The 144179-nt window shown below is 39.0% G+C and overlaps 1 protein-coding gene and 2 pseudogenes across 3 annotated transcripts; 1 reads left to right on the forward strand and 2 right to left on the reverse strand.

Moving 5' to 3' along the window:
• Positions 1-39983: 39983 nt before the first annotated feature.
• DDX4 (DEAD-box helicase 4) lies at positions 39984-111036 on the reverse strand. 3 transcript variants are annotated; one of them, XM_003925844.4, is made up of 22 exons: positions 110996-111036; positions 110115-110197; positions 102851-102911; positions 91197-91271; positions 88202-88279; positions 87419-87469; positions 83317-83376; positions 71297-71398; positions 70288-70368; positions 69425-69472; positions 66358-66405; positions 66204-66251; positions 65823-65965; positions 65042-65194; positions 63708-63862; positions 60775-60904; positions 58930-59096; positions 56404-56549; positions 43781-43880; positions 42361-42631; positions 42106-42216; positions 39984-40674 (listed from the first exon to the last, which is right to left on the reverse strand). In XM_003925844.4, the coding sequence occupies exons 2-22, from the start codon at positions 110181-110183 to the stop codon at positions 40600-40602; spliced, it is 2172 nt and encodes a 723-aa protein (XP_003925893.3). In that variant the 5' UTR covers positions 110184-110197; positions 110996-111036; the 3' UTR covers positions 39984-40599. The 3 variants fall into 3 exon arrangements, with proteins under 3 accessions (XP_003925893.3, XP_074249056.1, XP_074249061.1); XM_074392955.1 differs by lacking the exon at positions 83317-83376; XM_074392960.1 differs by lacking the exon at positions 71297-71398.
• Positions 73909-74027, reverse strand: LOC120365565 (5S ribosomal RNA; annotated as a pseudogene).
• Positions 111037-135564: 24528 nt separating the features above from the next.
• On the forward strand, positions 135565-135871 carry LOC120364997 (U6 snRNA-associated Sm-like protein LSm3 pseudogene; annotated as a pseudogene).
• Positions 135872-144179: the final 8308 nt, after the last annotated feature.

Genomic DNA, 144179 nt, shown 5'->3' on the forward strand with positions numbered 1-144179 from the left:
TGAGAACACATGGACACAGGGAGGGGAACATCACACACCAGAGCCTGTCAGCAGGTGGGGAGCTAGGGGAGGGATAACATTAGGAGAAATACCTAATGTAGATGACGGGGTGATGAATGCAGCCAACCACCATGGCAAGTGTACACCAACAAACCCACATGTTCTGCACATGTACCCCAGAACTTAAAGTACAATTTAAAATAATAAAATTTTTAAAAAGACACTTTTTTTTTTTTTTTTTTGGTAAAACTCAATATAGGAGCTGCATCTGTCTATAATTAAAGTGAAACATTTTGGCATGTTTGTTAATTCTAGTTTTATTTAATAACCTGTAAGGCACATAAGTTTAAGCTTTTTTTAAGTTAATGGGAAAAAATTGAGATGCAATACCAATACTTTAGGATTTTGGTCGTGGTATTTGTATGAAATTCTGAGACCTTGATTTCAATCTTTCATTGCACTGTGATTTCCTTTCAGGTATGTTGCGCTAAGTAAAACTTGTCAAAGAAATCCTCCTTTTTAAAAAAATTAAGAATAAATGAGCTTTGGGTACTTACTACTTTTTACAATACAATTTAAGTTATATAATTTTTATTAATGACCATACTTCAACCTGTTCACTGAATTCCAGAAAATTTACCAATCAACCCTCGTGAGTGGATATAAGCTGGCTCCAGGATACTGTAACTCCCTGAGCTCCACACTCTCCTGGTTCTCCTGCCTCACTGCTGTTTTTCCAGTCCCTTTACCTAGGCTCTCCCTGACCTCTCTATGCTAGAGAGGGCCCCAAGGCTTAGATAGAAGAATGGAGGGAGAAGAGGGAAGAGAGAGAGAGAGAGAGAAAATCTACAAATGACTCTTTTTACTTTTGGCATATTTGTATTTTATGACATTTTGAAAAACACAGCTTTACTGTTTAACTATAAATTACATAATCTATGTAGTGATATGGCATCTCAAGCTGTGCTGTCCAATGCAGTATTGAGAGCCACAGGTGACTACTGAGCAACTGAAGTGTGACAAGTCCAATCTGAGATGTGCTGGAAATCCAATAAATACCAGATTTTGAAGAGGAATACAAAAAAAGAATGGAAAATTCATATTAATAATATTGATCATAATAAAAATAACATTTTGGGTTAAATGATTTTTTTTTTTTTTTTTTGAGACAGAGTTTTGCTCTTGTTACCCAGGCTGGAGTGCAATGGCGCAATCTTGGCTCACCGCAACCTCCGCCTCCTGGGTTCAGGCAATTCTCCCACCTCAGCCTCCTGAGTAGCTGGGATTACAGGCACGCGCCACCATGCCCAGCTAATTTTTTGTATTTTTAGTAGAGACAGGGTTTCATCATGTTGACCAGGATGGTCTCGATCTCTTGACCTCGTGATCCACCCACCTCGGCCTCCCAAAGTGCTGGGATTACAGGCTTGAGCCACCGCGCCCAGCCCAATGATCTGTATTATTAATTTTATCTTTTTATTTTTTAAAATGAGGCTCACATTGTATATATATATTTTTTTTTTGAGATGGAGCTTCGCTCTTGTTCGTTACCCAGGCTGGAGTGCAATGGCGCGATCTTGGCTCACCGCAACCTCCACCTCCTGGGTTCAGGCAATTCTCTTGCCTCAGCTTCTTGAGCAGCTCGGATTACAGGCACGCGCCACCATGCCCAGGTATTTTTTTTAATATATGGAATCTCACTCTGTCACCCTACCTGGAGTGCAGTGGTGTGATCTTGGTTCACTGCAACCTCTGCCTCCAAGGTTCAAGCGATTCTCCTGACTCAGCCTCCTGAGCAGCTGGAATTACAGGTACTCACCACCATGCTGGAGTAAACTTTGTATTTTTAGTACAGACAGGGTTTCACCATGTGGCCAGGCTGGTCTTGAATTCCTGACCTCGTGATCCAGCAGCCTCAGCCACCCAAAGTGCTGGGATTACAGGTGTGAGCCACTGCATGCGGCCTCACTGTGTTTCTATTGGACTGCGCAGCTCAAGATCTTTACTCCAGACTTGCCTCTACCTTCCTCCCCTACTCTGCCGCTGAACATCTTCAGCTGCACTATACTACTTTTTGGTGTTAAGTCAAAGATTATTTTCCTGGCCCAGCTCAAATAATCATTGCAAATATTTTACTATTTCTTTGAACTTCTGACTCCCTCTTCCTTCAATTTTATAATTATTAAACTACTGCAATTAATAATTATAGCAGGAACTAATTACACAGCAATCTGCCAATTAATAATTATAGCTCTATGAAAACTATAAGAATCACTGGCAGCCTTTTCCTCCAGGTTCCTCATCTGAATCACAAAACACAGAAAAAAATTTAAGTGACTATCCTATTTTACCAAGAATGGAACATAATTAGTATTAATCTAGAGGTGTAGAAGAGAAGTTCATTCCTATCACATACAATACGTACTATATACAATGGATACCTTTAGGACATCAAGCTTCTTGCACAGAGCCCTGGATGAGAAAGGCCAGTTGATGTGGAAATCCAAAAGGGCAAATGGAATTACTGAATGTTGAGCAACTAACTGCAAGATCCTTGAAATACATTTGTTGTCTTATAAGCAGACACCCTGATAGATAACACTCTTTCAGATTACTAAATTCTGGCTTGTTTTCAAAAAAATAAATCTCTAGATTGTACAGTTATACCTTCTTCAGTGCTCAGCTCCAACTCTATACCTTTAAGAAGGAACAATCCCATTTCCAGGGCTTGGGAGCTTCATAGGCTAATCACAGAATATGATTGTAATTATACTAATTTACCAGGGAAAGCTGCAGTAAAATGCCCAAACCTCTGTGCACACAAGTTCATGTCCCTAAGAACAGCGATGTGAATAAGAAGCTTTAAAATGCATTTTCTGAAGTTTCCTTTTCTGAAATATAATAGAATTACATAATAATTTTCCAAGGAAAATACTTATAAGCAGACTCCATAACATATTCATGCCAAGCACTAAAGCAGTACCATGCTTTCTGGAAACTCTACCAGCCTTTCAAGCATTCACCTCATTAATCTTCAAAAACATTTTTTTAAGACCATGAAGAAAAAGTATTATTTGCATTTCATCATAAAATTCAGCATAGCTCACAAACAGTTTTTCCACATCATTGTAATAAAAAAAGAAACCATGAAGAACCCATAGACACAATTAGCAGTTGTTCATTTCTTTCTTTCTTCATTGTCTTACTATTAGCTGAAAACCAGTCAGTTTGCTGCGGAACTTGGCTATTCAAACTGTGGCCATGATCAGTCACATAGGCATTAACTGGAAATTTGTGGAGAAATGCAGATTCTGGCCAGACGTGGTGGCTCATGCCTGTAATCCCAGCACTTTGGGAGGTGAGATTGCTTAGTGCCAAGAGTTTGAGATCACCTTGGGCAGCATGGTGAGACCCCATGTCTAAAATAAATAAATAAATAAATAAATAAATAATTAGGCTGGGCGCAATGGCTCATGCCCATAATCCCAGCACTTTGGGAGGCTGAGGCAGGTGGATCACTTGAAGTCAGGAGTTTGAGATTAGCCTGGTCAACATGGTGAAACCCCATCTCTACTAAAAATACAAAAATTAGCTGGGCGTTGGCACATGCCTATATTTTCAGCTACTCAGAAGGCTGAGGCACAAGAATCATTTGAATCTGGGAGGCGGAGGTTGCAGTGAGTGGAGATCGTGCCACTGCACTCCAGTCTGGGTGACGGAGTGAGACTCCATCTCAAAAAAAAAAAAAAAAAAATTAGCGATACTGGTGGCATGCATCTGTAGTCTCAGTACTCAGGAGGCTGAGGAGGAAGGATCACTTGAGACCAGGAGTTTGAGGTTATGATTGTGCCACTGCACTCCAGTCTGGCAACAGAGTAAGACCCTGTCTCTAAAAGAAAAATAAACAAATAAAAAAGAAATGCAGCTCCCTAGGCTTTTTCGGACCTGCAACTCAATTCAGAGTTCTCCCTCTGCCCAGTCCTGCTCCCGCCCCTTCCCATTCACAGGCATTGATAAACACACTGTGCCTCCAAAGCCCCAAAGTAAAGCAAGCACAGGAAATTGCCACAATGCAAGAGGAAGTCTTCCATGCAGCTTGGCATTTGGCAATATATTAGGCTGTAAATATTTGTTGAATGAAAGTATAGACCAATCGCTGTGTCTTGCAAACCTCACAGCAATCTTTCATATCCAAATTTGTATCTCTTCTACAGCCATGTTTCTCAACATAAAAAATTCACTCTTTTTAATCAACATAAAAATCTGACTCACTCTCACTCTGAGATAGCACATAGTGACTTTCTCCAGTTGAAAATCTGACTTATTGAAGACAGAGTCAGTTCTCTGTGTATCCCATGAGACCAAGAAGATGTAGTTTAACATGACTGCATAATTTGTTTTGGGAATGTAATAGGCTTTTTGGGTTTTGATTTTAAATAAAGAAATCTTTATTTTTGGTGAGTCCCATTCAATATTCTGTCTCTTATTAATCTATAGACAAGATGTGCAACCTACACAATTGTGTCACTTGGAGCCTTACACTGAGAAGGTCCCTGAATTTGGTTTAATGACTCGCTATTGCTGTCTTGAAATTCTTGTTTCTAAGCCCAAGTCCCTTATTTTCATTTTGCACTAAGCTCCACAATTTATAAAGCCTGTCCTGTCCACAGGTTTGGTTCTTAATGAGTGGTGCTAATCAGAATAATCTAATTCCTTTCCCAAATACACATGGCAACCATCACTAAGATTCATCGTTGCAGTTTGCATTACTTGGTCTCTACTGTCAGATAAATTTTCTGAGATTCCTAGGCTTCCTTCTCTGGTCACATCCTAGCTCTCCCTCAGCTTTCTTTCCTGGCATAAAGGGTGGAAGCTAAGCCCACGACAGTGTGTAGAATGTAACATAAGCACCTAGGGGATCCTGGCACAAGCAGCCCGCTACCATTTATTGGGCACCCACATATGAACATGCTAGTGCCACACAGTCGCTTCTCATGAAAGGCTCACAGTCTCAGCAGTATGTGAAACATATTTACCATCAAATCTAAGTGAGCCAGTAGGGAAGCCTTCCTAGAGTGATGGGTCTCAAACAGAATTTCAGAAGAGGAAGAACCTGTGGCTCCACAGAGTGAGAGCATTTTGCGTAAAGGACTGATAGGTGCTACATCCCAGAGCACAGCTGAGAAGGAGTGTTTGGGGAGCAGTCAGCTTATTGTGAGCTATGCTGAAAAGGCCCTCCTATAGCTCACGTGCTGGATGACTGGGTCCCACAAATCAGATGAAAATTAGGAACCATTGTGAATCTCAAATAAAGGAACAACAGCATCAAAATAGTATTTGGGAAGGATAGCACTGGGAATTCACCCTAGAAGCAGAACTCACTATTCTCTCTTTCTTCAAATAGTTCTTGAAATTCACCTTCTTGTGACACTCCCTCACTTAATGAACATGGAATGAATCGTGCTTACAATGGTACTGATGTGGTGCAGGTAGGCTCTTCAGTGGGCACTGAGCTAAGTACTTGGAAAGGCTGACTGTGACGAGAGTTCTGCCAGCATGGCTGCCTCAGTGCAGTGCCAGGCTTTGCCACGTGTGTTAGTCCATTCTTGCATTGCTATAAAGAAATGCCCGAGGCTAGGTAAAGAAAAGAGGTTTTATTGGCTCATGGTTCTGTAGGCTGTACAGGAAGCATAGCAGCATCTGCTTCTGGGGAAGACTCCTTGGCGAAGGCAGAGCAGGTGAGAGAGAGAGTGAGGGTGAGGTGCCATGCACTTAACTAGGTCTCATGAGAACTCAGTATTAGGAAGACAGCACAAAGCCATGAGGGATCTGCCCGCGTGATCCAAACACCTCCCACCAGGCCCCACCTCCAACACTGGGATTAAATTTCAAAATGAGATTTGGGCAGGGACAAATATCCAAACTATATCACCACCTGGGAACTAAAGCATCTATTTCCCTGAACAACACAGAGCGCAAAAGCCACCTACCTACCTTCTCAGGAGAGGATGAGAGAATCAATGCCAACGTTTATAAAAATCAAAACCCCTACCAGAAAGGGGCTTTGTCCCCGAGAATAACCACTGCCTCTGACACAGATTGGCCCCAAAGCTGGGAAAAGGGATACATCACAGTATTGGTCCATTTTCACATTTCTATAAGACACTGCCTGAGCCTGGGTAATTTATAAAGAAAAGAGGTATAATTCACTCACAGTTCCACATGGCTGGGGCATTAAAAAACTTATAATCACAGTGGAAAGTGAAGGGGAAGGAAGGCATGTTACATGGTGGCAGAAGACAGTGTGCTAGAGGGACAGAGGGAAGTGCCACACTAAAACCATCAGCTCTCATGAGAATTCGCTATCACAAGAACAGCAGGGGAGAAACATGCCTGTCTCCCACCAGGCCCCTCCTCCGACATGTGGGTATTACAATTTGAGATGAGATTTGGGTGGGAACAGAGCCAAAGCATATCGACACTGATAAGTGCAATATTTTTTTTTTTTTTTGAGATGGAGTTTCCCTCTTGTTGCCCAGGCTGGAGTGCAAAGGTGCGATCTTGGCTCTCTGCAACCTCCGCCTCCCAGGTTCAAGTGATTCTCCTGCCTCAGCCTTCCCGAGCAGCTGGGATGACAGGCATGTACCACCACATCCGGCTAATTTGGCATTTTTAGTAGAGACAGGGTTTTACCATGTTGCCAAGCTGGTCTTGAACTCCCAACCTCAGGTGATCCACCTGCCTCAGCCTCCCAAAGTGCTGGGATTACAGGCATGAGCCACTGCACCCAGCCAACTGCAATCTTTTCCTTCATTCCTTGGAAGTCTGCAGGATATGTGAGGCAAAAGGGAAGAGTGAGTTAATTTGTTAACAGTAAAGCCTGTCATAGAATGGAACATGAGAGCTGATTTAAAACATACACTTACTCTGTATTTATTCTAAGGGTCCAAAGGAGCAGATGAAAATAAATCAAAGTCTAGGTCTAGGTCTAGGAAGGATGGAAGCACTGGATTCAAACACAGCCTGCACTATTATTGGTGTGCTTATTATAGTCCATAACTGCAAATCAGTCTTGGCCAAGTAAAGCTAAAGCAAGAGAGCACAGGACTTACATTACAATTTATCAAAGAATTTTGGACAAATCAAAAGACAGTTGACATAGATGGCCATTACATCTTGCCATATGGATAAACTAAAAAACCAAAGATATGTATGCACACAGAAGGTATTCTGAAGACACTAAGAATATAAACATTAACTAAGTTGGGAAGGAGCTTTCTTTCTTGGTGGATTATGTGTACTCTTCATTTTGTTATCGTTGTGTGTTGTGGTGGTTGTTTTGTGAGAAATAATTCTGTAAGATTCTACATCAGGCTGGGTGTGGTGGCTCCCGCCTATAATCCCAGCACTTTGGGAGGCCGAGGCAGGCGGATCACAAGGTCAAGGGATCGAGACCATCCTGGACAACATGGTAAAACCCTGTCTCTACTAAAAATGCAAAAATTAGCCAGGCTTGGTGGCGCACACCAGTAGTCCCAGCTACTTGGGAGGCTGAGGTAGAAGAATCACTTGAACCTGGGAGGTGGAGGTTGCAGTGAGCCAAGATCGTGCCACTGTACTCCAGCCTGGAGACAGAGTAAGACTCCATCTCAAAAAAAAGATTCTACACTAACTACAATGAGGACGTATTTGTGTTCTGATTTTCTAAGATAGCCTTTACCTTGAAGATTACTTACAGTTGCATTAGTGGAAAATATCTTGCTTATTTTAGATCCTAGAATGCTGAATTCAGACTTTGGCTTAGTATGTAGAAAACTGCAAGAGAATGTCACTTCCACATTAACAACAAAAGCCAGATCATATACACATGTAGTTCAGTGGCCCGTGTTCCTCTGAGTAGTCATGCCCCAAACAGGGTGACTATAGGGTACACTGAGGATGGCCAGGTCTTGGGAACAGGAGCTCTCAGCCTTGACAAAGATTCCCTTCCCCAGGATGGCACAGCAGCAGTAAGGCTACTGGCTCCAAAAGCACTGCCTATGGAGGCTGAGAGCACCACATCTAACTTAGCGATAAGCAGTGTCAACAGACAATTGATTAACTGAAGAGTTTCCCCAGGCTTTGGTGGTTCTCATGACCCTGGAAACTCAGCACAAGCATGAACGTGTGTGATAAGGTGAGGGGTTCCCTGCTAATGACTGAGATCAAACTTCCAGCTATTCCAGTAGGAAGGGGACTGTCAGATTCAAGTTAAATTTTTAGCACTGTGATATTATTACATTCAAGACATGTGGGATAGGATTCACACCCATACCCTTGTTCTACATTGTATATCATTTATGCAATAATTTGCATTCTGTGGTAGACAGCTTCTAAAATGTCTCCCAGTTTGTGTTCTCTTGAGTGTAGGCTGAAACTAATGAGTCACTTCTAACAAACAGAATACAGCAAAAGTAATGGAATGTCACTTCTGAGATCAGGTTAGGAGACTGAAACGTCGGTCCTTCTCACCCTCCCTCCAGCCCTCTCACTCGCCTGCTCTGATGAAGTCAGCTACCTTGCTGTAAACTGCACTGGAGAGAGGCACTTACGGGAAGGAACTCAAGGCAGCTTTTGGTCAACAGCTCGTGAGAAACTGAGACCTTTAGTCCAATAACCCAAAGGAATTGAACCTTGCCAACAACTCCAAGTAAGCTTGGAAACAGATCCTTTCCCAGTTAAGCCCTGAGATGGTTGCATCCTAGCCAATACCTTGATTGTATCGTGTGAGAGACCCAGAACGAGACCACCCAGCTAAGCCACACCCAGGTTCCTAATGCACAGAAAGGGGATCATATATCTTACATGATGATATACACAGTTTTCTGCCACTTCGCTTTGGGGTAATTTATTATGCAGCAATGGGTAACTAAAACAAATTTCAAGAAAGCAGAAAATAAGCAGACGATGTTACTATACATCTATCTAAACATGCTGTTTATATCTAAAGTCTAGCCAGTGGTTCTTGAGCAGAGGTGCACATCAGAATAACCCAAGGCTAAGGGGAATGTTAGGAGGAGGAAACATAATGGAAAAGGTAAAGTAGGGTCACACAAAAGGAGGAAGGTAGAGTCCATTTCAGGGAGTCCAATACCTGAGCCTCTGGTTCAGTCTTTGCCAGAAAGGGCTGTCAGGGCCACTATCCCAAAATTTGGTCTCCAAATCTTTTTTCTATAAAAGGGCTCTGGCTTGCCACATTTTTTTTCATAGTCCCTGAGAATCCTTTGGTTTTCTGCTCCTATTATCATTTGAATTTGGTTTGCAAATTGCATTGAAGACAAACAGTGTAGGGGTTCACCATTGGAATGTCATCAGAATCTTATCCCCAGTCCTTGATCCTAGACAGGTTTAACAGCTGGATTTGGAGAAAACGGTTCCAACTGGATCCTGCTGAAGCCCACAGAACATTCCACATTTAATTCATTTGTTCTGCCCTGGCAGAGCTTATGACAGTTCACAGCAGTCCCAACAAAGTGAAATGAGGTGTGTGAGGTGTTTTCCCAACTCCTTCCACTTCAAACCCATCAGCTAGCCAAAGGAGTGAAATTTCATTTTTAGTCATGTCACTTATTTCTCAAAATTCCCAAGCAAGACTTCAAGCCATTCCCAGAAAGGCTTAGCTTGATTTAAGTTTCCAATAATTTCTGGAAAAGGTAAACATCAGTGAGGGGAAAAAAAGGATATATGATCTGATAGGTTTTTTTAGACTATGTTGATCTTTATAGAACAAGGGCCTTTGGTCAAAGAAAAAATAGGAAATAAACTACATTCTTCTCAGCTGGCAGAGAAAGAATTTACACAGTCTTGGGAAGCTCACTGGAACATACTCAGAAGGCCTAAAATGGAGATGCCAAAGACACAAACTGCTAAACTCTAGATGTGATGTAGACACTGTTTATGATGTAAAAGAATACTGAATCTCATCAAACCTAAGACTTTTTGATGCTGGTACTTTCTTGACTTTACACAAGTAACAAAAGAAGCTTTTATAGAACTAGATCACAAACTGTTACCTGACACTACAATTGTAGGACATGAATTGTAACATGGATCCTGCTTTGAGAGATGTTAAAATGAGAGAAAATGTGCATCCTAGAATAGATGACAGTAGTTTTGGCCCTTGACAATAGAAGTGGTTTCCTACTTGAGGAGTCTGGTTCCTGGCCAAAAAACCTGTGTAATTTTTCAGGCCTGATCATAGGCAATTTCACACATTTTCTCTAGAAAGCCTCACTGGTGAAAGCTGCTCTCTCCACATCAGACTTAGTGGCACTGCCAATGCACTGCAGTCTCTGGAAGCCATTACAGTCCCCTGGCCCGCCATGACCTTACACATAGCTACATTGCTGGCCCAGCTGCCTCCATTTAGATGTATCCTTATCAGAAAAACTCAAGGCTGAGTATGGATCCAAGATGGCCGATTAGGAGCAGCTCAGGATTGCAGCTCCCAGTGAAAAGTGGGGGGTGAGTGGACGCCACATTTCCAGACAGATTTTTATTGCCCACAGACCAGGAGATTCCCAGGTGGAGGAGCCCCATGGGTTGCCAGTGTGTCTGTTTCGGCCAGCGCAGCTGTTTTGGCCAGCACCCCAGCGCAGTGGTTCTCCATACAGAATACATGGGTCTGGGCACTGTTTTAGCTGGTGACTGGAGCTCAGGGAAGACAGAGTTACCCATTCAACTGACAGAAAAGGGGACTGAAACAGGGAGCCAGGCCAGGAGATTCCCGGGCAAAAAAAGCACCACGAATCTCAGCAGGCGCAGTGGGTCGCTGCATAGGAAATCACACAGATCCTGGCGCCTTTTCAACAGGTGACTGGAACACCTGGGAGACAAAAAAAAAGGCTCTGAGGCAGGGAGCCAGGTGATCAGGCTCGGCTGGTCCCACTCCCACAAAAAACAGCAATCAGAAATGCTCTGGACTAAGAGTTTCACAGCAAGCACAGCTGAACCCAGGACGGTCCAGCTCTGTGGGGGAGGGGCATCCACCATTACCGAGGCACTCCATGGTTACAGAGTTAGTCTGCCATTGCTGAGGCAGCCCGCCATTGCCGAGGCAGCCTGCCATTACAGAGAGAGTCTGCCATTACAGAGGTGGGCCATCATTGCCGAGGCAGTTCTAACTACATCAGTATAAACAGGACAGCAAAGCCTCTGCAGGCAGACAGTGACTAGGCTGCCTCCTCGCTGGGCAGGGCAGCCCTGTAAAAAGCTAGCAGCACAACAGAAACTCATAAATAAAGCCCTAACTCCCCAGGACAGAGCACCTGGGGAAAAAAAGGGAGGTTAATGAGTTCAGCTGCAGCAGACTTAAATGTACCTGCCCAGCAACTCTGAATGAACAATGGAGCTCACAACTCAGCACTTGAGCTCCTATAAAGGACAGACTGTCTCCTCAAGCAGCTCCCTGACCCCCATATATCCAAAGAGTCACCTCATAAAGGAGAGCTCAGACTGACATAAGGTGGGTATCCTTCTGGGACAAAGATAGCAGAAGAAACTGGCGGCAACCCTTACTGTTCTGCAGCTGCTGCAGGTGATCCCCAGGCAAGCAGGGCCTGGAGTGGACCTCAGCAGTCCTACAGCAGAGGGGCCTGATTGGTAGAAGGAAAACTAAGAAACAGAAATAACTTCATCATCAACAAACTGGACATCCACTCTGAGACCCAATCTGAAAGTCAACAACTACAAAGATGACAGGTGGACAAATACACAAAGATGGGAAGAAACCAGCACAAAAAGGGTGAAAACACCTGTAATCAGAAAACCTCTCCTCCTGCAAGGGATCACAACTCCTCGCCAGCAAGGGAACAAGGCTGGATGGGGAATGAATGTGATGAGTTGACAGAATCAGGCTTCAGAAGGCAGGTAATAAACTTCCATGAGCTAAAAGAACATGTTCTAACCCAATGCAAAGAAACTAAGAACCTTGAAAAAAGATATGATGAAATACTAATGAGAATTAGACAATTCAGAGAGAAATACAAGTGAATTGATGGAGCTGAAAAACACAACACCAGAACTTCAAGAAGCATACACAAGTTTCAACAGCCAAACTGACCTAGCAGAAGAAAGGATATCAGAGGTCGAAGATCAACTCAATGAAATAAAAGGCAAGATTAGAAAAAAAAGGGTTAAAAATGAACAAAGTCTCCAAGAAATATGGGACTATGTGAAAAGACCTAATCTACATTTGATAAGTGTATCTGAATGTGATGGAGAGAATGAATCCAAGCTGGAAAATACTCTTTAAGATATTATCCAGGAAAACTTCCCCAACCCAGCAAGGCAGGCCAATATTCTAGTCTAGGAAATAGAGAGAACACCACAAAGATATTCCTCAAGAAGAGCAACCCTGAGGCACATAATCGTCAGATTCACCAGGGTTGAAATAAAGGAGAAAATGCTAAGAGCAGCCAGAGAGACAGGTCGGGTTACCCACAAAGGGAAGCCCATCAGACTCACAGCAGATATCTCAGCAGAAACCCTAAAAGCCAGAAGAGAGTGGGAGCCAGTATTCAACATCCTTAAAGAAAAGAACTTTTAACCCAGAATTTCATACCCAGCCGGGGAATGCTGGGAAGATGGCCGCCTAAGAACAGCTCAGGACTTCAGCTCCCAGTGAAGGTGCAGAGGGTGAGTGGACGCCGCATTTCCAGACAAACTCTTATTACCCACAGACCAGGAGATACCCAGGCAGAGGGGTTGCCAGCGTCACAGTCCCAGCCTCTGCGGCTGTTTTGGCCCCTGTGGGGCTGATTCCGCCCCCGCGGCTGCTGTGACCACACCCTGTTGCTGCAGTTCTCCGTACAAAAGCCACTGGTCTCGGAGCCCTCTTAGCTGGCGAGCAGAGCCCTGAGACGGCAGAGTTGCCCATTCATCTGAAATAGCGAATCAGGCCAGGAGATTCCTAGGCAAAAAATCCGCCAGGAGCCGGCGCCACAGTTCGAGCCGACTCCGTGAGTCGCAGCACGGGAGATCCCGGCGCCTTTTCAGCAGGCGAACCAAACGCGGGGTCGTTCAACTTAAAAGAAAAGACTCTGAGTCAGGGAGCCATGTGATCAGGCTCGGTTGGTCCCACCTCTCCACCCCCAACAACAACGAAAACAAAAACAGTAATTGGAAACCCTCTGGGTTGAGCCCTCCAAACCAAGTACAGCTGAACCGGGACGGTCCGGCTCCGTGGGGGAGGGGCTTCCGCCATTACTGAGACTCTCCACCTCTACTGAGGCAGGCTGCCGTCACCGTTGCCGAGGCAACCTGCCACAACAGAGAGAGTCCCCCATAACAGAGGCGGGGCCACCATTGCCGAGACAGTTCTAACTACCCCCATATAAAAAGGACTACAGGGAAGAGCTCAGGGCAGCTGGGCGGAGCCCACAGCAGCTCAGCAAAGCCCCTGCAGGCAGGCAGTGGCTAGGCCTGCTGCTAGCTGGGCGGGTCAGACCTGAAAGAAAAATCAAAAAAGGCAGTAGTGCAACGGAAACTCATAAAGCTCCAACTCCATGGGACAGAGACAGACAACAGGTGGATAAACCCACAAAAATGGTAAGAAACCAGCGCAAAAAGGATGAAAACTCCCGAAACCAGAACACCTCTCCTCCTAAAAGGGATCACAACTCCTCACCAGCAAGGGAACCAGACCGGATGGAGAAGGAGGGTGATGGAATGACAGAATCAGACTTCAGAAGGTGGGTAGTAAGAAACTACAATGAGCTAAAAGAACATGTTCTAACCGAACGCAAAGAAAATAGGAACCTTGAAAAAAGATTGGACGAACTGCTGACGAGAATGGACAGCACAGAGAGGAGTATAAGTGAATTGATGGAGCTGAAAAACGCAACACGAGAACTTCGTGAAGCATGCACAAGCTTCAACAGCCGAATTGACCAAGCAGAAGAAAGGATATCAGAGGTCGAAGATCAACTAAATGAAATAAAAAGAGAAGGCAAGAACAGAGAAAAAAGCACAAAAAGGAATGAACAAAATCTTCAAGAAATGTGGGACTATGTGAAAATCTACGTCTGATAGGTGTACCTGAATGTGATGAAGAGAATGAATCCAAGCTGGAAAATACTCTTCAGGATATTATCCAGGAAAACTTCCCCAACCTAGCAAGGCAGACCAATATTCAAATCCAGGAAATACAGAGAACACCACAAAGATATTCCTCAAGAAGAGCAACCCCAAGGCACATAATCGTCAGATTCACCAGGGTTGAAATGAAAGAGAAAATGCTAAGGGCAGCCAGAGAGAAAGGTCGGGTTACCCACAAAGGGAAGCCCATTAGACTCACAGCAGATCTCTCAGCAGAAACCCTACAAGCCAGAAGAGATTGGGGGCAAATATTCAACATCCTTAAAGAAAAGAACTTTCAACCCAGAATCTCCTATCCAGCCAAACTAAGCTTCATAACTGAGGGAAAAATAAAATCCTTTGTGAACAAGCAAGCACTCAGAGATTTCATCACCACCAAACCAGCTCTACAAGAACTCCTGAAAGAGGCTCTACACATATAAAGGAACAACCAGTACCAGCCACTCCAAAAACACACCAAATGGTAAAAGAGCATCAACACAAGCAAGAATCTGCATCAACTAACCAACAAAACAGCCAGGTAGCATCAAAATGGCAGTATCAAATTCACACATAACAATACTATCCCTAAATGTCAATGGACTAAATGCCCCAATCAAAAGACACAGACTGGCAAATTGGATAAAAAGCCAAAACCCATCAGTGTGCTGTATCCAGGAAACCCATCTTACATGCAAGGATACACAAAGGCTCAAAATAAAGGGATGGAGGAAGATCTACCAAGCAAATGGAGAGCAAAAAAAGGCAGAAGTTGCAATTCTCATCTCTGATAAAATAGACTTTAAAGCAACAAAGATCAAAAGAGACAAAGAAGGACATTACATAATGGTAAAAGGATCACTGCAACAAGAAGAGCTAATGATCCTAAATATATACGCACCCAATACAGGAGCACCCAGATACATAAGGCAAGTTCTTAATGACTTACAAAGAGACTTAGACTCCCACACAATAATAGTGGGAGACTTTAACACCCCATTGTCAATATTAGACAGATCATCCAGACAGAAAATCAACAAGGATATCCAGGACCTGGAACAAGCAAACCTAATAGACATTTACAGAACTCTCCACCCCAAATCCACAGAAAATACATTCTTCTCAGCACCACATCACACCTACTCTAAAATTGACCACATAATTGGCAATAAATCACTCCTCAGCAAATGCAAAAGAACAGAAATCATAACAAACAGTCTCTCAGACCACAGTGCAATTGAGTTAGAACTCAGAATGCAGAAACTAACTCAAAACCACACAGCTTCATGGAAACTGAACAACTTGCTCTTGAATGTTGACTGGATAAACAATGAAATGAAGGCAGAAATAAAGATGTTCTTCCAAACCAATGAGAACGAAGACACAACATACCAGAACCTCTGGGACACATTTAAAGCAGTCTCTAGAGGAAAATATATAGCAATGAGTGCCCACATGAGAAGAAAGGAGAGATCTAAAATTGACACCCTATCATCAAAATTGAAAGAGCTAGAGGAGCAAGATCAAAAAAACTCAAAACCTAGCAGAAGACAGGAAATAACTAAGATCAGAGCAGAACTGAAGGAAATAGAGACACAAAAAACTCTTCAAAAAATCAATAAATCCAGGAGCTGGTTCTTTGAAAAGATCAACAAAATAGACAGACCACTAGCCAGATTAATAAAAAAGAAAAGAGAGAATAACCAAATTGATGCAATAAAAAACGATAAAGGGGATATCACCACAGATTCCACAGAAATCCAAACCATCATCAGAGATTATTACAAACAACTCTATGCACATAAACTAGTAAACCTGGAAGAAATGGATAAATTCCTGGACACCTGCATCCTCCCAAGCCTAAACCTGGAAGAAGTCGAAACCCTGAATAGACCAATAACATGGTCTGAAGTCGAGGCAGCAATAAAGAGCCTACCACACAAAAAAAGCCCAGGTCCAGACGGGTTCACAGCTGAATTCTACCAGACATACAAAGAGGAGCTGATACCATTCCTTCTGAAACTATTCCAGACAATCCAAAAAGAGAGAATCCTTCCCAAATCATTTTACGAGACAAACATCATCCTGATACCAAAACCCAGCAGAGACTCAACAAAAAAAGAAAATTTCAGGCCAATATCCATGATGAACATAGATGCAAAAATCTTCAATAAAATACTGGCAAACCGATTGCAACAGCATATCAAAAAGCTCATCCACCATGATCAAGTAGGATTCATCCCGGGGATGCAAGGATGGTTCAACATACGCAAGTCCATAAACGTAATTCACCACATAAACAGAACCAAAGACAAAAACCACATGATTATCTCCATTGATGCAGAGAAGGCTTTTGACAAAATTCAACAACCCTTTATGCTAAAAACCCTCAATAAACTAGGTATTGACGGAACGTATCTCAAAACAATAAAAGCTATTTACGACAAACCAACAGCCAATATCATACTGAATGGGCAAAAACTGGAAGCATTCCCTTTGAAATCTGGCACTAGACAAGGATGCCCTCTCTCACCACTCCTATTCAATACAGTACTGGAAGTTCTAGCCAGAGCAATCAGGCAAGAAAAAGAAATAAAGGGTATCCAAATTGGAAAGGAGGAAATCAAATTGTCTCTATTTGCAGACGACATGATTGTATATCTGGAAGACCCCATCATCTCAGCCCAAAATCTCCTGAAACTGATAAACAACTTCAGCAAAGTCTCAGGATACAAAATCAACGTGCAAAAATCACAAGCATTCCTATACACCAGTAACAGACTTAAAGAGAGCCAAATCAAGAACCAACTGCCATTCACAATTGCTACAAAGAGAATAAAGTACCTAGGAATACAACTAACAAGGAACGTAAAGGACCTCTTCAAGGAGAACTACAAGCCATTGCTCAACGAAATAAGAGAGGATACAAACAGATGGAGAAACATTCCATGTTCATGGTTAGGAAGAATCAACATCGTGAAAATGGCCATACTGCCCAAAGTAATTTACAGATTCAACGCTATTCCCATCAAGCTACCAATGACCTTCTTCACAGAACTGGAAAAAAACACCTTAAAGTTCATATGGAACCAAAAGAGAGCCCGCATAGCCAAGTCAATTCTACGCAAAAAGAACAAAGCAGGAGGCATCACACTACCGGACTTCAAACTATACTACAAGGCTACAGTAATAAAAACAGCATGGTACTGGTACCAAAACAGAGATATAGACCAATGGAACAGAACAGAGGCCTCAGAGGAAATACAACATACCCACAACCATCTGATCTTCGACAAACCTGACAAAAACAAGCAATGGGGAAAGGATTCCCTGTTTAATAAATGGTGTTGGGAAAGCTGGCTAGCCATGTGCAGAAAGCAGAAACAGGACCCCTTCCTGACACCTTACACCAAAATTAACTCCAGATGGATTAAAGACTTAAACATCAGACCTAATACCATAAAAACCTTAGAAGAAAATCTAGGCAAAACCATTCAGGACATAGGTGTAGGCAAGGACTTCATGACCAAAACGCCAAAAGCAATGGCAACAAAAGCCAAAATAGACAAATGGGACCTAATCAAACTCCACAGCTTCTGCACGGCAAAAGAAACAGTCAGTAGAGTGAATCGGCAACCAACAGAATGGGAAAAAATTTTTGCAGCCTACCCATCTGACGAGGGGCTGATATCCAGAATTTACAAAGAACTAAAGCAGATCTACAAGAAAAAAACAAACAAGCCTATTCAAAAATGGGCGAAGGATATGAACAGATACTTTACAAAAGAAGACATACAGGAAGCCAACAAACATATGAAAAAATGCTCATCATCACTGGTCATCAGAGAAATGCAAATCAAAACCACATTGAGATACCATCTCACACCAGTTAGAATGGCGATCATTAAAAAATCGGGAAACAACAGATGCTGGAGAGGATGTGGAGAAATAGGAACACTTTTACACTGTTGGTGGGAATGTAAATTAATTCAACCATTGTGGAAGACAGTGTGGCGATTCCTCAAGGACCTAAAAATAGAAATCCCATTTGACCCAGCAATCCCATTACTGGATATATATCCAAAGGATTATAAATCATTCTACTACAAGGACACGTGCACACGAATGTTCACTGCAGAACTGTTTACAATAGCAAAGACCTGGAACCAACCCAAATGCCCAATGATGATAGACTGGATAGGGAAAATGTGGTACATATACACCATGGAATATTACGCAGCCGTCAAAAACGATGAGTTCACGTCCTTTGTAGGGACATGGATGAACCTGGAAACCATCATTCTCAGCAAACTGACACAAGAGCAGAAAATAAAAAACCGTATATTCTCACTCATAGATGGGTGTTGAACAATGAGAACACATGGACACAGGGAGGGGAGCACTACACACTGGGGTCCGTTGGGTGGAAATGGGGGAGGGGCGGGGGTGTGGGGAGGTGGGAAGAGATAGCATGGGGAGAAATGACAGATACAGGTGAGGGGACGGAAGGCAGCAAACCACACTGCCAAGTGTGTACCTATGCAACAATCTTGCATGTTCATCACATGTACCCCAAAACCTAAAATGCAATAAAAAAAAAAAAAAGAAAAGAAAAAAAAGAAAAAAAAAAAAAAAAAAAGAATTTCATACCCAGCCAAACTAAGCTTCATAAGTGAAGGAAAAACAAAATCCTTTGTGAACAAGCAAGTACTCAGAGAGTTCATCACCACCAGGCATGCTTTACAAGAGCTCCTGAAAGAGGCACTAAACATAGAAAGGAACGACCTCTACCAGCCACTCCAAAAACATACCAAATGGTAAAGAGCATCAACACAATGAAGAAACTACATCAACTAACAGGCAAAACACCCAGCTAGCATCAAAATGGCAGGATGAAATTTATACATAACAATATTCACCCTAAATGTAAATGGGCTAAATACCCCAATCAAAAGACACAGACTGGAAAACTAGATAAAGAGCTAAAACCCATTGGTGTGCTGTATCCAGGAAACCCATCTCACATGCAAGGATACACAAAGGCTCAAAATAAAGGGATGGAGGAAGATTTAACAAGCAAATGGAGAGCCAAAAAAAGCAGGAGTTGAAATTCTCATCTCAGATAAAATAGACTTTAAACCAACAAAGATCAAAAGAGCCAAAGAAGGACACTACATAATGGTAAAAGATCAATGCAACAATAAGAACTAACGATCCTAAATATATGAGCACCCAATACGGGAGCACCCAGATACATAAAGCAAGTTCTTAATGACTTACAAAGAGACTTAGACTCCCACACAATAATAGTGGGAGACTTTAACACCCCATTGTCAATATTAGACAGATCAACAAGTCAGAAAATTAGCAAGGATATCCAGGACTTGAACTGAGACCTGGACCAAGCAAACCTAATAGACATTTACAAAATTTTCCACCCTAAATCCACAGAATATACACTCTTCTCAGCACCACATCACACCTACTCTAAAACTGACTACGTAACTGGAAGTAAATCACTCCTCAGCAAATGCAAAAGAACAGAAATCATAACAAACAGTCACTCAGGCCACAGTGCAATCAAGTTAGAACTCAGAATGCAGAAACTAACTCAGAATCATACAGCTTCATGGAAACTGAACAACTGGCTCTTGAATGTTGACTGGATAAACAATGAAATGAAGGCAGAAATAAAGATGTTCTTTGAAACCAACGAGAACAAAGGCACAACATACCAGAATCTCTGGGACACATTTAAAGCAGTATCTAGAGGAAAATATATAGCAACAAATGCCCACATGAGAAGCAAGGAAAGATCTAAAATCGATACCCTATCATCAAAATTGAAAGAGCTAGAGGAGCAAGACCAAAAAACTCAAAACCTAGCAGAAGACAAGAAATAACTAAGATCAGAGCAGAACTGAAGGAGATAGAGACACAAAAAATCCTTCAAAAAATCAATAAATCCAGGAGCTGGTTTTTTGAAAAGATCAACAAAATAGACAGACCACCAGCCAGATTAATAAAAAAGAGAGAATAATCAAATAGATGCAATAAAAAATGATAAATGGAATATCACCACAGATTCCACAGAAATACAAACCATCGTCAGAAATTATTACAAACATCTCTATGCACATAAACTAGTAAATCTGAAAGAAATGGATAAATTTCTGGACACTTGCATCCTCCCAAGCCTAAACCAGGAAGAAGCCGAAACCCTGAATAGACCAATAACAAGGTCTGAAGTTGAAGCAGCAATTAAGAGCCTACCACCCAAAAAAAACCCAGGTCCAGATGGGTTCACAGCCAAATTCTACCAGACATACAAAGAGGAGCTGGTACCATTCCTTCTGAAACTATTCCAATCAATCAAAAAAGAGGGAATCTTTATCCAATCATTTTATGAGACCAACATCATCCTGATACCAAATCCCAGCAGAGACTCAACAAGAAAAGAAAACTTCAGGCCAATATCTATGATGAACATAGATGCAAAAATCTTCAATTAAATACTGGCAAACCAACTGCAACAGCACATCAAAAAGCGTATCCACCATGATCAAGTAGGCTTCATCCCAGGGATGCAAGGCTGGTTCAACATACGCAAGTCTATAAACATAATTCGTCACATAAAAAGAAGCAAAGACAAAAACCACATGATTATCTCAATTGATGCAGAGAATGCCTTTGACAAAATTCAACAGCCCTTTATGCTAACAACCCTCAATAAACTAGGTGCTGATGGAACGTATCTCAAAATAATAAAAGCTATTTATGACAAACCAACAGCCGATATCATACCGAATGAGCAAAAACTGGAAGCATTCCTTTTGAAATCTGGCACTAGACAAGGATGCCCTCTCTCACCACTCCTATTCAATATAGTACTGGAAGTTCTAGCCAGAGCAATCAGGCAAGAAAAAGAAATAAAGGGTATTCAAATAGGAAAGGAGGAAGTCAAATTGTCTGTAGTTGCAGATGATATGATTGTATATCTAGAAGACCCCATCGTCTCAGCCCAAAATCTCCTGAAACTGATAAGCAACTTCAGCAAAGTCTCAGGATACAAAATCAACGTGCAAAAATCGTCTCAGCCCAAAATCTCCTGAAACTGATAAGCAACTTCAGCAAAGTCTCAGGTTACAAAATCAATGTGCAAAAATCACAAGCATTCCTATACACCATTAACAGACTTAAAGCCACATAAAGAACAAACTGCCATTCACAATTGCTGCAAAGAGAATAAAATACCTGGGAATACAACTAACAAAGGATGCAAAGGACCTCTTCAAGGACAACTACAAACCACTGCTCAATGAAATAAGAGAGGACATAAACAGATGGAGAAACATTCCATGTTGATGGTTAGGAAGATCAATATTGTGAAAATGGCCAACTGCCCAAAGTAATTTACAGATTCAATGCTATCCCCATCAAGCTACCAATGACCTTCTTCACAGAACTGGAAAAAACACCTTAAACTTCATATGGAACCAAGAGAGAGCCCGTATAACCAAGTCAATTCTAAGCAAAAAGAACAAAGCAGGAGGCATCACACTGGGGGACTTTAAACTATACTACAAGGCTACAGTAATCAAAATAGCATGGTACTGGTACCTTCCTGACACCTTACACTAAAATTAACTCCAGATGGATTAAAGACTTAAACATAAGACCTAATACTATAAAAACCCTTGAAGAAAATCTAGGCAAAACCATTCAGGACACAGGCATAGGCAAGGACTTCATGACCAAAACACCAAAAGCATTGGCAACAAAAGCCAAAATAGACAAATGGGACCTAATCAAACTCCACAGCTTCTGCAAAGCAAAAGAAGTTATTAGAGTGAATCGGCAACCAACAGAATGGGAAAAAATTTTTGCAGTCTACCCATCTGACAAAGGGCTGATATCCAGAATCTACAAAGAACTAAGACAGATTTACAAGAAAAAAACAAGCCCATTCAAAAGTGGGCGAAGGATATGAACACACACTTTACAAAAGAAGACATATGTGAGACCAACAAACATGAAAAAATGCTCACCATCACTGGTCATTAGAGAAATGCAAATCAAAAATACTTTGAGATACCATCTCACACTAGTTCGAATTGGGATCATTAGAAAATCTGGAGACAACAGATGCTGGAGAGGATGTGGAGAAATAGGAACACTTTTACACTGTTGGTAGGAGTGCAAATTAGTTCAACCATTGTGGAAGACAGTGTGGTGATTCCTCAAGGACCTAGACATAGAAATTCCATTTGACTCAGGAATCCCATTACTGGGTATACATCCAAAGGATTATAAATCGTTCTACTATAAGGACACATGCACACGAATGTTCACTGCAGCACTGTTTACAATAGCAAAGACCTGGAACCAACCCAAATGCCCATCGATGATAGACTGAACAGGGAAAATGTGGAACATATACACAATGGAATACTTGCAGCCATCAAAAATGATGAGTTAGTGTCCTTTGTAGGGAAATGGATGAACCTGGAAACCATCATTCTCAGCAAACTGACACAGGAACAAAAAATCAAAAACCACATGTTCCTACTCATAGATGTGTGTTGAACAATGAGAACACATGGACACAGGAAGGGGAGCATCACACACTCAGGTCTGTAGTGGGGAAATAGGGGAGGGACAGCGGGAGGTGGGGAGTTGGGGAGAGATAGCATGGGGAGAAATGCCAGATATAGGTGATGGGGAGGAAGGCAGCACATCACACTGCCATGTGTGTACCTATGCAACAATCTTGCATGTTCTTCACATGTACCCCAAAACCTAAAATGCAATAAAAAAAAGGAGAAAAACTCAAAGGCCATTTGCTCCACCCTGATTCAGTGATTAGCACTTTCACACTCCTAGCCCTTGCCTCTACCTCCTGCTAGGCCCTGGGCCCATAAAACTGCCCAAGCCTTTTGTCTGGAGCTCTCTGAGAGTGAGAAGACTCTTCTCTGCATTGGTCTACTTGACTTCCAACTAGTGGGCCATTCCCTGGGGCTGCGAGGGGAATGGAACCGAGCAGGTGCTTCTCTGGTTTAGATTCTTGTTTATACTATTGCAGTAAGTGATGAAAAGCTTGACTGTCACTTTCATTTTGATTGTCCTTTAATCTGAGCTCTTGACACTACTCAAAACAAGAGAATGCAGTAAAGCAATCTGAGCACAAAGCATGGATAGTCAGAGGTTCTTATGTTTATTACCCAGGATTTCCATAGTGTTCTTGTTTTCTGTGTACTCAAGCAAATATTGAGCATCTGCTACTTACCATTCACTGAGATGGATGTGCTAGATGTGATGAAACTCAGTAATCAAATAGGAAACAATTCACAACATGGTAGATTTATAGTATTTGGATGACAAAATATTTGATTCTTACCATGAGTGAGAAAGAAATTCAGGGAAGGAGGGATCACTGTGAACTACAATAATCAAGGAAAGCTTTGTGAAAGAAGGTCCACTTGAGTAAAGCACTGAACGAGTACAATTTGGGTAGTACAAAAGACATATGGGCATTAGGGTAAAAGAGTCCCATTCTCAATGAACAGAGTGCTTTCTTCACATTTAGGATATTTTGCAGGTTAGATTTTTAAAATTAGATGTGCATGCCCTTTTAACAATAAAATTTTCCTCTGCAGAGTGACACAGAATATGGAATGGGATATAATTATTTTTCAGAATTTCAACCTTAATTGTTTTGACTCCACTCATTTTTAGTTTCTAATCCCTAAGTCCAAACCAATGGATTACAGAAAACAACAGCTTAAAAATCATCCTCCATGATTGGTTAGCTAACTATTAGATGGCAATTAACATGCAATTTGACCAGAATTGCCAGCCACTGGACTGGAAAGAGGCATTCTCCAAAAGAAGATATAGCTATTCTGATCTAAATATCTGTACTCTGAATGTTTATTAGAGATAAGTAAGTTTTTGAAATAAAGATTTAGTTTTGGAAGTCTGGCTTCCCTCCAGCTATTCAATTAAATTAGCTAATTAAGGGCCACTTTCAATTCTGCCTATTTCAGACATTTTTAAACTATGTTAATATTTTCAATCCACAAACATTTTTTGAGCACTTTCTCAATGTCAGGTAGAAGTCCCTGCCTTCCCAGAGCTTACAGTCTAAACTCAGTTTAGACTCTAGAGCTGTACTGTCAACGTGGTAGCCACTAGCCACATGTGGCTACTGAGCACTTGAAACATGACTAGTGCAATAAGAAACTGAATTTTAATTTTATTTAATGTTTCTTAATCTAAATTTAAAAACTGAAACTTGATTCAGCTGTTGGAAAACTTTCAAGTATGTTTGGAACAACTTGGGTATGTGAATCTACTCTATAACCACACATTTCATACAATCTAAATACGGATCAAGTATTTCCAATGATAACTTAGTATCCAAATTGAGATGTAAGTGAATGAACAACCCATTTCATCACTACTGGCAAAAACTGCTAGCTGATTCCCAGCTTTCTGAGCACACAGATAAGGCTACGTTTCCCAGTCTCCCTTACAGTGACATGTGACAAAGTTTGTAACAGTGGAATCTGAGATGTATAGGCTTGTTTCTTTGCCTGACCCATAAAAATGTTCCACAAGTCCATCTTGTCTCTCTCCTTCCTGGTTCTTTCCCTTTCTCTGGCTTGATGAAGAGAAGCATAAAGATCTTGGAAACCATACTCCAAAGACTGCAGAGCCGAAGGACAGAAGGAACCTGGACTCTTAAGTACCTACTGGGAAGGACACCTACCTACCAGGAATACCCTTTTTGGACAGTTAGGTGAGCAAAAATCATACTTCTATTTTGTTAAGGCACTTAAGTTTGGGGGTTGTAACAGCTGCAAGTGTCACCCTAAAGATGTAATGAGCAACCCAAAGGACAGTAATTTAGCCTAAGGATAAAACTATTTTCACAATCTTGGTATCACCACTGAGTAGCAAGACAGCACCCCATCTGTTGATCCCAAAGATACAGGAGTTAAAAAGAAATTATTTAGACAGTGAGGGTAAGAAAGTCCTCGGTAAGATTTCCCTTTTAATAAAAAGCAGCCCCCAAATCATTTATTTTCTAAAAGCAGCCCATAATGAGCTGCAGACACAGAGAAGCAAGCTAGAAGCTTGCATGGGTGAAAGCTGGCAGCTGTGACAAGAGGAGAAGGCTTCTTAGGGGCTAGGCATGTTCAACACGGTGGCTCCATCTTCCCTTTCCTTTGTCAGCCACATGTACAGTAAGGAGCAGACAACACGGCACCAGCCACACAGAAAATCTGTTTGCATAATCAAAGATTAGAGTGGGGTGGCCAGCTTCTTTGCTCACTATATAAATGTCACACCTGGTTTAACCAACCTTTGGGCCCTATGTATATCAGACACTGCCTCCTCAAGCCAGACTGTAAAACCTTGTGCATGTCACCATGGGACCAGAAGACCCACTCTGGCGCCCCTCTCTGAGGAGAAAGAGCTATTCTCTTTTCTCTTTCACCTGTTAAACTTTCTGCTCTTAATTCCACTCCCTGTATGGCCACATCTTCGATTTCCTTGGCATGAGACAATGAATCTCAGGCATTACCCCAGACAAACAACACTTCACCTTCTTTTCTCCACCCACTTCTATGTGACTGGACAGACATGTAAACAGGTGAAGAAAGAAGGAAACTGCCAATGAGCTTATGAAAAGGTGCCCAACATCACTAATCATCAGGGAAATAAAAATTAAAACCACAGCAAATGGCTAGAATTAAAAACAACAGTAACATATAACATTGGTGAAGATGTGGAGCCAACAGAACACTCTTGTGATGCTCGTGGCTACAGTAAATGATATAACTATTCTGGAAAACTCTTTGGCTGTTTCTAATAAAAAGTTATCCCCTATGTTCCAGCGATTCCACTCCTAAGTATATGCCCAGAAAAAGGAGTTCTTCTGTTGACCAAAAGACTTGTAGTAGAATATTCGTAGGAGCTTTGTTTAAAATCTAGAAACAATGCAAATGCCTGTCAATAGGAGACTACAAAAACAATCTGTAGTATATTCAAATGACACAGTAAAAAGAAATTATCACACAAAGCAACATGGCTGAATCTCAGGGCTATTATGTTGAACAAAAGAAGCCATATACAAAAGAGAGCATACTCTATGATTCCAGTTATACAATGTTAAGAACAGGCAAATCGATTTATGGTAATAAAAATCAGAATAGTCATCTAGGCCAGGGAGTTGACTGTGAAGGGGCAAGAGGAAACTGTCTAGGGTCATAGAAATGTTTCACATCCTGATGTCGGGGATGCTTACAAGGAGTACACATGGGTAAACGTTTAAGCTGTACACTTCAGATTCATGCGTTTTATTGCAGGTAAATTTTATTTTAAATTAAAAAAATTAACTGGCCTAAGATCACACAATTAGTAATGGGACTCAAACGTTGGCTAATCTGAGTCATTTCACCAGAGTAGGGTTCATTTTCCTAGTGAATTACATACACAGATGAGAAAACTATAGGTTACCACCTAAGTGATTAGTATCACTCTCAGTACATATTTTATTCATAGTATCCACACTATAATAAACTGTACTTATTTTGGCACATATACATTCTAAATTCTACTCCAAATGATAGTGTTTTCTTTGTGGCACCATAGCAACAGTAATTCTGTCTATAAAAGTGAAATAAATTATTGGAACCAAACTTTCCACCTACCCTGATGACTGCTAGCCCAATAAAATACCTCAGCTGAAGAACAAACATGTTAAGATGAAATTGCCAGAACTTGCATTGAAACATTTAACTAGAATGAGCACACTGGAGGTATTCTTAGCTGATTGGCATCAGTGGATTATCATGAATAAATCTCCAGTGATGGAACACTAAGATTAATGAAACAATTGCTAGAGGAGGTATAAAATAAGATGCCAAGATGGTCAAATAACAAGCATCAATCACTCTCACTATATGATATCCCAAGGGCAAACTGTATCATAATAGAGATTCAACCACTAGAGTTGGCAAAATGGTCACTGACTTCTCAAGAATCAACTGTCTAAAATCAACAAAGCAGTTAATGCAATACCAGAATTAAGACCTGAGCATTAAAATCCGAATGCACCAGTATTCAGCTATGATACCAAGCTTTCTTACACAGGGCTGCCTCTTAAAAATACTTTATGTAACTGTACAGACTGTATGAGCTCATCAGATGGAGATGGTGGGGGAAATCTAGTTATCTAGTTTCTTCCTTTACACACAAGAAAATCAAGGCCTAAAGCAGGTGATTGACAGGCTAAGTACCACACAAGTCAGCAAATACGGTCAATGTTAAGGCTACTGCAACTAGTATCAGGCTTACCTTATTAAACAGTAGCAGCTTCTCCTCCTATCCATAAATTTTAAAATTATTTTAAAGTCCTTTATTTCTGTTAAAAATTCTTTAATCTCCCACATGGTAAGTCCCACCTCAAAACTAAAACTAGGGTGGGGCACCAAGAGGCCAAGAGAAGCCAGCACCAGAATGCAGCTCCCAGTGAATGAGACACAGAGGGCTGGAGGACTTCACGATTCCAAAGGAGGTGCCAGGTTCATTTCTGTGGGACTGATAGGGCTCTGAAAATAGGCCCAGGGAAGGAGTGCAGGGTGAGAACCACCCAGGGGGGCAAATCAAGATAGGGGGATGGGGTGGGGCATGGCACATCCCCACCTGAAACGTCTGGCTCGGGAGAGTCTGGGGCCCCCTTGGTCCTCCGATTTGGATTTTGTGCTTACCTCATCCCCCCTGCAACCCACAGTCCACGAGAGCCCTGCTGCAGGGTGGGGCGCTGTGGATAGTCAATAAAAATCCGAGCAGTGGCAAGTTGTCGCAGGTACCTGGGAGGGAGTTTGAACTAACACCAGCAAGAGGGACCATCCCACAAAGGGAGGCAGAGTTGAAAGCAGGGAAACAGATCATAAGGCTGGGCAGGCCCCACCTCCACCAAACTTAAACTGAAGCCCTCGCTAGAGAGCTTGGCAGCAAATACACCAGCTTGACCCCAACCAGGAAGATCCAGCTGGGGAAGGAGAGATGCCATTGGGAAGGCGGGGCCAATCTTACCTGAAAACAAACTCCAGGGAAAGGCCACGCACCCAACAACCTGACTGAACCCGAGAGAGCCCAGCAATGCCCTCTACAGGTCAAAAAAGCTGCAGCTCCAACCTCAACAGAAAAAACCAAGACTCCTCCTGAAATCACCAACTTCAAAGATTAAAGGGAAATAAATCCACACAGATGGGAAAAAACCAGTGCAAAAAGGATGAAACCATCAAAGAACAGAACACCTCTTCTCCTCCCAGGGATCACAACTCCTCACCATGAAGGCAACAAAAAAAAAGAGAATGAATCTGATGAGTTGACAGAAACAGGCTTCAGAAGGTAACAACAAACTTCTCTGAGTTAAACCCAATGCAAAGAAACTAAGAACTTTGAAAAAAGGTTAGACAAAATGCTAACTAGAATAACCAGCTTAGAGAAGAACATAAACAACTTGACAGAGCTGAAAAACACAGCACAAGAACTTCGTGAGGCATACACAAGTTTCAACAGCCGAATCGTTCAAGCAGAAGAAAGGATATCAGAGAGAGAAGATCAAATCAATGAAATAAAACAAGAGTCAAGATTAGAGAAAAAAGAGTGAATAAAAATGAACAAAGCCTCCAAGAACTATGGGATTATGTGAAAAGACCTCATCTATGCTTGATCAGTGTACCTGAATGTGACTGGGAGAATGAATCCAAGTTGGAAAACACTCTTCAGGATATTATCCAAAATAACTTCCTCAACCTAACAAGGCAGGCCAACATTCAAATCCAGGAAATACAGAGAACACCACAAAGATATTCCTCAAGAAGAGCAACCCTAAGGCACATAGCTGTCAGATTCACCAGGGTTGAAATGAAGGAAAAAATCCTAAGGGCAGCCAGAGAGAAAGGTCGAGTCACCCACAAAGAAAAGACCATCAGACTCACAGCAGATCTCTTGGCAGAAACCCTACAGGCTAGAAGGGAGTAGGGGCCAATATTCAATATCCTTAAAGAAAAGAACTTTCAACCCAGAATTTCAAATCTGGCCAAGCTGAGCTTCATAAATGGAGGAGAAATAATATCCTTTATGGACAAGCAATTGCTGAGAGACTTCATCCCTACAAGACCTGCCTTACAGGAGCTACTGAAGGAAGTACTAAACAGGGAAAGGAGTAACCAGTACCAGCTCCTGCAAAAATGTACCAAATGGTAAAGATCAATGATGAAAAGAAGAAGCCACATCAACCAATGGGCAAAACAACCAGCCTGTAACAAAATGACAGGATCAAATGCAAACATAACAATATTAATGTTGAATGTCAATGGCCTAAATACCCCAATCAAAAGGCACAGACTGACAAACTGGATAAAAAGTCAAGCCCCATTGGTGTGCTGTATTCAGGAGACCCATCGCACATGTAAAGACTCACATAGACTCAAAATAAAGGGATAGAAGAAGATTTATCAAGCAAATGGAGAGGAAAAAAAAAAAAAAACAGCAGGAGTAGCAGTCCTAGTCTCTGATAAAATGGGCTTTAAACCAACAAAGATCAAAAGAGGCAAAGAAGGGCATTACATAATGATAAAAGGATCAATGCAACAAGAGCTAGCTATCCTAAATATATATGCACCCAATTCAAGAGCACCAAAAATACATAAAGCAAGTTCTTAAAGACCTACAAAGAGACTCAGACTCCTGCACAATAATAGTGGGAGACTTTAACACTCCACTGATCAACAAGACAGAAAGTCAACAAGGATACCCAGGATTTGAATGCAGGTTTGGACCAAGCCAACCTAATAGACATTTACAGGACACTCCACCCCAAATCGGCAGAATATACGTTCTTCTCAGCACTACATTGCACTTACTCCAAAACTGACCACATAATTAGAAGTAAATCACTCCTTGGCAAATGCAAAAGAATGGAAATCATAACAGTCTCTCAGACCACAGCGCAATCAAATTAGAACTCAGGATTAAGAAAAGCACTCAAAGACACAAAATCACATGGAAACTGAACAACTTGCTCCTGAATGACAAATGGATAAACAATGAAATGAAGGCAGAAATAAAGATGTTCTTTGAAACCAACGAGAATGAAGACACAACATACCAGATCCTATGGGACACATTTAAAGCAGTATCTAGAGGGAAATTTATAGCAATAAATGTGGGGAACATTCCCGTGAGACCCCCAAAAGGCGTGAGTCTCACTATATGGTGAGTTTGATCCCAAACACAGTTTCCTACTGGAGGCAGTCGAGCTATCTGGAAAAAGGAACTTAAAGATGAATGATCAGTTTCTAATATCAACCACAATATCGTTTGGGCCTAAAACTATGCAGTGCTGCTAGACCGAGTGACCCCCTGCCAGCAACCGGTTCCTGCTTTTAACTTTTTTACGATTCTTTAAGAATAAGCTTTAACCTTTTCTTTACTTACCTGACTGCCTTGTACCCTAGATAATGGTTTAACTGTCGGGATATTTGCAAAGCAAATGCCACCATAAGAGATGGCTTTGATTCCTGACTCAGAGACTCCTGAATGGAGAAGTTGAGTTAAGTTGAGTCAGGAGCAGACAAAGGAGAATCCGGTTAAAAGATATTCTGATGAGCAAAACCAGAAAACCTTTTCACATCTCAGTTCTAAAACAAGATCAAACCAGAAATACCTGCAGCCAGGAGGAATAAGGTCTGGATGTAAACAAGCTTTGTGATCACAGGAAATTCTGTTACAACCACTGATTGCATATCTGATTTCTCTATCGTATAGGCCATGTAAGGTATAGATCTGCATTTCCTCTTGCAACCATTGTGTATCTGATTTCTGTATTGTATAGGCCATGTAAGGTATACATTTGCATTTCCTCTTGCAATGACGTAATCCAGAGCCAAGAAAGTGTATTTATTCCTGGCCTTTGAAAAATAAAATTTGCTGTTTAGGCACAGCCTATTCAGCCCTCCAGATGCCTCGCTTTCTCTCTCTCTGTCTTTATTATTTTTCCAAGCGCAATCTCTCTTCCAGGTATTGGGACCCTCTTGCAGGTCGAGAGACCCCCGGCAGACATGCCGTCCCAGGCCGACGGTTGCCAACAAATAAATGCCCACATGAGAAACAAGGAAAGATCTAAAATTGACACCCTATTATCAAAATTGAAAGAGCTAGAGGAGCAAGATCAAAAAACTCAAAAGCAAGCAGAAGACAAGAAATAACTAAAATCAGAGCAGAACTGAAGGAGACAGAGACACAAAAACCCTTCAAAAAAATCAATAAATCCAGGAGATGGTTTTTGAAAAGATTGACAAAATAGACTGCTAGCTAGACTAATAAACAAGAAAAGAGAGAAGAATCGAATAGATGCCATAAAAAATGATAAAGGAGAGATCACCACCAATTCCTCAGAAATACAAACTACCATCGGAGATTACTACAAACAACTCTATGCACATAAACCAGTAAATCTGGAAGAAATGGATACATTCTTGGACACTTGCACACTCCCAAGACTAAGCTGAGAAGAAGTTGAAACCCTGAATAGAACAATAACAAGGTCTGAAGTCAAGGCAGCAATTAATAGCCTACCAATCAAAACCAGTCCAGGTCCAGACCGGTTCACAGTCAAATTCTACCAGACCTACAAAGAGGAGCTAGTACCATTCCTGTTGAAACTACTCCAAACAACACAAAAAGAGGGGATCCTCCCTAATTCTGTGAGACCAACATCATCCTGATACCAAAATCCAGCAGAGACACAACTAAAAAAGAAAATTACAGGTCAATATCCATGATGAACATTGATGCAAAAATTTTCAATAAAATACTGGCAAACCGAATCCAACAGCACATCAGAAAGCTTATCCACCACGATCAAGTAGGCTTCATCCCGGAGATGCAAGGCTGGTTCAACTTATGCAAATCTATAAACGTAATTCAACACATAAACAGAACTGAAGACAAAAACCATGATTATCTCAATAGCTGCAGAAAAAGCCTTCAACAAAATTCAACAGCCTTTTATGCTAAAAACTTTTACGCTAAAGTCTCTCAGCAATTGCTTGTCCATAAAATGTATCTCAAAACAAAACAAAAAAAAAGCTATTTATGACAAAGCCACAAGCAATATCATACTGAATGGGCAAAAATTAGAAGCATTCCCTTTAAAAATTGGCACTAGACAAGAATGCCCTCTCACACCACTCCTATTCAATATAGTATTTGGAAGTTCTAGCCACAGCAATTAGACAAGAAAAAGAAATAAAGGACATTCAATTAGGAAAAGAAGTCAAATTGTCCCTATTTGCAGACAACATGATTGTATATTTAGAAGACCTCATTGTCTCAGCCAAAAACCTCCTTAAGCTGATAAGCAACTTCGGCAAAGTCTCAGGATACAAAATCAATATGCAGAAATCACAAGACTTCCTATACACTAATAACAGACAAACAGGGAGCCAAATCATGAATAAACTTCCATTCACAATTGCTACGAAGATAATAAAATACCTAGGAATACAACTAACAAAGCAGGTAAAGATCTCTTCAAGGAGAACTACAAACCACTGATCAAGGAAATAAGAGAGGACACAAACAGATGTAAAAACATTCCATGCTCATGGTTAGGAAGAATCAATATCATGAAAACGGCCAAACTGCCCAAATAATTTATAGATTCAATACTATCCCCATCAAGCTACCACTGACCTTCTTCAAAGAACTGGAAAAAAACACCTTAAACTTCATATGGAACCAAAAGAGAGCCTGCATAGCCAGGACAATCCTAAGCATAAAGAACAAAGCTGGAGGCATCATGCTACCTGACTTCAAACTATACTACAAGGCTACAGTAATCAAAACAGCATGGTATTGGTGCCAAAACAGAGATAGAGACCAATGGAACAGAACAGAGGCCTCAGAAGCAAAGCCACACATCTACAACCAGCTGATCTTTGATAAACTGGACAAAAGCAATAGGAAAAGGACTCCCCGTTTAATAAACGGTGTTGGGAAAACTGGCTTGCCATATGCATGAAGCTGAAACTGGACCCCTTCCTTCCACTTTATACAAAAATTAACTCCAGATGGATTAAAGACTTAAACATAATAACTAACACCATAAAAACCCTAGAAGAAAACCTAGGGAAAACCATTAAGGACATAAGCATAGGCAAAGACTTCATGACTAAAACACCAAAAGCAATGGCAACAAAAGCCAAAATAGACAAATGGGATCTAATTAAACTTAAGAGCTTCTGCACAGCAAAAGAAACAACCGTTAGAGTAAACCAGCAACCAACAGAATGGGGAAAAATTTTCATAATCTACCCATCAGACAAAGGGCTAATACCCAGAATGTACAACAACTAAAAAAGATTTACAAGAAAAAAACAAACCCATTCAAAAGTGGGCAAAGGATATGAACAGACACTTTTCAAAAGAAGACAAATATGCGGCCAACAAACACGAAAAAATGCTCATCATCATTGGTCATTAGAGAAATGCAAATCAAAACCACAATGAGATACCATCTCACGCCAGTTAGAATGGGGATCATTAAAAAATCTGGAGACAACTGATGCTGGAGAGGATGTGGAGAAAAAGGAACACTTTTACACTGTTGGTGGGAGTGTAAATTAGTTCAACCATTATGGAAAACAATGCGGTGATTCCTCAAGGATCTAGAAATAGAAATTCCATTTGACCCAGCAATCTCATTACTGGGTATATACCCAAAGGATTATAAATTGTTCTATCACGAAGACACATGCACACATATGTTCACTGCAGTGTTGTTTACAGTAGCAACGACTTGGAACCTACCCAAATGCCCATGGATGATAGACTGGACAAAAAAAAAATGTGGTACATATACACCATGGAATACTATGCAGCCATAAAAAAGGATAAGTTCGTGTCCTTTGTAGAGACACGGATGAACCTAGAAACCATCATTCTCAGCAAACTGACACAAGAACAGAAAACTAAACACTGCAAGTTTTCACTCATAGGCAGGTGATGAACAATGAGAACACTTGGGCACAAAGAAGGGAACACCACTCACAGGGCCAGGTGGGGGGCTGGAGGGGAGGGGAGGAAAGGGGAGGGACAGCAGGGGAGCCGGGGAGGATAGGGAGGGATAACACCGGGAGAAATGCCTGACGTAGGTGACGGGGGTAGGGTGGGGGGACGACAGAGACAGCAAACCACCATGGCATGTATGTACCTATGCAACAATCCTGCAGGATACAGGACATGCACATGTACCCCAGAGCCCAAATACAACTAAAAAAAAAAAAAAAAAAAAAAAAAAACACTAACTAAAATCAAGTTAAAATATCCAAGACAGTAGGATAATAAGTTCCTATGTTCAGAAGGAGAGAGAAAACATTTTGTTTCTGAAAAAGAACCCCACAGAAATAGGAGACTCTAAATCCAGAAAATTCTGATGGAGACCAAAAAAAAGTCTTTCAAGAAATATCCCACAGAAAAGTATATTCCCCATGCCCTACTTCGATGATTTGATAAACATCCCCGAAATTACAACAAAACAATTAATGAATCACTTAGGTAAAGATCTAAGAACCGGGACGAATCTCATCGCTCACTTCAACGCCCAGCATCAGTGTCCCCACACGCCAACCCAGTGGTCCCGTCCCCGCCTGACATCGAATCCCTCATGGCACCATCTGTCTCTAGAGCAGTGGTCAATAAGCGGTTCTTGGCCCCTTTGGGTCTGTGAATGGATTTCAAGGAGGTTAAAGGTTAAAGCTCCTGCAATTTTATGTAAAACTTTGGTTCTATAATGTATGTGATCCAAAGAGATGGAGAACTGCAATTCTAAGGCGAGAGCCTGAGGAAACCCCGCGGGGCCAGCCCAGTTGCGCCCTGCCGCCCAGCGCCACTCACCTGGGTGTGGTCGGCCCAGGCTCCCGGCGGAGGAGCCGCTCCAGGACTCCCAGCTCGGTCCCCCAGTCCTACCGGGCCAACCTCTCGCTCCGCCCCAAGAAGACTCCCGCTGCTCGCTGCTCCTTTGGACAGCGGTAGGACTACGGGGTCAGGGCCGCCCGTGTGAGCCGCCTCCACGAGCTCCGGACGCGGGCGGAAGCAGCTTCGCCGCGGCTCTCCGCACACAGCCGCACGCGGCGTTCTCCCGCAGGGCCCGGGGACCTCGGCGACTCCCTTCTGGATTGTTTCACGCAGGAGGTATTAGGTTCGCGCTTGGGCGTGGGACAAAGAATCTAAAGCCAACGGTGAGCACAAGCAGATACTAGCAAGTCGGTGAAGTTTTTAGAAAATGCTGTAGAAAATGAAATACCACCCTATTTTCAATATACTAATAAATCGATGAAGGCCACATCAAACAAAATGAAAAAATACCTGTTCCCTAGTTAGGGCACTAATGAGAGAAATGCATAAACCAGCTCAAGTGTGAAGCTATGGGGAAGGTACGAGGGAAAAACTTTTGACCACTGCTGCTGTCCTATGTAACAGGAATATTATCATGGCCAGACACTGTAGCACGTACCTGTAATCCAGCACTTTCAGAGGCCGAGGTGGGAGGTTTGCTTGAGGCCAGGAGTTCGAGATCAGCCTGGCCAACACAAGACCCCGTCTCTATTAAATAAATAGGGGGAAATGTTGTAAATGCGAACAATGAAATCGGAAAAGACTTCTCTACTTCACCCCCAAGATCCCAGGGAACTGGTGGAATAGGTAAGTTATCAATCCTGTGTGAAATCAGGACCCCCCCGACTTTCCCTCCCCACTACATCATCATTCCCAAACTCTCACATGTGTAGCTGGTGTTTGCGATTCCCCATTTTGAGCTTCCTTTTAGCCGAGGTCACAGCCTTTCACTCCTACTAAAATGCAAATAATTCAAGAAGAAAAGTTAAGCCTTATCAGTCACATCTCAACCTCTCTCTTCTCCTGTGAGCAGGCCTTGAAAGAGTTAGAAAAGGGCATTAGATTCTAAGGGCTGAGCAGAAAGGTACAAAAATGGAAGAGCTCACAGAATCTGACGAAAGCTGACCTTGAGTTGCATTAACTATACCAAACGGACCCTTGTAATGGTTAGACTTACAGGATTTGCCTTTACGATGGTGTAAAAGCCATACGCATTCAGCAGAAATTGTACTGTAAATTTTGCTCTTTTCTCAGGCTAGCGATATGTGGTGGAAACCATGATGTGAGGCAGCAGCAGCCAGACGCAGCCAGCCACGAGATCACAAGGTAAACCACCCAAACTCCACAGCATTCTGTGTGGATGCCCAAGTACTTATTCTCGAGCCTCACCACAAGAGAAATTGATTGCCCTGTCACTGTGGCATCCCTGTCATCCAGCAATTTTAGACGGTTCAAACATTCTTCAACCCAGTGTCCTTTCAGCTGTGTACATTAATGGTAAATGCACATATACAACCAATTTTTCACTTTCAGTACAGTTTTCAATAAATTAGATGAGCTAAGCAACACATTATGAAATAGGCTTTGTAGAGATAATTTTGTCCAACTTTAGGCTAATAAAGGCATTGTCAGCACATTTAAGGTAGGTTAGGCTAAGGCTATGATGTTCAGCAGGTTTAGGTGTATTCAATGGATTTTTGGCTGATATTTTCAACTTATAGAGTGAGTTTATTGGGATGTAACACCATTGTAAACTGAGATGCATAAAACTTATAAAACGTTCAAGGCTTAAGATTTCTGACACCAAGCATCAGAAAAACAAATAATCAACATAATATATGATTTCTTAGGTTAAATTCCAGGAATTTAAAAAGTACTAATGAAGCACAAAACTCACTGTTATTAAGCAACATTTAAACATATATAGAGCGAGTGAACGAGTTCTGGAGAATTAAGAACAATTGCTAATAAAAGGGTTAAAAGTAAAAAAAACATAGAATATAAAAGATGAAAAAAACAGGAAAGATACAATAGAGGATTCAGCAGTTCTAGAATCTAATAGAAGCTCCAAAAATAGAGAACAGAGAAAACTTGGGAAAAATTATTAAATATAAAAAACACTCCTAGGGACCAAGGCGGGGAGGGGGGAAGAATCTCCAAAGCTCTCTACTACACAAAATTAAAAGGCCCATTCATCATTCTGAAATTGAAGACAACCAATTATCTTTTAGGATCTTTTAAGAAAATTAACATTGAACCTGGAAACGTAATATGAGAAAGGCATGTTTCTTCTCCCAGCAAAACAACACAACAAAACCACTACAAACAGGGTAAACAAATTGCTCAAAAAGAGTGTGATCCAAATTTAAAGCAAACTGGTATGCGGAATGGCTTTGTGCAGTTTTCATTTAAACCTGACGCTTATTCTCCTTGCAGACACGTAAGTCATAAAATTAGGCAATCAAGACTGTGTTAATTGGCCCATCCAGTGAACAATATATATATACACACTGGCTATTTTCAATTTTAGACCTGTGGCTTTAACAAGGGAGACTTTATGTGAATTATGAAATTAACTTCATGCGAATTGTGAAATATTAAAACTAAAATTTAAATATTAACCTGTAGATATAACAAGGAAGACTTTACAGTTATAGAAGAAAATGCAAATGTTAACTTGGGAAATGTAAATGTGCAGTTTACAGATGACAAACAGAGGAAAGGAAAAGTTGCCTTTAAAATCATCTCACAAAGTATACTTCTAAGGTAAGTCAGAGATGTGAGTTAAATCTTTAGATATCTAAAGTCAATAGACATCTGAAGTTGGTGAGATAAAAATACAGGTTGAGCATCCCTAATCCAAAAATTCAAAATCCCAAATGTTCCTAAACCTGAAACCTTGAGCACCAATGTGATGCCACAGATTGTCCACATGGGTGATCGAGATAGTGACACCTTAGTTTTGGGATGGCTCAAGGTACACAAACTTTGTTTCATGTACAAAATTATTTCAAATATCAAAAATTATCTTCAGGTTGTATAGGAGGTATATATGAAACAAATGAATTTCATGTTTAGACTTGGGTCCCATCTCCAAGATCTCTCATTATATGTTATGCAAATATTCCAAAATCCAAAAAAAAAAAAAAAAAATCTGACATCTGAAACATTTCTGGACCCAAGCATTTCAGATAAGGGATACTCAACCTGTTTATGATGGCAGTGAACAGAAATGATTGTTGGATGTGGAATGGCAATTTGGAAGGGGAGGAACCGAAGAATATTGCTTTCCATTATAAATTCTATAGCATTTTATTTTCTAATTTATGTGTGTTACTTTGATAATTTTTAAAGGAATTGTTCAAACCTATACCTTGAAATGAGGAAAGTAATTGAACATAGGGACATTTGCAGTTCATCTGTAATGGTGGTAGACAGATGTATGATACATTCCCTTTCTTTTTTTATATTTGATTCAGTAATGCTATTATGGTAATCTGATAAATCAAGCAAAAACTTAAAAAAAAATCAGTTCAGAAGGAGCAATCTGTAAAAAAAAAAAAAAAAAAAAAAAAAGGCAATGAAATAAGATTGGCCTATACTCTTCCTAAACAAAACTAGAAAATAAAGAGACATACCAAATATTACAAATAACAATGCAAACACCTTCATTCATTTAGTCTTTCCCAGAAGTGAGATAACAGAATAAAGGTGAAATATTTCCTATATTTTTATTAATTGAACTTCCCTTTTTGAGTTTCTATGTTCTTTGTGTTCTTCTACTGGTGTATCCACATATAAAGAACATTGATAACCACTGTGATCACAGTAATTTTTTCCTTTCTACTTTTCACTTTTTTATATAGGCAACTAATCCTTCCTTTAGTGATCAAATCTGTTGTTTCTTTTGTGATTTCTGTTCCTTAGCTTAAAGCCAGCCCTTCAAAGGGTTAATATTTAGATTTTAGTTTTAATATTTCATAATTCACATGAAGTTAATTTTGAGTATGGCATGAGGCAGGCATCTATCCAGTTATCCTAACACTATCTGTTGATATGCCCTCCTTTTTCATATGTGATGCCTCATTTATTAACTAAATTCCTGTAACAAGATATACATCAGGGACGTGTCATTCTGGATTGTTTAGATGAACAATAACAATACCAATCATTTTTGTGTCTCCATTATTTACAACTCATTGGGTGTTAAACATTTGGGTTCATTCATTTAACAATTTATTAAGAACGTCAGGCCAGGAGCAGTGGCTCATGCCTGTAATCTTAGCACTCTGAGAGGCCAAGGCGGGTGGATCATGAGGTCAGGAGTTCAAGACCAGCCTGGCCAACATGGTGAAAGCCCATCTTTACTAAAAATATAAAATTTATCTGGGCATGGTGGTGCACATCTGTAGTCCCAGCTACTTGGGAGGCTAAGACAAAAGAACTGCTTGAACACAGGAGGCAGAGGTTGCAGTGAGCCAAGATTGCACCACTATACTCCAGCCTGGGTGATAAGAGCAACACTCCATCTCAAAAAAAAAAAAAGAAAGAAAAAGAAAAGAACTTTGTATATTCTAGGCATAGTAGCAAATTAAGTTTAAAATATATAATGGAAAATGAAGAAACACAGGGCTCTTCATCGATCTTAAGATACGAATCAAAACTTACGGCAAGAGTAAGCAGCATTGTTTTTTGTTGAAAAATGGCTTTGAGTCCTAAGATTGATTTTCATTGCTACATCTGTGCAGTAATGTATATTATACATAAATAATTTATGTGAAACTTTGATCACTACGTTGGTTACACAAGACACACAAAACAACGAAAAGTTTCAAAAATACAGGAGGAGTTAGGGCTAGGATACGGAACAAAGAAAAATTTAAAGTGCTGATGGAAAACTTAAGTGTTTCTTCCTTTATTTCAAGGAAAGAGTGTGTATTATAAAAACAAACATTGTTATGCCATTGAGTACAGCACTCATGTCACAAACATTTAACCATTTTCATCATACATCTGATGATCTAAAAATCAAAATCACTTTGAAAGGCTTAAGTCTTCTACTGTTTCTTAAAGATCATGCTATCACATTATAGTGACACATTACTGTCTTAAAGGCTCAAGTAAAAATGAGACCCAGTAATTTTTAACCAAAAGTGTATCATATCCTAGATACTTGTTTTATAAGATCAATAAACACTATAGTAAGACTTGGCATTTAAACATTAAACATATCTAAACCCCCTGAAGAATATACCAGAAATAAGAAAGACATTTAGAATGCTTTAATATTTCTAGTTAACACCATTTGTATCAGTAACTGCAATGTTATAACTTTCAGCATCTCACATAACTAGTCAGTACGGATTTCTTTTTAAGTGTAGCAGACAGAATACAAGGACAGGAGCTATGAGAATGCCAGGTTTTATACTTCTGTTAAAAACTCAAAAATGAAAACTATTGTCTTCTCTGCATCAAAACTACAGACTTGAAGGATGTTTCTCAGTTTTAATCCCATGACTCATCATCTACTGGATTGGGCGCTTGTGAAGAAAATCCAGCTGTGTTCAAAGTGCTCTTGCCCTGGTAGTTCTTAAAAGAAAAAAGGAAAAAAAAGAAAGAAAGAAAGAGGTGGGGGGGGGCAGAGAGAGAGAGAGAGAGAGAGAGAGAGAGAGAGAGAGAGAGAGAGAGAGAAGAAAAGAAACAAACATTTAATTTTATGACAACTTTAAAGTTACATCACTCAGACTGAGAGCAAGGACTCAAGGTATCTACCATGTCTTCCCCAAATATACAAAGAACTTCTCACTAAATTTGATTCACTTGAAAAAAAGGCTCATGTCAAACCAGGAAGTCTAAATTGCCAAAAATGTTTCAAGAAAAATATTTTTTAAGCCAATAGTTTTGGCAAGTGGGGAAAACTTAATGTACAACACTCAATGAATAAGCATAAATATTTAATTAGCATGCTTACTGTTTCTGTATAAAAGTGGTGCTGCCTATAAAAACCTGACACACCGGCCGGACGCGGTGGCTCACGCCTGTAATCCCAGCACTTTGGGAGGCCGAGGCGGGTGGATCACGAGGTCAAGAGATCGAGACCATCCTGGTCAACATAGTGAAACCCCGTCTCTACTAAAAATACAAAAAATTAGCTGGGCATGGTGGCACGTGCCTGTAATCCCAGCTACTAAGGAGGCTGAGGCAGGAGAATTGCCTGAACCCAGGAGGCGGAGGTTGCGGTGAGCCGAGATCGCGCCATTGCACTCCAGCCTGGGTAACGAGAGCGAAACTCCGCCTAAAAAAAAAAAAAAAAAAAAAAACCTGACACACCAAAAAAGACTTGTAACTTTGTGGCTGGGCACAGTGGCTCATGCCTGTAATCCCAATAATTTGCGAGGCTGAGGCAGGTGGATCACTTGAGGCCAGGAGTTCAAGACCAGCCTAGCCAACATGGTGAAACCCCATCTCTATTAAAAGTACAAAAAAAAAAAAAAAAAAAAAAAAAAAAAAAGCTGAGCATGGTGGTGCATGCCTGTAATCCCAAATACACTGGAAGCTGAGGCACAAGAATTGCTTGAACCTGGGAGGCAGAGGTTGCCGTGAGCTGAGATCATGCCATTTCCCTCCAGCCTGGACAAGAGAGCCACAAACTATCTCAAAAAAAAAAAGAAAAAAAAGGAAATAAAAGACTTGTAATTCTAATAGGTCCTGTATTTTATATTTATGTTGTCAGAATTCAGAAATTATATAATTCCATTAGAAGTTTAGAAGATTCCAAATTAAAATTTAAAATCTGGGAAAGGAGACTGTTTGGGTACAAATCTCAAAGTTAATTTCTGACCTTTAAAACCAAAAATACGTATATACATAAAATGTTAATGAAATAATAAAGTAGCTACCTTCTAGGCATGAAAACAATGGCCTGATTATTATAGTTACTTCATAATATTAAGCACAACATTTACAAAGAGTAACTGAAATCCAATTTCTGAATTTTTCCTTTCTACTAACCTTTCTAGTATCAACTGATGCAAACACGCTTCCTCTTGTACTACCACTGAAGCCAGGAATGTATGTACTAAAGGCAATTTCTTCCAGCCATGCAGGAACATCCTGTTGAGCCTTAAAAAAAAAAATTGACTTCATATGCAACATAAAGTCTTAGAGATTGGAAAAGTTTACTTGTTATATACATAATATATAAAATGTCTACTTTCAACAACAAAGTAAGAAAACTACCCATTCCGTTTTAGAAGTTTAACTTACATCTGATAATACTTTTACTAGAGGCTGTGCTAAATGGTTATCCGATTCAGGATCAAAAAAGGAAATTGCTCTGCCAGTATTCCCACAACGACCAGTACGCCCAATTCGATGAACGTATTCGTCAATGGTAGAAGGAAGATCAAAATTGATAACATGCTGTACATTTTCAATATCTAGCCCTCTGGCAGCTACTGAAGTAGCAACAAGAACTGGGCACTTTCCACTGCGAAAATCTCCAAGAGCTTGCTCCCGCTCTCTCTGTTCCCGATCACTTGAAAGAAAAGAAACTACGTATTAGGACCGCTCTTAAAATCATTAAGGTGAATTGTTAAAGTTCAACATACAAATTTCTTTTTAATAATCATAAGAATAGCATTTGGCTGGGTGCGGTGACTCACGCCTGTAATCCCTTCACTTTGGGAGGCTGAGGTGGGCAGATCACCTGAAGTCAGGAGTTTTGAGACCAGTCTGGCCAACATGGTGAAAGACAGTCACTACTAAAGATACAAAAATTCAGCCGGGCGTGGTGATGCGCGCCTGTAATCCCAGCAACTTGGGAGGCTGAGGCAGGAGAATTGTTTGAACCCAGGAGGCAGAGGTTGCAGTGAGCTGAGATCGCACCACTGCACTCCAGCCTGGGAGGCAGGGCAAGACTCAGTCTCAAAAAAAAAAAAAAAGAAAAAAAGAAAAAAATAGCATTTAACATTAATGTCCATGACTTCTAACATAACAGGTACTATACTAATTCCTTCCAAGTTACCATTTTATTTAATCCTTACAGTAATATTTTGAGTTGCAAAAATTATCCCCATTTGCAGATGAGGTAAAGTAACAGCTAATATGTTGAGCCAGAATACAAACTCAACCTGACAAAAATCAAATCCTATTATATTCTCTATGCTTTATAGTCTTCACATAAAATATACAACTACTTGATTAGAATGCTTGCTTAAAAAATATTTTTTAAAGTATAATTTCAGAACACTATATACGTGATTAATATTTTAGCACCCACTAATAAAGTGCCAATAAAACTGTATTAATATGACATTTTAAAGCACTCCAATTTTTAAAAGGCATTAGAAAGATTATATTTAGCAAAGGGAAAACTTGGATCAGGGCCAGAGATCCTTAAGTGAGATCTCTTGAGAAGTTTCTGCTCCTTATGTTGAGGCTATGTAAGGCAGACCTTTATCTTACCCACCACAACTACTTAGTTCTAAAAACTAAGAATGAAGATGAAAAATAATAGTTTAGTACTCCTGGGTATTACCCTTTACCTCACATAAAGGAGAATAATAATTCAGATCTGAGAGAATTCTGAATCCCAATTCCAGGATTATATTGTATTAATAACTGATGTTTCTTAAATACCAATTATAAGTTATTCCCCTAATAGGAAATCTATTTATCTACTCACCCATGAATACTTGTAGTTGATATTTTTTCTTGACAAAGAAAAGTTGCAATAAAATCTGCTTTTTTCTTAGTTTCAACAAAGACCATAGTTCTTTCATCACCTACAAGACATCAAAACTATTAATATTCAAACTTCAAAAATGAAAACAGAGGTAGGAGGCAGTGCTTGAACAGGAAACTTTGTCCACCACTGTATTTATTTATTTATTTATTTATTTATTATTATTTTAGATGGAGTTTTACTGTTGTTGCCCAGGCTGGAGTGCAATGGCACGATCTCGGCTGACCATAACCTCTGCCTCCCAGGTTCAAGTGGTTCTCCTGCCCCAGCCTCCCAAGAAGCTGGGATTACAGGTATGCACCACCATGCCCGGCTAATTGTGTATTTTTAGTAGAAATGGGGTTTCTCCATGTTGGTCAGGTTGGTCTTGAACTCCTGAGCTCAGGTGATCTGCTCACTTTGGCCTCCCAAAGTTCTGGGATTAGCGGTGTGAGCCACTGCCCCCAGACTAATTTTTGTATATTTAGTAGAGAGGGAGTTTCAACATATTGGCCAGACTGGTCTTGAACTCCTGACCTCAAGTGATCCACCCACCTCGGCCTCCCAAAGTGCTAGGATCATAGGAGTGAGCCACCGTGCCCAGCCATCCACTGTAATTATTACCAACACCCACAGCCAGGCCGGGTATACGAAAGAGACTGTAATTCCTGAATGGATGCCAAAGATAAAAGGACTGTTTTCCTAGTTTAAGGATTTAAAAAAGTAGTTTGCCCTTTTTCCTCCCAGGCCAACACAAGAAGTAGAGCCTTAGGGAAAGGTAAATCTGTCTACTTGCCAACGCTTAGTAGTATAAAATTGTCTCAGTACTTTCCTTCCCTCCATTTCCCTTTCTCTATAAATGTCTTTTGCTGTCTACCTCTCAAGATAATCCAATCTTTCATTCATCCTTGATTGTCTGAGGTGTTTATAATAGTGGTACCTGACCCAGTGCTGCTTAACTCTATATAATCAGTGTTCCAAACATTATCTCTAATTCAAATCCTTTCATTCCCAAAATATTTTACACATTAAAAAATTAAATGACAATCTTATCCCAGGGTCTTAAGGAATATTTACTCCTTAAAATACTTATCTGGTAGAAATTCAAGCATGGGCCAGAGATTTTCCCACACAGGGGATTTCCCTATAAAATGTTAAGAGAAGAAAGATCATTTATAGCTTTAAAGGATATAAAAATCATAATTGCTCTCCCCATTTCTCTGTCAGCTCATATTTAGTGCCTACTAGATGCTTGTCACTCTTTCTGTTGGAAACAGAGAAATAAAAGTCCTGCTCTCACTATGGGGAAGCAAATAAATATTATGCATCTGTCCTAAAAAGGAAAAAATCAGCAAGATAAAGGGTCCAGAGAAGATTACTTTAAATAGGCTTATTAGACAGGCCTACTTTAGATACCCCAATTAGATAGTATCTTAGTAAAGATATGAATAAAGATAGTGAACTGTGCAGGTATCTAGGAAAAAAGCCTTATAAGGGAGAGGGAAAGGTAAGTGTAAGGCTCTGAGAAATGGGTGTTCTTATGCTCATCAAACAGAAAAGAGATCCCAGTGTGGCCTCTACATCTTGAGCAGAGGCAACACAAAAGGCCATGAGGCAGAAGTCTACCTGATACATATGAGGAACAGTAACGAGCCAAGTATGGCTGGAGTAGGGAGAGCAGTAGGAGATAAAGTCAGAGAGGTAATAGAAGCAGTATCATATAGGGCCTTGAATGCTACTGAAAGAACATTTTTATTCTGATAAGGGAAAACATGAGGTTTTCAGCAGAGAAGTGACATGATCTAAACTTTGTTTTAACTGAGGACTTAAAGGATTCTACACATATTTTGGTGGTAGAACCAAGACGATTTTGCTAACAGATGAGATGGACAGTTTGAGAAAGAAATTAAGAATGACTCGAAGACTTTGTTTGAGCAACTGGAAGAATGGAACTAACATTAACTGATATAGGAAGACTACAAGAAAAAAATCATTTAGAGATGATACTTAAGTCTCAGATATCTATTAGATGATCAAGTAGCAAAATCAAAATGGTAACTGGTTCCCATAATAAATGAGTTAAATCTTTGAATCATGATCATTTTACATTTATTTCAGAGTGATGATTTTAGGTTTAATAAAAATGTTTCAGCAGTTCCAGAGGCCATCCAACAAGATGCCCAAGGCTAAAACTGATTCATCTGACAGAGCCTAGGTACCTAGCACTGCTGAGCACCTCAAGCCCTGGTCTGGTCTTGTCTTTGCTTCCCAGTGTGAACTGCAAGTAGCAATAAAATTTAACTCTGCTGACTCTATTTCTCAGTTTTTTCTGTACTAATTTTGTATTTGTTCTAGGTCGGACAATTAAGCTATTTCCTACTGGTGGTGGCAATGACTGCAAATTTAGTTTTATGGTAAGACTATCTGATGATCTGTTGGGTGAGAAATGATGGGGAAATCAATTTTGTTAGTCTAATTATCTATTTGCCCCCTGTGAGCCAAAATCAACCAAGAATCTGAAGAATTCTAGCTTTAGTTACTTGATCATAATTGCTTCTATTTCTGTGTTCACTCTTGACCTCTGGCTGAAGTGGCAGAACTGAGGCTCTAAGTTATCTATGGGTCTGCAATTCAGAAAGGGCTTTATTATGTGTACTCAGTATGTTAATATCCTAAAGAAGCATAAACACATTAAATTACAAAGTCTCTTAAAGGAACTCTGTTCAAATTTGCTTATAGAGATGAATAAAAGAAATGTTATAGAGGTAAATATTCCTAAAATCTCTGAAAATAAAGAAATTGAACTTGTAATACTTTACACTATGTTAAACTTTTTAAAAATATACTTTAAACTGTATTAAACTTGGGAAAAAACTTGAAAGAATCCAAAAAGAGGGAATCCTTCCCAAATCATTTTATGAGACAAACATCATCCTGATACCAAAACCCGGCAGAGACTCAACAAAAAAAGAAAACTTCAGGCCAATATCCATGATGAACATAGATGCAAAAATCTTCAATAAAATACTGGCAAGCCGATTGCAACAGCACATCAAAAAGCTTATCCACCATGATCAAGTAGGCTTCATCCCAGGGATGCAAGGCTGGTTCAACATATGTAAGTCTATAAACGTAATTCACCACATAAACAGAACCAAAGACAAAAACCACATGATTATCTCAATTGATGCAGACAAGGCCTTCGACAGAATTCAACAGCCCTTTATGCTAAAAACCCTCAATAAACTAGGTACTGATGGAATGTATCTCAAAATAATAAAAGCTATTTATGACAAACCAACAGCCAATATCACACTGAATGTGCAAAAACTGGAAGCATTCCCTTTAAAATCTGGCACTAGACAAGGATGCCCTCTCTCACCACTCCTATTCAACATAGTATTGGAAGTTCTAGCCAGAGCAATCAGGCAAGAAAAAGAAATAAAGGGTATTCAAATAGGGAAGGAGGAAGTCAAGTTGTCTCTATTTGCAGACGACATGACTGTATATCTAGAAGACCCCATCGTCTCAGCCCAAAATCTCCTGAAACTGATAAGCAACTTCAGCAAAGTCTCAGGATACAAAATCAATGTGCAAAAATCACAAGCATTCCTATATACCAATAACAAACTTAAAGAAAGCCACATCAAGAACAAACTGCCATTCACAATTGCTACAAAGAGAATAAAATACCTAGCAATACAACTAACAAGGAACATAAAGGACCTCTTCAAGAACTACAAGCCACTGCTCAACAAAATAAGAGAGGACACAAACAGATGGAGAAACATTCCATGTTCATGGTTAGGAAGAATCAATATTGTGAAAATGGCCATACTGCCCAAAGTAATGTAATTTACAGATTCAACACTATCCCCATCAAGCTACCACCAACCTTCTTCACAGAACCAGAAAAAAACACCTTAAACTTCATATGGAACCAAGAGAGAGCCCGCATAGCCTAGTCAATTCTAAGCAACAAAACAAAACAAAACAAAACAAAACACCAAAACAAAGCAGGAAGCACACTACCAGACTTCAAACTGTATTATAAGGCTACAATAATCAAAACAGCATGGTACTGGTACCAAAACAGAGATATAGACCAATGGAACAGAACAGAGGCCTCAGAGGCAACACCACACATCTACAACCATCTGATCTTTGACAAACAAAAACAAGCAATGGGGAAAGAGTCCCTGTTTAATAAATAGTGTTGGGAAAACTGGCTTGCCATGTGCAGAAAGCAGAAACTGGACCCTTTCCTGACATCGTACACTAAAATTAACTCCAGATGGACTAAAGACTTAAATATAAGACCTAACACCATAAAAACCCTAGAAGAAAATCTAGGCAAAACCATTCAGGACATAGGCATAGGCAAGGACTTCATGACCAAAACACCAAAAACATTGGCAACAAAAGCCAAAATAGACAAATGGGACCTAATCAAACTCCACAGCTTCTGCAAGGCAAAAGAGAGTGAATCGGCAACCAATAGGAATAGGAAAAAATTTTTGCCGTTTACCCATCTGACAAAGGTCTGATATCTAGAATTTACAAAGAACTAAAACAGATCTACAAGAAAAAAACAAACAAGCCCATTCAAAAGTGGGCGAAGGATATGAACTGACACTTTACAAAAGAAGACATACATGAGGCCAACAAACATGAAAAAATGCTCATCATCACTGGTCATTACAGAAATGCAAATCAAAAATACATTGAGATACCATCTCACACCAGTGTAAACGGCAATCATTAAAAAATCTAGAGACAACAGATGCTGGAGAGGGTGTGGAGAAATAGGAACACTTTTACGCTGTTGGTGGGAATGTAAATTAGTTCAACCATTGTGGAAGACGTGGTGATTCTTTAAGGATCTAGAAATAGAAATTCCATTTGACCCAGCAATCCCATTACTGGGTATATATCCAAAGGATTATAAATCATTCTACTATAAGGACACATGCACACAAATGTTCACTGTAGCACTGTTTACAATAGCAAAGACCTGGAACCAACCCAAATGCCCATCAATGATAGACTGGACAGGGAAAATATGGCACATATACATAATGGAATATTATGCAGCCATCAAAAATGATGAGTTAGTGTCTTTTGTAGGGACATGGATGAACCTGGAAACCATCATTCTCAGCAAACTGACACAAGAGCAGAAAATCAGACACCGCATGTTCTCACTCATAGGTGGGTGTTGAACAATGAGAACACACGGACCCAGGGAGGGGAGCACTACACACTGGGGTCAGTTGGGGAGAAATGGGGGAGGGATGGGGGGGTGGGGAGTTGGGGAGAGATAGCATGGGGAGAAATGCCAGATATAGGTGAAGGGGAGGAAGGCAGAGAATCACACTGCCATGTGTGTACCTATGCAACAATCTTGCATGTTCTTCACATGTACCCCAAAACCTAAAATGCAATAAAATAAAATAAAGAAACATTTTAATAATCCAAGTTGACCTAATTAAGTGAAATCTTTGGTAAATGAGACTCATACCTTTGGTTTAAAAAAGCCTTTTTTTCCCTAATATCAGTGTTAAGTTTAACATAAACACTTATTCTACTTGGGTTTGTTTTTCCTAAAGTATAGAAGTTTACCAGCCAAATAAGCTAGTATTATTCCTCCATGATATTTAGGAGTATGAAAATGAAAACCTGTGCTCAACTATATTTAGTTATTTATTCAATAGTATTTATGTTTTTAAAAATATCATTTTAAAGATAATTTCCAAAATCTTCAGGCAACTCAAAACAGCAAACAATGCTTATGTTTAACATCTCTCAGTTTCCCATCTCCCCGCTCCCAGTTTCCTTTATGAAATAGAAGTTACTATGATTAAAAGACAAAATTAACATAAGTGGTTAATTATATCTTAAACAACTATGCTAGGAATAATAGTGACAGAAATACAAAGTGTAATTGCTTTTGTTTTTCAAGGAAAAAAGCAGTTTTGTGGCTTTCAAACATTTTGGTCTGTACCACATTTAAACTCATAAAACATTACCAATCCTAGAGTTTTTCTTGTGTGTTTTGATATTTACCATATCAAAAATTAATACCAAGATAATCTTTATTTGAACAATATTTGCACATTAAAATAAATAATTCTTAGTATAATTATGAAAATTGTTTTCACCTCACAGATCCCATTAGACGATCTTAGAGAATCTGGGAGAGACACATTTTGTCCTAAAATGTCAGTTTGTCCCAGAACGTTGAAAAAGTACAATGAAAGACAAAACTTGGCAACTGAATTTTATTTGCTTTGATTTATAACACTTGGGTCAAAATAAGCTATAAAAGGTGTTAATTTTTAGCAAAGGTCACTCAATTTGGATGGAATTACTTTCTTGATTTGCTGTTTAATGCTTTCACTTACAATATGAAGAGGTTTTTTTTTTTCCCTCAGAGCCATTACACTGGATGAAAAGTTATTCTTTGCCTTCCTTGTAATCAGCCTAGATAGCTGAGATTCTGTTGGCTTTACCTTGTCTGTTTTTTTTTTTTTTTAAAAAAAAAAAAAAAAAAAAAAAAAAAAAAGACTAAAGGAGGAAAAAAAAATGACGAAAGAGAAAAAGTTCCCTATTAATGAAAGAGCTGTGGTTCTTTACAACCATGTTAATTTCTATCTTGACTTCTAAATGTTTTATTGTCACTTTGACAAATAGTTTCTCTGATACCCATGAAGCCTACACTAATCAAATATTCAACTCTCCTCTGACAACTCCTATTATCTTTTTTTTTTTTTGAGACGGAGTTTCACTCTTGTTACCCAGGCTGGAGTGCAATGATGCGATCTCGGCTCACCGCAACCTCCGCCTCCTGGGTTCAGGCAATTCTCCTGCCTCAGCCTCCTGAGTAGCTGGGATTACAGGCACGTGCCACCACGCCCAGCTAATTTTTTGTATCTTTAGTAGAGACGGGGTTTCACCATGTTGACCAGGATGGTCTCGATCTCTTGACCTCGTGATCCACCCGCCTCGGCCTCCCAAAGTGCTGGGATTACAGGCTTGAGAACTCCGATTATCTTTTTAAGCTCAAATTATAAATTTAGACGATATCTACCTAGAAAACTTTTGAGATTTGTCAGAAAGCCCCAGAAAATAATGTTTATTATTTCACCTTATAAAAGAGTCTAGAAATGATTATGCTTTTTTAGTGTATTACTATTTAAGAGCTGTACAGTAGAGTTGTCAAAACCGAAAAGATTACACTTTCCAAGATTAAAGAGAACAGGTAAAATGTTAATAGAGGTTAAGTATTCCTAATTCGAAAATCCAAAATTCCAAACTTTTTGGGTAGTGACATGATGCTCAAAGGAAATGCTCACTGGAACATTTCAGCATTTTGGATTAGAGATGATCAACTGATAAACATATTGCAGATATTTCCAAAGTTAATAAAAATTGGAAATACTTCCTGTCTCAAGCATTTTGGATAAGGGATACTCAACCTGTTTTTTTTTTTTAATGTATATTTTTTGGGAGTCCCTGGTGATTTGTAAATTCCCCCACCTTCCATAGTATGTTTTTACCCTCAAGAGAAACACTGTTCAAAACTCTATGAAGTAATTATTTAGAGTTTCCCTATATTTATCAAAGTTCTGAAGGTACGCTGCCTGATGCAACAGTATAGTGCTGCTAGTCATAAATCCACTTTTTAAAACGTCTACAACCTTACTGCTTTCCTAACTAGAATCTAGCATCTTCTCCAGTGGTTCTTCCCTAGGATGTATGCCAGACTTACGTATGGCATTTTGTAAAAATATAAATGTCTGGATCCTATTCTACATGTAAGTTCCTGTTTTGTCTTTCATTGGGCTTTTTTGACGTTCTGGAACAAACTGACACTTTATGACAAAGTAAATCTTTCCTGGAGTCTCCAAGATCCTCTAAAGAGATCTCTGAGGTAAAAATACATTTTCATAATTATACTGCTGAATCTATTTACTTTATACTCTTAATATGGAAAATTATGTCTGCCCATTTTCATAAATCAGGTTACTTCTTTGAAAATAGGCTTGATCAGATTTTTTGCCTACTATTTTTTGAATGGCTTTATTATCTTAATTTTGCATGTCACAGAAAAAAATTATCAGTAGCATTATTCTTATTATGAACCCTCCTCAGACCCTCAAAATTTACCAGTTACCAGTAACTAATTTACCATGGTCATTAAATCTGTCATCTTCAGACAGCTTTTGTTTTATTTAGATGCTTGCCAAAGGCTGTGCTGTAACCTATAGATCAGAGTCTGTGTCCTTAAGGAGAGACTCCAAGCCTTGTGAAGAACTATTAATACTTCAGAGAATAGAGTCTTGGGTAGAAGGTTCTAAAGTTAACAGCTCTGACAACTTTTAGACTGTATCACTGGACTGAGGGAGATTTCTAGGACTAGTCCTTCTAGCAAAAGAATCATGCAAGCAGATCCCTAACATATGATGAAATAACAATTACATAAGGACTGAATGAGCTGATTGAGAAAAACTCTGTGGTTATTTGTTTGCAATATTGTTAATATTATTTTAATATTCTATTTTCTGGATATCTGAAGAAGCCATTTTTCCTCTTAAGCTAGCTGTAATCTACACATTTTGTTGACTCTGCCTTTGTAAACTAAAATGAAATAGTCTAAAATCGTACTTCATCTCACATCTCACTGACACCCCATCCCAACCCAAATTCAGGTTTCTTACCTAAGTCTCCTTACTTTTCATGGTAGTGTAGTTATCTTCAGCAGTTAAATAAGAATCTGTCTGCCTCCTTTTACCAAGATATAAGTGGACAAGTTAACTGTGCAACTAAGATCTCACCTGGATTTCATATTTGAAAATGGCATGATAGGTAAGACCAGATACTGTTTTTAAGGAACAAAAGTTGGCTTGCTTTATGGAACCAATGCCTATGAAGGCCAGCTTATATGGAGGTCTGGTGCTTGGCTTACAGGGCTCAGTCTGGGAGATTTTAAGGCCGGCCATCCACTTCCTGACAGGACAGGAACCACAGGAAATCTAGGGGACCTTTAGTAGAGTGAGATTCATTCCAATTTACAGGTATTGCAGGTGAAATCTAGTAGAGAGAGTTTCTGAGACTTAGTTTCCTATCCCTTAGATAGAAAATAATAAAGTATTCTTAAAGTTTGATCTGACATTCCTTGTGAAAACTTCCAGACAAAAGTTAATTTTGTGACTTCAGTAACTGTTAATACTGTACAGTTATAGATTTGCAAAACAAACTGAAGGAGGCCTATATTGTTAATGAACAATCTTGCTGTACCCATGCAAATAAGCAAGGCAAACTTAAGACCAAACTTCTTGTGATCAAGACTAATCCCTGAGATTATTATGGTCATGAGGTAGATATAGGCTATCAGAAAAAATTATAGAAGAATTTGAAGTAAGCAAAAAAGATTACTGTCTAAGCACACTCTTTGTGCCTTCTATAGTCTTTTTCATAACTGTTGCAACTGATAGCAGTGCCAAGGATTCTCAACAAAAATGCAAATAGTTTTCCCCTGAGATTTAATTGATTATTGTATTTGAATAATGACCAGTTTTACATCTATCTGTAAATTTAAATTCAGCATTCCTAATCGCCTAAACCAGAGGTGTCCAATCTTTGGCTTCCCTAGGCCACATTACAAGGAGAATTGTCTTGGGCCACACATAAAATACACTAACACTACCAATAGTTGATGAGCTAAAAAAAAAAAAAAAAAAAAAAAAAAAAAAAAAAAAATCTCATCATGTTTTAAGAAAGGTTACAAATTTACGTTGCACCACAGTCAAAGCTATCCTGGCCTCCATGTGGCCTGTGGGTTGGACAAGCTTAGCCTAAACATATGTATATTCTTTGAATTCTCTTTTTGACTAACTGTAACATCTTACTGGTTCCTTTGGTAAATAAAGAGGTCAATAAATTCTTTCATCCCTGTTGAATTAAAATTATGAAAAAGGCAGTTTGGTTATACTGATGTATTTAAAGGAAATACATTACTATAGCCAAAAATGTATTTGAAAAAAGGAAAAAAATGGCATTATTAAGTGAAAGAGCAGAAAAGCAGATAAATTATATGAACAAAAATGTGTATAATTTGAGGATATACTGGATGGATATTACATGCAAAGTTAAAAAGATACCAACTATGAACCCTAAACCAAAAAAAAAATTTAGCAGCTTAAATAATACAAAATTATATGAATAGTGATCACATATAATACATTAACCTTTTCTCAAGGGCAAACCAGCACTTCTGCAAAACTCTCTCCTTTTGGATTATTTGCAAAATAAACTTTATCCCATAAGCTCATATTTAAAAAAATCTTGGCCAGGCGTGGTGTCTCATGCCCGTAATCCTGGCACTTTGGGAAGCTGAGGTGGGCAAATCACGAGGTCAGGAGATCAAGACCAGCCTGGCCAACATGGTGAGACCCTGTCTCTACTAAACATACAAAAAATTAGCTGGGCATAGTGGCAGGCACCTGTAATCCCAGCTACTCAGGACACTGAGGCAGGAGAATTGCTTGAACCCGGGAGGCAAAGGTTGCAGTGAGCTGCCATTATACCACTGCACTCTAGCCCTGGAGACAGAGTGAGATTCAATCTCAAAAAAATAAAATAAAAATAAAATCTTAAGGTGACTATATTAGAAATATGTTCTAACTTCAGCAAAACCATATAGTGCTCCTTTTTTTCTGCATTAGCAGCTTTAATTTATAGTGGGCAAGTTATCTGACCTCCCTGTATTTGTTTCTTCATCCCTAAAATGGGGATCATGACAAAATCTACTTCATAAGGTTGTTTCGGGAATTAAATGAGCTAACACATGTAGAATAATCAGAACCGTATGTGGCCCATAGCTATTATTATCTTTATATGCTGATAGTATATATTAAGAAACATTTGGTGAAGCCAACTAATAAAATTTCTCAAACTCAAGATAAGTATTTGGTTTTAAAAGTTCTCATAAAACTCAGCATAAACTAAAGACCAGAAGCCTGTAAGTCCTTTTTAAGTCACCTTTCCATTTTTTCCTTTTTGCTCATTATTGGAAATTAGCTGATGTGCCGTCTTCACACTCCTCCGTCTCAACACTGACATTCAAGATGAAACAGAAGTACTAAAATGGAGGGTGTAGATGGGGAAAGTGTAACATATAAGTAGACCTAGACTGTGAGGTAATAAGAAGGTATTAAAATGAAGGTATTTAAAATATTTGTTTCCAGTCTCAAAATAAGGCTATCTTAAACAACCAAATTAAAAAAACCATGACTTCAAAAATAAAAATTGGGCCAGGCATGGCAGCTTACACCTGTAATCTCAGCACTTTGGGAGGCCAAGGTAGGTAGATCACTTGAGCCCAGGAGTTCAAGACCAGCCTGGGCACCATGGTGAAAACCCCATCTCTACAAAACCTAAAAAATTAGCTGGACATGGTGGTACACACCTGTGGTGCCAGCTACTCAGGAGACTTACATGGGAGGATTCCTTGGGCCTGGGAGGTTGAGGCTGAGTATCTGTGGTCATGCTACTGCACTCCAGCCTTAGTGATAAAGCAAGGCCCTGTCTCAAAAAAAATAATAAAAAAAATAAAAATTGGGGCCCGGTGCGGTGGCTCACGCCTGTAATCCTAGCACTTTGGGAGGCCGAGGTGGGTGGATCACCTGAGGTCAGGAGTTCAAGACCAGCCTGGCCATCATGGTGAAGCCCCATCTTAAAAAAAAAAAAAATTGGGGTGAGTATGGTGGCTCATGGCTGTAACCTCAGCACTTTGGGAGGACAAGATGGAGGACTGAGGCCAACAGTTCAAGACCAGCCTGGTTACTAGTGAGAAACCTATCTCTACATACATACGTGCATACATACATACATGAGCAAGCCAGCCAGCCAACCAGCCAGGCATGGTGGCACATTCCTATAGTCCTAGCTACTTGGAAAGCTGAGGTGGGAGGACTGCTTGAGGCCAGGAGTTTGAGGCTGCAGTGAGCTATAACTACACAATTATATTTCAAGTCAGGTAACAAAGTGAGACCTTGCCTTTAAAAAAATAATAAAATAAAAATAAAAATTGATTGGGGCGGGGTAGAGAAGAAAAAGATTTCCCACAGATACTGTGAAGGAATAGAACTAGATCTTAAGTCCCTTTTAGCTTTAAAATTATTCGAACCTATGAACTTGGAAAGCCTTAGGAAGCAAGAACTAGGAACCATAAACAAAAACAATCTGCTTTTGATGGAGTAATAGTGTGATATAAATATGCATCACTATAAAGCCTTTCTAGTTTTGTAAAACAAAAAATAGATATACTTCTGCTGGAATCAAGTCTCAAATCCTTCCTATTTTCAAACTTCAGGGAGGAGAAAGGACCATATTTTTATATAATTTACACAGAAAACTGAATGATAAAATTTCTTATAAAAGAGCCTTAGAGAAAGAACAATTAAACATATTAAACATTAAAAGAGAACAATTAAAACAAACTTATAATTCTTTAGTAATATTTAAAAATCATTCATTAAAAAAAGTTGAAATCATGACCAAAAAGTATCAATGTAAGATACCTATGTTTCGTAGAATTTCAACAAGTTTTTCTCTTTTTGAGAACTGGCCAACTTGGAGAATGGTCTGCTGAACATCTCTACATGCTCCACCCACTTGTCCAACAGCAACAAACAAATAATTCGACCTTAAAAACTCTGCAGCCAACCTTGAAAAACGAAAGATTATTCTTTAACTTATCCTCCTCTTCATTAGTATTCATAGTATCCACTGAATTCATGCAGGTGTTATCTCAATATTAATCAGACAGCAGATAACAGCTATAATAAGATGGTTGGTTACTTGGATCACCCCAGTAATATTTTGAAAGACCAGCATAAAATATTACCCTTTTGCAATATATTTAACTACTAGTTTGTCAAAGTATGGATACTGTAATTTCAAGTGGATTTGCTATCCATGTAAACCTATATAAAATATGTGTATAACCCTAATAAAAAGCATGAACTAAAAGAAATAAATTGCAACAAGCAGGAATTATTTTTTAGTAAAAACTGAAATTTAAGCCTCAGGCACAAATTCTATTCTCCACTCATTGCTTTTATTAATACTATTATTAGTTGTTTTCTGAAAATATTACCTGTTAAATTATTCTACTTCAAATGAATGATTTCAAACAAACCAGATCTTAGGTCAGTGCTCTGTCATGACACTATACAGAAAGTAGTATCTGTATAGCACAATTGGGCAAAACAAGTGAGATGAGACAAAAGGCCCAGCGACATAGTGGAATCAAGATAGGTGTGCCTGCCCCAAAGGTTATCAATATCTTGACACACAGTTAATTCACTATCAGCATGCAACTGAGAAGTCTTGCTTTAGATCACATACAAACATGGCTGCTAATTAGACAGTTACCAAAGCAGATGGTGGGAATGCCAATACCACATCTCCAATTGAAGATACTATTCAATTGTTAAGAAATACTTGTTTTATGTACCACTAAGAAAGAAAATTATCCTGCAAATTGACCTAGCGCTATCTTATGAGTTATATTTTTCCCCAATAAAGAACTCTTGCTAACTTTACACAAAGATTTATCATATAAAATTAAATCAATAGCCAGCACCACTATTCAAAGGCTTGTGAAACATTTGATATACTAGCACAAGATCCCATATAACGTTCTATCAAACCAGGAGACCAACTTTAAGGCAAAAGAGGTGTTGGGATAGGCCCGCTACCATAGGATTCACGAGTAATATATACTGTACCACTCAGAAGCTGCCAACCTGAGAGAATTTTGGAATAGTCTGCAAAAAGGACAGTTCAAGAGCCAGTTTTAAGGCAACTCTTTAAGAAAATAGGGCATCACCTGGCACAGTGGCTCACACCTGTAATCCCAGCACTTTGGGAGGCTGAGGCAGGTGGATCATGAGGTCAAGCGATCAAGACCATCTTGGTCAACATGGTGAAACTCCGACTCTACTAAAAATACAAAAAATTAGCTGGGCATGGTGGCACGTGCCTGTAATCCCAGCTCAGGAGGCTGAGGCAGGAGAATTGCCTGAACCCAGGAGGCAGAGGTTGCAGTGAGCCGAGATCGTGCCATTGCACTCCAGCCTGGGTAATGAGCGAAACTCCATCTCAAAAAAAAAAAAAAAAAAAAGAAGATCATCCAACACGACACAGTAATTTTTCAAATCAAAGATCTATATATGGTACATGACTCTGGAAATCCAGGAGAGCAAGCAATACTGGCTCACCTAGCATTACTTCCAATGACCCACTTGGGAAATCTATACTTCCCAGCCCTTCCTGTCCTCCAACTTTATGTTCTAGAGGTTTTGAGGTCTTGGTTCCCAAAAAGAAAACAGTTCCACTAGAGAAAACAGCAAGAGTCCTGCTGAATTACAGATGGTCCCTAACTTAAACAGGGTTACATCCCAGTAAACCTATTGTAAGTCCAAAATATCTTAAGTCAAAAACGCAATTAATACCTATGATAAACCATCATAAAGTCGAAAAACCTTAAAATTCTACGTTGAACCATTGGACCATCTGTATAAGCTTCTGCTGTTGCCTGGGTACTTCTGGCTCCTTGAGACAAGGGGCTGGCAGGAAAGAGTCACCATTCCAGTAGGGATGTGTTACCTTAATCTCTGAATTCACTAGACCACATGGTATAACATGATCCTCAAATATCTGCCAATAATTGGTATATGAATTTTCTACCAAAGGCCCAGTTCTCCCAAATTCTATACATTTAGGTTCGAAAAGATGGCGCAACAATAAAAACAACTCCATTTAGTAAGCACTTATTAAACCCTAGCTAGGTTCTAATGCTACCCACCCTCCCCAACACACAGTCGCTCTCTTTTTTAAAAAGATGTGATGTTAATCCAAAGCCAGGAATAAAGGTAAGAAACAATGGAAAATGTGGTAAACATTTTAGAAATACATCTATTTTTGTAAACTATCTATGTTAAAATATTAAAGACAAATCTCTAAAAATAGAATATTCACATTGCTTCCACTTTGAAAAAAGTATGTATATAACCAAATTATTTTTAAGAAAAAAACTTAACCTCTGAATTTCCTCTGGAAAAGTTGCACTGAACATAAGGGTTTGGCGCTGTTCCTTTGATGGCATTCCTGGGCAAGAAATTAACTTCTTCATTTCTGGTCCAAACCCCATATCCAACATGCGATCAGCTTCATCCAAAACTAAATATTTGATCTGTTTGAGACCAATCTTGAAAGATATTTTCAAAGGTAAAACAGAAAATTCATATTAGTTTATATTAAACTACTCTCCACAATTGCAACTGTTAAAATACTGTTAAGAACAAAGTCTAGAAATCAGTGTATAAAATGAGAATTGTTATGCTTAGATAAAATTACTGTATATTTCAGTTCAATTTTGTTATAAAGTATTTAAGTCTAAAATAAACCAAAAATCTAGATCAACACTGTGCAATAAAACTTTCTGCAATTACTTAAAAGTTCTATTATCTGCACTGTTTAACATGTTGGTCACTAGCCAAAGGTAGCTAGCTATTACACACTTGAAATATGGCTACTGTGACTGTGGAACTGAATTTTTAATTTTATCATTCTTTAAAATTGCTACACATAACTAGTGGTTACTGTGTTGGACAGTACAGATCTAGATTATATTATTTGATAAAGTTAGACTCTAATGTAAGAAAATATCCTAACAGCATGACATATTCTAATATTTTCTAACTGGTAAAATTTTTTCTAACCTCTTCAAATCCTTAGTAAATTCTTCATTCTCGAATCACTCAGAACAATCAGGAAGCTTCTCTTACCTTTGCATGAACATCTATTACTATAAATAGAAGAACACACTTGCAAAGTGGATTTGGTACCACTATGAAGATGTTTAGCAAGAAAGTAAGGGTCATTTTAAAAAGTATACTAAGAAAGGTGCATTTATGCAGAAATAACTTTTTTTTTCTTTCAGTAGCCCAGAGAGATTAAAGAGACTCAACTCAGAAGGACCCTTTGAAAAGTTTTTAAAAAGCAAATCCGGGCTGGGCAAGGTGGCTCACACCTGTAATCCCAGCACTTTGGGAGGTTGAGGCAGGTGGATCACCTGAGGGTTAGGAGTTTGAGATCAGCCCTGCCAACATGGAGAAACCCCATCTCTACTAAAAATACAAAAAAAAATTAGCTGGGAGTATATGCCTGTAATCCCAGCTACTCAGGAAGCTGAGGCAGAAGAATTGCTTGAACCCAGGAGGCAGAGATTGCAGTGAGCCGAGATCACACCATTGCACTCCAGCCTGAGTGACAAGAGTGAAACTCCATCTCAAAAATAAAATAAAAAGCAAGTCTGGTTCATTAAGGTGAATTGAAAGTACTGATTTAGAGATGTAAAAATATGGTATATGAATTTTTAAATAAGCACATGGCCCTAAAATCTTTTTAGATTTAGAAAATTAACAATCCTGGTTGATATCACTCCCATGCTTACACAGGAGATAGAATTATTGATGTCACAATGGGTTCCTTACAGGAGAAAACTATTTCCCCAAGACGTGTATGAAATCAGATAAAAACTTATTAACTGCATTTTTACCCCAGCATAGTCGGATATAGAATATGTAATTCTGGAATCAGACCCAGATTATAACATTAGCTCTATACTTCCTAGAGCTAACTGAGGGATTTTTAAAAGAAATTACATAATCTAATTGAGTTTGTTTTCCCAAGTATAAAATAGAAAACACTATTCCTGTGGAGATTATCTTGAGAATTATATAAGAACGAATTCAAAGAATGTGATGGAGGCTAACACATAAATGGTGCTCTAGTAAATACATCTGTCTTTACCTCATTCTTTCCTTTTCCCATATCAAAAATAAGTATCAATCTCACAACTTTGTTAATCCTCTAAGGCATACCTTTTCTTTGCCTATGATATCCATCAGTCTTCCAGGAGTAGCACATAATATATTACAGCCTTGTACTATTTGTCGAATTGAATGCCCCAGCTGGGTTCCCCCATATATAACAACAGCTCTTATGCAAGTCCTATTAAGAAGAAAACTAAATGTCATTTTCTAGTTACTTAAAAAACTAGGCATCTGTTTCTAACAAGATATAAAACAAAACCCAAAAAGAAAGAAAACACATTCAACTATCTAAAAAATATTAAATTCTGGCCAGGCATGCCTGTAATACCAACCAGTACCTTGGGGAGGCTGAGGCAGGTCGATCACCTGAGGTCAGGAGTTAGACCAGCCTGGTCAACATGGTGAAATCCTGTCTCTACTAAAAATATAAAAAATTGGCCAGGCGTGGTAGCATGCACCTGTAATATCAGCTACTTTGGTGGCTGAGGCAGGAGAATCACTTGAACCCAAGAGGCGGAGGTTGCAGTGACGGAGATCCCAACACTGTACTCTGGCCTGGGCAACACAGCGAGTCTCTATCTTTAAAAAAAAAAAAAAAAAAAAAAAAAAAAAAAAAAAAAGTGATCTTTTACTTCATTTTTTAAAAAAATTTCAATAGTTTTGGGGGAACAGGTGGTGTCTGGTTATATGGATAAGTTCAGAGATCTTTTACTTTATTTAAAAGACTGAAAGCAATACAGTACATAAGGATTAGCAAGATATAAACACTGAAATACACAATCCACATGTTTTACCAAAAGATCAGGTTTGATATTAAAGTGATTTTAACAAGCATGGTAAAAGATGAAATCACCTGTGGTGGTTTTAACATACATATACAAATTCTTTGATATATTCCTTCCTTCAAATATGGATTCTACCTTCCCCCTTCAGTGTGGGCAAGGCTGGCCACATGATTGTTCAACCTGCCCAGTCACACAGGGTCCCAAGTTCAGAAGAACCCTGTGCTTCATTTAATGCTCTGCTGTTGCTGCCTTGAAATTGGTAATAATTGTACAACAAGGACCCTGCACTTACAATTTTGCACTAGTTCCAATAAATTACAATAGCCACTCCTGAGTGGGGTCAAAATTAATGACTTGCTTCTTTCAAAGAGAATGCGGCAGGATGACAATGTGTTACTTTTGGGATTATTTCATAAAAGCTATTACAGCCTCCTCTTTGTTCTTACTGATCACTCAATCTAGGGTAGCCAGTGCCATTTAATGGATAATTATGCATCCCTATGGAAAGATCCAGTGAAGATTCAGATGACTGCAATCCTGGCTGTCATCTTGTCTACAATCTCATAAAAGACTCTTAATTCAGAAAAGACCCAACTAAGCCAAGCTGTTCCCCAATTCCTAAGTCCCCAAAATGGTGAGATAGTAAATGTTTATTACTGTAAGCAACTATCTTTTTTTTTTTTTTTTTTTTTTTTGAGACGGAGTTTCGCTCTTGTTGCCCAGGCTGGAGTGCAATGGCACGATCTCAGCTCACCGCAACCTCCGCCTCCTGGGTTCAGGCAATTCTCCTGCCTCAGCCTCCTGAGTAGCTGGGATTACAGGCACATGCCACCATGCCCAGCTAATTTTTAGTTTTTTTAGTAGAGACGGGGTTTCACCATGTTGACCAGGATGGTCTCGATCTCTTGACCTCGTGATCCACCCGCTTCGGCCTCCCAAAGTGCTGGGATTACAGGCTTGAGCCACCGCTCCCGGCCAGCAGCTATCTTTTAAGGGAATTTGTTAATCAGCAATAACTAACTGTTGGCAAAGGGTATATTGAAATTGGACTTCTGATACACTGCAGGTACAAACATACATTAATTGCAAGCTTTAAAATAAGTTCCTGCTCTTTAACATTAAAATTGATAAAACTCTAATTTAAAAAAAAATACTTAAAACAGAAGATTTTTTTTGAGTCAGGGTCTCACTCTCACCTAGGCTGGAGTGCAGTGGCACAATCACAGCTCACTGCAGCCTTGACCTCCCAGGCTCAGGTAATCCTCCCATCTCTCGGGCTCCTGAGTAGCTGGGACTACAGGGGTGCACCACCACACCTGGCTAATTTTTTTTTTTTTTTTGTAGAAATGGGTTTTTGCCATGTTTCCCAGGCTGGTCTCAAACTCTCTATCTTGGCCACCCAAAATACTAGGATTACAGGTGTGAGCCACCATATCCAGCCAAAACAGAAAAACTATGTAGCAAGATGTACACTGCAATTTTGTTTACTATAGCCCCATGTTAAAAAGAACCTAAATGCCTCGGAATAGAGAAATAAAATGTATCCACATGGGCAATTTTAAAGCCATTAAAAATCAGGTCTTATTATGCAATACACATTTTCTGTATTATAAAGTTATATGTAAAAGAATGTAAAATTATTAGAATACCCTAAGTTCTTTTTTAAATATACATTAAAAACTACCAAGAAATAACACCAGTATGTTCACTATTTTCCACTTCCAGTACTACTGTTTTTTAAATTAAAATTTTACTTTTTTAGAGACAGGGTCTCTCCCTGAGTGTGGTGCTGCAATCACAGCTTACTGCAGCCTCAAACTCCTGGACTCAAGCAATCCTGCCTCAATCTCCTAGGACAACAGGTGTGCACCACCATGTGCTGGATAGTTACTTTATTTTTTGTAGAGACGTGGTCTCACCATGTTACCCTGGCCTCAAGCAGTTCTCCTGCCTGGGCCTCACAAAGCACTGGGATTATAGACATGAGCCACCAAGTCCAACCTATTAACCTAATTTTTAATAAGCCTATTTCTTTTTAAAGATAAAAAGGATTCCATAAAAGGATAATGAAAAAAATATACCTTAATGCTAAAAATTACAAGAGTGCAATTATTACTAAGTACTTTCCAAAAGTGAGAGGAAGAAATCGTCTCTAAAGATAAAACTATTTTGTGAGTAGCATTCTGATGTACTTACCCAAAAGAAAATTTTCTGGCTTCCAAATAAATCTGGTTGACCAATTCTCGAGTCGGTGCTACAATAATACACTCTGGTTCCTGCAACTCTTTAAAACGACTGGCAGTTACTCCATCACGCATCATATGAGCCAAAATTGGTAGGAGAAAAGCCGCCTAGAAGTTAAGTTGCCTAGGTTACAAATTTATAGTGCATCACTTTTATCCCTATGGAAAGCTAATCCTCATGTCCTTATGGCCTTTAGACTCTACTTCCATCTTACTGGTAAATTTAAGATGAGAAACAACAACAACTTTCACTTTAATGTGTTCTTAACATTTAGGTCTTTATGCTCATATTATACAATATAAAATTGGATAAAATTAATTTATCCTATCACATTTTTAGTGTATTTTTAAAAGCATACCCATGAATTCTAAATAGATCAATATCACTGGCCTATTTGTAGAGGAAAATAATAGATGTAATTGCTGCAAATCATTAGAGTGAGCCATTACTCTAAGTTAGTCCTTCTGAGGTCATAATAAAATTATCTCTCAGAATGGATGACAAAAATGGTCCACAGAGTAAAATCTTGGAAATCATCATTTATGTTACTGAACACATTACCCTTACTGAAGTTACATCTGGCAACTGAAATTCTGTGCTATACTTTTCTCATTTAAGCAAGTAAAGACACTTGCTAAAATCCACCTCCAAAACCATGTTTAACACTCTCATCAGCTGCTATACAATACCTATTTTTCCCTACAATTCTATTACATAGGGTGATTAAAACTAAAATAGTATGACCTCATGGACTCTATGACCTTAGAAATAATAGTCTCATCTCAGAGTCTTAATTAACAAACAAATCTCCCAGATTAGTCCTAAAACCAACCTGGTCTCATCAGACTTCCTTTTATAATTAGCATAACCTGAGGTCACTTAATACTAAGGAATCACGTACAATGCATGTAACTTTCTCATTCTTTATCTTTTGACTCCAAGAGAATACCGGCTATATTACAGAAATTACTTTCTCCCTCTTTTACTGTTTTATAATCTCTGCTTTGATTTTTCAGTCACTTTGTTTTAGATACTACCATGTTTCAGAAAGAGCTGCATACTTAGATTAAACATCTATGGACTGCAACACTACCCTAGAAATAGTTCAGAATTCTTTCTTCAGAAGTACACAAATCCTAGTAAAAATCAGAAGCAAAACCATCAATAATTATTACAGGTCACTGAAATAATCTACAAACCTTCTACTCAAAAGAAGAAACTCAAGTTACTTAGGAAGAATCAAAGCTCAAAAAACCTAACAGTTTGGACATGTGGGAAAGACTTACAGTCTTCCCAGATCCTGTCTGAGCACAAGCCATCAAATCTCGTCCTGCAAGTATGATAGGAATACTGTATTTTTGCACAGGAGTAAGCTTAGTATAACCAGCTTTAGCAATGTTGTTACTCAGTGTCTGACAGAGATTAGCTTCTTCAAAAGTCTGGAAAAAAAAAAAAAGCAAAGCAGTGATTACATTCTATATATCATATGCAGATCATTTATAAACATATTTCATTCAAGCTAGTTTCAAGTTCTGTTAGTTCTACTTTATATACTACTTTACTAACATGCCTCCATTCAAAAGTAAATATTCAAAGCCTGTATATTATAATATGATTTGACAGAATCAGGAAGTATCTCCCACAAACAGCAGTTTTAAAAACATTTTTTCTGCCCCCTTGAAACCTATGAGATATGAAGAACTCTGCTCAGTAATGGGTTGTTCTAAATATAATTATCAACAGGAGACAGAGGGCTCCCCCTCAGAAAAAGTACTGCCCTAAGACATACTTTCTCACAATCTTGGGGAAACACCTTGACTCTCTAGGAAAAAAAATTTTTTTTTTTAATAAAATTCTCATCCTGGTATGGTGAGTGGGGATGAAATCCATTAATCTCTTTTAACATAGCAATCTGTAGACAGTAAGACATCATTCTAAATTTTCAACCTAAGACCTTACATACGAAAGGTGAAATCTGTGTATTGGTATCAGATTTAAAAACTGTATCATGTATTTTAAAAGCAAAGTTTGCTACACAGCTAATACAGAAATAATTAATACACTGACCAGAATTGCTGGTGGTGCATCATGTCCAGACACTTCCACAAGAATAGTGTCGTATTTGTCAAAGTTTATGCCTGTCTGATAATGTGCAAAGATGGAGTCCTCATCCTCAGGTGGAGGAGGGGGTATGTAGGTCACTTTTGGTCCTTGAAATTTAAATTAAAAATATAATGCAAGTTACAGAGACTAAAAGAAAAAATAAGAGAAAATAGACAAAAATTGACAAGATCAAATCTTAAATACTATGGAACTTCTCATTGCTTACCTTTTAAAGTTTTCACTATTCAAATTTTTAAAAGATAACTTTGTTTTTAAGTAAAATACTTAGGCATTGTTATTAAAACACAATATACTTCCATGTGAGTCACACAAATGTTCATATACCTTGAGTATCACCACTTTCTCCTCCTTCTGCTTCTGACTTCCAAGAATCTTAAAGAGGATCAAATAAGAAAGAGATATATGTTTTTTTTTTTTAATTGAAGGGTAAAAGAACCCTCACTACAAAAATCAAATACCTTGTTTAAGGAAAACTTACTCTTTCCAGAGCCTGTTATTACTTCTTCATTTAAACCTTTGTAACCACCTATTAAAGAAATTCATAAATGACAATCAGTCAAGATGCAAGGCTATGCACATCTTTATTTTCACTGCTTGTCTTCAAAGAGAACAAGTTCTTAAAAAAAAAAAGCCTTTAAATTCTCTTCTTACAAATACTTGAGACAATTAAGACAAATAGAATCTTGTACATTTTTAGTTTCTGTAATATTCAAAATAATTTTATGTAGATGAGACTATTATATATTACATTTTGTTTAAGCCATTATATTTCTTCCCTAATCAGCAAAGGAATGTATTTTCTAAAGAACATGTGTTGGGGGGGGTGCCCCAAGACCATCCCCAATTCAGTAATTGCTAGAAGGAGTCACCAGATTCAGAATTATGGTCATACACATGGTTATAATTTATTAGAGGAAAAACTAGGGAGCACAATCAGCAGGAAAAAAAGGTGCATGGGCAAAACCCAGAGAAAACCAGGCACAAGTTTCCATATATCTTCTACTGCAGTCACACAGGATGTGCTTAGTTCTGCCGGCAATGAGCTGTGACAACACATGTAAAATCTACCAGAGAGATTATTAGAGACTCAGAAGCTCATTAGAGACTCAGTACCCAGGGTTTTTAGTAGGGGCTAATATTGTACTCACCTTCTGCCTGGCACATACCAAATTCCAGACGCCCAGAAGCAAAGCAAATATTCAGCAAAAAAAACACAATGCACAAATGGTTTAGGCACAATGAGTTACTTTAACCAATTAGGGTGGTGGGAACCCGTCCCAAATCCAAGTTTTCAGATGCTAGTTGTGATGATTAATTTGTGGTGTCAATTTGACCAGATTAAGGGATACCCAGGTAGCTGATAAAGCATTATTTCTGGGTATGTCTGGGAGGGTATTTTAAAAGAGACTGGCATTTGTATCCGTGGACAGAATAAGAAGATCCACCCTCATCCAGAGTGGGCAGGCATCATCCAATAGGCTGAAGGCCAGATAAAACAAAAAGGCAGAAGAAAGGCAAATTTTCTCTCTCTTTTGGAACTGGGACACTTCTCTTGTTCTTGGACATCAGAACTCCAGGTTCTCTGGCCTTTGGACTCAGGACTTGTACTAGGCAAGCTCCCGCCCCCTGACTCCGCCCCACCAAGAGGTTCTCAGGTGTTTGGCTTTTAATGGAGAGTTACACTATCAACTTCCCTGGTTCCTTTGGACTTGGACTGAAGCACACTACTGGTTTCCCTAGTTCTTACCTTGCAGACAGCCTATCATAGGACTTTCTCAGCTTTCATAATCTCATGAGCCAATTCCCCTAATTAGTCCCCTCTCATCCATCCATCCATTCATCCATCCACCCACCCACCCACCCACCTATCCATCCATCCATCTATCTCCTCCCTCCCTCCTTTTGATCTATCTCTATGGAGAACCCTAACTAATATACACTAGCCAAGGAACAGCCTTTTAAGTAAGATTTTCAATTTCATTTACTGATGAATTTTCAATGAACAATCAAGCCTGTTAACCACTTTCTATGTACTACCTTTCTGATTTTTAGATAACAAGTCATCTATTATGCTACTTTTAGGTACTATGACTGCATTCGATTCAAAAGCTAATTAAATATAACACTTTTTCCATATCAAGTCTCTAATTTCCTTATCCTGTATATCCACAGGTCTTGAAATCCTCCTTCACATAGGCTATGAATATTTGTGGAAGATTTGGTTTAGCTACTCTTTAATAAACTTTTTCTATATAGAAGAATCCAGGTATCAGCAGGGGTAGGGGGACTGTCACTTTGAATTATCTTGGACTAACAATGATTACTGAGAATCTTCCAAATACATCACCCAAGCTTCATTGGTTTACTAGTCTGGAAAGCATTTTAACATTTATATGACACTGAAGTATTTACACTTCAAAAAAACTTTACGGTCAGAGGCAGTGGCTCATGCCTGTAATTGCAGCACTTTGGGAGGCCAAGATGGGCAGATCACCTGAGGTCAGGAGTTTGAGACCAGCCTGGCCAATGTGGTGAAACACTGTCTCTACTAAAAATACAAAAATTAGCCAGGTGTGGTGGCCAGCGCCTGTAATTCCAGATACTAGGGAGGCTGAGGCAGGATAATGGCTTGAACACGGGAGGTGGAGGTTGCAATGAGCCAAGATCATGCCACTGCATTCCAGCCTGGGCAACAGAGCAAGACTCTGCCTCAAAAAAAAAAAAAAAAAAAGAAAGAAAGAAAAAGAAAAAACTTTTAAGAGTAAAAAATTATATGTATTGAGCTAACTTTATCCTTTAGACCAAATCAAATTACTATTCCATAAGAAAAAGCATAGTTTTAATAAGGATTTATACATATATCTCAGTCTTTAACTTCTACACAGCATCCCATTTTGTGATTATTATTAAACAGTTGTTTTTAGTTTATTTTTTTTTTGAGATGAAATCTCACTCTGTCACCCAGCTGGAGTGCAATGGCTCAATCTCGGCTCACTGCAACCTCTACCTCCTGGGTTCAAGCGATTCTCCTGCCTCAGCCTCTTGTGTAGCTGGGACTACAGGTGATGTCCAACTATTTTTTGTATTTTTAGTAGAGACAGGATTTCTGCATGTTGGCTGGGATGGTCTCCATCTCTAGACCTCATGATCTGCCCACCTCAGCCTCCTGAAGTGCTGGGATTACAGGCATGAGCCACCACGTCTGGCCATAAACAGTTTCTTATTGATGAATTTCAGGTTATTTTCAGTTTTCATTTATGATAAATGATGTCTCAGTGAACATCCTTGTACATGTATTTGCAAATACATCTACAGTATATAATTCCTATAACAGAACTGCTGGATTAGAGAGGCAATAACCTGGAGGTTATTAAGGAAAACTCTAAAACAGGCTGTGTAAATTTATGCTCCTCAGTGCGTAAAAACAGTAAGTTACCTTTAACTTTAAAAATTAAATTTGTTGCCAACTACTGATGTACAGAAAAAAAATAAATTTGGATTACAATGATTTTAACTTCTTTCAGATAAACAAAAGAAGAACTTACCTCGTCCACTTCCACTGCCACTTCTGCTTTGAGAAGTATCACCATTACCTGGTAAGGCGTTGTTTTACAGATTATTTAGATCAAACACAGCTGCTCCTCAAACACACAAACTGTATGGTTATTTCTATTCAACAAAGAGTTAATACTTAGGAATCCTAGTCCCCTCACCCATCCATCTCCTAATTCTGGATCCAGCTTTGTGGGTTTTTTTTGTTGTTGTTGTTTTTTGTTTGTTTTGACACAGAGTCTTACTCCGTCACCCAGGCTGGAGAGCAGTGGTGTGATCTTGGCTCGCTGCAACCTCCACCTTCTGGGTTCAAGCAATTATTGTGCCTCAGGCACCTGAGTAGCTGGAACTACAGGCGCACACCACCGTGCCAAGCTAATTTTTGTATTTTTAGTAGAGATGGAGTTTCACCATGTTAGCCAGGCTAGTCTCGAACTCTTGGCCTCAAGTGATCCACCTGCCTCGGCCTCCCAAAGTGCTGGGATTACAGGTGTAAGCCACCATGCCCAGTCTCTAGGTTTAACTTTAACCTTAACCTCATTTGAACATTTTTCATCAATTGTGTTTTCATTTTCACCTCAAATCACACAAATAATTTTCCCCTAACTAAGAATCCTTTATTCCTCCAGTTAATAATTCAGACCTCAAATTAACTGGTAGATAACATAGGAAATAATTCACATTACACAAATTTTATAAGGGAGACAAACTGTCCACATATTTTTACCTACAGATCTAAAAGCGGAGCAAATCATAAGCCAAACTAGTATACTTAAATATATACATGACGTTTACAAATCCTAGTGCTAAAATATGTATCAATAATTAATATTCAGTAATAAGTTTTATTTCTCACCTGTGCCACTTAATGCTGGTCTTCTAGAACCAAAAAGGCCACCAGTGCGTTGCATACATTCGTCTTGGTCTAATTCATTACCTTGATTTGCAGAAAGTAAAATTAGATTACATATTACCCTTAAGGAGTTTTTTAATCGTTCAGTAAACAGAAAAAAATCAAGTTACGGTATCAGAAGTTAAAAGATGTGGGGTAAAACAGAAAAATACTATTCTGGTTAAACTAAATATTGCACAAAGGAATTCTCTACAAATAACATCCTTCAGTGACAAATTACTTCCTCAAATGTATTTTATTAAAAATACTTCATAAAATAAATTAGGGCCAGTGCTATGCCAAAATACAAGCAAGTTAAATCTCTAGAAACTACCTGAGAAACTTCCTATTGCTTCACTTCATTTTTCTTCAGAATAGCACCCCTTGCTCCCACTGTTGCCAAATCAAACCTTACCAGTCCTGCACAGTAACCCTTCAAATTCCCTAAACTTCTGTGAAAGTGATAATTCACTAATCTGCTACGCATCTATTCATTATTACAAATTTATGTTTTTAGCTTCCAAAACCATCAATCTATCCTCCTCTGCTAAGAGGCACATACATTCCAACAGTGACCTCTGAAGTCAGTACCTTATCTCTAAGGAATGATGGCTGGAAAAATTTAAAGTAGAAAGCCACATTGGTGAAAGACGGTATGTTGGGAGGTAGAGCCACATAGAGGGCCACCTGTTTATAAGGTCAGCCATATTATCAAAGATCTAAAACACTGAATGTTATATTAAAGAACTGAGTCACACAAACTTATTTTTTAAATTCATATATTTCATCTTAACCAATATGCAATTACATCTGTCTAAAAATAATGTTATATACAATGTGGGTGATTAACGTGTATTAGTCACTGAGCTAAGCTATTCTTATATAATCCTCCCAACAACCTTCTTTGATAGATTTTTAAAAATCATTTTCTTTTTAAAAGATGAAGCACACCATTCACAAATCCACTACTAACTTGGACTTCCTAGACCAAATCCTCCACGGCAACCTCGGAAACTACCTCTTCCACCTCTTCTGGATGGCCCTGAAGTGTCTGAATTACTTCCATCTCGATAGCCTATAATATTAAAAGACACAAAACAACAACAAAGAAATCTTGGGGACACAGTCAAATTTAATTTAAGCCTTGAATACTCGGTAACTTTAAACAAGTATTTTAAGGCACTGTTACCAAAAAGAAATGACATATTTGACCCGTAAGTGTTCAACTTTACTAATACAAATAGATATGGCTACAATTTTTTAAAACCTCACTGCTTGCTTTGAGAATTGAGTCTAAAAATCACTAAAGAAAAAAGTGACACTTGAAGTAAAACAGTAAAAGTTACCAAAACTGCACCATTAACTGGATTTTCACAATGCACAAAATAAATAAATCCAAGACTTATATCTGCTCCATATAGAATATAGTAAGCATCTTACTCAAAACACAGACATGCAGGCACATATAAGGTCTGATTTCCAAGTACAAACAATTTTTAATTGAACTGAATTCCAAAAGATTAGTAGAAACAGTTCAAGTAAAATTTAATTCCACATAGGGCAGACTCATAGGGCAGAACCAGATCAATGTAAAACTCAAGTGCCAACTAGGCAGGAAATAGACTGTTCAGTTTGTAAACTTGCAACTATTTATACCTAAACAGAAGGTGGATAAAGATAGAAATTCTATCTATGCTATTTCTGAATATTAGAGTATATGTATTTTAAAGCCTATTCAAAAATGAAAACAAAACTCTTCAAAAAAATGTATCTTCTGGAACCTTTTCTGTAAAGGTCTAAGTTTTTCTTATGAAAGTAAAAGAATATATAACACATACATAAGTTTAAAATATAATTTAAAGCTTATCTCCACTGCCCAGCTTAAGACTAAAATATTGCCAATATATTTGCAGCCCATGCTTTTTTTTTTTTTTTTTTTTTTTTTTGCCCTACGCTTTTCTCCCTGGGCACTTCTTCCAATTAACATCCAACCAGCCAATATCCTGAATAGTTTTTCAATTCCTTGCTCTTAATTTTACCAACTACGTACATATCCTTAAGCAACATATTAGTATAATTAGAGTTGTACATGATGGAACTAAAACATACTCTTTTTCCACATTTTTTTTTTTTTTTTCCCTGAGATGGAGTCTTGCTCTGTCACCCAGGCTGGAGTGCAGTGGTGCAATCTCAGCTCACTGCAACCTCCACCTCCTGGGTTCAAGTGATTCTCCTGTCTCAGCCTCCAAAGTAGCTGGGATTAAAGGTATGCACCACCATGGCTGGCTAATTTTTGTATTTTTAGTAGAGATGGGGTTTTGCCACGTTGCCCAGGCTGGTCTCGAATTCCTGACCTCAGGTGATCCACCCAACCTCGGTCTCCCAAAGTGCTGGGATTACAGGCGTAAGCCAATTCACCCAGCCCCATGTCTTTTTTCTTTTATTCAACTTTGTTGATGTGTGAAACTACTTCATTCACTTTTACTGCTGAATGTTCCATTGTGTCTGTTTCTATTTCATTTATGTCTATTACCTTTTTATTTCTGAGTTTTCTTCCTCTACTTAACTTGAATGCTTAACTCATTTTTTTCTGAAAAAAGAAATCTTTAAACTATTTTTATTTATTTATTTATTTATTTATTCTTTTTTGAGACAGAGTTTCGCTCTTGTTACCCAGGCTGGAGTGCAATGGCGCGATCTCGGCTCACCACAACCTCCGCCTCCTGGGTTCAAGCAATTCTCCTGCCTCAGCCTCATCTTCTTCCTACAAAGCTCTGTCCTCCTACCGCATTTCCTCCCTTAGCAAGCTTTACATTTTATGCTTTCTCTGATGCATTTAAGGCTCTAAAATTTCCTCTAAGAGGCAGCTGCTTTAGCTATATCCTTTAAGTTTTCCTATGTTTTGCTCTTACTGTCATTAAATTCTAAATATTTCAGGGTTTCCATATGAACAGTTATTTATAAACTGAGAAATTCAGTTTCCAAATCATGAAGGTTAGGCTTATTTCTACTTTTATTTTAATAAATGAACATGGCCTATATCTATGGTATATTTTTGGCCTTAAAAGATGATTAAATTGTACATATTTTCTATATATGATGGAAAAATATGTGATTTATAATTTTAGAGCATATGATTCCAGACAAATATTAAATCAAGCTGAGTGACATTCAGATCTACATTCTTACTAATTTCTGTTCTGCTCAGTCTCAACTTACTAGGATTTGCAAATTTTCCCTAATGTCCATTTTTCTTTATGCATCTTAGTATATTGTTAGATTTGAACCTTGTTCAGAACTGTAATGTCTTCCTAATGAATTTTTTTATCTTTAATAATTCTACCATAGAGTATACTTTGTCTATGTCTATACCAACTTTGAGTTATTATTGAACACTTTTTTCTCTTCACGTTTATTATTAAGTTGCGGGGTACAGGTGCAGGATGTGCAGGTTTGTTACATAGGTAAATGAGTGCCATGGTAGTTTGCTGCACCTATCAACCCATCATGTAGGTATTAAGCCTAGTATGTATTAGCTCTTTTCCCTAATGCCCTCTCCGCCCACCTGTCCCCCCCACACACACACACCTACACCACCTGGTAGTCCCAGGCAATCTCCCACCCAATTACTAACCAGGCCCAACCCTGCTTAGCTTCCAAGATCAAACAAGATTGAATGTGTTCAGGGTGATATGGCCATAGACTATTTTCTAATTAAAAAAGAAATTTTTTGGTAGAGACAAGATGTTGCTGTGTTGCCCAGGCTGGCCTTGAATTCCTGGCCTCAAGAGATCCTCCCATGTTGGCCTGCCAAACTGCTAGGATTATAGACATGAGCCACCATGTCTGACCTCTTTACTTTCAACTCCGTACTGAAATATACTTACCTATATTATGATTACTAACACATGGATTTTATTTCTAACATCTTACTTTTGTGTTTTCTCTTTACAGAGCTTTTTCAATGCTTTTTGTTCTCCTTTCTGTCCTGTTTTCCCCAAATGGTAAGCTATGTATTTTTTTTTTTTTTTTACCAATTTTCACCATGAATATTTAAGAATTATTCAAACTATTTTCAATCTAGCCTCCTTCCTACAAAGCTCTGTCCTTCTGTTGGATTTCCTCCATTAGCAAGTTATATATTTTAACCGTTCTCTGACTACCCTTCAATTTTTACCTATTTAAAAAAATATTTTTCCTTTCAATTGATCAGGCAAAGAATTTCTTTTCATTTGCTAGGATTTTCATTCTAAAATCCCTAAATTAATACTCAGTATTGCTAGTTTATACAGTCAATACTTATTTAAGTTTACCAATATGTTTACCGGTTTTATCTTTTTTTGGCTCACGATTGTTTCCTATCCCTTTCCTCCTGCAGACAGTCGTCTTACTACTGTATACAATTTAATAGTTCTTACTCAACAGTCTGAGAGTATTAACACCATTTTTATCTGAATGGCATTATTTCTCCCTCGTACCTAGTTATATGAATATAGTTATTTGGATTCAGAACTGTTCTTGTTCAGCATTCTGAATATACTGTGCTATTATATTCTGACATCTGCCTTTCCTGAAGAAAATTCTGTTGTGAATATAATGTTCTTCTAAAAGCAAATCTACCTTTTTTCTCTAGTACTTTTATCAGTTTTTTAAAAATCTTTGTAATACTATAATTCCAATCCATGCATAAGGGTATGAATTTTTTGTTTAATTTGCTGAGGACTCTTGTGCCTCTCTAACTCTGGAAAAGTCTCATCTATTCTCTTTGAATATCCTTCTTTCCTCTCCTTCTCCCATTTTCTGCTTTCTGCTCAGGAAACAGTCACATGTTGGACTAACAGGTCTTATTCTATCTTCCATATCTTATTTATTAACTGCTCTTGTGTTTTCCATTTCCAAGTTTAGAGAATTTCCTCACATCTATCTTTGGATTGATTTATTCTCTTCACTGTGTTTAATCTTTACCTTTAATCACTCTGTTCTTTTCTGTACTTTTTTTTTTGAGATGGAGTCTCACCATGTCACCCAGGCTGGAGTGCAGTGGCGTGATCTCGGCTCACTGCAACCTCCACCTCCCAGGTTCAAGCTATTCTCCTGCCTCAGCCTCCTGAGTAGTTGGGATTATAGGTGTGCATCACCATGCCCGGCTAATTTTTGTATTTTTAGTAGATACTGGGTTTCACCATGTTGGCCAGGCTGGTTTTGACCTCCTGACCTCGTGATCCACCCACTTCAGCCTCCCTAAGTGCTGGGATTACATGCGTGAGCCAACACACCTAGCCTTTTCTGTAAGATTCTGAAACAAATTGAATCCTTTTCTTTCTTTTTTTTTTTTTTTTTTTTTTTTTGAGACAGAGTTTCATTCTCTTGCCCAGGCTGAAGTGGACTGGTGCAATCTCAGTTCATTGAAACCTCTGCCTCCTGGGTTCAAGCAATTCTCCTGCCTCAGCCTCCTGAGTAGCTGGCACTATAGGCTTGTACCACTACACCCGGTTAATTTCTGCATTTTTAGTAGAGATTTGGGTTTCACCATGTTGAGACCAGCTGGTCTCAAATTCCTGAACTCAAGTGATCTTCCCGCTTCCACCTCCCAAAGTGCTGGAATTACAGGTGTGAGCCACCGCGCTCAGCCAACATTAACATATTTTTAAAAGTAACATAAGTCCTTCCAGAAGGTATAGTTTGTATTTCATAAGGGACAGCTGACAATCTCTTATAAATCTTAAAGATGTTTGGTGACAACATCTTTAGAAAAAAATAGCTTATAAATCATCTAAGCTTTGTATAAAAGTGAACATCTTTTATTCATTTTTTAAAAAGTACTTACCAGATAGTTACTATATTTTTATATACTAACAAATAAAATGAAAATGTTAAAATGATTATCTATCACTGACATCAGCAAAAATGGCCAAACTCCCAATTTCACTATTGCAAAAAGGGAAGGAAAAAAATGGGCAAGAACTGCCAGAATTAACTTTTTCTAAACTCTAGAAATGAATCAAAGGCTTGAAGTAACCAAGGGAGTATTTATTTAATTTTAAAAAAGAAAAAAAGGCTGACTATTGGTAACAACAGCAAAGTTTGCAGCATTTTAACTTACCAAGTTCCATCTCCTGGCAACTCCACTTGTAAGTATATATAAAAAGATTTGAAAACAGGAACTCAAACATAACTGTAGGTGAAATGTTCATAGCAGACTTACTCACAATAGTCAGAAAGAAGAAACAATCCAAATGTCCGTCAACAGGTGAATGGATAAAATGTGGTAAATACATACAGTAGTTTATTATTCAACCATTAAAAGAAACATAGTTTTGATATATGCTACAACATGAATGAACACTGACAAGACGCTAAGTAAAATAAGCCAATTACAACAGGACAAATATTGTATAATTCCACTTGTATGAAATACCTAAAATAGACTAATTTCATAGAGAACATGGAATAAAGATTACCAAAAACCAGGGTTAAGGGAGTATATGGGGAATTTTTGTCTAATGGAATACAAAGTTTCTGTTTGGGCGATGATAGTGATGATAGGATACTGTGCACTTAATGCCAGCAATTATACACTTATGAATAGTTAACATGGGAAATTTTCTGTTATAAAGATCTTACCACAAAAAGCTGAAAATATCCCAAATTTCATGAAAACTATTAATCTATACATCCAAGAAGCTCAACTCCAAGGAAGGTAAACCCAGAAAGATCCACACCTAGAGACATCAATATAAAACATCAACAAATGGTGCTAGAACAATTGGGTATCTATATGAAAAGAATTTGGACCCCACCTCATACCATCTATAAAAATGACCTCAAAATGCATCAAAGACTTAAATGTAAGAACTAAAATGATAAAAGACTTAAGTATAAGAACTAAAACTATAAAAGGCTTAAATGTAAGAACTAAAACTATAAAATTCTTAGAAGGAAACAAAGGAAAATGTCTGCACGGCCCTGTGTTAGGCAACAGTTTTCTAGTCATAACATCAAAAGAACAAAAAAAGATAAACTGAGTTGGATAAAAATTTTAAATTTTAGTGTTTCAACAGGTACCATTAAGAAACTGAAAAGACAATCCACAGGAGGTTATTAAACATTTGCAGGCCAGATGCAGTGACTCACACCTGTAATCCCTACACTTTGGAAGGCCAAGACAGGAGAACTGCTTGAGCCCAGGAGTTTGAGACAAGCCGGGACAACATAGTGAGATGCCATCCCTACAAAAAATAAAAAAATTAGCTGGGCATGGTGGCACATACCTATAGTCCCAGCTACTCAGGAGGCTGAGGTGGGAGGACTGCTTGAGACCAGGAGGTTGAGGCTACAGTGAACCATGATTGTGCCACTGCACCCCAGAATCTGGGAAACAGAGCAAGACCCTGTCTCAAAAAAAAGAAAAATTTTAGATAAATTAAAAAAAAACCACACTTCCAAATCATATATCTGATAATACTCATACTAAGAATATAAAAATAAATCACAAAACAATAAAAAGACAGCCCAAATGTTAAAATGAATGAATGATCTGAACAGACATTTCTCCGAAGATACACAAATGGCCAATAAGCACATGAAAAGCTGCTCAGCATCACGGTAATCAAAAAATGCAATCAAAACCACAATAAGGGTTGGGCACTGTGGCACAGGCCTAAAATCCCAGCACTTTGGGAGGCTGAGGCAGGCAGACTGCGTGAGCTTAGGAGTTAAAGATCAGCCTGAGCAATATGGTGGAACCCATCTCTACAAAAAATACAAAAATTACCCAGGTGTGGTAGTTCACATCTGCAGTCCCAGCTACACAGGGGGCTGAGGTGGAAGGATTATTTGAGCCTGGGAGGTTGAGGTTGCAGTGAGCCAAGATTGTGCCACTACCCTCCAGCCTGCGTGACAGAATGAGACCCTGTCTCAAAAAAAAAACCACAAAAAACAAAAAACAAAACAAAAAATCCCACGAGAGACTACTTCACATTTGTTTAAAAAAAAAAAAAAACAGTAACAACTAGAATTGGTGAATGCAGAGAAATAAGAACACTGATAACACTGAGGGTGGGAATATAAAATAGTGCAGCTGCTACAGAAAACAATTTGGTAGTTCCTCAAAACGTTAAACATTAAGAATTAGCATATGACACAGCAATTCCACTCCTATGTATATACCCCAGAAAAATGAAAACATAGGTTCACACAAAAACTTGTACACAAATAAATATAGCAGCATTAGCCTGACAACCCAAGTGACAATAACTCAAACATTAATCAGCTGAAGAATCAACAAATGTGATGTAACCATATAACGGCAGAGCCTTCATGAATGGAATTAGTGTTCTTATAAAAGAAGCTCCAGAGAGCCGCACTGCCCTATCCACCACGTGAGGACAGAGAGAGAAGACACTATCTATAAACCAGGAAATGGGTCCTCACCAGACACTGAATCTGCTGGTACCTTGATCTCGGACTTCAGACTCTCTAGTACTGTGAGAAATACATTTCTGTTCTTCACAAGCTACCCAGTTTATAGCATTTTGTTACAGCAACCCAAATTAAGATAGTTTTTTCTTCCGGAAATTGATTAGGCTGATTCTAAAAATCACACAGGAATGCAAAGGACTAAAAGTAACAGGCAATCTTGAGATTGTCATTTGTTTTGCGTTGCTATAAAGGAATACTTGAGACTGGGAAATTTATGAAAAAAAAAAAAAAGGTTTATTTGGCTCATGATTTGATATCTGAAAACGCTGAAGACTGGGCATCCGGTAAGAGCCGCAGGCTGCTTCTACCCATGGCTGAAGGTGAAGGGGAGCTGGTGTGTGCAGGATCATATGATGTAGAGGAAGTAGGGGGCACTAGGCTCTTTTTAACAACTAGCTCGCAAGGGAATTAATAGGGAACTCACTCAACACCCCCGAAAGGAGAATATAGGTCTATTCATGAGGGATATGAGCCCACAAGACCCAAACACTTTCCATTAGAGGCTGCCTACCTCCAAATCTGGGAATCAAATTTCAACATGAAAAGGACAAATACCCAAACCATAGCACTTGAAAAGCAATGCCGTATATCAGGACCTATTATAAAACTACAGTAATTACATTGTGGGACAATGGTACAAAAACAGAAAAAAATGACCAAGCGAATAAAATCAAGAGAAACAGATACACATATATAAGCCATCTAATTTAGGACAAAGGCAACCCTGTAGTGCAGAGTGAAAGAGACAATCTTTTCGATAAGTGACACTAGGTCAAATGAACATCCATATGGGAAAAAAAAGTATCTTGAGTCCTATGTTATGTACAAAAATAAACTCCAGATTGATTACAATTAATTTTTCCTTTTTTAGATGAAGTCTCACTCTGCCACCCAGGCTGGAGTGCAGCAGCGCAATCTCAGCTCACTACAACCTCTGCCTCCCAGATTCAGGCAATTCTTCTGCCTCAGCCTGCCAAGCAGCTGGGACTACAGGCATGTGCCACCACACCTGGCCATTTTTTTTTTTTTTTGAGATGGAGTGTGGCTCTTGTTACCCAGGCTGGAGTGCAATGGCGCGACCTCGGCTCACTGCAACCTCCGCCTCCTGGGTTCAGGCAATTCTCCTGCCTCAGCCTCCTGAGTAGCTGGGATTACAGGCATGCGCCACCATGCCCAGCTAAGTTTTTGTATCTTTAGTAGAGACGGGGTTTCACCATGTTGACCAGGATGGTCTTGATCTCTTGACCTCGTGATCCACCCGCCTCAGCCTCCCAAAGTGCTGGGATTACAGGCATGAGCCACTGTGCCCGGCCTATACCTGGCTTTTTTAGTAGAGATAGGGTTTCTCCATATTGGCCAGGTTGGTCTCAAACTCCTGATCTCATGATCTGCCTGCCTCAGTCTTCCAAAGTGCTGGAATTACAGGCATGAGCCACTGTGCCTGGCCTAATTTTTGTTTTTTTTGTTTTTTGTTTTTTGTTTTTTTAGTAGAGATAGGGTTTCATCATGTTGGCCAGGCTGGTCTCAAACTCCTGACCTTAAGTGATCTGCCTACCTTGGCCTCCCAAAGTGCTGGGATTACAGGTATGAGCCACCATGCCCAGCCTATCTGCACTATTCTTGCAACTTAAGACAGCCAATAGATATCAAAAATACAGGCAAATGACTTGATGAAAGATGTTGTCCAAATGGCCAATAATCATAAAAAGTTCTCCACATTTCATCAGTCCAAAAAATAGAAATTTAATACATAATGAGTTCACCACCAGACAACCAGCAGAATGGTTAAAATGAGAGAAAAAGAAAAAATATCAAGCATTGATCAGATTCTGAAAGTGTATCTTAGTATAAATGATGAAAACATTTGACAATACTAACAAAGCCAAAAATACACATTGCCTATAACCTAGCAATTCTTTTTCTGAGTATGTACTAATGACATCCAAAAGAATACTAGAATGTTTACAGAAGCACCTTCATAATAGCCCCACACTGGAGGTAATCCAATTGACCTACTTTTATTGGAACAACAGTAAAATAAAATACTACTAAACAGAAATGATAATGATCTACAATTGCAACAAACACACAAAGAAGGTAAACATACAACAGTACATACAATATGATTCCATTTATATGAAGTATAAAAATACACTAAATTATTGTATGCTGTTAGAAGTCATAAGAGAGGTTTGGGGGTAATAGGTCATTAGTGAATAACAAATGAACATGAAAAGGGGATTCTGTGGTGCTAGCAATTTGTATTTCATGACCTGAATACAAGGGAAAAAAAAAAAAAAAAAGATCCATTAGAAAGTAAAACAAGGCCAGGCACAGTGGCTTATACCTGTAATCCCAGCACTTTGGGAAGTCGAGGTGGGCAGCTTACCTGGAGTCAGGAGTTCAAGACCAGCCCAGCCAACATAGTGAAACCCCGTCTCTACTAAAAATACAAAACTTAGTCAGGCGTGCTGGTACATAACTATAGTCCCAGCTATTAGGGAGGGCGAAGGCACAAGAATCACTTGAACCCAGGAGGTGGAGATCATACCACTGCACTCCAGCCTGGGTGACAGAGTGAGACTCCAACTTCAAAAAAAAAAAAAAAAGTAAAAGAAGGCATTATTTTTGGGCTCTCTATTCTGTTCTACTGGTGTAGGTATCTGGTTTTGGACCAGTACCATGCTGTTTTGGTTACTGCAGCCTTGTAGTATAGTTTGAACTCAGGTAATGTGATGCTTTCCAGCTTTGTTCTTTGTGCTTGGAATTGTCTTGGCTATTCATGCTCTTTTTTGGTTCCATATGAATTTTAAAATCTTTTTTTCTCATTCTGTAAAGAATGTCATTGGTAGTTTGATTGAATCTGTGACTTGCTTTGAGCAGTATGGCCATTTTAACAATATGGTAGATAGGAAGGGTACTGATTTTCATACATTGATTTTGTATTCTGAAATAATTTATCAGATTAAGGAGCTTTGGGGCAGAGACTATATAGGGTTTTCCAAGTCATATGATCTGCAAATGGGAATACCACACACCTACAACCATCTGATTTTGACAGGGTTGACAACAAGAAGCCATGAGGAAAGGATTCCTTATTCAATAAATGGTGCTTGGATAACTGGCTAACCACATGCAGAAGACTGAAACTGGACCCCTTCCTTAGACTGTATACAAAAATCAATTCCAGATGGATTAAAGAATAACATGTAAAACCTAAAACTATAAAAACCCTAGAGATAAACTAAGAAATACCATTCTAGACAAAAGACCCTTGCAAATATTCTGTGATGAAGATGCCAAAAGCCACCATAATGGAAATAAAAATTGACAAATGGGACCTAATTAAATGAACAAACTCCTGCACAACAAAAGAAACTATCAACAGAGTAAACAGACAGCCTACAGAATGGGAGAAAATATTTGCAAAGTATGCATCCGACAAAGGTCAAGTATCCAGGATCTATAAGGAAATTAAATGTAAAAGCAGAAAAACAACTCCACTAGAAAGTGGGCAATGGACATGGACACATTTCAAAAGACAACATACAGCCAACAGGCAGATGAAAAAGTGTTCAACAACACTAACCATTAGAGAAATGCAAATCGAAACCATGAGGTATCATCTTACACCAGTCAGAATGGTTATTATTAAAAAATCAAAAAATAACAGATACTGACGAAGTTGCAGAGAAAAGGGAATGCCTATACACTGCTGGTGGGAGTGCAAATTAGATCAGCCATTATGGAAAGCAGTGTGGCGATTTCTCAAAGAACTAAAACAGAACTACCATTTCATCCAGCAATCCCATTATTGGGTATATACCCAAAGGAATATAAATGATTCTACCATTAAGACATATGTACATGTATGTTCATCACAGCACTATTCACAACAGCAAACACAGACAGAATCAACCTAAATGCCCACCAACAGTAGACTGGACAAAGGAAATGTGGAACATATGCACCATGGAATATTATGCAACCATAAAAAAGAATGACATATTGTCCTTTGCAGGAACTTAAATGGAGCTCCATCATTCTAAGCAAACTAACAGAGAAACAGAAAGCCAAATACTGAATGTTCTCACTTATAAGTTGCAGCTAAACATGGAGAACACATGGACACAAAGAAGGGAATAACAAACACTGGGACTTACTTTAGGGTGGAAGGTGGGAGGAGGTACGGGGTTAAAAAGCTACCTATCAGGTACTATGCTTATTATCTGGGTGATGAAATAATGTGTACACCAAAACTCCATGACATGCAATTTACCTAGATAACAAACTTACACATGTACCCCTGAACCTAAAAGTTAAAAAAAAAAAGTGAAAGGAGGGGCACCTACTGAATATTCACTCAAATATTAAAAGCAGAAAACATATACCAAATTATTTTTCTTCAAAGGTTTTTGCCATCATAATTTTTCATTCAGCTGTTTCAAAATTAGTTTTATCACTTTAGTATCTCTGTCTTAAGTATAAATTGTTCCAAAATGTGGTCCTTACCGCCTCTCTTGGAAAACCCTCTGTTCCGTGTTTGATTGTCTTCACAGTCATTACTAGATTCTTAAATAAAAATTTAACAAGTAAATAGCATTTAAATAATTAAATGATGCAATATATAAAGAATAGCACTGTCACAAGGTAAATTAGTAAGAAAACACAATATTTTTGTAAGTTAAAATATAAACATTTTATTTCTTCAAATAACTTTAACAACAGATATATAAAGACGTTACTCAGAGTCAATTCCCTATACAAAGCATCTCATGTATCTAAATATTAAATATTTGTTATATTAAATGAGAACCTACTATTTGCTAAGCATTATACTAGGCAAAAAAACGTCAAAAGAATTAAAAATTTCAAAAAATTTCAGTTTGACCAAATATGATTTCAGGAATAGCTAAACTATTAAGTAATCAAGTGGTTCTCAAATATGGTCCATAGACCACTAGACTGTTCTATTTATGTCATATATTTTGTGTAATTAATTTTTTTTTTGACTCCAGAGATGTAGCCTGCTCTGCTGCGCAGGCTAGAGTGCACTGGTGTGATCTCGTCTCACTGCAACCTCTGCCTCCTGGGTTTAAGCAATTCTCCCACCTTAGCCTCCTGAGTAGCTGGGATTACAGGCATGCACCACCACGCCAGACTAATTTTTGTATTTTTAGTAAAGATGTGGTTTTGTCATGACGGCCAGGCTGGTCTTGAACTCCTGGTCTCAGGTGATCTGCCCATCTTAGCCTCCCAAAGTGCTTGGATTACAGGCATGTAATCCACACCTGGCCAATTTACTGTTCTTAATAAACTTGAGACATTCGTGCTTTCTCAAATACATGCAAACTTTCCCCCATTCATCACAATGAAATAATCTGAGGATATCATAGCTTATCCAGTTTTAATGATATTAATATGTAACATTCCCAGAGTTTTAAAATAGTGGTATGAGTGATTACCATACTGAAGGCTGCCTGAAAACTACCTGGAGAGTTGGCTAAAAATAAGTTTCTAGGCTGGCTGCAGCGGCTCACACCTGTAATCCCAGCACTTTGGGAGGTCGAGGTAGGCAGATCATGAGGTCAGGAGTTTGAGACCAGCCTGACCAATATGGTGAAACCCTGTCTCTACGAAAAATACAAAAAATTAGCCAGGTGTGGTAGCACACTCCTGTAATACCAGCTACTCAGGAGGCTGAGGCAGGAGAATCGGTTGACCCTGGGAGGTGAAGGTTGCAGTGAGCCGAGATCATGCCACTGCACTCTAGCCTGGGTGACATGAATTCATTCATTCATTCATTCCTAGGCCCCATTCCCAGAAATGTTTATTCTAAAAGGAATAATTTTTCACAATTTAAAAGTTCTATGTTATTACTACAACATAAAGCTTTCCAGAAGATTTCAAAAAAGTCACATTTGGGAAATACAAAGATGGTTTCAAGGGAGCTTTGTACATGTCACTAATATTTAATATCTGGGAAGATTAAGTCATAATAATGAGAGCAAGTCATTAAACAGCTTGCAGGCCATTAGCTAAGTTCCTGTGTAAAAGTCCCAATCCATTTAACAACTAATATTGTTCTACAATAAACAGTGACCCAAAGCTCTTGTTGCAGGCTTGTATTTGAGCTGTAGCTGATAACTGGCAAACAATACTGAAGAGCCATTAACAAGATAACTTTCTGGAATGTAGGACTTAATACAATGGAGAAGGGCAGGAAAGAAATACAAAAGTTGGCTCTGGAGTAATGATGATGATCACTAATATTTACTGCGTTAGAGAAAAAAAAAAAACTATTAATCTAGAACCTGGCAAGGAAGAGTCTCACAGTATCTTTGACCAATTATTTCCCTAAAATAAACCTATAGTTATTTTGATCACATTGGGAATAAATATAGAAAACATTAAGAGAAGTTGGGTGATGGATACATGAAAAACCTCTGTACTATTTTTGCAACTTCTTATAAATCAGACTATGTCAAAATAAAAAAAAATATTTTAAAAAAGAAGTGATCTCTAAGAGTTAGGAAATAAAGCTAAGCAAACAAAAATGAGATAATGATCCCAAGATTAGTTACAAACTATTAATGATATAAAAATAACAACACATAAAGAAAGTATGTGCCTGACACTGTTTTAATTGTATCACATGTATTAACTTTTTAAATTTTCACAAAAACCTTGTGAAGTTGCTATAATAATCATTTTATAAGTAGGAAAAATGAAAAACAGCAAGTTACATGCTTTTTCAAGATAACTCAGGAGGAGGATCTAAGTATCACACCTAAGGTGTTCAAATCCAATATCTGAGTTCCTTCTCACTACAATATACCAGCTTAAGGAAAACAGATTACAGGAGAAAAAAACTTAAAAACACACTATTCATTTGTGTGCAGAGTAAAAAGCTTCTACGGTGAGCTCAGAACCTGGGCTTGTTAGTGATTTGAAAGAATGAAAGAATTCAATCCACTTATCTATTTTTTTATTTTAGGGGAACTAAGAATGAAAAAAGAAGAAAGTAGACCAAAACAAAGCAAGCAGGTCACTTTGGAGAGAAGCTCTCTCAAGTGCTGTGAGAATTCGTATTCAAAAGCTCTCTGGTCCACCATCTCTAGAAAGGAGTCAAGTAGGTAGAAAGGTCTTTGTATAAGTAGAAATGATCTTGAATATTAAATGAGTTAAACGTTGAGAGATCAGAATAGAAACAAATAGAAATAGAAAAGAGTAAAACTGATGGTATTTTTCTTCTCTCACAAATACTATTTCCATATCATATATGTTTTCATTTGAATTCGGAGAAAAAGAAGAGAAGCAGGGAGAGACACTGGGGGTAGTATGGAGAAACAATCTTTTTTGATAATTAAAATCCCACCTTATATCAAAAGAGTTTTAAGGTGATCAGGTCTAGGCTTGATTTTGACTTTGGGAATCAAAGTGTATAAAAAGATCAAGCTTCAAATATTTAATGAAGAAAGATAGATGGCATTTGAGTGTTTATCATGAATGTATCTGGTATTGAGCTGTATGCTTTTACATGCATTCTCACTTAGTCTGCCTAACCACCTATAAAATGAATACCTTCCATTCTATGGAATAGAAAATTGGCTTAGAAAAATTAACTTGTTCTACTTCAACTAGCAGGTAGGCAGGCAGAGACATGAAGCCAATTTTGGCACCCTAAAGTGTTCTGTTATAAAGATTTCATACATCAATGGTTACACCAAAGGAGGTATCAGAATCACCACAGATGCTTTTAAATACAAGCTTCAAAGCCTCACCCAAATCTACTCAATCACATTTGGGAATGCACTGTTTATGGTAGTCCATCTTCTGGTAACATTATTTTCATCATTCTCTATATTCCTGCAGAGTGTCAGTACCTTCGATGGAAATGTCTTTAATTTCAGCATTGATTTACATTCTCATGAAACTTTTTCTTAGATTTATTTGAATTGAAATGTGACCCTAACACTTCATAAACTATATTTATATATAGCAAAGTTTCAATTTGTGACTACTTCTTTCTACTATCTATCTACATTTTATTAAGTTTCAGAGTATTCAAAAGTTGTACCTCATCTAGGCAGATGGCAACAGGCCAAATTAGGATGCCTGAATTCTTTTTTTTTTTTTTTTTTTTGAGACAGAGTTTCGCTCTTGTTACCCAGGCTGGAGTGCAATGGCACGATCTCGGCTCACCGCAACCTCCGCCTCCTGGGTTCAAGCAATTCTCCTGCCTCAGCCTCCTGAGTAGCTGGGATTACAGGCACGTGCCACCATGCCCAGCTAATTTTTTGTATTTTTAGTAGAGACGGGGTTTCACCACGTTGACCAGGATGGTCTCGATCTCTCGACCTCGTGATCCACCCACCTTGGCCTCCCAAAGTGCTGGGATTACAGGCTTGAGCCACCGCGCCCGGCAAGGATGCCTGAATTCTTTATGTACAAACCAGTAATATCCTTGGTTAAGGCTTTGGATATAGCTGCTTCATAAAATCTGGCTTAAATCAGTTAGAATTAGACCAGACTAAGATACTTACTCTTAATTTCTCTTTTTTAGCATGTACTCTTGACGTTAAATCTTAAAACACAAAAATATTGACCTTACCTCTCCAGAAACAAGAGCTATCACCATCTTCAAACTTGCTGTTTGAAAAACCTATACAAAATATAAAATGAAACAATTTCCTGTACCTCTGTGGTTAAAAAAATAATAACCACACAGGGACTACTACGATAAGCCATATACAATTGTATATATAGCTATCACATGTAAATTCAGTCAACAATTTCTACTTTGTGTCAATTTATCAACTCCCTTCCCTTAAGATTAAAAACAACCTTCTTTTCACCCAATTCTATATTACCTCAGTTGTCACATACTCCTTTATACGCACATGGGCAAAATAGAGCAATATGTCAGTATAAACATTATATGCTTTCTATTTCAAACTACCAAAATTCCTAACATTTTACAAACTCAATCTCTTCATCTGTTAAGAACAATACAACTAAATTATAATCCAATACTCCATGATTTTCTCCTCAATAACATGAAAATTTTGTTAGCTTATTTTTGTTTACTCTTTTTTAAAAAGTCGTTAGATTTTGCTTTCAAATTTATTTCTTAAAAACCTATGTCTAAGAGTTATGCATCTCTGGAGCATACAGACATGTCGCCAGAATTAATTTTGAAAGCATTCAAATCTTTCATAAAATTTAAAAATGTTTTTAATAAATTTTAATAAAATAGTCTTTAGTGTAAAGGCACTTAGGGAATATGTACCTAAAAATTAAATGTCAATATGGAATGCCTGTCAATCAGTATTTAAACTCAATTATAAAAAAAAAAACCTTAAGTTTTGATTGTAAGATATTGTTAAGTAATCACCTCTGTTTCCAAAACTCTTTCCAGCTCCAAAACCACCCATTGCAGATGTATTCCCTCTTTTATTAGATTCGCCAGCATCTGAAAAAGGTCAGATAGTTAAACTCTTTAACATATAAAATTAAGTGTGTCATCATCAAAAACTAAGAATTAAATGAATTTTTGGCGTAAAGGGACTCTCAATTACGGGAACAGAGTAGCACAGAAACTTAATTAATATACCTGCGACTTAAAAAAAAAAAAACACCTCTTAAATTATGATACCAAGGTAAAAACAAATCTACTACTGGTGAAAGATAGCTTTCTACTAGTCAGTATTATATTGGAGACCTTCAATCAGAAAAATTCTGCTCTGTAGTTTTCTATATGTTGAATCCTCACCCTGATAGGGCCAGCTGTCACACTCTGCTCTGTGGGAAAGTCATTGCTATTGAAAATTTTATACTCATGTCCTGTTAAACTCTATTTTTCATTTTTCTATTTCTTATATTTCTCATAACCTTTCTACTTTTAAAATTAAAACAAGGGACTACATAAGGGAAAAAACCTAAGACTACTAATCCTCTCCTGGCCTCCCCATTTGGCCATACTATTTCCCCATACTAACCTTCTTAGCTTTGTTTCTCACTACATAATTCTAAACACTCAACATTTTAATTCACACCAAACAACTCCAATACTCCACATTGACAACTCCTAATATTCTGCATCTTTGTACATGCTGTTCCTTTGGCATGGTATTCCCTGCTTTCCTACTTGTCTTATCAAAATTCATTTCATTCTTCAAAAAACCAATTTTGTGAAGTCTTCCTTTAGTCCTCCAGTCATGATTTATCCTTCTTCCATATTCCCACAGCATACTATCTGTACCTTTTTAAAGTAGTATTTCTTTCCATATGTTTCTCTACCACTAAATTAAAAATCTCTACGGCAGAGGTGTGATAGCAAAAAAGCACAATTATTTGAAATAAAAAATTACAAAAATAACAGAAGAGGCATCCAAAACAGCATAAAATGATGCTTTAAACTATCACTGGGAACAAAATTAAAGCATTCCCTGTGATCCCTATAAACTGTCTTACTTATCTCTGTAATACCCTCATAGAGAGGAGTTAAAAGGGATCTGGATATCTCCTAAGACCACATGTAAAATTGTGTATGCCCAACTATAAAAGTGTTTTCATCAGATTTCAAAGATTCAAGAAGTCAAAGCTACTGAGATATACTCCCTAGGACATAACAAGCTAGTCAATATTATATTTTAAGCAATTAAGAGTCAACTTCAAAACCCACATTTTTAGTTAAGCAAGTTTTACTGAGAAGAAAATCAGATTGGAACTATATAAAATGTTAGAAGAATCGTAAGAAAAATGTTATACTCATGGGTCTACAAATGTCCCAAGTTATATACAATATAAAGCTAATTTTTTAAAGTATTAACAACTGAGAGTTCGGTGAGAAATTTTATGTGTATTTTAACATAAAACATGAAATAATTTGTGGTAAAAATATGCCTCAGTGATGATTTTCTCACTCAAAAAGGTTTTATTCAATAATATTTAGAAGCCTGTATCAAAATATCATATAACCTCTTCTAAAATATAATTTAAAAATATATCTAAATACTAAATATGTTCCTAAATGTAATAATAAAATATAATGTTAAGTAGTAGCTAACAAAACTTCATTTGAATCTCTTAGCACAATTACATGGTCCAAATAAACAATGCATCTTATATAATATGCAGGCTCAAAAACCAAAACCTAAGTATGTATTTGAATAAATTATTTCCATTAGTGGCAGAAACATATCAAAATATAAAATTCAAATTTGGGTTCATTGTATTTAAGTAAATTTTTAAAATGTCAAATAAAACATCACACATCAAGTATCAAATTTTAGTTTCCATAACAAAAAATATCTGCAAATATCAGTAAATGTTTCAAAAAATAACATCTCATAAATTCAAGAATAAGTGTCAAGTATGGTTACCAAATAGCCCTGGAATCTCCTATGAGAAAAAAAAAATGACCATATGAATTTTCAAATAAATTTAACTTGAAGTTCTAATATATTATTGCACTATAATAAGATATATATAGTGCAGAATATTTCTAGCATGTTAATATTAAGTCTAAAAAGGACTGTAGAAAGGTGTTTGGCTGTGTCATTATCTGTTATATCAGGTGGCTGTTCTAAAAGTAAAATTTTAAACTCTAATCATGACAAAATAAACTATTAAAAAATTAGTACTAATGAGCTAACAAATGTTTCCTATGCTGCCTTTTCTTGAAAAACATAAAATTCAACAGAGTCCTTCTCATCTCTAATCCCTGAAGCTTTTACAAACATTCTTCCCGTATCAATTGTTGGAAATCGGTATCATAAACATGTTAAGCAGCAGCTCTAGGCCAGGCATGGTGGCTCATACCTGTAATCCCGGCACTTAGGGAGGCCAAGGCAGGCAGATCACGAGGTCAAGAGACAGAGACCATCCTGGCCAACATGGTGAAACCCCATCTCTACTAAAAATACAAAAATTAGCTGGGCATGGTGGTATGTTCCTGTAGTCCCAGCTACTTGGTAGGCTGAGGCAGGAGAATCACTTGAACCAGGGAGTCAGAGGTTAAAGTGAGCCGAGATCAGGCCACTGCACTCCAGCCTGGTGACAGAGTGAGACTCCATCTCAAAAAAAAAAAAAAAAAAAAAAAAAAGAGAGAAAGCAGCAGCTATGTGAAGCATCTGTCTATCCAACCTATCTATCCATCCAACCAATCTGTGTGAACAACTTAACACTACTCTCTACTGTCCCAAAAAGGAGGTAAAACAGCAAAAAGGAAATTGAACTTGGAAAAATGATGAACTCATTATCGCAACACAAAGTCTAATATACACTGTATTACAACAGACTTAGTTTTGTACCAAATGGCCATGAAAGCCTCTATACATCCTATTATTCAACAGCTCAGGAGATTAAGGAAAGACAAAGATGCTTACCTCTGTTTCCAAAATTCCGCCCAGAGGCAAATCCACTTTTCATGAAATAATCTCTTCGAGGTCTATCATCCATTTCTAAAGCAAACAACATTTTGAAGTAAGTCTAATAAAAATTATCTAGTACTTGCAAATCTTAAGCCTTGTCAATGTGCCACATGTGGCAAAGGAGAAGTTTTATATAGCAGTAAAAAAGATAAACAGCTCAGCTTAAAAAAATTGGCTATGACTGTGAATAGACAGCTCTCCAAAAGAAAAATAAACGGTGAGTAAATCTCATTCATAATTAAAGAATTAGACAGCAAAAGACAGCAATTTTTAACCTAATAATTACTGAATAGAAAACAATCCTTTCCATTCCCTAAAAGAAAACAAAAAAACAATTAAATTTTTAAAAAATGGAAAATAGTCTTAAGTTTGCTAATACTCAGAACAAGGACACAGGGCAACAAGCACAAAACACACACTGTATTTAGATTATAAACTAGATCAATGTTGATCCTAATTTAAAAGGCATACACTCTGAAAGTAGAGTAAAAGGAATTTCTCCTCTGGATATAATCACATGGTTACCCTGACAGACATAAAAAGTTTTGTTTTGTTTTTTTTGAGATGGAGTCTCACTCTGTTGCCCAGGCCGGAGTGCAACGTCTTGCTCTTGGCTTACCACAACCTCTGCCTCCTAGGTTCAAGCAATTCTCCTGCCTCAGCCTCCCAACTAGCTGGGATTAGAGGTGCATGCCACCACACTCAGCTAATTTTTGTATTTTTAACCAGAGACAGGGTTTCACCATGTTAATCAGGCTGATCTCCAACCCCTGACCTAGTGATCCACCCACCTCAGCCTCCTAAAGTGCTAGGATTACAGGCATGAGCCACTGCACCTGGCTATAAAAAAGTTTTCATAAGCGCTGTCTGTAATAACAAATAAATGATCAAAGTGAAATACAGAAATTATGGTCATCATAGAATACTATGCACATGGATTTCATAGAAATATACAGTGTTCAACATTAAAGAGCTGACATTCTTCAACAATGGAAAGAATGTTTATAAACTGGCCATGTAGAAGGCCATAATGCAAATTCATCAGGAGTTCAAAAATCAATTCACATACACAAGATTATCTTATCAAAATGCAATCAAATCAAAAGCTTTTAAATATGAAAAAAATTATTTAAAATCCCATTCGATGATTTATTTTTAAAAACACTTCTTTAACTCTGAGCTCAAAAAAAATCACAATGAAAGTTTAAAAATAAATATTATAAAAATGTGACTTATCAGTATTTAAATATTTATACTAGAAAACGAGAACTTAATAAACTTAATAACCACCTCAACAAGATTAGAAAAACAAAGTAAATCACACAAAAGTAGAGGTAATAAGGAACAAAAATTAATAAAATAGGAAACAGCTTTGGGAGACCAAAGTGAGAAAAGATGCTTGAAGCCAGGAATCTGAGACCAGCCTTGGCAACACAGCAAGACCCTATCTCTAAAAAAAAAAAAAAAAAAAATTAAGTTAGCTGAGTGTGGTAGTGCACACCTGTAGACCCAACTAGTCAGGAGGTTAAGGCAGGAGGATCACCTGAGCCCAGGAATTCGGGGCTGCAGTGAGCTGTGATTAAATCACCACACTCAAGCCTGGGCAACAGAAAGAGATATTGTCTCTCTCTCTCTCTCTCTCTCTCTCTCTCTCTCTCTCTCTCTCTCTCTCTCTCTCTCTCTTTTAAGGAAACAAAATAATATAGTAGCTCAAAAAGCCAAAACCTGGTTCTTTGAGAAGACCTATAAAATTTGCCAAGGTAACAAAGTTCTAGAAGACTATTGAGGAGGTTAAGGGGAGAACAGAGATATAAAGATACAAATGAACAGTATTAGGAAAGTGTTTAAAAAGAATCTCAAAGATGGAAGATAAAGACAACTAGACAACTTCTCTAAACAACTTTGTTACTAAATGAAATAAAAAAGTTCCTAGAAAATTAACTCACCAAAAATGACTCAAGAATCAATAAAAAACCCAACTGCCCTACAGAAATTAAATCAGTACTTAAATATCTGCATCAGAAAGATGCAGAGAGATTGGGTTTTACAGGTGAGTTCTACCAAACTCTCAAAGAACAAATCATTCAAATGTCATACAACTCTTCCAGGAAACAGAAAGAGAAATTACTCACCAACTCATTCTACAGACCAACATAACCCTGATATGAAAGTTCAAAAGAAAATTATAAACCTCTTACTCATAAGTATATACAAAATCTCAAAAACAAGTATTAGCAAACCAAACCCAACAGTAAACTGAATGGATAAAATATATTATGACGAACTGGGTTTATCCCAGTATGCAAGGGTATTGAACATTAGAACATCTAAAAAAGGCAACCTACATTAATAAAAAAATAAACTGATCTCTCCAGATAAAAATATATGACATAATTTAAAAGCATTCATGACTTAACATATATTTAGCAAACTAAGGAAAGATGAGAGTTTGTTCATAACAGCAAAATGGGAAACAACCCAAATGTGCATGAGAATTCTTTGTTTTCTGAGACAGTGTCTTGCTGTGTTACCCAGGCTGGAGAGCAATGGTGTGATTTCCCCTCACTGCGACCTCTGCCTCCTGGGTTCAAGCAATTCTCCTGCCTCCTCAGCCTCCCGAGTAGCTGGGACTACAGGCGTGTACCACCACATCCGGGTAATTTTTGTATTTTTCTGTAGAGACATGGTTTCATTACATTGGCCAGGCTGGTCTCAAACTCTTTCCTGGCCTCAAGTAATCCACCCACCTTGGCCTCCCATAGTGCTGGGATTACAGGCGTGAGCCACCATGCCTGGCCAGTAATGTTCTTAAAATGGGCGGTGGTTCAAAACATTAAGCTTTATGGCTTACATATGACATTTTTAATACAACAGATTTTTTAAATAGAAAGTTCTTCAATAAAAATTCTACAATGAAGTCACAGGGTAACAATTATTCTTGGGAATCCTACCTCTCACTAGTTGGAAAAGAAGTCATTATATGAAAAGATACTTGCACACACATGTTTACAGCAGCACAATTCACAGTTTCAAAAATGTGGAAACAGCCCAAATGCCCATCAATCAATAAGTGGTGTGTGTGTGTGTGTGTGTGTGTGTGTGTGTGTGTGTATGGAATTTGAGACCAGCCTGTGTGTAAACACACACACACACACACACACACACACACACACACACACAATGGAATACTATTCAGCCATAAAAAGAAATAACGGTATTTGCAGCAACCTGGATGGAACTGCAGACCATTATTCTTAGTGAAGTAACTCAGGAATGGAAAACTAAATAGCATATATTCTCACTCACAAGCAGGAGCTAACCTATGAAGCAGCAAAGGCATAAGAATGATACAATGGACTTTGGGGACTTGGGGGATGGCGTGGGGGGTGTAAGGGATAAAAGACTACAAATTGGGTACCGTGTCTACTGCTCTGGTAATGGGTGCACCACAATCTCACAAATTACCACTGCAGAACTTACTCATCTAACAAAATACCACCTGTTCTCCAAAAATCTATGTAAATAAAAAATAAATAAAAATAAAAATGATGGTACAAAAGTAGAAGGTTCTAAAAAAGAATTAACCCAGTTTACATTGTTATTAGCATGCAATCCTAAAGAAAATATACAATCATTTCCTTTCCAATTCTTAGCAGTTTTAAATCTCCCAGTAGTTTCAGGGATTAGTGCTCTCACTTTCATGAATGTAATGAAATACTGTCACTGATATATATCATGGCAATCCCCATAATACATATTATACATAAAGATTCTACAATGAAGTCACAGGGTAGAATAAAAGCACAGCAATAAAAATAAAGAAGTCACAGAAATAAAAATAAAGAAGCCCCTAATACTAATAAATGAGGTATAGATTCTCTTCTTGAATACTATGAAACCCACCAAAATAAACCAAAAGAAAAATAAAGTCCATTTAAAATGGATTTAGTGTGTTAGTGTACATAATCCCCAACTGGCCACAAAGAATATCTCCCAATATCATTATACTTGGACCAACTCCAGAGAAGAGGCCCAAATATTGAACAAGAACTTAAAAAAAAATCCATATACTAAAAAACCACCAAGTAAAATAACTCAATTACATATGAGACTTCAGTATGAGCTCTAAGGACTCAATAATCTTCCAACCTTTCTCCACAGAGACCTGCCTAAACCAGAGTGAGAAAAATTAAAGGAAGATGAGAAAAGACTTGGTGGCAAAGAGTTTAACTATTTAGTGGTACTAAGGGCTGCCAGCTGTCCTGACTTCTAATCCTTTTCATTATTCCAAGTAGCTGAAACACTAAACACTTAGAATTCAGTGTCAAGTCACTCAAGAAGAGACTTCAGATTATAACAGTAATGTGCATACAAATTACCTGGTGATCGCATTAAAACATACATTCAGATGCAGTAGTACTGGTTGGGCATGAGATTCTTAATTTCTAAGAAGTTTCCAGGTAACTCCAATGCTACTGTTCTGCCAATCACATTAAGAAAAGATTCTTACATCCACCAAAAGACATGAACTAGAAAACATTCTTAACAGAACCATTTGTAATAGGCAAATACTGGAAACAATTCAAATGACCATCAATATTTTAATTTACAGTATGTTTACATAGTGGAATACCATACATCCACAAATAACCTATAACTACTTCTAACAACTTTCAGAAAACCTCAACACAAGAAGAGCATAAAGTATGATGCCATTTTATATGACTGCCATTTATAGGGAAAACTGATCTATGCTGTTAGAAATCACAATAGTAGTCACCTCTGGACAGAGGGACAGTGCCTGGAAGAAAATGGAAGGCTTCAAGGGGGCTTTTAATCATGCTGTTTTTCTTGATCTGAGTGCTGGCTTTGAGGGAGTGTTCAGTTTGTGATAATTCAGTGAGCTGTACATTTATGCTGTGTATCTTACTGAAATACATATTGAATCTGTGTGTACACTGTGTTTCAATAAAGTGTTTTTTTTTTTTTAAGAACCTGTTCTGGCCTAGAAAGTTTTATGGACAAATTCTGTATGACTTGTAAAAAACAGGTAATTTTCATATTCCAGAGCTTATAGGAAAACATAAAAAGCTTGAAACCAAAGTCAAATGAGGACAACAGAGAGAAGAAAACTATACGCCAATCTGACATTAATTCAGAAGTGCTAAATAAAATATGTAATTTCTTCCAATACTACAATAAAAGAGTCACATAAGGCTTATTATCCCAGGAATACAAAGCTGATTTAAAAATTCATTTACTACATTAATAGACATAAGGGAGAAATAACAAAAATCAGTAATTCTAAAACACTATTTGATAACATTCAACTGCCATTCCTGAACAAAACAAATATTCAATAGAAATGAAAAGAAACTCTCTTGGCATGATTTAAAAAAACAACTATCACTACCCTAATGCAAATATCAAATTATAAAAATTTGGGAGCATTCCCATTGAAGTCAGGAAAAGCCCAGATGCTTGTTATTTCTATTACTCGTCAATTAACTGTAGATTTTATCCAATGCTTTAAGACAACAAAGAACAAAATCGTGTAAGAGATAAAATTTGCATCACACATTAACAGGGAAAAGACAGAATGTTTAGACAGTGCTGGGAAAACTAGGTTGCTATATGGAAAGAAATAAAATTGGATCCCTATTTCTCACCATATTGATAAAAAGGGATTCAATGGTACATTTAAAAATGGTTAGGATAGTAAATTTTATATTACGTGTAGCTCACCACAGTTCACAAACAAAACTCCACAGTAACTAAAAACCCATAACCAGGACCAGAAAAACTTTAACGTCAAAGACTCATTTTTTGTGAGCCATTTAGGTATACTCATACTGCATACACTATGTCTTAATTTGACACTCAAATAAATATGGCCACCAGGATTTAAAAAAAAAAAAAGGATGCGTTTAGATGATTAAAAGCTAAATGTGAAAGGCAAAAAGTCTAAGGAAGATAGTGTAGAAGGCTACTTTTTGACAGAGATAGGGAAGAGTTTCTTAAACTACAAAATCAAATCAGGAAGCAAAAAAATTTGTTGAATGACTTCAGAATTTAAAAAAATTTTTTTTTTTTTTTTGAGACAGTGTCTTGCTCTGTCACCAGGCGCCAGGCTGGAGTACAGTGGCATGATTACGGCTCACTGCAACCTCTGCCTCCTGGGTTCAAGCAATTCTGCCTCAGTCTCCTGAGTAGCTGGGACTACAGGTACACACCACCATATTCAGCTACATTTTTGTATTTTTAGTACAGACGGGGTTTCACCATGTTGGCCAGGATGGTCTCAATCTCTTGACCTTGTGATCTGCCTGCCTCAGCCTCCCAAAGTGCTGGGATTACAGGCGTGAGCCAAGGTACCCGGCCCAGAATTAAATTTTTGATTAGTAAGGCACATCATGAACAAAGTTTACAGACAACAGATTGGAAGAAGATATTCAGTGTCTAAATCAGAAAAGAGCCTAAAATCTAGAATATTAACAATGCCTGCCAATTAACAATAGGAAGAGCTAGCCCAATAGAAAAGTAAGACTAAAAATATGAATAGGCAACTTACAAAAGTAGCAACTTACAGAATAACATGCATATGAAGAGACAGTCAGATACATGCACATTAAAACAATGAGCCTGGGCATGGTGGCTCATGCCTATAACCCCCGCACTTTGGGAGGCCAAGGCAAGAGGATTACTTGAGTTCAGTAGTTCAAGACCAGCCTGGGGCAAGACCTCATCTCTGCTAAAAATTTTAAAAATCAGCCAGGCATGATGGTCTAAGTCTGTAGTCCCAGTTACTCAGGAGGCTGAGGCAGGAGGATTGCTTGAGCCTGGGAGATTGAAGCTGCAGTGAGCTATGATTGCAGCATTGCACTCCAGCCTGGACACCAGAGCAAGGCCCTGTTTCCAAAAAAAAAAAAATTCAACTTTATACTCAAATAGACTGGTTAAAATTAAAAGACTGAATCATGTCAAATGTTGGTGGGGCTATGAGAACCCTCACAACCTAATGACAGGTGTATAGACTGGTATAGCTATTCTGGAGAGCAATTTCTGAAATACTTAGACAAATTAAGTACATTACCCCATCCATAATCCTGTAATTCTACTTGAGTCCACTATCCATAGTAATTCTCACTTGGGCCCATAAATGAATATATACAAGAATGCCCATCCTACGGTAGCAGAGGGGAACAGGAGGTAATCTCAGTGCCTATCATGGAGGGAGAACGGGGGTAGATAAAACTTGTTGATGAAAGTATATGAAATACCACACAATCATTAGAAATAAGGAAATCAATTGTCAATTAGGAATATATTTTAAACAGTGATGGGGGAAAGTAAAAAAACAGATCTTAGGCACAATAATTCTTCTAAATTAAAAATACACACCAAAATATGCTCAGAAAACACACATTTAAAAACATACACAGAGCAGCCATGTCCTCCACCTTTCCCTTCTGAGCTGATGCTGCCTGGCTCATGTCAGCCTCTAGCCTACCCTCAATTAGTTATGGAGTTCCAATGGGGAAATATTTGTGGTTGATGTGGAAATTACCAAACAATCTGTATTATCAAGATCATGTTGAAAGATCTGGGAATAAGTGACTGAAGGAGATGACCCAGTTCCTCTATGAAATGTTAATGATGCAATATTTTAAAAGATCATTCAGCGGTACACCCATCATAAAGATGACCCTCCTCTTCCTGAGAATAATGAGAAGAAAAGTGAACAGATAAAAATCTTGTTTGGGACCAAGAATTCCTGAAAATTTACCAAGGAACTCTTTGACCTTACTCTGGCTGCAAGCTACTATCAAAGGTTTGTTACGTGAAAGTCTGCTGATAATATGATCAAGGAGAAAACACCTGTGGACATTCCCAAGCCCTTCAATATCAAAATAACTTTACTGAATGGGCGGAAGCCCAGGTACACAGAACCAGTGGTGTGAAGAAAAATGAAATGTGCCTGACATTGTAAAGATTGTTCCAAATACTAGCTGCAGTGCTCTAGAGTTTCTAATTATCTAACAGTAGACAAATCCAACAGCAAATCGACTGTATTAGCAGAATATTGTTACTGCACGTGCAGTTTGAGTACAGATTCCAAACCTACTGCTGAGTTTCTTCCAGTGTGACTGAAGGTTTTTTTCTTTGCTCTGAAAAAAACTGAACTGTGGGTTCTCTACAGAAACTGGCATTTTGGCATTTCCCTCCTTTTGTAAAGCAATTTCTGCCTAGTTTGTTATCCAGTTAACTTCAGTGGCCTTTTAAAAGTTAACACTGCAGATAAAACAACTTGCAAAAAGTTTTCTTAAAAAAAAAAACAAAAAAAAGACGACGACACATACATACAAAAGAATTGCTCCTTTGGGGAAATGGAGGGCAAGAAATCCCTAAAACTTCCTCTCACAAACAGCTGTCTAGAAAAAAATTCAAGTAAAAAATGAGTAATAAACAAGTCAGCAAAAGCAACATAGGAGCTGTACAATATAATGAGGACAGAGAGGGAAGAAGAGAAGGCTGAAACTAGCAAATACAGCTATAAAAACGTAAATCTCAGAAACTAGAGGATCCTGCTCTCCCAAACAAAACAGGCTGGCCCTGGCCCAATCACTTGACAGTAGAGCCCATCAGTGTGCTTCTACATAGGGCTGAGTTTCGAATCGTCATTTTAATGATCCACCCCTAGATACAGGGCAGGCAAGGTTCAGCAGAATTTTTTTTTTTTTAAAGAGACAGTGTCTCATTCCATAGGCCTGGCTGGAGAGCTGTGGTATGAGCAATGCTCACTGTAACCTCAAAATTCTAGGCTCCAGCAATCCTCTTACTTCGGCCTCATGAGTAGCTGGGATTACAGGTGCAAGTCACCACGCCCAGTTGATTTTAAAAAATTATTTGTACAGCCAGTGTCTCACTTTGATTCCCAGGCCAAGAACAGGTCCTGAACTCCCGGCTTCAAAAAATTCTCCCACCTCAGCCTCCCAAAGCAGAGGGATTACAGGCATAAGCCATCACACCCAGCTCCTACTTGAAATTTTAAAGCCAAGTAATGTGAAATTGTTTTCACTTAATTTTGAAAATAATCAGATAATACCAGTTGTTTAGAAGGGTTTCATGACTATTACATAAAAGCAAGATGTGATATAATGGAATCCCATTTCTGTAAAATAAAGAATGAAAAGAAAAGCACGTCTACATACAATTTTAAGAGCATGAAAAGGGTATAGAAGGTAAGCATAGTAAGCAAAAGAAAAGAAAGGTATTTATAATAAAAGGAATATACGTATTAATGTATTATACCAGTGGTATACAATCATATATGTGAGAATATACACAGAAATCTAAAAAAATCAGAGTCAACGGACATCAATGGTAGCTAAACTTAGAGGCTAAAGTTTCAGATTGTATTTCTCCCTTTTTACATTTTTTTAAAACAGTAAGCATATTTAGGTATTGGCTTGGCATACATTCACTGTCCTAGTTTATACTTCTGTAATAAGAAAATTTTCATAAAAAAATAAAAAATTATGAAGAACTACAAAAGTACTTGCTATCTAGAAGAAGGTAAGCAGGCAATCAATATTTTTCATTAGTGATTTTCATTAATATTTCATTTCATCAGCCTAAACATTCATAGGTCTAATGCTAAAAAAAACTTAGCTTTTAGTTGGTGGTTATTTCAGTCTAGTTTCTTGAAAATTCCAACACAAAACAGTGTTAATGCTTTAATATACTACAGACCTAAACTTTCACTCCTTTACAAAAATCGGCTTCTGTTTATACCTCAAAAAAAACCATGTTTCTGATTACACAATCTTCTATGCATATAGACATATTAAGAGGTATCTATTACATTTACTCATTTTTCTTTCTGGAATACTGTAAGTACATACAGAGTTTATATGGTAGAAGCAAAATTAGCCCTTTGCTGCGGTTTAAGCAGGGAGGAGTCCAAGAACTTTTGAGAATCTGAATATTTCTATACTAAACCACTGCATTTAAATGTTTATAAAAGATAAATGTATCTTGAAAATAGTAAAGGCATCTCTTTTAAGCTTAACTTTTGTCAAGAGACTTACCCTGAACTTAAGAAAGATGTTCATGAGAATAGATTTGCTTTAACCTGATAAATTTACTCTCAAACTACCCTCACATTTTGGAAACTACCTCACCATGGGCATTTTCCACCATGGGCCAGGTTTCATTGATGCTGCAGCTCCCTTGACTACAAAATGTTTTACCTCATCTACTAATTTTGATAAGAGAAATGATAATACTACTACCTGATGCCACCAGGCCCTCTTCCTTATGCCAGTCAGCCTTAAAAGTAGTAGTAACTCAATTCAGAGACTCACAGTAAAGTCTTAGTAACTTGAATTCACTGAAAGTAGATGACGGTTGCTAGGATCAGGGGAGAGGAGGAAATGGGGAGTTATTGTTCAGTGGGTACAGAGTTTCAGTGTAGGGACAAGAAACTTCTGGGGGTTGATGGTGGATGATGGTTACAGAGTAATGTGACTGTACCTAATGCTACTGAGATGTACACATTAAAATGGTAAATTTTATGTTATGTATATATCATAGTTTAATTCTTTTTAAAAGAGACAGCGTCTCACTCCATTGCTTAGGCAGGAGTGCAGTGGCATGATCTTAGTTCACTGCAGCCTTGAACTCCTGGGCTCAAGTGATCCTCAACACACCAAGTATTAGGACTACAGGCACAGGCCACCATGACCAGCTAATTTTTAAATTTTTTGTAGATATAGACTCCAACTATGTTGCCCAGACTGATCTCAAATGAGCATTTGATCTCCTGGCCTCAAATGGTCTTCCTACTTCAGGCTCCCAAAGTGATGGGATTACAGGCAAGAGTCACTGATCCTGGCCAAAATTATTTTAATGTAGTAACAAATGCTTTCCATCCTGCTTTAGACTTCAACAATGTGAAAAACTACTGCCATGAGTTCAATTTCCCGGCCTAGTTCTACTACTTCCACCCATCTTCCAATCTACAACCACCCTGTGTTGGACAACCCAGGGAGAAAAATGATGGTGGGAGGGGCAACCCAAGTGAAAACAAGTTCAGAGTGGGGTTGGGAGGAGAGTGCAGCAGGACGGATCTGGGTTCCTTTACCCTGACACTTGTTTCTATTGTTCACTTGTGACCCTTCCCAAATCAGTTTTCTAATCCCAAAGAAACTCACAATATGCTGAGGGTATGGCAGATTTGGCTTAAACAGTTATTATCCTGACAGGTCACCAGCATTGTAACCTGCTTCAACCTTACAGTCCTATGTCCTACTCCCTTATGTCAGGAACCCTGATGATGATGTCCTAGCAGCCTAGAAGCTGAGCTGGGCAAAGGTTTTACAGTAACCCATTAAATCAAATAGTACAGTCTGTAACAGTCTATACTCTCGCCTCTCTCTCTTCCTCTAACTAGAATACCCCGATTCCACAATATCAAACTCAGAAGGAACTTTCACTAAGAAATACTTTTCAAATACCCTCTGTAATATGGCTACTAGTCTGGTCTTCATTCACTAGATGAAACCCTTAAACTAAAAAGGGCTTTACCTTTCTCCCCCCACACATACCTGAGGATGAAGCAGGAGCCCTGTTAAAATTGTCTCCATTTTCTCCAGAAGAATACCTATCCTGTGAGAAGGAAGAAAGAAAAGACTAGTTTCCTACTTTGAATAAAAATTTGTCATTTATTTCACAAATACTAGAAAATTATAACAATTTAGCTTTGTGCAGAACAAAATAATGATAGACTGTAAGGTTTTCTGGATCATTGGATGTTCCTTTACTAATTATTCTAAGGCATCTTCACTTTAACATTGTACATGTAACACTAATATATATCACTAGAACAGTAGTCAGAAAGCTACAGCAACAGGCCAAATCTGGTAGACCACCTGATTCTGTAAACAGTTGTACTGGAGCACTGCAATAGCAAAGTTGTGACAGACAGGTAAGGCCTTTAAAGTCAAAATTATTTACTATCTGGCCCTTTATAGAAAGGGTTTCCTGACACCTGACTTAAAATAAAAGTTTAGTCATTTAAGTCACCCATACTCCTGAAAAGTACAATCAGGCTGGGTGTGGTAGCTCACACATGTAATCCCAGCACTGTGGGAGGCTGAGGCAGGAGGATCACCTGAGCCCAGGAATTCAAGACCAGCCTGGGCAACATGGCAAAACCCTGACTCTACTAAAAATACAAAAAGTTATCCAGGTGTAGTGGCATGAGCCTGGAGTCCCAGCTACTCAGGAGGCTGAGGTGGGAGGCTGACTTGCGCATGGGAGGCAGAGGTTGAAGAGGGCGAAGATCAAACCATTTCACTCCCACCTGGGTAACAGAATGAGACCCTGTCTCAAAATATAAAAATAGAAAATATAATAAAATATTATAAAATCTGACAAAATAATACATGAATAAATCAATGCTGGTCAATATACATTATTGTTTGCAGAGTTCCATATACTACAATACTAGAGTATTAGTGATTTAACACTAATCTTTGCTCTAGAAAAGTACTACAGAAAAATTTAAAACCTCTACTATGTTCATAATGAAACCAATTAATGGTACTCTCACGTTTTAAAAAGGAATTCACTGGCTGGGCATGGTGGCTTATGCCTGTAATCCCAGTTTTTTGGGAGGCCGAGGTGGGCAGATCACCTGAGGTTGCAAGTTTGAGACCAGCCTGACCAATATGGAGAAACACCATCTACACTAAAAATACAAAATTAGCTGGGTGTGGTGGCGCATGCCTATAATCCCAGCTACTTGGGAGACTGAGGCAGGAGAATAGCTTGAACCCAGGAGGCAAAGGTTGCAGTGAGCCAAGTTCCCGCCATTGCATTCCAGCCTGGGCAACAAGAGCTAAACTCTGTTTCAAAGAAAAAAAAAAAAAAGGAATTCACTGTAAATTCACTTATGCACTGAAAACAATTTATCTATATATGCAACCTGCCACTGCATTACAATTACAATGAAAAGGTGTATCCTCAGCTATAGCATCAGAATATTCACAGTTAATTTTAATCAAATTTGTCACAGCAGTAGCTGAAGACTGTCTTTCCTCTCAAATACGAATTGTTCCACTCTCCCTACTTTAGGCTAAAGAAAATTATTTACTATTAGCACACATGCATTACATAAGCAATGGTGGAATGACTGTTGAATTTAGAAAATTCACCTTCTGTTATAAAATCAAAAGCTGAATGCCAAGTTAATTTTGGAAGCTTCCAACATTTCTATGGACAGCTCTAGATTAACGACAATTCGAGTAAGTTTTTTCTCACTTCCAACTCTTAGGGTGTCCTTATTATCATTAATCCACACCTTTATTTCTCACATAAGCTTTAATTACAGCTAAAGTTCAGAATAGAGAATTCTTGCACATGACAATCAGAATTTAATAATTTAAGAATGAAAGGAAAGCTACAAATGATATCTTAATCAACTGACTACATTAGAACAGTTGCAGTGTTCCTTCGAAGAAGTTCAGTTAACTAAGTCCCAACCCTACAGAGAGTGCACCAAAGTAGGCATCTTTAGGTAACATCTATTTGCTAAAACTTCTTTCACAAAGGCACTGACACTTAAAACTATTTTTATAAAGCTTAAGAGTCATCCAAACATTTTTCTGAGTTATCATTAAGAGCACAATAACAACAGCATACTTGAAATGCCTTGGGGTTTCAGTAATGCTACAGTAAAAGAAAAAAAAAGTTTCAGTTTATTACTACCACAGACACTAAAACAAACAAGAACAATTATCCAATCTTTTCTATTTAAAATCTGAAGACTTTTTTCTTGTTTATAATGCTCAAAGTAGTATACAGTAAATAGAGCCAAAAAAGAAAAAAAAAAGGATGGTTTTACAAGTGTTATAAAACACTCTTGCACTAAAGAACTGAAAAACTTATTAGATCATCTTCAAGCTATGGAACTTAATATCCCACATATATCCAACTTACAAATTCCAAGGGTGAATTCTGAACAAGACATCAAAAATAATATGCAACAGAATTTTATCATAAAAAAGCTTAACCAGCCAGGTGTGGTAGCTTACGCCTGTAATTCCAACACTTTGGGAGGCTGAGGCAGGCAGATCACCTGAGATCAGGAGTTCAAGACCAGCCTGTCCAACATGGTGTAGCCCCATTTCTACTAAAAGTACAAAAATTAGCTAGGCGTGGTGGCAGGCACTTGTAATCCCAGCTCCTTTGGAGGCTGAGGCAAGAGAATCGCTTGAACCTGAGAGGTGGAGGTGGCAGTGAGCTGAGATCTCACCACTGCATTCCAGACTGGGTGACAGAGCAAGACTCTGTCTCAAAAAATAAAAATAAAAAGCATCAGAACAAATGAAATTAAGTTAAAGATTTTGAGATGGGATTACCCTGGATTATCTGCATGAGTCCTAATTGCCATCACAAGTGTCCTTTTAATAGAGAAAGCGGGAGATAACACAAAGACCAACAAAGGAGGCGGCAACATGGGAGTCAAGAGATATGTAGCCACAAGCTGAGGAACGCCTACAGCCACTAGAAGCTAGAAGCAGCAAAGATTCTGTCCTAGAACTTCCAGAGGGAGGGCAGCCCAGCTGACATCTTGATTTTTAACTTCCAGCTTCCAAAACTGTAAGAATAAGTAATGTTGCTTTAAGTCACCCAGTTTGTGGTAATCTGTTATAGCAGCCACAGAAAATTAATACATTAGCCTTCTTCCTGTTGCCCTAATACCCCAAGTTTGTCCCCTCCTCCTTCTCAAAGGTTCCTTTAGAATCTTTGCACATGATGTCCTGTTGGGACTCTCTTAAGTTTCAGGCTCATGAGTCACTGTCTGAGAAGCCTTCCCTCTCCAACTATATGCACCCCACATCAGTTTCACACACACATTTCCCTAATTTTTTATAGTACTTTTCACTATAATTATTTGGTTTTCAAATGCATTTATTCTATCTTCTCAAGTAAAATACAACATCTGTAATAGCAAGCACCTTATGTTCACCACTATCTCCAGCACCTACTAGGACTCAAAGATTCGTTGAATGAATCACAGGTCTCATCATTAGCTTACCACTTAACATACTTAGCTGTAAACCATTTATAATCTCTCAAACCACCCAAATGAGCCAATTCAGAAATTTCAAATATTTAACACATAAGGGTTCTCATATGCAGCTACAAATAATCCTTTTGCATTTTGATGAACACTTTGTTTTCACCTGTATTCTTACTATTTTCAATGTTGGAATATCATATATACGTTCATTTTCTTATCTCAACAATTACTATTAACATTGCTACTGCTGCTTAATAAAACTGTAATTGCGGATGGTCTAATTACTCAGTTACTGTTTCCACTTTAACCACAAGAGATTTTGGCTTTTGAAACCACAAAAACTGTAAGTAGATCAGACAGAAGTGATCAGACAAAAGTGACCAGGCTTACTTTCATGGTCAGTTAACAAGAAGCCTTACAGCTAGTAAGTAAGCAATGGAGTTATCTAATACACTCACCATACCCAACTCATCCCACTAAGCCTGCAAGAAATGCGTAAATGACTAATTGTCAAGATTTCTGGACTATATAATTGCTAGATTATCAACTCTTTCTTAACTTCACATCTTTCACTGTTCCATCCCCAGGTGGTATACTCACTTCAAAATCTAGAATTGAGAAATTCTACCCAAAATTCTACAGTTCTACTAGAACAATGACCTATTATTTCAAAATTATATAAGCATAGGTCAACATTTGGTCTCCAAATAAAGCTCCTGAGAAGCACAGAAAAGGATCACAGACAGAGCTGCCATAAATTCAAAAGCCCAGCTTTCTCTTGAAAAGCAAACTCAGAACAACAAATCAAAATGGTGTCTAAAAGAAATGGAATAAAAGACTTTAGATTTCTTCTATATAAAATTGTAATGTATTCATCTCTAATTTCTGTACTTTATTTTTTGAGACAGTCTTGCTCCGTTGCCTAGGCTGGAGTACAGTTGCCGGGCCTCAGCTCACTGCAATCTCTACCTCCAGATTTCAAGCAAGTCTCCTGCCTCAGCCATCCAAGTAACTGAGACTACTGGTGTGTGCCACTGTGCCCAGCTAATTTTTTTGTATTTTTAGTAGAGAAGGGGTTTTGCTACGTTGGCCAGGCTCGTCTGGAACTCCTGGCCTCAAATGATCTGGCTTCCTTGGCCTCCCAAGTGCTGGGATTACAAGTATGAACCACCACACTGGCCATCTCTGCACTTTTTATTCAGCCTAGGAAGGCAAAGATCATGATTGCACCATGTTCCTTCAGGTCAACTAAGCCAAAGAATAATGGCACAATCAGCACAGCACCAGGTATTAAGTTTGCAGATAAACGCAAAAGGTATACTACAAATTCACCAAACATAAATAAATGTACTAAGCATCATAAGGTAGACTTGTCAACATATTCAATTTAGTATTCCCAATTTCAAGAAACTACGTTATTGAATAACATAAAGATTCCAAAAAGGTAAATTCGAAAGATCTGATAGTCATCCTCAGAAACCCAATGCAATAAATTTGCACAACACCCTACAGTACAATATGCTGTTTAAACACTTCATAAAGACAAAAATCTCAGACTAAAAAAATAAATTGGACAGATGGCTATTAAGACCAGGGGAAATAAAGTATGTATTCGTGAATTAAACTTTGTATTGTAACAAATCTATTGAGAACAAGGGGGAAAAAGAACTATAAAAGACGCCCTCTGAACAAGTAATTCCATTTTTGAAAAAATAATCCTAAATTAAAACAAATTAAGACATAAACATTAATGACAATAACAGAGCGAGTTGCTAACACCACTAAAATTCCTACAAAAGTTGTAACATGGAATAGTTAGTGCTGAAGTGTGAAAAAAAGATGGATTCAAAAGTTGCTGTTATATGGCCCACGCCTATAATCCCAGCACTTTGGGAAGCCAAAGTGGGAGGATCATCTGATGTCAGGAGTTCAAGTCCAGCCTGGCCAACAGAGTGAAACCCTGTCTCTACTGAAAAAAAATTACCTGGGTGTGGTGGCCTGTAGTCCCAGCTACTTGGGAGGCTGAGGCAGGAGAATTGCATGAACCTGGGAGGCAGAGGTCACAGGGAGCCGAGACTACACCACTGCACTCCAGCCTGGGCAAGAGTGAGACTCCATCTCAAAAAAAAAATTACTGTTATATACTATCATTAAAACTACATAAAACATGTTTGGGCCAGGCATAGTGGCTCATGCCTGTAATCCCTGTACTTTGGAAGGCCGAGGTGACTGGATCACCTGAGGGCAGGAGTTCAAGGCCAGCCTGGCCAAAATTAGCTGTGCATGCTGGCATGCCCACTAGTCCCAGCTACTCAGGAGGCTGAGGCAGGAGAATTGCTTGAACCCAGAAGGCAGAGGCTGCAGTGAGCCCAGATGGCAAGACTGCACTCCAGCCTAGGTGACAGAGCAAGACTGTCTCAAAACAACAACAAAAATGTCTGGAAAAAAACAGAAGAAAATTTATTTAAAAAATTTAACTGGAGAGCTTGTCTGTTGGGCAAGATTTGTAGGTGACTTTCTCCACTTTTACCAAAAAAGTGATAATATTTTTTATAAGAGAACTATAAAAAGATAACAGGCCAGGTGTAATGGCTCGCAACCGTAATCCCAACACTTTGAGAATGTCGCCTGAACTCAGGAGTTGGAGGCCAGCCTGGGCAACAGAGTGAGACTTCATCTCTACAAAAATTTAAAAAAATTTTTTTAAAAGGTAACATGTTATTTCTTTAAAAATACAGTTCCAAGACAAGAAACATAATAAATTTAGATTTGTATTTTGGGTATTTTAATGTAAACTTCACATATTGATCAAATTCAACTAGGATCAAAGATTGCATATTTTATATTTTTGTCTAAAATAAGAACTTCCACTAAGGCAAAACTTGAAATCAGAAAGTGTCGGAACTGACATACACTCAAATTGGAAATTCTGAAGGGGGGAAAAAATCAACTTGTAGAGACACTATCAAGTAAATAACACACAAAAATAATCTCTTAAAATATACTATCTTTTAAAGTACCTTCTATTAATCTTTTTAAAGCCAATTTCCAAGTCAGAACTGAAACCCAAAACACTTACCCCACGAGCCCTTCCTAAATGACAATGTAATTCCCCAAATGCCATTAAGAAAAAAGATCTGAGGATTCATACAAACTGACATTACCAACTCAATCAGCCTAGTATAATTTATCTTGCGAACCTTCCTTGCACAAAATCAATTTTCAGAATTCAAAATATACCCAAAACGTTAATTATTGTTTTTGATTTTCCATATGAGGGTCTCTCAGGGATATCAACCGTATTTGCACAAGTTTGCTTTCACCTGTAGAAGTCCTAAATCACTGAGATTTATATTAGGTCATTAATATTTTACATCTATTTTAGCTTTTAATTATCAAATTGCCTCAAGGTATTGTATTCTATTTAAGGCTTAGCGTGCCTCTTACTCCTCATAAAAGTTAATAACAATCACATGGAGATAAACACTGACACAGACTGTATAATTTAGAACTCTCACCACAGTGATTTTCAACTTTGGTAAAATCCGTAGCATTTAATAACTAAAGTTTAAATCAAGCGTCCCCAAACTTTTTACACAGGGGGCCAGTTCACTGTCCCTCAGACCGTTGGAGGGCCGCCACATACTGTGCTCCTCTCACTGACCACCAATGAAAGAGGTGCCCCTTCCTGAAGTGCGGCGGGGGGCCGGATAAATGGCCTCAGGGGGCCGCATGCGGCCCGCGGGCCGTAGTTTGGGAACACCTGGTTTAAATGCTTTTACCTTATCAAATATGGGAACATAGGAAGACATATGAGGGTTGATCTCTGCTTCCCAATCTTCATCTCCCATGGTGGCTTCAAGTTCTAGTCAGGAAAAAAAAAAAAAAAAAAAAAAAATGCACATTTGGACTCAATGTGATCAGAATCATTGCTTTAAAAGTAAACTACCCAAAAGTTTTTTCCAAAGAAAGAATTAGGTCTCTTCTTATATAAAGGTGGCATTTATCTCCATCCTTTTTATCTTTAAAAACTACTTGAACCTCTTACCTAATCACTGTAGAAATCGCCATGTCCCCAGTGAGGCTTAGGCTTTTCCCCAAAATCTGTTCATAGAATTTATCTCCTCCCTCAGAGGGTCCCCAAACGACTTGCTATCAAAAGGGAAGAGATTTTTTTTCAGAAACTACTTAAGATTTCTCCCTCGGCATGATTAACGTCTAAGATGGATAGGATGTGTGCTTTGGGGTGTTGCTGGCGTGCGCCGGGGCGGGGGCAGAGGTACGGGAGTTGGGGCGGGGGGCGGCGACTGGGTGAAGAGTTCTTGGATTTTCGCGGGGAAGGGAAGAAGGCTTGGGTGGCCCAAATACCTCCAACAAAGGATGACCAGCTTCATCAAGGAGCGTTTGTACACAAATGGTACTCCGACCATCTCTGTTCACAGAAAAGGCGGTGTAGAGGGTGTAGAGGCCGGGCCTTCACCTCCTCTGCAGGCCTCAAGCCCAGGCTTTGGGCACCAATGGGACTTTGCGACCTCGAGGCAGAAAGGCTCGAAAGGACGACTTCAAAACACCGCCTACCCCATCCACTTTTCCGCCAAAAGCCGATTACCCGGGAGCCCGGGCCGAGTTCTGGGCAGTTTCCGTAGAAAACCGGCCCACTCACCTCTCCGCGGCTTGCTCTCCCCAGTCCTAGCAGGCGCCCACGCGGCTTAAACGGCTGCACGTGCAAGACGCCCTTTGCGTCAGGTACGCGGCTCCAACAACAAACCAGGCCATTTGTTGACGATTGGCTGGTGACTAGCCAATCAGCACTTAGACGGCCGGTGGCATCCCGCCTCCACCTCCACGCTGCGCATTCCCTAAGCGCTCGTGTTGGGGCTCCTATGGCAACGCTTTGGCCTCCTCATCGAGTGGCCCGTTGGGCCTGCGGGTACAAGGCTGGCTGAGGGCCCACTCGCGTCCGCATTCTCTGGTGGGATCCTTATTCTGGAGACTCTCTGGATTTTCCCTGTGCAAGCTCTGCAAGCCAAAGATGTCCACCCGCCTTTTTCTAACAAAAACTAATAATAAAAGGGGAAAGGGATAATGCCCTCCCTACTCTGCCTCCTCGGCGCGCTCTCGCCGTTTACTCACCACGGTCCCTGGCGGTTGGCCCCTCGGGTTCTGCATTTCGGAGGCTCGCTTCGCATCCGGGGATTCCAGGTGCCTCAACGTGCAGCTGAGGCCCATGGAGGAGGTGCATTCCATTTTCCTCCCAGTAAGAGGGGCAGGTGTAAGGCTCTGTCCAGCTGGTACCCCAGAAAGTTGTAAAGAAAGTTAGCCTCGGCCGGGTGTGGTGCCTCACGCCTGTAATCCTAGCACTTTGGGAGGCCGAGGCGGGCGATCACATGAGATTAGGGGTTCGAGACCAGACTGGCCGACATGGCAAAACACCGTCTCTACTAAAACTACAAAAATGAGCCAGCGGTGGTGGCAGTGCCTGTAATTCCAGCTACTCAGGAGGCTGAGGCAGGAGAATCGCTTGAACCGAGAGGCAAGAGGTTGCAGTGAACCAAGATCGTGCCATTACACGATCGCTGCCTGGATGACAGAGCACAGACCCAGACTCCGTGAAAAAAGAAAAAGAAAGCAAGCTTGTAAGAGTTGGGGGCGGAGGGACGGAGGGAGGCGTCCATCACTTTGGGAAGGAAATAGGATCTGATCCAGAAGGAAGGAGGAAATTGGTGCTGGCGTAGGTCATTCATCAAGGCTTGGATTTGTGGTCCACCTGTTTATACTTCTACCGGCACTAGCCAAATTGGCCAAGGGTTATTTTGATACTTCATGCTATCTTCCATCAGATTTTCTTGTTCTGCCCCCACCTCCCACCCCCAAAGCAGGTAAAATCCCTCAGTATTTTCCCCCGCCCTTCAAAAAGCATGACCAGGGGCTGTTTAATAAGTGTAGTTCTCATTTTTGTTGTTGTTTTCATTGCTCATTTTTCTTTCTCTGAATCTTTGAAGGAATTCCTATCTCATTCAGGAACGAAAATAGCAACACAGTTTGATACTGGCACATAAAGGATGAAGCACTTAATAGGCTCAGGCTTGCTTCATACTTTATATCTCTAGAACCATCATCACAAGAATGTCAGGATTTATCCAGTTAGCAGTAAACTTTGTTAGACTATTCTCAAGCTGATCAAAATGGATTTATTTATTTATTTTGAGACAAGGTCCCATTCTGTCACCCAGAGGGGAGTGCACTGGCATGATCATAGCTTACTGCAGCCTCAATCTCCTGTGCTCAAGTGATCCTCCCATGTCAGCCTCCTGAATAGCTGGGACTATAGGCACGAGCCACCATGCCCAGTTAATTTTAAAAAAGTATTTATTTTATTTTATTTTTTATTTTTTATTTTTTTTATTTTATTTATTTATTTATTTATTTTTATTTATTTATTTATTTTTTTGCAGAGACTCTCCCTGTGTTGCCTAGGCTGGTCTCCAATTCTTGGCCTCAAGTGATCCTCCTGCCTCAGCCTCTGAAAGTGCTGGGATTACCGCCATGAGCCACCACACCCAAACTTAAAAGATTATACTTAATAGAGCCCAAACCAAAATAAATTTCTATATAATTCATTTTAAGTAATTGCCATTTTTAAACCAAATTTTCACAGCATGGTAGAGTAAAGCAATCAATCTTCAAGATTCTGAGTTTGTCTTCAGGTCCTCTGAGGTATTTTAATTTAAGTCAAATTAGAGATTGTTCTTGCAAAATTTTTAATTCTATGGGAAAACATTTTCTAAGCAGAAAAAGCAAGATATAAAATCATGTAGAGAGAATGATAACTAGGTTTTTTTTCAAGTATGGAAAACTTGGGCAAATTTTTAAAAAAACACTTAGCAAACATTCGCTGCTCTTCACTCACTTGGAGAATACAGATTCTTGTTTCTTTCAGGTATTGCAATAAAATGACTCTTAATGAAATAGTCTGTATGTATAATGTATGAGAGGAATCTTTGGTAAAGAAAAAGTGAATTCTGATGAGAACTGAAGTTCAATATTGAGGAAAGGATAAACAAGCAGTGGATGAAAATAATATAATTCAAAAATTGAACATGAATAACAAAAAAAAAAAGTTTTTAAAGATTTGCTCCATAACATGTGTTCCAAGAAAATGAAGCTAACCTCCTATTTTCTGATTCCCTCTTATGGATCTTAACAGTGTTAGTGATGTTCTGTAACATAGAGAAAAGGTAGGAATTCACTTAATTATAAAATAAGCCTTACATGAGCACCTACTATATACCAGGTACCAGGCTAGGTGCTAAGTAAAATTAGCCCATATTTCAAGGAACATTCTAGTGGAAAGAATGTCAGTGGCAAATGGAATTTAAAATCTTAAGACTCTCGTGTCAAAAGATTCACTAGAAAGCTTAGGTTGAAAAAAAACCCTTTTTTGTCTACAGTTTCTCCAAATTCTCCAAATCCCATATTTAGAGGGATTTATTAAAGCAAGACAATTTTCTCAAAGAAGTCTCAGTTTTAAATCAAAGTTTGTAGTTAAGACCCTTCACACTTTAGAGACACTAAATTCTAAAAGTTAATACAAATAAAGAGAACTGGTATTTTAGTCTTTTTATCTTTTCAGCATTATCTTCATCTTATTTGAATATTTTTTTATTGATGTAGACTGGGCCTAGCATCATGTCAACCCTATTAAAAATTCTTTCAATCTACCAGTAGGCCAAAATTAATCACCTCAAATGGTAGAGTATATGTTCATTCTTAGGTACTATATTTGAGAATATTTAGGAAATATTCAAGAATATTAGGTACACAAATATTTGAGAATCTCCTACTCTGCACAAAATCACAAATACTAAATATAAAATATGAAATACTATAGGTTGGAGGCCGGCATGGTGGCTCACACCAGTAATCCTAGCACTTTGGGAGGCTGAGGTGGGTGGATCACTTGAAGTCAGGAGTTTGAGACCAGCCTGGCCAACATGGTGAAACCCTGCCTCTACTAAAAATACAAAAATTAGCTGGGCATGCTGGCAGGCACCTGTAATCCCAGCTACTCAGGAGGCTGAGGCATGAGAATCCTTTGAACCCAGGAAGCATAGGTTGCAGTGAGCTGAGATCACGCCACTGCCCTGCAGCCTGGGTGACAGAGCAAGACCCCATCTCAAAAAAAAATTGATTAAAATACTGTAGGTTGGAGCTGTGTAAAAATCAACACAAAATGGAGGGGGTAGGTACAATGATGGTACAAGATACCACGATGGTAGTACACACCTGAGGAAGAAATTCAACTGAGAGAGGTGTTCAGCATACCAAGCAGGATTCAGAGAAACTTCTGTATTTTATTTTTCCAGTAATGTCTAGGACAATATTTACTAAGATGTGGTATACACACTACACTACTGAGTTTAAGCAGTTCTTGATACATTTTGAGATAAGGGAAAAAGAGAAATTGAATTTAATTTTTTAAAAAATACTGTGGACATTTTCATTTTGATAGTTATTTTAATGTTTATATTTATTTTAATATGTGTTAGAAAACTAGCACACCAAACACGATTTCAGAAATATAATTGCTTAGAATGAAGCTAAAGTAAATGTTTTGTTGTTTTGTTTCAAAAATTTATTTAATTTAAAAAACTAAGCATATGTGTATTGGTATGCAGGAATGGCAAAATAATGAAGGTGGTATTCAAATAACTGAAGTTTGGGAAACACTGGTGCAAGTGTAAAAGACTCTGGGTCTGGGGACTGGCCACTAGAGAAGTATTCTCTCTATTATGAGTAAAGATATTTCATCAGCACCTGTTCTGATTCCATGCTTACTTAGCAACTTCTTGATTAATCATTCAACTTCCCAAGTACTTAGATACTGGGAAAGGAGGTGCCATAAATAAGACATGCAAGCTTTACTTGCTCCTTATTATGAATTAATACATTGAAATTCTGGTTTAGAATTCAGTTTTGTTTGAACTTAACTAGTATTCCTGAGAGGTCCTGTTTGCAATCAACCAGCCTTCCTGTATGACATAACACATTCAGTAGCCCCTACTGTTATAAGTGTGTTTAACAAGAGCTTAAAGTAAGTGAAGGATAAAAGTCAAACACTGTGTCAGGGTACCTTGGACAGTACTTCCTTAGATTAAGGGGTCTACTTGGCCTTTGTCACAGAACAATGGTTTACCAGTGAACTATAGAATTTGGTGAAGAGTCACTAGGAAAGCATAGTACGGTAGGGCACTATGTACCATTCCCACTAGATGTAACCAACATCTAAGAACAAAGTAAGCTAACTTCTCTGTGTCCCAAATGGCAAGTGAGAAATAATTTGTGAATGTCATCACTATCAGTCAGGATCACTGAGGAGCAAAAGAAAAAAAAAAAAAAAAAGGATGCATTTCACCTGAGGAGAAGAAGTAGTGACCAGAACCTATCCATGAACCACAGCCAGGAATGAATCTCTTTTTGGCTACCTCTCCCAAGTCTGGAGGATTACAGCTTTCAAACAGGGGGAAAGTCACCAGCAATTGGCTGTGAATTCAACATTGGTAATCTCTGATTGTTCAAGTTATTTTTTCCTCATATACTGCATACCTATTGTTCAAGTTATTATATCTCTCTCTGTAATATGGGGATAACCAGGACCATCAGATACAGATATGGAGGTTGTGCCCTGCACAAAGGCACCAAACCAAAAGACAAGAGATAGCTGAACCCTTCCTGCCTGCTCTCTACTGAATAAACCAGATACCTGCACAGCTGCATCTACCCATATGAGGCACCATTGTCATTCTCACAAAGGTTAAAATTCTCTCTATTTTAATACTTAGAATTGTTTCTATTTGCCTGAGTGGTCCCTGACTGATACAGGGGTTTTATTGGAAAACTTCTTTGCCTGAAATCTGTCTTTTGGAATTCTGAAACTTTTGTATGGTGCCTAATAAAAAGGCTACCAATTTAGGACCTCACAAGGAATTATCTACACTCGTTCCTTCTACGTCCTCACCTTTCAATCCTCAGCCCACTGCAATCTGACTTCTGCCTCATTGCTTCATTGAAATTGCTACTGGCAAGATCACATTGACTTCCTTGTTACTAAACCCTATTGGCAGTTTTCAGTTCTTAACTTAGGGGACCTCTTAGCAATCAGTGACACTGTTGACCACTTCTTTAAGAAAATACTCTATATGTAACTAGATAGCCAAATGGAAAAAGACAAAATCTGACCTCTTTCTCACACTGTACAGAATTCGAGGCGATTCCTCAATGACCTAAAAATAGAAATCCCATTTGACCCAGCAATCCCATTACTGGATATATATCCAAAGGATTATAAATCATTCTACTATAAGGACACATGCACACGAATGTTCATTGCAGCACTGTTTACAATAGCAAAGACCTGGAACCAACCCAAATGCCCAACAATGATAGACTGGATAGAGAAAATGTGGTACATATACACCATGGAATATTACGCAGCCATCAAAAACGATGAGTTCACGTCCTTTGTAGGGACATGGATGAACCTGGAAACCATCATTCTCAGCAAACTGACACAAGAGCAAAAATCAAACACCGCATGTTCTCACTCATAGGTGGGTGTTGAACAATGAGAACACATGGACACAGGGAGGGGAGCACTACACACTGGGGTTCATTGCGGGGAAATGGGGGAGTGATGGGGTGGTGGGGAGGTGGGAAGAGATAGCATGGGGAGAAATGACAGATACAGGTGAGGGGACAGAAGGCAGCAAACCATACTGCCATGTGTGTAGCTATGCAACAATCTTGCATGTTCTTCACATGTACCCCCAAACCTAAAATGCAATAAAAAAATAAATAAATAAATAATTTAAAAAAAAGAAATTCAAATATAAAAACAATAATATTATGCAAGTACTAGAAGAAAACACTGATGAATTCTGTATTTGCAAAAACTTTTCTACCTATGATTTAAAATCCAGTAAGAATAATTTTATGTAATGTGACTAAGTAAAGATTAAAAAAAAAACTTCATAGCAAAAAAATAACTATAATAAAGCCAAAAGACAAATGATAAACTGGAGAATATTTCCAACATACATCCAGTAGAAGATTAAGATCTGTAATATGAAGAGAGCATCTAAAAGTAAAAAAGAAAAAGATTAACAAATCTCAAGAAAAATGGGCAAGAGATACAAAGAATTCACAGAAAATGGAAAGCAAATAGTCCTTAAATAAATGAAGAGAATCTCAACTTCATTTTAAGAGCAATGCAAATGAAAACTACAATGAGAAATAATTTTTCACCTATTAGAATGGGAAATATTTGATAATGTACTCTGTTAGAACTATGTACTCTGTTAGAAAGCTGTAAAGTAATAGGCATTCATACATTGCTTTTGGGGATGTACCATGGCATAATCCTGAGGGAAGGGAATTTAACAATGTCTAGCAAAATTACACATGCATTTACCCTTTGATCCAGCAACCTTCCTTCTGGAAGTTATCTCAGAGGCACTGGCAAAAAATACAAAACGGTTTTACACAAAGTCATTCACTGCGGAACTAAAAGCTAAAGACTGGAGACTTCCTCAATAGCAGACCAAAACATCTACCAATGAAGTACTCTGCACCCATGAAAAGAAAGGACGATTATCTCTATACTCTGCCGTGGAGTGATCACCAGGATGTATTATTGGAAAAAAGCCAGAATAGTGTGTCCAGTATGCTAACTTATATCTAAAAAGACATATTTGCTCATTTTTAATGGAAGGATAAACCAAAATTAATAAAATGACTGAGAAAGAAAAGAGGGAACTAACGAAGGATAAGAATGTGTGCTAGGCTGGGCGCGGCTCACGCCTATTATCCCAGCACTTTGGGAGGCCAAGTTTGCAGAACACCTGAGGTCAGGAGTGTGAGATCAGCCGGGCCAACATAGTGAAACCCCATCTCTACTAAAAATACAAAAATTATCCAGGCGTAGTGGCACATGCCTGTAATCCCAGCTACTTGGGAGGTCGAGGCGGGAGAATCGCTTGAGTCTGGGAGGCGGAGGATGCAATGAGCTGAGATGGTGCCACTGCACTCCAGCCTGGGCAACAAGGGTGAGACTCCATCTCAAAAGAAATGTGTGCCAGATTTCTCTGAGTTAATGTGATTATAAAACCATATCACTGTTACACAGAATTATAAATCAAGATTAAATCAAAATTTTAAAAGCAACCTAATATTTAAAGCAAAAGGAAACAAATACACTTAATATATGGCTTCACTAAATACATAGCTTAACCACACAGAAATTATTTCAGGTGATTAAATACACACTAATTTGACCATATGTCCCTAGTGATATATACTAAGGCAAAAATAACTAAAAACCAAACAAACAAAGCGTATTTCTTTACTTTTTTTTTTTTTTTTTTTTTTTGAGATGGAGTTTCGCTCTTTTTGCTCAGGCGGGAGTACAATGGTGTGATATTGGCTCACTGCAACCTCCGCCTCCCAAGTTCAAGTGATTCTCCTGCCTCAGCCTCCCAAGTAACTAGGATTACAAGCCCGTACTACCATGCCCAGCTGAATTCTGTATTTTTAGTAGAGATGGGGTTTCTCCATGTTGGTCAGGCTGGTCTGCAATCTCCCGACCTCAGGTGATCTGCCTGCCTGTGCCTCCCAAAGTGCTGGGATTACAGACATGAGCCATCATGCCCAGCCTTTTTCTTTTGTTTTTGTTTTTTGAGACATTGTCCTGCTGTGTCACCAGGCTGGAGTGAAGTAGTGCTATCTCAACTCACTGAAACCTCCACCTCCCAGATTCAAGCGATTCCCCTGCCTCAGCCTTCTGAGTAGCTGGGACTACAGGGGCGTGCCAACACACCCAGCTTATTTTTTGTATTTTAGTAGAGACGGGGTTTCACCATGTTGGCCAGGATGGTCTTGATCTCCTGACTTTGTGATCCTCCCGCCTAGGCCACCCAAAGTGCTGGGATTGCAGGCATGAGCCACCGGGTCCAGCCATAAAAACCTATTTCTATAATTATATTGTTGATAATAAGATACAATGTAATTAAATTAATGTTAAGAACTAAGATATGCAGTATAAGAGATAAGAGATTCAAATATAAAATTAAATAGTTAATAACCCTGTACTCCTAAATTTGAATTGGAAATATCAGTATGAACTCATAATAATTATCTTCTAAAAAAAAAAAGCAAAAGATTTCCTAACTATCGATGGAAAAAGCCTAGAAACAATGACCAACTCATTAGCAGTAACCATGCTAGCACACAGATTGTGGTTGCCAAATATCATTTCCCACAATAAGAAACTAAACTCCTGGCAAAAAAACAAGGAATCTTTCAAAACCTACTAGAGCACAAGGAGTCAACAGAAATGGGTTTCCACAAGCCAAATCTGGGAAAATTTGATCATCAAAGTAAACAGTGTAGTAACAAATTAAAACTCACTGAATAAAATAAGAACTCATTTTATATACATACATACATATATATTTTTATATACATATATTTTGGGGGGAGGTGGGTAAACAGAGCTTTGCTCCTTCACCCAGGCTGGAGTGCAGTGGCATGATCTTGGCTTACTGCAACCTCCGCCTCCCAGGTTCAAGCGATTCTCCTGCCTCAGCTTCCCAAGTAGATGGGATTACAGGCTCTCACCACCACACCTGGCTAATTTTTGTATTTTTAGTAGAGATGGGGTTTCACCATGTTGGCCAGGCTGGTCAAGAATTCCTGACTTCAAATGATCCACCTACCTTGGCCTCCCAAAGTGCTTGGATTACAGGCATGAGCCACTGCACCTGGCTAGAACTCATGATATATGTTAATAATAAATAAGTAAATAAGAAAGATGGCAAATTTCTTTCATGGTATATACTGATAATAAATAAGTAAATAAGAAGGCAAATCTCTTTCTTACAACAGAATGCTAGCTAAAAAGTGAAGAACAACTATTAGAGGAGTTTTTTACTTGTCATTTTGCAACTGTCATACTAATATTTGATTCTGGCTTACTAAAACTAGCAGTTGAAAGTTTGATGAAAAAAGGACATCAATAAGGTCTTATAGTGTCTCTCCATGCATGAATTAGTTATCAATTATAAAGAAAAATAATAATGTAGAATGGAGAAACCTGGAACACACTATCTTAACCAAGTGATTAAAGTTAACAGTACTGTTCTATTACTGCGTAACAAACTACTCCAAAATTGGTGGCTTAAAACAATTTATTATTATCTTTTATAGTTCTGTTGATTGAAGAGGCTCAGTTGGGATCTCTCATGCAGTTATGTTCAGATGTTGTCTGGGACTTGATTCATCTTAAGGTTCAATATTAATTTGTTTAACACTCAAGATGGCTTCTTTATTCAGACATCTAGTAGCTGGGATACCTGGAACACTTGGGTGCTGGCCAGGCATCTCTCTCTCCAAGTGGCTAGCTTGGGCTTTTTCACAGTTGGTGGTCTCAGACTTTGTATGTTGATTGGTTACCCACAGAGTGAGCATTCCAACCAAGCACACATTCTAAGGACAAAATTCCAAGAGACCAAGGCAGAAGCTGCAAGTCTCCTTCAGATCTAGTAGAAGAAGAAATTAATTACATCTGCTACATTCTGCTGGTTATAAGAAAGTCACAGGGCCAGTCCAGATTCAAGGAGAGGGAACAACATAAGGCCACGAAATCTGGAGACATAGTCCACTGAAGAACTTGGAAATTAGCTATCAGTGATGATCAATATGAATCATGTGCCTCCAGATGTAATGCAGTAAGAAAGACACAGTAATACTCATGTGCCATTTCTGCCAAAAATGTTTAACTTGAACCTCGTCATGAGGAAACTTGGGATAGATTCAAATTAAGGGGCATTCTACTAAATAGCCTATACTCTTCAAAAATGTCAATGTCATAAAAGACAAAGAATGGCTAGGGAATTAATTCGGATTAAAGGAGCTTAAAGAGACATAAAGACTAAATGCATGATTAATCCTGGATTGGATGCGGGATGGGAAAAAAATGCTATAAAGGCCACTATTGGAACAATTGATGAAATTTGAGTAAGGTTTATAGATTAAATAAGAGCACTGTATCAATAAAGAATGATCTAATTGTAATAACTATACTGTGAACATCCTTGTTTTTAGGAAATATGCACTGAAAAATTCAAGGGCAGAGGCATATTGTCTGCAACTGAATCCCAAGTGGTTTAGGAAAAATTACATGAGAGAGGGAGAGAAAGCCAAGAGCGGGCAAGAAGGGAGAAAATAATAAAGCAAATATGGCAAAATATTAACAATTGGTAACCCTGGGTGAAAAGTATATGGGAATTCTTTGTGCTATCTTTGCAACATTTTTACAAGTTTGAAATTATTTCAAATTAAAGAAAATGTCTTCAAAAGACTGAAACACATAAAATATATTTTTAAATTTCATGACGTCATCATAATGATGCAAAAAAAAAAAGTCAAAACTCAAAAACCTTATTGGCCACCTTTGCTGGATGCTATGGAACCAACTAACTTTGAAAACCAGTTAAAAAAAAAAAAAAGCAGCAAATGTTTATAACACATTTCTTAAGCATGCTTTATCTTGGGGTAACCAAATTGTTGAGGGAAAAGTCTTCTTAGAAGAATTCAAGCTAATAAATGAAAATTTCTTCTCTACTTTCTAGGCCAAGGATTGGGAAATTAAGGTCCTCAAGACAAACCCAGCCCAACACCTGTGTCTATAAAAAACTGAAATACAGTTGTCTTGGTCCATTTGTGCTTGTTATAACACAAATACCTAAGAGCGCGCAATGTATAAAGCACTCTATAAACGTATTTCTCACAATTCTAGAAGCTGGGAGTCCAAGATCAAGGTGCCAGCAGGATCAGTGTCTGGTGAGGGCCCAATCTCCAGTTCCAAGACAGCACCTCATTGCTACATCCTCTGGAGGGGAAAAACACTGTGTCCTCACATAGCAGAAGAGTAAAGAGAGCAAGCCTACTCTCTCAAGTCCTTTTAGGATGCCCTACTGCAGTAAGGAAGGAAGAAAGAGGGAAAACAAGGAGACAAGGAGGAAGGAAAGAAAGATAAAGGAGGGAAGGAGGGAAGGGAGGAATGGAGAAGGAAGGAAGGGAAGAAGGGAGAGAGGAAGGGAAAGAGAGAGGAAGACACACTGGGATGTGCATAAAGATGAAACAAGATTTGGCCTTGTGTTGATTACCTTTATATGTGATGGATACATGGAGTCTCTACCTAGTCCTTAAATGTTGGGGTTTCTTGGTATTTGTTCTCAATTCCTGGCCCCATCCTTTCTTTGTCTTGAGTGATTTTCTCTTCTCTCATAGCACACATTTGTATTAATCAAAAATGTTTTAGGCCCTCTGGCTACCATGGCATGTGCCAGTAATCCCAGCACTTTCATAGGCTAAGATGAGAGGGTCACTTGAGGCTAGGAGTTGGAGACCAGCCTTAGCAACATAGGGAAACTTCAGGTCCACAAATAATTTAAAAATTAGCCAGGTGTGGTGGTACATATCTGTAGTCCCAGCTACTTAGGAAGCTGAGTAGGGAGGATCTTTTGAGCTTGGAAGGTAGAGGCTGCAGTGAGCTATAATTGTGCCACTGCACTCCATCCTGGGCAATAGAGTGAGACCCTGTTTCAAACAAATAAAAATGTTTCAGTGGCTATGATGTTATGATATATATTGTTTTTTTGTCCATGGTTCCTGACCCCTATCTCTCATAATCCTTGTTATAATGTTGGGGCACTTAAGGCCTTAGGAAACAGAATCTCTTTCTTTCTCCTGTCCTCCTTTTACCTGTCCAAGGCACAACTGTAATTTGATTGTGGGTCTAAAGACCCTTATTCCAGAAAGCACCCTACTCCACACCTTAGAGGAAGGAATACCACACAGAGAGGCCAAGAAAAGTCTGAAAAGACAAACCTTGCTGGGTTTAAATCATGTGTTTTTGTCCAACCACTTTCTGCACAGTTGTCAATCATGCCTATGCAATGAAGCCTCCATAAAAACCCAAAATGACAGGGATCAGAGAGCTCCTGGATGCTTGCATGTGTGGAGGTTCCTGTAGGGTAGTGCACCCAGGGGGCACATTGAAGCTCTGTGCCCCTTCCCCCATATCTTGTCCTATACATCTCTTCATTTGTATCCTTTGTAATATCCTTCATGATGAAACAATACATATAAGTAGGTGTTTCTTTGAGTTCTGTGAGCCACTCTAGCAAATTAATTGAACACAGAGAGGGGATCATGGGAACCCCAACTTGAAGCTAGTCTACCAGAAGTTCCAGAGGCCTGGACTTACAACTAGTGTGGTGAGGTTTCTGGCAATTTTGGGCACTGAGTTCTCAACCTGTGGAATCTGTTTCTCTCTCTAGTATCAGAATTGATTGGAGGATTCCCAGTTGGTGTCTGCTACAGAATTCATTGCTTGCTTGGTGGTGGGGAGAAACTCACACACACTTGGTCACAGAAGACTTTTTCTGTGTTGATGATTGTTGTCGTGGTAGCATGAGAGCAGAGGAAAAACACACTTTGAGATTCTTTTCCAAACAGTGATAAAGTTTATTCAACTCACTTTCAAAAAAAAAACAGTGAAGGAGAAATTTATTAATTCATGTATCTGGAAAGAATACAGAATGAAGATCTCTGCTGTAGGAACCAAGATCTCAGTTCTAGACTTAGTGCCACTAGTCTAGGCTCTCCATCTCCATGCATCAAGCAGAGATGTTTTTGTTCTAAAGATAGGTTCTCTTTATGCTTGCAGGGAAAATGATGACTACTGTCAGCCCCAGAATCACATTCATCTAGCTTGGCCATCCAGTGAACAAATAAGTAACTCCAGGAAGAGAGTTTCTTTCTCCTCCTGTCTACAGACCAACTCTAGGGAAAGACTCTGATTTGCCTATTAATTCATGTTCCCCATATGGGAGGATGATATAGGATGACAAGGCCTAGGGAAGACCAAGGGAGTAGGGTCTACTATCAGAAGAAAGGGAAATCTTTACTGGGCAAATAAAAGTAGGTATCTCAGTTCCCTAAAGAAAGCTACAATTACTTGCATGTTGATAACTCTCAAATGTAGAGTTCCACATCTTTCCATCCAGCAGCCAACTCGATACCTTCAATCAGATGTTTTACAGCTACTCTTTGCTCAGCATTTCCAATGCGGAATTCATCCTCCCAACCTCTCCTCCCATTCTGTTTTCCCTCTTTATTCTCAATCTCAATGAAGGTCACTACCATTCATAGATTTGTGCAAGTCCCAGACCTGGGAATCCTATTCTTTACTCCTCAATATCCATCACTCCCCACATTCAGGTAGTAAACTCTGTCAATTCTACCTCATTTTTCTCTATCTTGAATATGCTCATATCTTATATGTTGAATATGCTCACTTATCCATTCCCCACTGTCTTGTTTGGCTCCTTGAGCTGTCACCAGTCATCATCTCTCATCTAAACTAGTATCCTTTTCTGACTTTTCAATTTAAAGTAATACCCTTAAAGCATCATACTGTACAATGGCACCAAGTTTATTTATGTAATAGAACTTGCTATAGCATATATTTATCAAATAAAATGCTTACTTTTAATTGTTGTTATTATTACTTTTCTCCTTGACTTGCATATAAGTTCCCCCTTGGCAGAGACCATGTCATTCCTGTTCACTTCTAGAAGATTAGGGTGTCTAAATTAACTGAAACTGGTGTGGTGAGGTGAGGGGCAAATTTGGGCACTGAGTTTTGTCCAACTTAGCAGGCACAGAGTGTTTTACAACACACGGAATTTTTTATGACTTTCATTTATTGCTAAATATGAATTTTTGTCCTAACAAGCAGGAATAGAGTTTTTTACAACTTATATTTTATACTTTTATATTTTTACAACTTATATTGCTAAATAAATATAAGTTATTTTAAAAAACTCTATGCTTTCTTAGTTAGACAAAAATTACCATTAAACAGGTAGATTTTGTTAGAGAAAGGAAATGAGTGGAGAAAAATTGTGGCACTCAATTTTTTCCCTCTATTAACCTTTTTCATTTTATTTTATTTTATTTTATTTTTTTGAGACAGAGTCTTGCTCTGTCACCCAGGCTGGAATGCAATGGTGCAATCTTGGCTCACTGCAACCTCTGCCTCCTGGGTTCAAGTGATTCTCCTGCCTCAGCTTCCCAAGTAGCTGGGACTACAGGTGTGTGCCACCATGCCTGGCTAATTTTTGTATTTCTAGTAGAGATGGGGTTTCACTCTGTTGGCCAGGCTGGTCTCAAACTGCTGGCCTCAAGTGATCCACCTACCTTGGCCTCCCAATGTGCTGGGTTACAGGTGAGAGACACAAGGCCCACCTGTCCCCCTAGTTAATCTTACTGTGTTTCATTAACCTTCTTGAATCTGAAGTTTTATTTTTCACAACATTAGGGGAATTTTCCAGCTTTTATTTTTACTTTTTGAGACAGAGTCTTACCCTGTCACCCAGGCGCTCAGGCTGTAGTGTAGTGGCATGATCTTGGCTTACAGCAACCTTTGCCTCCCAGGTTCAGCAATTCTCCTGTCTCAGCCTCCCAAGTAGCTGGGATTATAGGCATGTGCCACCATACCTGGCTAATTTTTTATATTTTTAGTAAAGACAGGGTTTGCCATGTTGGCCAGGCTGGTTTTGAACTCCTGAACTCAGATGATCCACCTGCCTGGGCCTCCCAAAGTGCTGAGATTACAGGCATGAGCCACAGGGCCCAGTTGTTCCCCCAATTAATCTTACTGTGTTTCATAAACCTTCTTGAATCTGATGTTTAATTTTTCACAATTTTCCAGCTTTTACTTCTTCAAACATTCCCTCTCTCCTCATTTTCTCAGAAAACAGTTTCATTTATGTTAGAACTTTTGAATTGTCCCATTATCAAAAGGGTCCCTGAGACTATTTTTTCAACCATTTACTTCTCTGTTGTTCAGTTTATACAATTTTTATTAATTTTATCTGCAAGTTTATTGTCTCTTTTCTGTCACGTCCATTCTGCTGTTAAGCCTATTCACTAAAAAGGTGAATTTTTAATTTCAGATACTGAAATTTTCAGGGATTTTTTGTATGTGTATATTTGTCTCTGGTTTTTATTTCTCTGCTAATATTTTCTACTTTTTTGTCATTGTGATCTTATTCACCTTCATATCCTTGACTTAATTTTGAGGTGAACCAAACTACCTCCATCTTAGAAGTGAGCCTGACTGACTCCATCTTGGCTTGCCCCCATCCCCCACCATTCCTCCCTTGAGTACACACCTGGGTCACACAGTGCTGGGTCATGTTGTGCTTAGAACCATAGAAACACATAGCTGTTGTAACCATACCGTTTGACAAGCCCACTTGCTATTGTGAATATCCCCTTGATTGATCATATGGAAAGTACCGAAATGCCCCCCTTGGTAACCAGCAATCATGGAAACCGCTTGTATACCCTCCTTAGTTAATCAACAATCACAAGAGACTCCTGCCCTCTAGTTACCAGCCTCTTCCCCTAACTTGGTCATTCTGCTTCTGTAAAATTCCACTTTGCCCCCTTATCCTGAGCAACATATAAAAGGAAATCACGTTGCTTCCTCGGGGCCGAGAGATTTTGAGCATGAGCTGACTCTCGGTCGCTGGCAATAAAGGATTCACAATCAGATCTCAGAGAGTGGCGCTTTCCTAACAACTTGCTTGGATACAACAGTTGGAGGCCCCAGTGAGATTTCACCACTGGGCATGAACCAGACTCATTCTGAGCTCCCCTGGACGAATGGCAGACTATAGGGGAGGCACCCCCTGAGATGTTCCAGGGCCCCATAGGCCACTGTCTTCCGCAGGAGAATGGATCGACTGCCAGAGTGCTCACCAAATTCAAATCCTGAGTCCTCAGCTTGAGCCCCAGGGAAGGCGAGTCAGATCTGATTTTGTTTATCTGGAAGGGAATTAACTCTGACAAGGGCCTTCCCCCAAGACTGTCGTAACTCCAGGATGCTGGAGGACAGAGACTTGGGTGTGCAGACTCTTCAGAGTCCTGGTCTTGTTGGGCTCTTTGAGCTGTCACTGGTTTACTGAGTGACTTGAGTCTTGGATTTGCCTGAATCCTTGTGTACACACATGTGTGAGTGAGTGGGAAAGAAAATTTCTCCAGGATCCTGACTGGTTTACAAAAAAGTGCAAAACTGTGATAATCTCTGAGTGCCTATGTGCGTATATGTGTGAGTGTGTGGGGACCTTACATGCTTGTGTCTAAGGATCCAGTTTGTGGCTCCACAGTGAAAGCTATGGAGTCCGAGTGGGCCCTAACCTGTGGTTCTGTGGTGACCTCATACGGCTTAACGACAGTATCAGACTAGTTCCACAGCATCGGACTAGTTCTAATCCGAGTCAGGGGTTTATACTGGCCTATCTATGTCAAGAGGCACCTAAGTCCCCGTAAAGGGAGCGGCCAGGCGAGCATCTGAGTGATCCCAATAAGGGATCCCCTTTCCCTTGTTTGTCCTTGAAAAACTGCCATAATCATTTATCTGTCTCTGTGTCTTATCTACCTCAATGTCAGTTGTCCTGTTTTGTCCCTAACATTTGAGTTTGTATGTCTCGTGTCCGTTGTCCTGTTTGTCTCTAGCATTTGAATTTTTATGTCCCGTCATCCTTATTGCCCAAGACGATTGGGTAAAACACTTTTTCAAGGTCCTTAGTGCAGACTTCCTATCTCAAGAAGTCAAATTTCTCCTTAGCAGTTTGGGCTGGCCATCTCAGTCCTGTCTTTTCTGTCAAAAACCGATCAGGTGTTGTTACGGGGAAAATTGTGCTAAACATCCACCAGTCTGGAATTTCTGACACCATAGAGGTTGTTGGCACCTAGACTGTCATACCCCACACCCCAACGACTGGTCTCACCCCTCCTGGGCTGAGCCGGACTTCTCTTTTGCTCCGACCCTCAGCCTCCTGCTCCCCTGGGATTCCCCTCGGTCTCCTCATCCTCGCCTCCTGTGGTCTCTCCACCTATCACCTCCAGACGGTAGCCTCGGCTGGAGGGGGCTACCCCCCTCCTCCCCTTAAGGGAGGCACCACCTCCACCAGGCAGCTATTGTTCTGCCCTGTTTTTGTTCTGTGTCCCTTTTTCTACTTCTAACCTGCACAACTAGAAGGCTGAAAAACCCACTTTTCTCTAAGAAACCTCAAGTCCTAACCTCACTGGTTGAGTCCATACTCCACAGTCATTGGGGTGTGGGGTATGACAGTGCGGACTCAGTGGCTCACCTCAGATGACTGTCAGCAGCTTCTCCTGACCCTTTTTACATCTGAGAAAAGAGACCCTATTTGATGGGAGGCCAGAAAGTTTTTTCATTAGTTCAGCCAGTATGCAGGAGAAGGGAGCCCGAAACCTCCTAGAGGAAGTTTTTTCCCTTCAACTCCACCTGACTGGGGCCCAAATACCTCAGGGGGTGGGGAGAGGAGAGCTTTGAATGATTTTCACCAGTATCTCCTTGTGGGTATTAAAGGAGCCACTCAAAAACGCAGAAATCTGTCTAAGACAACTGAAGTTGTCCAGGGGCCAGGAGTGTTTTTGGGAACGCCTCCAGGAGGCCTATTGAATTTACACCCATCTGATCCAGTGACTCCCAAAAATAGCTGTGCTATTAATTTGGCATTTCTGGACCAGGCAGCTTCCGATATTTGGAGAAAGTTATACAAACTTGAGGGAATAGCCAGACTAAATATCACCCATCTCCTAGAAATAGCTCAGAAGGTTTTTGACAATCGAGACCATGAGAAACAGAAACAGGCTACTCTGGCAGCTGAAAAGGCAGCTGAAAAGGCTTCAGAAAGGCAGGCAAAAGTCTCAGTGGCCACACTCCAAGAAGTTAAACACGAACATTCCAAGTTGTCTACAAGCCGTGACAGCAACCGCAAGTCTGGTCCAGGAGACTGATAAACTAACCCTGGGCCAAAACTTAACCCTCATGGCTCCCCACACTGTTGAAACATTACTGCACAGTGCTTCTGGTAAATGGATGTCAAATGCCTGCATATTACAGTACAGAGTGCTGTTAGATCAGCCTCATTTAACTTTCTCCCCCACAAGCTGTTTAAATCCAGCTACTCTACTTCCTGATCCAGACTACACCATACCTGTCCATGACTGCCAAGAACTGCTAGAGGCTGCAGAAACTGGCCGACCTGATCTCCAAAATGTTCCATTGGAAAGGGTGAACGCTAACCGTATTCACAACAGTAACAGCTTCCTTAAGCAAGGAGTGCAAAAGACTGGTGTGGCTGTCACCACAAAAACAGACACTCTGTGGGCCCAGGCCCAGCCAGTTGGAACTTGGGCACAAAAGGCTGAATTAATTGCCCTTACTCAAGCCCTCTTGTGGGGTAAGAACAGATGCATCAACGTCTACACCAACAGCCAGTATGCTTTTGCGACTGTACATCAAAAAGAAAACACAGCTGTTGTCCGAGAAAGATCAAAGGGCAGACCCCATGCCTAAGAGCCCGGCTCCTGGTCACACGTTTAACCCTATTATCTGCTGTATCTTTCCCATCACTTGATTTACCTGATCACCCAGGCTACTCTCCAGAAGAAGAAAAGCAAGCATCAGGTCTTCAGGCCAGTAAAAACCAAGATGAAAAATAGACTTTACAGAAGTAAAGCCACACCAGGCAGGATAAGTATCTCCAGGTGATGGTGGACACTTTCTCTGGATGGACTGAGGCATTTGCCGCTAGAAATGAAACCGCCTCCACAGTAGTTAAATTTGACTCGATGAAATCATCCCTTGATTTAAACTGCCATTTGCCATAAGATCTGATAATGGGCCAGCCTTCACCTTGTCCATAGCTCAGTCAGTCAGTAAGGCATTAAACATTCAATAGAAACTTCATTGTGCCTATTGGCCTCAGAGTTCTGGATAGGTAGAAGGCATAAATCATATCTTAAAAAAGACTCTTACAAAACTGATCTTGGAAACTGGTATAAATTGAACAGACAGACCTCTTTCCTTTAGCCCTCCGTGGAGTTAGGTGTATTCCTTACGAGGCGGGGTTCTCTCCCTTTGAAATTATATATGAAAAAATTCTGCCTATTCTGCCTAAAAGACACCCATTTAGCAGAAATTTCCCAAGCAAATCTGTTACAGTATCTGCAGTCTTTCCAACAGATTCAAGATATCATCCAGCCACTCGTCTGGAAAACACACCCTAATCCAGCTCCTGACCAGAACAAGCCCTGCCATTCTTTCCATCCTGGTGACCTGGTGTATGTTATAAAGTTCCAAAAAGGAGGACTTACTCCTGCCTGGAAAGTATTCCACATTGTCATCCTCACCACACCAATGGCCCTAAAAGTGGTCAGCATTCCTGCTTGGATTCATCACTCCCGCATCAAGAGGGCCAATAAACCCCAAGAAGAGACATGAATCTCACAGCCTGGGTCAGGTCCCCTGAAGCTGTACTTAAGTAGGGTGAAGTCATCAAACTCACTCTTCTAATTCATCTTTTCCACCTGTTTCCACTCGCCATGCCCTCCACTCCTACCTACTCTTTTCTCCTCACTTCCTTCAAAACAGGGCGTGTGCTTGCTAACACCACTTGGAAGCAGGACTCTTCCAACCAGGTCCCTCTTGCAGTTGATTTATATGCTTTGTTCCTAGGAACCAGCTCTGAACACTGTTCCTCAGAATGGAATGTCGCTACTAGCAAAGTTGTTGCCGGAGTAGGTGCCCTCAACTTCGCTGCTGCCTTCGGACCGAGCCAAACCGGATGTGGAGAATCTGCTCATGCAGAGAAGAAACTCCAGACTGTTGATTTTTACCTCTGTCCTGGAATTCGCCCTGATACTAACTGCCAGGATACTTCCAAGTCCTTCTGCCCCTACTGGACTTGCGTAACTCTGGCCCCTTATTCCGGAGGACCAACTCGGTCCTTGACTCTTTCCATAGCTCACACGTCCCTTCCTAATATGTGTACTATAAGAGTTTGCAACCCCCTTACCATAATTGTTTATGATCCTAACGCAGCTCATTGGTGCTATGGCATGACATGGGGATTTAGACTGTATATTACAGGATGTGACTTTGGAACTATGTTTAGCATTCAAAAGAAAGTTTCAGTTCCATGGAGTCCCCCTAAACGGATTGGGGCTTTAACTGACTTAGGCGACCCCATGTCCACACCCAGAGAAAGTTAGCTCAACTGTCCCTTCACCAGTCCCTACCCCTCCATCTCGGCTTCAACACTACCTGCACCAGCCTAGCCTAATGTCCATATTGGATGGGGTACATTACCTTCTTAATACTACACAACCCAAAATAGCCCAAGACTCCTGGCTATGCCTAAGGGCAAAACCCCTACACTACATTGGTTTAGGAGTTGAAGTCACTCTCAAGACTGGTCCTCTCTCCTGTCAGGCACTCCCTTGCTCCCTTACACTAGGGGATGTTACCGGAAGTGCCACCTGCCTAATTAGCAATGGGTATAATCTATCTGCCTCTCCTTTCCAGGCTACTTGTAACCAGTCCTTATTAATTTCCCTAAAACCTTCAGTCTCTTATAGAGCACCCAACAACACATGGTTGGCTTGCACCACAGGTCTCACGCACTGCATCAGTGGAACTGAACTCAGACTGTGCATGTTAGTTCACATGCTCCCCCAGGTTTATGTGTACCGTGGACCAGAAGGACAACATCTCATCACGTCTCCTCAAGTACACTCAGAGTTTGCCGAGGTGCCCCCACCACTTGTGACCTTACCTACTTGTGGGTCGGCACTGCAGCCCTGGTCTGAGGAGAGACTGGACTAGTATCTTTGTCCCAACAAGTCAATGCTGATATAGGAACTCTCCAGTCCGCCATAAATAGGTTGCATACCCAGGTAGAATCCCTAGCCAAGGTTTAGATGTGCTGTTTCTTTCCCAAGGAGGCTTATGTGCTGCTTTAGGAGAAAGTGTTGTTTTTATGCTAATCCGTCTGGAATCATTAAAGACGCTTTTCAAAGGGTGCGAGAAAACTTAGACGCCAACAGGAGCGAGAAAATAACACCCCATGGTATCAAAATATGTTCACCTAGAGTTCATGGCTAACTACCCTAATAACTGGGCTAGCAGGACACCTTCTACTCCTCCTGTTAGGCTTAATCTTTGGGCCCTGCATTCTTAATTGGTTCCTAAATTTCATAAGGCAGTGCATAGTGTCTGTCAAACTTTGGTATCTCAGGACCCAATATAACCCTCTTGTTATAACTAGAGTCAACGCTTTGACTCCCCAAAAACACAAGTTGAGAATGAGGTGAACCAAAGTACCTCCATTTTAGAAGTGAGCCTGACTGACTCCATCTTGGCTTGCCCCTCTCCCCCTCTGCCATTCCTCCCTTGAGTGCATACCTGGGTTACACAGTGCTGGGTCATGCTGTGGTTAGAACCATAGAAACATGTAACTGTTGTAACGACACCCTGTTTGACAAGCCCACTTGCTATTGTGAATATCCCCTTGATTGATCATATGGAAAGCACTGAAATGCCCCCCTTGGTAACCAGCAATCATGGAAACCGCTTGTATACCCCACTTAGTTAATCAACAATCATGAGAGACTCCTGCTTCCTAGTGACCAGCCTCCTCCCCTAACTTGCTCATTCTGTTTCTGTAAAATTCCACTTTGCTCCCCTTATCCTGAGCATCATATTCCTCGGTGCCAAGAGATTTTGAGCATGAGTTGACTCTCAGTTGCCGGCAATAAAGGACTCACAATCAGATCTCAGTGAGTGGTGCTTTCCTAACGACTCGCTCAGATACAACAGTTTAATAGCTGCTTTAAAATCTCTGTCTACTATCAAGCATCTGGGGATCTTAGAACTGGTCTCTCCATTAGTTGTCTTTTCTCTTGAAATTGGGTGTGTTTTCCTGTTTTTCTTCTCATGTGTTGAGTCATTTTGCATTGTATCCTAGACGTTGTGATTTTTTTTAAAAAAACTTTAAATTTTTATTGCTACTAAAAATGGCACACAAAAAAATGAATTAGAGGATTCAAATGAAATATTCATATTAAATATGATGAACTGCTACCATGATTCATGTGTACTATATGATCAACTGTCTCTAGCCATGCATAAAATACAATCCCAGCATTTTCTAATTTATTAAGCGCTTAGAATATGACTGATCCTTTAATGTAATTTTTTAACTATGGTATTTGGTAGAAACTGGATTATTTTATGTTCCCTCAAAAATCATTAATTTTCTTTGTTTTAGGAGTCACCTCACTTATTTGGACTCAAACTGCAAAATCTGACTTATGGGAAGCAACTCAAAAAGCAGTTCAGGTCTTTCATTTTTAATTGGACTACTTAGAATATATGCATGATTTAGTGGTCAGTGAAAGATTGAGTACAGTTTATACATAAAATCTGGGGTTCTACCTCTTTTACTTATGGCATTCCTCTTTACTTTCCAGCAGCTGATTGTCTCAATTTTTTTAGACCAGAAAAGCTGTGATCTACCAGAATTCCAGCCACACTTCTCATGGTGCAGACTGGAGCCTACTCTCATGCAAGAATCTGCAAAAACAAGTGAAACTCACCCAGGGATGTTCCCTTATTTCAAATCTTATCTCCCCTCCTGCTTTTGCTTACTTTTTAGTGCCACAGGTGGTATTTATTGTATTTCGTGCAAAGGTCAAAATACGATAGAAGGTTTGTGTGCTTGGAGCTTATGCAGCTCTTACAAGAAGAAACTGCACTCAAACATTTGGTATGAGGTTTGAATTTCTGTACAAGAATTGAATGAGAATTGAGGATTGTAGTGTGCAGGAGCTATAGATTCTGTATTAGAGAATTTAGAAGAATTTAGATCAATCCTACTTGTTTCCGACTTACAGTGTCTATCTATTTTCAATTAACCACACACTTTTGGTGGTTTATTTAGACTCTTCCCAATCAACTCTCACTTTTTTTCATCACATATCAGCCTCTTTTCTAAGAATCTGTCCATTTCTTCCAGCTTATTGAATTTGTTAACATACAATTGTTCATAGTGTTAAATACAAGAAGTTCCTTTTTAAAGGGTTTAGTTGGTTCCCTTGTTCTTTATTTCCAGCTTTCAAGGCCAGACTTCCTTATCCTTTGAGCCTCCCTGCCCTGGTTTCAGTAAACAACTTTTCCACCAGTCCTAATCTACAAAGCTACACCTGCTACTCACTCTGTAAATTACTCCTCCCACCTCAAAGGCTCTTCCCACCAAATCTTCCCTTCCTTTCTCATTAGGCACACCTCTGCGCTCTTCAAGTTAGCCAATTGGGTTCAGCTTAGATTGTGTGGTCCAACTCCAGCCAATAGAGGCAGGACATAGTAACAGGGACAAACGGCATTACAAAATAAAAACCTCTTCTTTCGTTTGGTGTGCTCTCCTGGAGGCCAAGTTCCTAAGCGGCACTCTTCTGCAGAATTAAATTTGTCTTGCTGAGAAATCCTTTAAGTGCTCATTTTCTTTGTGGTCCCAAGTTCTTGTTTCCAACAAATTTGGGGGCTCATCTGGGATCCCATTATCCTCCAGGGAGGGGTTTCCAATCATCTCTCGCGGGGAGATGCATCCTGCTGCCTCATTGTGATGGCCTCAGGATTAGAGAGTCGAAACCCACGCCATGTGGTGAATAAACCCAGACTCTCAGCAATGCAGGCAGAAAGGATCCTTACATATCACACCAACCAGGTTAACTCTGTGCACAGACCAAGGTAAAAAAACGTTGCAGGGGCAACAAAGTATTTCCTTGGTGGTTGAGATATCTTGAAGGTTAACAGTGTGTGAGTGAGACATGCAATTAAAGGCAAGAAATCTCTTATATGAGGGAGTGAGCCTCATACCAAACCTCTAAAATAATAAAAAGCAAGAAATCTCCAGTAAGAGAGGTTGAGCCTCTAGGAAAGGGGAAGGCAAAAAAATCCCTAATATGAGGGATTAGCCTCAGGAAGCCCCTAGGGAAGGGAGAGTAAGAAATCCCTACTATGAGGGATTATGCCTGACCAACACTCAAAATGGGCAATACTCCACGTAAAGCAAAAAATGGGAAGGATAAAGCTAATAGCAATAATATTCCCTCAGGTCTCATGTTAAAATATTGGAAAGATAATGAACCACCTAAAGACTGTAGGAAATAAGCCAAAAGCCAACTCCCTTAGGAAAAATAAGGTCCCAAGGGTGCAGGGTTTGAAACATGGCAGACAACATAGACCAGTAACAAATTGCCAACACTGTAGAGGACTCCCTGGATCTTATTAGGCTCAGTCTAGCTGAGCAAATTTATGTGAAAATGAGAAATGACCAAGAGCTTTGAGGTAGATAACATGCTTATGATCAACATTTAAATATGATCTCGAGAGATGTGGAAGAAACTGACTACTATAGAAACTGATGAAGAAATATATGAAGAGATATATAAATCAATGAAAAGGAATATTCCAATGCTCTTTGTCTGGGAAGATGTTGTTGTCCTGGTTGCCCCTCCCCTGAGAACTGGCTGAAACAAAGAATTATTTTTCCTGTATGAAAACAGGAGACTTTGTACAGTGGCCTCTCTAAATGTACAAAATATTCAAAAGAGAAACCCACATATATTTTAAGAAATAATTCTGGGGGTTATTCCACTCCGGAAATGAGTTCATTTGCAGATAACTCACAACTTCTTAAGCTAAATGGTATTTTCATTTTTCTCAGGCTCTTCCAATAAATATAACCACCAAGACGCAAAATTCTTTTTCAGGGCTTATTTTGTTCCACTATTCTCAGATACTTTTCTGATTTTTTTTTCTTTAAATTAAAATTGGTGTTTGCTCATTCAAAAAAAGGTCCCCACCCCCAAACAGTCCACCAACATATGGGACCCCCTAAACCACCTTCCCCTGCCTAACACCCCTAACCCTAACCTCCCTCCCTCTCAAGCCAAGGCAGTCACCCCTGACCCTAATCTCCCTCCCTCTCAAGCCCAAGCTGCAGAGCCTGCCAGAGCTGTACAAAAAGTATAACGGAAATCACCCCTCTGCTAGAAAACTCCCAGCCCAGAGGAGGGCATCCAGCCGAGTATTACTCAGGTAAAAATTAATAAGGCTTACAAATGTGGCTCTGGCATACAGATGGCAAAAGACAGCAAGAGCATAAAAACATACCAGAAACAGCCCAACAAGCAGAGGGCGAGGAACAAAGCCCAGTCTGGTAGCAAACAAAAAAGACTTTTGTGTAAAAAAAAGCTGTGTGTTAACTGGTAAAAAGACCGTTCATAACCCTGGACAGTTTTGTTTTCTTGTAATAGAAGCATCATAGAATTACTTTACACCAGTTGTAATATTTTCATTATTTTCAGTTGTTTTTTTGCTAGCAGCTAAAACTATACAAATTACTATTAAATTGCAGTCCTTCTTTAATATTTTAATTTAAAACATGCAAGCCTAATATTTTTAATCAAACAAAATATAAAATGGGTTTTCTCTTAATTCTAAATTCATCATGGTTTTCTAATATCAATTACAATATTTATAATATTCACCAAAACTTAAAATTTTGCAAATACTATAATTCTACCAGTGCTTTTTAATAAAACTTGCACGCAAAATTTATAATTTTAACTTTAGCACTCAAAATCTACATAGAATATATGTTCGGAGTATTTCAAAATGTACACTAAAATATAACTTCCTTAGAAAACAAACTATAAGCCTGAGTAGGTTTTTAATTTTAGCAACTGGAATGTTTTAGTTTTTCCACTGTAAATTCCTCATTTTATATTAATTTAACCTGCTGATTTTTTATTGTAGTTTTTTTCTTTCTATGACAGCTTTTCAAATTAGCAGGTCTGTAAAGTATTTCTTCCTAATTAAAATTGTGTGTGTGTGTGTGTGTGTGTGTGTGTGTGTGTGTGTGTGTATACACGTACACTTATTTTAACTTTACCAAGTAAAACCAAGCCATAATGTTTTCAGCCAATTATTAGTAACAAGTTAAGAGAAAAAGAGGGAAAAAAATTCAAGTAAAATGTCTGGTTGTGCCAGACATTTTACAAGTGTGAAAGGAGATAACAGAAGCTCAGCTTGAGGGCATGTAGTTAGTTATAAAAAGTTCAAGAGGATGTGGGCTTATTTGTCCTGGTTTGCCATACCTGCAAAGAGTTTGAAAAAAAAAATGAAATATATCAAAAAATTGACCATATTAGATCAATTTAGTGAATTTATTCATAAGATAAAAAAAGACTGGTAAATCTTTTATTACATCTTTCCTTTAAAAGTCGAGGAAATAACCTTGCAGATCAAATAGCCAAACAAGCTGTCATTGCCTCCAAGACATCTTTCTTTCACTTAACTCCTTGTCTTCCTTCCTCTACTGCAATCTCCATTTTCTCTTCTGCTGAAAAGGAAAAGAGTAGGAGCCAAAGAAAACTCAGAAGGAAAATGGTTATTACCAGACCAAAGAAATGTTATCCATGCCCTTCAGGAGGAGGTCTTGTCTCAGCTGCATCAAGGAATTCCCTGGGGACCCCAAGCTATGTGTGATGCAGTTCTCAGAGTTTGTGAGTATATAGAAATTAATGCCCTAGCCAAAAAGGTTACAGATAATTACTTAATATATTTTTTTTAAAAACCCAAAAAACTAATGAGCAAACTCTAAAAAAAATTACCCCTCGGGGAAGGGATCCAAGGCTAAGACCATACCAAAGTGTTCAAATTGACTACACTAAAATGTCCCCCAATCAGTTACCTGAAGTACTTGTTCGTAATAATAAATCACTTTACTCAATGGGTATCCCTTTCTCAAGCACAACCACCAGTAATGCAGTTAAGGCATTATTTGAGAACAACATACCCAAGTTTGGACTAATAGAAAACATCGAATCAGACAATGGAACCCATTTCACTGCACATGTCATTAAAAAGTTAGCCCAGGTGCTAGATACAAAATAGGAATATCATATCCCTTGGCATCCCCCTTCCTCAGGAAGAATAGAAAAAAACGGAACCAAACTCTAAAAAGTGACCTAACCAAATTAGTTTTGGAGACCTGATTACCCTAAACTAAATGTCTTCCCATCACCTTGTTAAGAATCAGAACCCGGTGAGCCGAGATCGCGCCATTGCACTCCAGCCTGGGTAATAAGAGCGAAACTCCGTCTAAAAAAAAAAAAAAGAATCAGAACCACCACCCTTCGGAAAGATGTCGCCTTATCCCTTTATGAGATGCTATATGGGTCGCCTTATTTATATTCCACTACCGCAGTTCCTACATTTAAAACAGAAGATCAGTTACTCAAAAATTATGTATTTAGTCTTTCTTCCACTTTCTCTTCCCTTAAAATCAAAGGTCTCCTAGCAGAGGTGCTGTCCCTGGAGTTCCCAGCACATCAACGTCAGCCTGGAGATCATGTCCTCAAAGGGTGGAAGGAAGGAAAACAAACCAGCTTGGGACCCTACCTGGTACTCCTAACTACAGGGATCACAGTTCAAATAGCAGAAAGAGGATGAACTCGTTATACTGTACCGAGAACCAGCTTGGTTGGGAGATTCTTCACCTTTCAAGCGGGCTGAAGGTATTGAGAGGCAGATACCCAGACAGCCAACAGAGTGGGTTTATCCTGGGGATCAATATAGCCTGAGGGCCTGCAGGGCCTACAGCTCTACAGGACTGAGTGCCCCAAGCAGAGATTCATCCACACATTTAGTTGCTCTTTGACAGGTGATTCTTATTAATACACAGGTGCTCTACATATACACATAATTCAGGAATATACCAGGTAGGCAGCTATTATCCGCCTACCACTAATTACAAACTAAAAGTGTCTTCCACAAAGGAGCCATGGGGGCAGGGTAAACTTAATGTTACTCAACATCTTCCCCCTTTTGTTTCACAAAGCTAGGTAAGCAAGTACAGCTCCATCATGGTGAGCTATTTCTTGGAGGCTTCTGGATCCGTACTTGTTAACTATACAAAGAGAAACAAAACAGATTAATAACATAATCATCACAGCAATCATAGATCCTCCAATTATTTTCATCCAAATCTTAGGGCTGCCAATCCATCAGCAGTCTCTTTAACACTGCAGAACCTGACTAACTGCTTACACTTACACTTCTTAAGGAGCTGGGACCCAGAAATCTTTTGGGAAATAGGGCAGAAGTCATTCTTCTGTAACTACTTCCTGATGGAAAGGGGTGTCGAGAGCCCTCTGGGTCCCTCCTCCTTGCTTGTTGTCCAAAGGCCTTTCCAGGTGCTGTTTTATTCTCTCCCAATTATATTTAGCCTCATTTTTTAGAGTTAAAGTTAACCTTTAACTCTCCCACCACCAAAAGATATGAGGTGTTTAATACAGCTCTGAATCTAAAAAGTTTTCATTTCTTGTAAACTTCTAAAAAGAATTAGGGCCTGATTTGCTGTTATATTTTCCTTCCCAGACTTTTACTGGTTTTAGGGGTATAGGTATTTTTCATAATTTTTTATTCAACTCTTATCATTGGCCATACTATTTTTGCTCATGGTCCTACTAGTTCCCCATTTCTCCAGACAACAGTTGTCGATCTCAGTATTTATAAATTCTAAGTAATTGTAATTCTTTATCTGCCACCTGAATTCCATGTTACAAGAGGACTGATCGATGCAATCAATGCTAAGTATCCAGGGGGACCAATAATCAACAATTCCATAGGAATTGTTGCGCAGCACCTCAGCCTCTATCACAACACAATCTCTCCAGATTAATGTTCTTGACTTAGGGGACCATTCTTTATTTGCATTCAGGTTTTGATGGCCAAAATATTGTTATTTCCTAAATTACTACAGAAAATACTAAGACCAGAGATCAATAAAGAATATATGCTCAATGTGTAAAACTTTTTTACTTCTATCCCAACTCCAGAAATACTCACTTCAGTTGTGATAACCATCATCATGATTACCATAATAAGCTGTCCTGCTTTCTTCAGTTTTTCCTCTGCTATTTGTGAAAGCTTCTTTAATTTGACCCCAAGTTGGTGGTGATGTTTGTTGTCTTCCCCTTCTGGGAACAGGACTCTAACTTGATGTTAGTATCGCTATCTCTGTGACTGGGGGGTCCTCTGGAAGTCTCTTTTTTGGTATCTGGGTCATAATATGCCTTTAAATATCTGGATGGTACCCATGCTGGTTGTTGATTTGGACCTGCAGAAATACAAGCACATACTGACCCCCAGGTTATTATATTGCCTTTTTCCAATTCTTTGTGAGTGGGTCTCACCAGGTTAATTGCCTTAGTTTCTTCCTTGGTTTGTTTATTCAGGTGTTGTTCAGTAACTAAATTTTCTAAGGTCTCCAGTTTTTCTTTTGTTAGTGGCCATTGCTCTATCCATATAGGTTTGTTCCTTATCCGTTTTAAGGCAATAGGCTCTGGAGGCTTATCAATGGCTGCCATCAAAGAGTATCCCAAGTCCTGGCAAGAAATTTATCCTTTAATTTCTGCTCTGTCTTGTTTGTACCTCCAAATCCTCTTGTTCTATTTTTTCATGTGGCATAACTAAAAGCTGTGCTATGCGTTCCCCAGGCTCAGCACTCCAGGTAACAGAAGACTACATTACAATCTGAATTCCCCTATAAAGTCCACATCAATTACTCTTTTATGAATTCCAACTCCTTGAGCATTAAGGCTAGATCTTTCTAGACGTAAACTCATGGTTCCTGAGGGATAAAGGGCCACAAACTCCTGTAGATATTTTTTGAGGTAGCTCTCCCAGTAAAATGTTTACCCTCTGAGAGCTGCACAAATCTACTGCAGCACTCCCAGCTGTGGCAGGAAGCAAACGTATAGGGATGAGGGAACAGTTCATACTGGATAGGCCCTGGTTTGGACAGGGGCCTGAGAAGGGCCCCTCAAACCATTTCCTGAAATCAGATCTATTGGAATCAGCCGGTAAGAAATAGCTACGTTCTTTAATAATCCTAGCACAGGCAGAGGATTATTAGGCCCATACTGGCTGATGGCCTGTCTGAACTTCAGGAGTTTGAAGGGAAGGGGTTCAAAAGCAACCCGTACTTGTCCTTGATCTTGAGGGTATACAACAACTGGAAATTGCCATGCCTCCAAATCTCCCTCTTTTCTCACTTGTTGAATTCTGGCTTGGGTGAAACCAGTTACCTTAATTCCAGGAATGCAAACTCCTGAAGTGGTTACCGTAGCTCTAGGAATACAAACACCAACAGAACAGAAGCAGAGATAGAAATATCGGGAGGACCTGGCCATCCCTGGACAAGATACTGAGGCAGGAGTCGGGGCGGGGGGGGGGGGGGTGCGCACTGACAGGCACACCTTTTCCTCATTTGACTTTTCATCTTTTTGCTCTATGATTTCTTTACATACTTTATCATACTCCTCCTGAAACTTCTCCTGAATCATCTTTCTCCTGGTTGGTCTGAAACAGCTCCAGGGCAAAACACACCAAAATCCAAACAGACCACACCAAATAAGCCTAGTGTTTGCTTGATTTTTGTCCCATGTTGCCCCAATATGACCCAGCTCCCCCAGCTGCCATCCTGGGAGATTTTTTCAAATGTTCTTGGGCTAATTCCAAGATCCCCCAGCTCATCCTGGGAGATTTTTTTCTCTAACATTCTTGGCTTAACCCTGGGTACTCCCTAACTCACCCTGGAATCTTTCCCAGGTCCTCTGGGTTCCCCCAACTCACCTGGGGGATATTTTATTTTTCTTTTTCAAACATTCCTGGGATACCTTCCCAGTTCCCCAATTTGCCCTGGGGATTCTTTCCAAATGTACTCGGGATACCTTCTGTTTAGCCTCTCCTTTCTTTGTTGCTTCAGCAACTCTTCATCCTGGGTTTGAGTCCCCACACTTAGGCACCACTTACTGAAAACCAGCTTGGTCAGGAGACTCCCATCCAGGTGCCCAGATAGCCAACACAGTAGATTTATCCTGGGGAACCAACAGCCTGAGATCCTGCAGGGCTTATAGCTCTCCAGGACTGAAGGCCCGGAGCAGAGATTCATCCATGCATTTATTTGCTCTTTGACAGGTGATTCTTATTAATACACAGATGTTCTACATATACACATAATTCAGGAATACACCAGGTAGGCAGCTGTTACCCACCTACCACTAATTACAAACTAAAAGAATCTTCCACAAAGGAGCCATGGGGGCAGGGTAAACTTAATGTTACTCAACAATACCCAAGTCAAAAAAAGCACCACCACCTCCAGAGTTATGGGCCATTGTTCTGGGGGAAATTCCTACCAAACTAAAGCTAAAAAAGATCTAACCCTTTTATATGTACTATATGATTCTGTCATCTTTCCTCACTTTGTAGCTAACCACCTTATTATTAATATAACTAAATCAAGCCTACCCCAAGTTGTCACTTTTAATGCTTGTCTGAGGATCTCCAAAACAGAGGACAGCCTGTACCAACAAGTATTTCTGTCCCTCTAGAATAAATAAAGCTGCCTCTAATAGTAACACTTGTACCTACAGTGCACAAAGTGCTAGGTGGAAATTCTATTATGATTGAGGAAATTAATCTGGACCACCAAGTATCAAGACGGGGCCTCCCCAGGAGGAGGCTCTATTGATCTAATACCCTACATCTGCTTTACCAAAGAAGGCACTCCCTCTAATTGCTAACTTCAACAGTGTCGCCCTATGCAAATTTCCATCACTGTCTCCACCACCACTGACACTAACCCCACTCTAGGTCACTTCTATGGCATAGGAGCTCAGTTTCATTCTGGGACAAACTCATTAGGGTTTTTTTTTTTTAATGCCCTTCATTAATCCTCCACCTCCTTCCCTTTCTCATTCTCCCGAACTTTCTTTCAACCCAACTGTTATTCTTTCCAGTAATAAAGCAATAGTCAACATTGTAGAAATTAGAGATTTGGAACAAACTTGAGCAGTTGAGACAGGATACCAAGATACAAATGCCTGGTTGATATAGATTAAATATTCTGTTCGCACATTAAATAAAAGCAACTGCTATGCTTGTGTAGCAGGCAGGCCAGAGGCTCAAATAGTCCCTTTCCCACGAAGATAGTCTTCTAACTGATTGAGCATAAGCACATTGTAAGTCTCCTGCAAAACCCCACACCCTGGGGCAGTAAGGCTTATAAAACTGTCTCACTGCAATTTTCTAAAGTCAAAGGCTCTGCAGTCAGCCCCCAAGAGCAATCTGGCCTCCAGCCTCAGATGTTAATTTTACCTAGTCTCATGACTGGAAGAAACTGACTAAACTACTGTACTAAAATGGTACAGTAAAACCAAGCCTTTCCAAAAACATACCAGTCAAGCTGCCCTTGCTCACTCTCGAGCAAACACATGGTGATACCGTGGAAGGCCACTATTGAGTTCTTTGCCAAGTAACTGGAGCGGCTCTTGTGCTCTAGTCCAATTGGCCGTCCCTTTCACCCTGGCATTTCATCAACACAGTAGGCAGGAAAATCAAAATCAGGTAAAAAGAAGTGTCCCGCCCAGATCTTTTGACCCTCACATTTATATAAATGCTATTGGAGTCCCACGGTGGGGTACCAAATAAATTTAAAGCTTGAAGTCAAATAGCTGCAGGGTTTGAGTCCATGTTGTTCTGGTGATCAACAATAAATACAAATGTAAATTAAATAAGTTACATCTACTATAACCAACAATGATTTGTTAATTATACTAGGAATGCTATTAAGGGACTAGCTAACCAATTAGGACTCACCAGTCAAATGGCTTGGGAAAATAAAACAGCATTGGACATGATACTAGCAGAAAAAAAAATGGAGTCTGTGTTATAATTGGAATCCAATGTTGTACATTTATCCCCAACA

This window comes from Saimiri boliviensis, chromosome 1, assembly GCF_048565385.1.
Source record: "Saimiri boliviensis isolate mSaiBol1 chromosome 1, mSaiBol1.pri, whole genome shotgun sequence".
Lineage (NCBI taxonomy): Eukaryota > Metazoa > Chordata > Mammalia > Primates > Cebidae > Saimiri > Saimiri boliviensis.

Excerpts from the sequence above, each read along its gene's own strand:
- DDX4 (XM_003925844.4), bottom strand. The coding sequence starts at position 110,183 with ATGGGAGATGAAGATTGGGAAGCAGAGATCAACCCTCATATGTCTTCC. Across the intron at positions 66,406-69,424 it reads TGGCAGTGGAAGTGGACGAG|GTGGTTACAAAGGTTTAAAT; the intron begins GTAAGTTCTTCT and ends TTTCTTTAATAG. Across the intron at positions 40,675-42,105 it reads CATCAGTTGATACTAGAAAG|GGCAAGAGCACTTTGAACAC; the intron begins GTTAGTAGAAAG and ends AAGAACTACCAG.